Source organism: Schistocerca piceifrons, chromosome 1 (genome assembly GCF_021461385.2).
Source record: "Schistocerca piceifrons isolate TAMUIC-IGC-003096 chromosome 1, iqSchPice1.1, whole genome shotgun sequence".
NCBI classification, from domain to species: Eukaryota; Metazoa; Arthropoda; class Insecta; order Orthoptera; family Acrididae; genus Schistocerca; species Schistocerca piceifrons.
In genome coordinates, this window is record NC_060138.1 from 128,692,359 (window position 1) to 128,836,537 (window position 144,179).

The 144,179-nt window shown below is 42.3% G+C and overlaps 1 non-coding gene across 1 annotated transcript; it reads left to right on the forward strand.

Moving 5' to 3' along the window:
* The first annotated feature begins 132,529 nt into the window (after positions 1-132,529).
* On the forward strand, positions 132,530-132,604 carry Trnal-caa. Its single transcript has one exon. It is a non-coding gene; the product is annotated as a tRNA-Leu (tRNA).
* Positions 132,605-144,179: the final 11,575 nt, after the last annotated feature.

The following is a 144,179-nucleotide window of genomic DNA, read 5'->3' on the forward strand; positions in this document are numbered from 1 at the left end:
CTAGCCATACGATTAAATAAATAAATCGTAGGACCGCATCTTTTCCCTGCGAGTCCTGTTACCTGAAACGTCACTGGTAAACGCTACGACAGTCGTTACCGCGCACCGACTTCATTCCAACCCTGGAATATCATGGATATATGGATAGGACAATTTTCGTGCAAGATGGCCCTCCTGTGCCCATTGCACAGCCAGTAAAGGGGTTGCTGCGGAGGCATATCGGACGTTCTAGAATTATCAGCCGTCATTTCCCTGCAGCTTGGCCGTCAAGACCACCTGGTCTTAATCCGTGTGACTTCTGGCTGTGGGGTTATCTGAAAAATATATGAAGATAGTAACTGTTCTCGAAAGACCAGATACCATTGATGACCATGCAGCTTCTCTAGAATAAATGATAATTAATTGAAACCCACAGCTGCCGACAGGTGTTGTTGATATACCTCGATGGGGAAAGCTGAAAACGTGTGCCCCGACCGGGACTCGAACCCGAGATTTCCTGCTTACATGGCAGACGCCCTATCCATCTGAGCCACCGAGGACGCAGATGAATAGCGCGACTGCAGGGACTTATCCCTTCCACGCTTCCCGTGAGACCCACATTCCCAACTGTCCACAATCTACATACGCGAGTAATGAGTGGATGGGCAAATATCTATTAGGTACATTACGTATGTGGATTGTGGACAGTTGGGAAAGTGGGCATCACGGGAAGAGTGCAAGGGATAAGTCCCTGCAGTGGCGCTATTCATCTGCGTCCTCGGTGGCTCAGACGCCGGCCACGGTGGCAGTGCGGTTCTAGGCGCTTCAGTCCGGAACCGCGGGAGTACTACGGTCGCAGGTTCGAATCCTACCTCGGGCATGGATGTGTGTGATGTCCTTAGGTTAGTTAGGTTTAAGTAATTCCAGGTTAAAAAAAATTTAAAAAAAGATGGACAGAGCGTCTGCCATATAAGCAGGAGATCCCGGGTTCGAGTCCCCGTCGCGGCACACATTTTGATCTTTCCCCATCGAGGTATATCAAAAACACCTGTCGGCAGCTGAGGGTTTCAATTAATTATCATTTATCTGAAAGATGTTGCGTTCAGTGCTCCAATAACGAACGTAGCTGAACTGAACGCACGTACTGCGCAACGCGTTCTGAACGCGACCCGCGAGAAACCTCAGTCTGTTGTGGAACATACTGTTTGTCAATTTCAACGTGTGGCAAAGAAACGGTGGACTGCGTTTTGAACATGTCTTGCGCCAGTTTCACGACAATTAGAGACCGATGTCATTTTGTTCTTTATACGGTTTTTGGCTACATGAGATTTAAAAACCGATTTTTTCCCATCTGATGTGGTACGACCGAGGTGGATGGGCTTACCTAATTAACAGTAGCACAACTGTTGACTACTGAACTTGTGCAATCAAGCAAAATGAACAGTACGGATGGTGTAATGTGCAACTCAAATCATAGCCATCGTTTTGCGATTGATTTGTCATTTGCATTTACATTAAGACACTTACAGTGCCGGCAGGCCCAAGTGGCCGAGTGGTTCTAGGCGCTACAGTCTGGAGCCACGTGACCGTTGCGGTCGTAGGTTCGAATCCTGCCTCGGGCATGGATGTGTGTGATGTCCTTAGGTTTGTTAGGTTTAAGTAGTTCTAAGTTCTAGGGGACTGATGACCTCAGAAGTTAAGTCCCATAGTGCTCAGAGCCATTTGAACCATTTTTTGAACTTACAATGGCATCTATTGGTAAAATGTTCGTTAAGCCTTTTTTTTTTTTGTCCCACGACGGTTCAACCTGAGTTAATAATATGCTCCTCGGATTTAACGCCATTTTGAGCAGTAGTTCTTTTTCTACAGCAAAAGTGGAACTTCGATTATGGACATCCTGCACCCTAAACGATTATAAACAAATGAGAAGATGAAACTTCCTGGCAAATTAAAACTGTGTTCCGGACCGAGACTCGAACTCGGGGCCTTTACCTTTCGCGAGCAGGTACTCTACCAACTGAGCCACCCAAGCACGACTCACGCCCCGTCCTCACAGCTTTACTTCTGCCAGTACCTCGTCTCCTACCTTCCAAACTTTACAGAAACTCTCCCTGCTAACCTTGCAGAACTAGCACTCCTGAAAGAAACGATATTGCGGAGACATGGGTTAGCCACAGCCTCGGGGATGTTTCCAGAATGAGATTTTCGCTCCGCAGCGGAGTGTGAGGTTTTATGAAGCTTACTGGCAGATTAAAACTGTGTGCCGGACCGAGACTCGAACTCGGGACCTTTGCAAGATAGTAGAGCACTTGCCCGGGGAAGGCAAAGCTCTCGAGTTCGAGTCTCGGTCCGGCAGACAGTTTTAATCTGCCAGGAAGTTTCATATCAGCGCACACTCCGCTGCAGAGTAACATTCTGGAAGTGAAAAGATAATCGACAAAACAAATACGAGTATAAAGTTTTGTCAGGTGTGTGTAAATTGGCAGTTAGTCTTTTCTGGCTCACAAGGTACTACTTGGTCTGTGTCTATTCCGTTCTGCAATCAGGGTCACTTCTTGTTGGCAGACACATCCCCGATATTGGATCAATTAGATTGATTCTTTCTGGGCGTTGCAGTTATTACAAACGATAGTGTGCGGCCCGAGTCACATCGGTTTCTTCCCTATCTTTCCATTTTCTCGAGTCAACTGGGGCAGAAGCCTGTCCATTACTGACTGCATGGGCGGTTGAAACGTTTGCCGTGCGACACAGCACGGGGTCTCGCCACGGGGTCGGCGCGCAGCCAGTATTAGGCGGGCCCTCGAGTTAATTTAATTCTGGGGACGGCGGCAGTTATGCCCGCCGCAGATGGAGATGGACAGCGAGCGGAAATTCCGAGCTCCGAGCCGCCCATTAATGGGATGGCGGGTGGCGCCATGGGCTGCGCTCTCTACTAGCAGAAGTCGCGGCGTGGGCAGTGTGGGATTGCGCTCCCACGTGGTCCAACTGCCGCAGTTCAGCACACCCAGACGTTATGCTGCGCTGCGTGGTTACGAGTCCTTTCCGTGTTCGAACGTCCAGATCGTCCGTGTCCTTTACGCTTGGTAGCTCTCGGCAATTCATAATACGCTGTTAACCCGCTTTCCTTGTAGATCCTACATCCAAATGACGAATCTGTTTAATTTTGTTTCTACTTGAAATCTTGGAGTAATACACTACTGGTCATTCAAATTGCTACACCACAAAGATGACGTGCTACGGACGCAAAATTTAAGCGACAGGAAGAAGATGCTGTGATATGCAAATGTTTAGCTTTTCAGAGCATTCACACAAGGTTGGCCCCGGTAGCGACATCTACAACGTGCTAACATGGGGAAAGTTTCCAACCGATTTCTCATACGCAAACAGCAGTTGACCGGCGTTGCCTGGTAAAACGTTGTTGCGATACCTCGTGTAAGGAGGAGAAATGCGTACGATCACATTTCCGACTTTGATAAAGGTCGGATTGTAGCCTATCGCGATTACGGTTTATCGTATCGCGACATTGCTGCTCGCGTTGGTACAGGTCCAATGACTGTCAGCAGAATATGGAATCGGTGGTTTCAGGAGGGTGATACGGAACGCCGTGCTGGATCCCAGCGGCCTGGTATCACTAGCAGTCGAGATGACAGGCATCTTATCCACATCGCTGTAACGGATCGTGCAGCCACGTCTCGATCCTTGAGTCAACAGATAAGGACGTTTGCAAGACAACAAGCATCTGCACGAACAGTTCGACGACGTTTGCAGCAGTATGGACTATCAGCTCGGAGACCATGGCTGCGGTTACCCTTGACGCTGCGTCACAGACAGGAGCGCCTGCGATGGTGTACTCAACGACGAACCTGGGTGCACGAATGGCAAAACGTCATTTTTTTCGGATGAATCCAGGTTCTGTTTACATTATCGTGATAGTCACATCCGTGTTTGGTGACATCGCGGTGAACGCACATTGAAAGCGTGTATTCGTCATCGCCATACTGGCGTATCACCCGGCGTGATGGCATGGGGTGCCATTGGTTACAGGTCTCGGTCACCTCTTGTTCGCATTGACGGCACTTTGAACAGTGGACGTTACTTTTAAGATGTGTTACGACCCGTGGCTTTACCCTTCATTCGATACCTGCGAAACCCTACATTTCAGCAGGATAATGCACGACCGCATGTTGCAGGTCCTGTACGGGCCTTTCTGGATACAGAAAATGTTTGACTGCTGCCCTGGCGAGCTCATTCTCCAGATCTCTCAACAATTGAAAACGTCTAGTCAATGGTGGCCGAGCAACTGGCTCGTCACAATACGCCAGTCACTTCTCTTGATGAACTGTGGTATCGTGTTGAAGCTGCATGGGCAGATGTACCTGTACACGCCATCCAAGCTCTGTTTGACTCAATGCCCAGGCATATCAAGGCCGTTATTACGGCCAGAGGTGGTTGTTCTGGGTACTGATTTCTCAGGATCTATGCATCCAAATTGCATGAAAATGTAATCACATGTCAGTTCTAGTATAATAAATGTGTCCAATGAATACCCATTTATCATCTGCATTTCTTCTTGGTGTAGCAATTTTAATGGCCAGTAGCGCATCTGATCAAAGGTGTATCTGTGCAAAGGTGTATTGACAATGCGCTTTTATACCATTAAAGTTGGCAACAGTTAATCAAACTGGTCAAACCGAATACATACGAGCACACGGGATACATTGTCTGTTCCACGGTACAGCAGAGTCAACACAGTAGGCAAGAACGCTTAGTACAAGACGAAAATCTAACAGCTGCAGGTCAAAAATGTTTCGTCATTATATTTTAAAAGTCTCCTTTTCTTTATTGTCAATAGATATCGTTTCGAGACAGTTCCAAAATCCTTAACACAGAATTGTACAGCTACTGAAACGTAAACAATATTCCACAGATTTGAGGAAGCATGCTTTGAGAAAAGATAAAATACGAGTGGTTGGCTGTACTTCCGGAGTATCTAGATAACTAGTTTGTAATTAAATTTATACAGTCCATGGTCTTATCAGCAACAATCCACGAAAAACTATCATCAAAGTCGACTGAATTATTGAAAGACGATTTGCAGCACAGTCTCGGAAGACTGCACGACAAATTACTGATGATCTGAACAAGGTTTATGAAGAATAAGTTTATGTTTCTACAGTAAACTACCGTCTTAACAAGCCTCCGTTATTGCAAGAAAACTTTCATCAGTTCAGGAAATAGGAACAAGAGACCTGCGTTTGCTAGGAAACTAATTTAATTTGATGTCTTCCGATGCGATTCAGTAGGTTCTCCGTTCTGCAGGTGAAATATGCAGTCCACACTACAACAGTCCAACCATGAAGTACGGAATGGAGAAGCTTCTCCACTAAGGTGTAAGTCCTTTACTGTCCATAGAGAGACATAATGGAAAGAGACGTTTTGAACAAACGTATGCCACAATATGCTAGAAAGCACAAGCCATGAACCTGTGGTTTTCGAAAGGACAAGCATCGTTTCGTGTGTGTCAAGAAAACCACAGGAAGTTAAAAGGTGAAAGTGGGTACTGGAGAGATCTGTTAGACGAGGAGTTGAAATGAAAGTGTCATCTAGACACCCAGAAAAGCATGCAAGTATCAATGTTTAATTGTTCTTTGCTCTCTCCAGCAATTTAACTGTAGCGTACCTCTTCATTATTTAACTCACATTTCCGGAATGTAGCGTAAAGTTTAAGTTGTTGTTGTTTCAGAAACTTTGCACTGTTGTTTTTGCTTACATATAGTTGCGTATGGGCCAAACTTGTGGAACCATATTTTCGTGTTTATCTGTAATTTAACCGACTTATTCTTAATAAACTATTACGTTTATCAGGAGTGAAAAGTGCTTGACTTTCCTTAGAATTGTTATGTCGGGGCTTTGATGTGACTTCCATGTGGATGACTGTAGTGGCGTGGGAATAGGGGAAGTAAATGAGACTCATCAGTGGTTTTCTAGGATATGTAGTAGAGATAGGAAGATACTAGAACTGGAAGGGAAAATTGCCGCTCTTCAGGCTGAGTTAGACAAGGCCAGGGGAGATCTTGACAGATTAAGGAGGGAGAAGAGTAAAGAGAGGTGGGAATTGGCAACAGGTAACAGGAGGAACAGGTCTAGAACTTTGTCTGACAGCTTCGTTGCGAATGTGGAAAATGGATTTGACCTGTTGCTTCAGTTAGAAGCTGGGGATCCTCAAGCAGTTGCAGGTGTAGACAGGGCACAACAAACTCTCAGCAGAAAATTGAAAATTAAGAATGTCGGTTAATCAGTAAAGACAAAGAAAGTATCGTTGTTAGGTATTTCCCATGGATGAGGTGTTGGCCAACTCTCGCAAGATGAACTAGGATCAGAATACCAGGTCACCAAACCTAGTGCTGGTCTGGAGCAGGTGGTAGAAAATTTAGGATCACTTTGCAAATATTCCAGTAAGGAAGACACCATGGTTATAGAGGGTGGGCTAGGTAACTGTTTTGACAGAGATTCTGGGTACAGCATAGAGTGTAGCCTGGTAAAGATTGCATCAGCATCGAAGTATACCAGTGTTGAGTTTGTATCTGTTCTTGGGCGCCATGACCGACATCATTTCAACTCTACTATCAAGAGAGTTAATTTGGAGTTGGAACGACTGCTTGTGTCAGGTGCAGGGTCACACATTGGTGTGGTTCCTGTTGATTCTCTCAATAGGTAGGATTATACTAGGCATGGACTTCACCTCAACAGGAAAGGGAAGGGTAAACTGGCTGGGAAAATAGCAGGAAAGTTAAAGGGGGAAGGCACTGTCCTGAGTGATAAAATACCTGTGGTTATAGGGTTCAGAAAAGACCCTTTTTTAGGCTAGGGAGGCCAGAAAGAAACCAAGCTTTAAGAGTGGTTAGGGTCAAGATAAGCCTTCAGTTTGAGAAAAAACAAAAAAAATATAATTCTAGCTCATTACATCAGCATAAACAGCTAGTGGTTAAGAATTTACAACAATCAGCAGAAATTTCAACTCTACCCAATTTTAACTCAGTCATTGTGAAATGTCGTATCTTTATTGCATCAAAATATTCAAGGATTGATAAATAAAGTTAATGAGTTAATTATCTGCATAGATGAATCAGAGTCCTCAAATCCAGCTGGCATAATCTGCCTCTCTGAACATCATCTGACCACTATATAGAACTTTTAAGTGTTACACGATGTAGGTTAGCATCTCACTTTTTTAGAGCAGAAACGGAGAAAGGAGGAGTTTCCACATTCATCAGGAACTGTCATAAATTTAAGAACATAGACATTCATAAAGTTTGCACAGAACAGCATGTGGAAGCATGTGTAACAGTAGCAGAATTTCACAAGAAATCCTTCATAATAGTAAGTGTATACTGAGCACCTGCAGATTAATCTGTTCATAAACCACCTTGAAGCTGTACTGGCCCATTTAACAACCAAAAACAAAGAAATAGTGGTTGCTGGTGACTTCAGTGTAGATTTCCTTAAAGACTCTCCCAATAAGAACTTATCTGAGTTTGTAACACTATCATTCAACTTAATTCCCACTGTTAAGTTTCCTACTAGGGTAGCCAATTGCTCACAAACAGACATAGATAATATCTTTGTAGAAAAGTCCAATGGACAAAATTATATTACAAAACCAATAGTTAATAGCCTCTCACACCATGACCCGCAGTTCCTTTTGTTTAGTGTTAATACTGAACAGGATATAAAATCTGATAAATCTGAGCTCTAGAGCGTAATCAATAAGCCAAAAATTGGTTATTTTAGGACACTCATCAGAGACATTCACTGGAGTGATGTTTACAGTGCTCATGGTATGAACGAAAAATATAAAACTTATGCTAATAAAGTGCTTACCTTATTTGAACTCTGTTTTCCCCCAAAACTAACCAAGGTTAGAGCAAAGTCTACAAAGAAGCCATGCATTACTCAAGGAATAGGGGTATCTTGTAAAACAAAAAGAAAACTGTCTCTGTCAATCCGAAACAGTTCTGATGTTGATGCTATAGCACATTACAAGAAATACTGCAAAAATATTAAAGACTGTAATGCAGACATCAAAGCAAATACACTCCTGGAAATGGAAAAAAGAACACATTGACACCGGTGTGTCAGACCCACCATACTTGCTCCGGACACTGCGAGAGGGCTGTACAAGCAATGATCACACGCACGGCACAGCGGACACACCAGGAACCGCGGTGTTGGCCGTCGAATGGCGCTAGCTGCGCAGCATTTGTGCACTGCCGCCGTCAGTGTCAGCCAGTTTGCCGTGGCATACGGAGCTCCATCGCAGTCTTTAACACTGGTAGCATGCCGCGACAGCGTGGACGTGAACCATATGTGCAGTTGACGGACTTTGAGCGAGGGCGTATAGTGGGCATGCGGGAGGCCGGGTGGACGTACCGCCGAATTGCTCAACACGTGGGGCGTGAGGTCTCCACAATACATCGATGTTGTCGCCAGTGGTCGGCGGAAGGTGCACGTGCCCGTCGACCTGGGACCTGACCGCAGCAACGCACGGATGCACGCCAAGACCGTAGGATCCTACGCAGTGCCGTAGGGGACCGCACCGCCACTTCCCAGCAAATTAGGGACACTGTTGCTCCTGGGGTATCGGCGAGGACCATTCGCAACCGTCTCCATGAAGCTGGGCTACGGTCCCGCGCACCGCTAGGCCGTCTTCCGCTCACGCCCCAACATCGTGCAGCCCGCCTCCAGTGGTGTCGCGACAGGCGTGCATTGAGGGACGAATGGAGACGTGTCGTCTTCAGCGATGAGTCGCTTCTGCCTTGGTGCCAATGATGGTCGTATGCGTGTTTGGCGCCGTGCAGGTGAGCGCCACAATCAGGACTGCATACGACTGAGGCACACAGGGCCAACACCCGGCATCATGGTGTGGGGAGCGATCTCCTACACTGGCTGTACACCACTGGTGATCGTCGAGGGGACACTGAATAGTGCACGGTACATCCAAACCGTCATCGAACCCATCGTTCTACCATCCCTAGACCGGCAAGGGAACTTGCTCTTCCAACAGGACAATGCACGTCCGCATGTATCCTGTGCCACCCAACGTGCTCTAGAAGGTGTAAGTCAACTACCCTGGCCAGCAAGATCTCCAGATCTGTCCCCCATTGAGCATGTTTGGGACTGGATGAAGCGTCGTCTCACGCGGTCTGCACGTCCAGCACGAACGCTGGTCCAACTGAGGCGCCAGGTGGAAATGGCATGGCAAGCCGTTCCACAGGACTACATCCAGCATCTCTACGATCATCTCCATGGGAGAATAGCAGCCTGCATTGCTGCGAAAGGTGGATATACACTGTACTAGTGCCGACATTGTGCATGCTCTGTTGCCTGTGTCTATGTGCCTGTGGTTCTGTCAGTGTGATCATGTGATGTATCTGACCCCAGGAATGTGTCAATAAAGTTTCCCCTTCCTGGGACAATGAATTCACGGTGTTCTTATTTCAATTTCCAGGAGTGTATATTACAAGGAAATGAGAGTCATATTAGATAACAAAATAAAGACAATATGGGATATAGTGAAGGAGGAGACCAGTAGAACCAGACATGAAGAGTGACAAAAAGCATTAAGAGTAATTGATACCTTGGTGACAGATGTGTATAGTGTTGCAGAACTTTTTAACAAACATTTTATGACTGTTACTGAAAAGATGGGGTTCTCAGGTTCTGTAGATGCTGCTACTGAATATCTCAGACCAGACATTTCATGTAACTTCCATAATATGAATTTGACCTTCACTACCCCAGCAGAAGTAATGTCCATCACAAAACTCTTTAAAATCAAAAACATCTAGTGGATATGATGAAATATCAACAAAGTTAATTAAAGAATGTGATTCTGAGTTAAGTAACATATTAAGCTATCTGTTTAACAGGTCGTTTATCAGTGGAATATTTCCTGAATGGTTGTAATATGCTGAAGTTAAGCCACTGTTTAAGAAGAGAGCTAAAGAAACAGCATCAGATTTCTGTCCAATTTCACTTTTGCCAGCATCTCAAAAATTTTAGAAAAGGTAATTTGCAGAAGGCTTTATAACCATCTCATCACAAATAACATACTGTCAAAGTCACAGTTCAGAAATCTAATGGGTTCTGATATTGAGAAGGCTATCAACACTTACAGTGAAAATGTGCTTAATTCATTAGACAAAAAATTGCAGGCAGCTGGTATATTTTGTGATCTGTCAAAGGCATTTTACTGTGTAAATCACAATATCCTTTTAAGTAAATTAGAATATTATGATGTAACAGGAAATGGCTGCAAAATAGTTCAAATCTGATATCTCTTGCAGGAAACAAAGGGTGTTATTAGGAAAGAGACATGTTTTAAGCTATCAGGCGTCACCCAACTGGGAACTAATTACATGTGAGGTCCCACAAGGTTCCATCTTAGGGCCCTTACTTTTTCTTGTGTATATCAATGACCTTTCATCAGTAACCTTACTAGATGCCATGTTTGTTTTTCTTTGCCAATGATACAAACTTTGCAATAAATAGCAAATCAAGTGTAGTCTTACAAAGATCAGCTAAAAAAATATTTGTAGATATTAATCACTGGTTGCTAGACAATTCTTTGTCACTAAACTTCGAATAAACACACTACATGCAGTTCAGAACTTTTAAGGAGTGTCCCACGAGTATATGCCTAACATGCAACGACAAGCAGACAGAAGAAGTGGACAGAGTTAAATTCTTGGGCTTACAGTTTGATAATAAATTCAACTGGGAGGAGTACACCACAGAACTGCTGAAGCATCTTAACAAATCTCTATTTGCAATCCGAATTGTATCAGACATAGGGGATATGAAAATGAAAAAGCTGTCATACTATGCTTACTTTCATTCCATAATGTCAAATGGGATTATGAATTTTGTCATTAAAATATATCCCTTTTTCAAACCAACAGCTCAATTCATGGAATCAATACTAGAAATAAGAATAATATTCACAAGGATTTAAAGTCACTTACTCTTGTACAAAAAGGTGTGCACTATTCAGGAACACACATTTTCAGTAACTTGCCAGCAGCCATACAAAGGTTAATAGCCAATGAAATTCAGTTTAAGAGAAGCCTAAAGGATTTATTGGTGGCCAACTCCTACTCTATTGATGAATTTCTCAGTAGAGCCAACTGATTTGTGTGTGTGTACACACACGTACACACACACACACACACACACACACACACACACACACACACACACATATATATATATATATATATATATATATATATATATATAAGTACAATCTAACTTCTGCACCATTTCAGTGCAGTAATGTGTTCATTGTAAATAAGTATTGTAGTAGTTCTATTATATGTTTATTACCTTATAAATAAATAAAAACATTTTTTAAATTATAAGTTCAGTGCATTAATGTGATCTTAGTAAATGTGTACTTGTAAAATGATTTTTTTATATAGTTTTCAATTAAAAAAATGACGATCATTCCACTTGGACCTGTGGAAGGTAATTTAGCTTATTTGTTTCAGTTGTAAATTTTTGTCATGTATTATTGTCTTTCTGACATGTTCTACATCCTGGAGGACCTCCTCACTATGGGTCAATTGGAATGAAAGTAAATCAAATCAAATCTAAATGACACTTACTACAGAGCATGTTCCACCATATCTGTCATAGAAATAAATGCTTCAATAGGTGACAAAGGCAACCCAACCTACCTGTTCATAGAATTGCTCAATGAATAAAAAAAAGTTTTTATGAAATAATGTCTATTGCTTCAATCACTTTTTGCCAATATTTAACTAGCACAGCACATTTAAGGCAGCATGCTATCATCATCAGGTCCATTCCATATATACAGGATGTTACAAGAAGGTATGGCCAAACTTTCAGGAAACATTCCTCACACACAAATAAAGAAAAGATGTTATGTGGACAAGTGACCGGAAACGCTTAATTTCCATGTTAGAGCTCATTTTAGTTTTGTTCACCTACGCTCAATGGAGCACGTTATCATGATTTCATATGGGATACTCTACCTGTGTTGCTAGAACATGTGGCTTTACAAGTACGACACAACATGTGGTTCATGCATGATGGAGCTCCTGCACATTTCAGTCGAAGTGTTCGTATGCTTCTCAACAACAGATTCGGTGACCGATGGATTTTTAGAGGCGGACCAATTCCATGGCCTCCACGCTCTCCTGACCTCAACCCTCTTGACTTTCATTTATGGGGGCATTTGAAAGCTCTTGTCTACGCAACCCCGGTACCAAATGTAGAGACTCTTCGTGCTCATATTGTGGATGGCTGTGATACAATACGCCATTCTCCAGGGCTGCATCAGGGATTCCATGCGACGGAGGGTGGATGCATGTATCCTCGCTAACGGAGGACATTTTGAACATTTCCTGTAATAAAGTGTTTGAAGTCACGCTGCTACGTTTTGTTGCTGTGTGTTTCCATTCCATGATTAATGTGATTTGAAGAGAAGTAATAAAATGAGCTCTAACATGGAAAGTAAGCGTTTCCGGACACATGTCCACATAACATTTTTTTTTCTTTGGGTGTGAGGAATGTTTCCTGAAAGTTTGGCCGTACGTTTTTGTAACACCCTATATATATATATATATATATATATATATATATATGTATATATATATATAACATTACTCTGAAGTGGGATTAAGTTCTTTAGTGGGGTTATGTGTCGAAATAAAATCCTTCTTGCTAACTGACTGTGAGGAGAAAAATAGCATGATTATGAATCCGCAGGCACCAAAGCTTTGACCGCAACCAAAAATATACAAAGAAGATTATCTGATTGTGAACTAAAGAAGTGCCCAGGTTACAAAATTACAAACCAACTCAACCAGATATTGGGCAAGACATATAGACTGAAAATCGCCCATTAAAAAGCAGTCAGTAACTAGTAGAAGAAATTAAAACACCAGCAACCTCCATTCAACACAACTAGTGTCAAGTGGTATCACAAGCCTATAAACAAATATACCCATCCTAGAAACACTCAAAATCATCATGTCAAACCTCATAATACATAAACTATTATTTAATACATAAATTGTCATTGCCTGAAATTGTTGAATCATGGACTTTCTTGAAATAGTACTGAACTATAACCATTTTACATTTAATAATAAAGTTTACATTCAACATAAAGGTCTCACAATGGGTTGAGGCAAAGCTGGTAGAATTGACAATACAAATATTGACCACATTGAAAAAAATATGTAATTAAATCAAGCTCTACCAATAAAATTATTCACTAGAAATGGTACATTCATGATATATTGCCCTTGGTAGACAGTAGCACATATGATATTAACAATGTACTTGATAGACTCAATAAATAGGACAGAAATATAAAATTCCATCTGAATATGAAAACAATTGTAGCATCAACTTCTTAGACCTAAACATCAGTAAAAAGTAATTTACATACTGTCAAAGTTCACGGAAAAATAACAATACACACACCATACATCTGCTGATCTGGCTTCCACCATGACACACAAGCATGGTGTATACAGTGCACTAGTTAACAGAGCCAACACTATACCAATGAATAAATGTGCAGAGCTTGATGAACTCAGCACAGTCAAACAAACAGCTGCAGCAAAGATCTGCAGTGGCAAACTTATTGACACCCTCCTATAGAAAAGAAAAAAGTAATAAATCAACTGTCACACAGAAAATGAAAAAGAAACCCTTGCTTTCTTATCACTGACAGGCATCCTCTCCAACAACATAATTAACATTTTCAGACCGCACAATAATGGTAAAATATATGTATTTATCTGCACAGGATTGTATTCCGACATATAACTTCACTGGCACAATCAGAAATGGATCTAATCACTCATCAGATTAATGTATTGTGTATGTAACTGGAATGCACTAGAGAATGATAGCATGCTGCCAAAATGCATCATTCTAATTAAATATTAGTAAGAAGTGACTGAACAATAGAAATTATCTCGTAAATTTACGATAAATTCACAGTTCTCAAAACATTACATATGAGATGGAAAAATTTAAGTAAAAATAAGTTTTTGTAATGTGCTATCTTGGCGGGGGATTGTTGCTACATGGTTTCTCTGGAAAATCGTGGTGCCTGAAATGACCAGTTGGATGACTCAACTCGTACACAAATCCCTAAAGACAAGAGAGGAAATCCAAACCTTAATCAAAGAATTGCCAATGGTGTACGAACAGAATCTGACTAGCAACCTGAGAGAAATAACCAGCAACAAGCATGTCACTGTGCGTGTGGATAGTAATGTCAGCGATCAGAAAACTTTGAATTCATCAACACAAGTCACCTAGCAACACACATGCATTTCTTTGCCTACCCTAATGTTACATGTATTTAGGCGAGCGATTCAGCTGCCTAGAATTGGTAAGAGATGAAGTTAACATAGTTAACTTGTTGTGAGGCTGAATGCTAGGCAGTGCGACTGGTCCAGGCCAGGTGACCGATAAGACCCTGCTCAGATACAAAGGCAGTCAGAGCTTGGCTGAAAACTGGTCAGACCCAGTGCAGGGAACTTAGACAGCAGTTGCTCAGTTGGTCAAAGAACCAACGATGCACCAGAAATGCTGGAGTGTAAGACAGTCTAATGGCTTCTTACAACTCTTATAAATTTTATATTAAATCTCAGTTACATATTAGAGCAAACAAGAATACATCTGCTAACTCAGAGAAACGAGACACATCCAATGAAACAATAATATTTTCAATACCTTAAAAACTATAGAAGTTAATATTTTACAGTGACCGGAACTGAAGAGAATCGAAGCATTTGAGATATGGTGCTGCAGACGAATGTTGATAATTACGTGGACTGATGAGGCAAGGAATGAGGAGGTCCTGCGCAGAATCGGAGAGGGAAGGAACCTGTGGAAAACACGGACAAGGAGAAGGGACAGGTTGACAGGACATCTGTTAAGAAATGAGGGAATGACTTCCATAGTACTAGAGGTAGCTGTGGCAAAAACTGTAGAGGAAGACAGATTGGAATACATCCAGCAAATAATTGAGGATGTAGATTGCAAGTGCTACTCTGAGATGAAGAAGTTAGAACAGGATGAATTCGTGGTGGGCCACATCAAACCGGTCAGAAGACTGATGACCAAAAACAAAACAAAAAAATATTTTCACAGTGAACTTTAGAATTAACAACTTTTAAACACTTCATGCAATCTCAACAAACTATATCTCAGCTGATAGCATTGCACTATGGATACATTCCCTGAAAGCTAGGTATCTGTATTGATTTATTGATTTACTACGCAAAATTTTATCAGAACATCGTATCCACCACAATAACACAGCAACTGAGTGCAGCATGAACGCGTCATATACTTCATAGTTGTGTTGTTATTTAAGGAAAATGTTTCTAATTTTCTCAGTAACTTTATTTAAATTTAATTACAGTCGATATTAAAAAACCATGATAGTATAAGAATTGGACTGTCACATGTGTTAACTGACACCACTATTGAAAAGAGTACGAAAAGACACTTCCTTCAAGCAAGCATAAGTAATTATTTACACAGTAATTAACAATATTTTGTTTGTTTGGCGCTGGTGTAGACTTGTTTCCCTCCATGGTCTACACCAGCGCCATGGATATAGAAATCACCCTTTGTTTTAGATCGTACAAAAATGATAATTTTATTGTGTATTGTAATTTTGACACGTACAGGGTTTAACCTTGACATCTATAGATTTTTATTAAGTATTTTTAGAGATAAAAGTAAATTACAAAAATCTACTTAATACAGTATGTACATATGTCATGTAACAAATGTACCAGACGCCATCTGTCGATAATAGTTTTATAATTAATATAAATGACGTGCATTCTGCCAACCAATTTTATGTGACGCAGCATGTGAAAGATGCTGTGTGTGGACGGGTTACTCCTGTAATCGAAATTGCAGGTACGTTCTGGTACATTAGATGTTGATCGGATAGGATGAAAAAGGTTTGCATTTGTGATATCGTAAATTAGTATCATCATCGTTTAAGATCTGAAGATGGTTCTAGAGGAACCTAAAACGATCATGTGAATAAACATTTTTGAAATCAAGGCGGATTATAAGTAACATTGTATAACCAGTGACTGCAGTATCCCATCAGACATTATGTCTGTTTTTGTAAAACACCTGACTTAGTTGCTCTGCATATCTTTGGAAAATTCCTGGTACTGAGTTGACCACAAAAGGCAACCTCTTGAACTAATACATTGTAAATGGCATACAGATTACCAGGAGTTCTGAATGTCTGTAACTGGAGGCAATTGCAGGTGTGCATCCTTCAAACCAAACTTTGACATACACTGCTCCATCCCCTCTTTCCTAGCTTTGCTGAAAATTCCTCTTGCTGAGGGTTCGGTAAATGTCAATCTCATGTTATAACCATGGCTTTAACATCAGCGGAAATCCAGATGGACCCATTTGCTTCCTTCACGATAACCATAAGAGTTGCCCACTGACTAGCTGAGATTGGAGCAGCTAACGCCAATAATTATTCCTCTAACCTGTCGAAGTTGGTCTTTACTGTATTATGCATTATGAGTAGAGCTGGCTGTAACCGCAAACCTGAAGCACAGCGTGCTATTTAATTGAAATACTCTCCTCAGACTCTTCGGCCATACCACCATTGATTGAAAGAATTGCTTATAATTCTCTAATAACGAATCTAAACTCTGGAACGGTTCCAAGCTGGCACCTCATCCCCTACATTCAATACTTGGAAACCAAATGTGGCCAACGCTTCTAAACCAAATAATTTACAGCTTACGGTGAACTTATGACCAACAAAGTCATTTGATTTCCATATTCTTGTATTTTGACCATATAGTAATTCGCTCTCCCAAAGGAATTTTTTGCTGGCTGCGTGAAATAACCTTCCTCTATGAGGGTCACAAACAGGGCGAGCCCAAATGCTGGTAGGTTTCCTGGTTATTCAGAGAAACTACTGCCACTACAGCCACCTGGAAATGGGTGGTAATACCTTTGATATCCAATTCAGTCAAGAGTTTATTTGGCACCTGGCCTGGTTCTGCCGAGACTGAAGTCAAAGCAAACACCGATGCTTGGCCAGGTTATGCTGCCCACTGTGTATTGGCGAACACCGGATCACCAGCCCACAGTGCTCTCTTCCTACCCTGGCACACTGCTGCCACGTGCCCTCTCTTGCGACAGGCGTAGCATCTGTCGAAATAATGTGGACACTGGCGACACTTGTGGTTATCCAATAGTGTGGACAAGACTGGCGTCAATGGCGCCGAAACCAATGTTGAGGGCAACTTTTCTTATTACCTAAAAATATGATACATAGCCAGACATCCCAGTAGATTTCGTCTCTTTACTACGTCCATTGGCTTCTACTTGGGAGAACAAACGTTTCCTTGTCTGTTATTCACACCCTCAGTCTCACCCAGGGGACTGACTTGTTGACAATGGTGGTGCCAACTATCTAAAAACGGATTTTGAGCTTATGCTAACAGTAGTAGGATAAGGAGACAACGTGGGCAGAGCGTGTACTGATGACGGTCTTAGTTCTCTCCTTACCCTGCCAAGACCTCAAACTGTTTGGCAATTTTTCCTATTGTGCTCGCTTGGAGAAGACGTTTCCAAAGCTCTAGTTTGGACCTAGTTATTTAGTGTTAATCCGACAACCACATCTGTGTTTAAAAAATCTAGGTACGAGACACCATAGTTTATATATTAAGCTTGCTTTTATGGGTGAGGCCTTGCAAATCCTCTACGCAGGATGCATAAGAATGATCACTACACTTCCCATATTGCAACTACAGTCTCAGTGCGACAATATGAGTTTGATGCAGACTGTACAATTTAGTAAATTCTATTCTTCAACGTTCCTGTGCTGTCACAGCTTTCGAACCATTTCATAAAGACTACTACTGCTGCTAAGTTACAGAGTGCTCTGGGCTATGGGATCTGGTATGTTTGATATCTTGCAAAACAGCGTAAAGCTGCTCAGATAGTTTTCCCATCTCTGTATGTGGTGTCACCGCCAGACACCACACTTGCTAGATGGTAGCCTTTAAATCGGCCGCGGTCCGCTAGTATACGTCGGACCCGCGTGTCGCCACTATCAGTGATTGCAGACCGAGCGCCGCCACACGGCAGGTCTAGAGAGACTTCCTAGCACTCGGCCCAGTTGTACAGCCGACTTTGATAGCGATGCTTCACTGGCAAATTACGCTCTCATTTGCCGAGACGATAGTTAGCATAGCCTTCAGCTACGTCATTTGCTACGACCTAGCAAGGCGCCATTGTCATTTGCTATTTATCTTGTGATGCATGTACCGTCAGACCTATGTTCACCAATTACGGATTAAAGTTAAGTATTCCAGCAGCAACGTACGTTATTGGCTATATTAATTACCGTGTCCTGTTCCAGACCTCACGCCAGTCTGCGTGAGATTAAACGCGAGCCTTTCGGCTTCCTCTCCTAGTGGCTTGGCTGTCTTGCCAAGTCACAACACTGTACATTCTCGTGAAACACAACAAATAGCGACGGCGAAGATTGCCACAAAATTGATAGACCCACCGGCTGCAAGCTTCACGTTTCGGATCAGCTCCGCATTCTACCTGATCAGCTCCTGCGAATGCTTAGGCTGTAGATGTTGTTGCAACCATACCTGTTCCTGCTGTTGACATTGGAGTGTTATTTCGCGCTGGCAAATCTCCAGAAACGGTTGAACCACTGTTATGAGGTGTTTCACACACGACAGTCAGCTTCATCGTCACTTCCGCGATGTGCTACTCAGATGAGGGTGTGCCATTAGGCAATTTCTCTGGAAAATGGTAGTGACAAAAAAGACTGAGTGGACGATGACAACCTGTACACACATCCAAAAAGAGGATCCAAAAGGGTATTCAAACATTAAGCCAAGAATCATGAAGTTCCTACAGGGTGTTTCAAAAATGACCGGTATATTTGAAACGGCAATAAAAACTAAACGAGCAGCGATAGAAATACACCGTTTGTTGCAATATGCTTGGGACAACAGTACATTTTCAGGCGGATAAACTTTCGAAATTACAGTAGTTACAATTTTCAACAACAGATGGCGCTGCAAGTGATGTGAAAGATATAGAAGACAACGCAGTCTGTGGGTGCGCCATTCTGTACGTCGTCTTTCTGCTGTAAGCGTGTGCTGTTCACAACGTGCAAGTGTGCTGTAGACAACATGGTTTATTCCTTAGAACAGAGGATTTTTCTGGTGTTGGAATTCCACCGCCTAGAACACAGTGTTGTTGCAACAAGACGAAGTTTTCAACGGAGGTTTAATGTAACCAAAGGACCGAAAAGCGATACAATAAAGGATCTGTTTGAAAAATTTCAACGGACTGGGAACGTGACGGATGAACGTGCTGGAAAGGTAGGGCGACCGCGTACGGCAACCACAGAGGGCAACGCGCAGCTAGTGCAGCAGGTGATCCAACAGCGGCCTCGGGTTTCCATTCGCCGTGTTGCAGCTGCAGTCCAAATGACGCCAACGTCCACGTATCGTCTCATGCGCCAGAGTTTACACCTCTATCCATACAAAATTCAAATGTGGTAACCCCTCAGCGCCGCTACCATTGCTGCACGAGAGACATTCGCTAACGATATAGTGCACAGGATTGATGACGGCGATATGCATGTGGGCGCCATTTGGTTTACTGACGAAGCTTATTTTTACCTGGACGGCTTCGTCAATAAACAGAACTGGCGCATATGGGGAACCGAAAAGCCCCATGTTGCAGTCCCATCGTTCCTGCATCCTCAAAAAGTACTGGTCTGGGCCGCCATTTCTTCCAAAGGAATCATTGGCCCATTTTTCAGATCCGAAACGATTACTGCATCACGCTATCTGGACATTCTTCGTGAATTTGTGGCGGTACAAACTGCCTTAGACGACACTGCGAACACCTCGTGGTTTATGCAAGATGGTGCCCGGCCACATCGCACGGCCGACGTCTTTAATTTCCTGAACGAATATTTCGATGATCGTGTGATTGCTTTGGGCTATCCGAAACATACAGGAGGCGGCGTGGATTGGCCTCCCTATTCGCCAGACGTGAACCCCTGTGACTTCTTTCTGTGGGGACACTTGAAAGACCAGGTGTACCGCCAGAATCCAGAAACAATTGAACAGCTGAAACAGTACATCTCATCTGCATGTGAAGCCATTCCGCCAGACACGTTGTCAAAGGTTTCGGGTAATTGCATTCAGAGACTACGCTATATTATTGCTACGCATGGTGGATATGTGGAAAATATCGTACTATAGAGTTTCCCAGACCGCAGTGCCATCTGTTGTTGAAAATTGTAACTACTGTAATTTCGAAAGTTTGTCTGCCTGAAAATATACTGTTGTCCCAAGCAAATTCCAACAAACGGTGTATTTCTATCGCTGCTCGTTTAGTTTTTATTGCCGTTTCAAATATACCGGTCATTTTTGAAACACCCTGTATGAGCAAAACCTGATTTGCAGACTGAGAGAAATAACCAAGAACAAACGTGTCACTGTGTGTGAACAGTAACATCAGTGACCAGAAAGACTTAGAGACATCAATAAAACTGACATATGAACGCATGCGCACTTCCCTCGTTGTCTACGTTGCCAGAGGGGCTTGCCATCTCACGCAGTGTCCCATGGTGCGGCTGTGAAACCATACGACTATGGTCAGCCAACGCTGATGCATTTATGTCGACATGGAGGTCCGAATCTGGCGACAGTACTAATAGGTGTCTGGATGCTTTTGATCAGATAGTATAGTATGGCTAAAAGAAGGCCATAGAACGAATAGAGAAATGTCAAAGTTGGTATTCTGTGTAAACCCTAATTTTTTGACTCTATTAAATACACGTTTTTTTAACGTACGGTCACTAGAATTTCCTTTTCTTCCCGTTTAGGTAAGATACTGAATTGGATACTATCGAAGAGGTTATAATCTGCCAGTTACCGATACAACGGTTACCAGAAACTGTTTTCACACCACTGTGGTTCTAAGATAGAAACGCTGTCTCTGGTCAGAGTGCTCCCAATTACACACGCAGTTCATTGTCTTTTGTCATTTCCATTCAGCTACCAAGCTTCTATGGGAAACAAAATCCTTAAGAAGTATCCAAGCGAAAAACAATAATCTCATTTCCAGAATGAAAACTTCACTCTGCAATGGTATGCATGCTTTTACGAAGCTTCCTGAAAAATGAAAACCGCTTTCCGAACCTGGACTCGAATACAAAATTGGAAGAACTGAAACTGTGAAGACTGGTCGTGAGTCACGACCGGATAATTCAGCTGGTAAGAGCCTTGCAAGGTTTCAGGGTTGCATACCTCTCCGGCACACTGTTTTAACATGTCAGAAATTTTTAGTTTTTCGCTTGTTAGCAAGAAGTTCAGCAAATGCGATGAGGTTCATTCATCGCAGGAACTTGGGACAACGATAGCACGGACAGGCGAAGTGAAAAGAGCGAGTTGCTTCGTTGACCTTCAGCTTCAGTCTCTTCTCCTCATTTAGCGTTCCATTTGATACGGGATTATGATCTGGCCATTTAGCGTGTCAGTCGAAGTGCGGGAAGGTGTCTGAGTGTTCATCAAACCAGGCTTGTATGGGTATAGCCCAGTGAATACTGTTGTTGTCGTCTTGAAAGACGGGAGCGCTAGGCTCAACGTGGAAAACACCACCAAAACATCACAGAATCCATTCAGCCCTCAACCACACTGTACACACTCCATATACAGTGGGTTAAACTGTTCATTGGACCGTCGGTGAACTTGACGCCGTACATCCTTTGAAAAGAGGAAATATAACGATGCATCGGACCACACTACACGTCTCCGGTCGGTTAATGTCCAGATTCTTTCTTTTTTTGGCTCACTGAAGACGTGGATATTTGTGTGCTAGCACGGGCAATGGTGCTCGGCTACAAATGTCCGTAACATACAACCCCTTCGCAATGTTCGTACTGGATCTGGTTGAGATGAGCTCGAATTCACTGACAGCGGCCGGCCGCGGTGGCCGAGCAGTTCTAGGCGCTAAGGTTCGGAACCGCGCGACTGCTACGGTCGCAGGTTCGAATCCTGCCTCGGGCATGGCTGTGGGTGATGTCCTTAGGTTAGTTAGGTTAAATAGTTCTAAGTTCTAGGGGACTGATGATCTCAGAAGTTAAGTCCCATAGTGCTAAGAGTCATTTGAACCATTACTTAATTACATTTGTTCGTGCTCATCAGTAGCCCAAATGATTAATGAAGAACTACGCTACACCCTCTCCCCCCTCCCGTGTAACGTGGAACGTATCGCCAGACGTCAAGACGTCACGAGACACAGATCTGCGGTTATAAAAGTAGGCGGAGAGTACTGTGTTGTCACTGCACACGTAGCAACGGCAAAATGGTGCGGTCAGGGCGACTCAGTGTCGTTGAACATGACCTAGCCGTTGGATGTCACATAGGAAACAAATCCATCACGGACATTTCAGCGCTTCTAAAGCTCCCCAATTCGACTGTTAGTAATGTGATTTTGACGTGGAAATGCGAGAAAACATCCACATCTAAACCAAAAACAGACGGACCAAATGTACTGTAGGCCAGGAACCGTCGAGCACTGCGTAGTGCAGTTGTAAAAATCGCACGAAATAGACAGAAGGAATCACTCTTGACTTCCGAAGTGCAACGAGGGGCGTTCAGTAAGTACTACAACCCATCCTTTCTCAGACAATTACGGTTGATACAATGCTGTCTTTGTTATATGATATCGTGGAATATTCCCGCTTCAGCCTCTACAGTTCCATTAAGTTCAGATGGGTGGCAGCACTGTACGTAGACTTAAAAATGGCGTCTGTAACGGAGGTGCTTTCCAAGCCGACTGCTGTCACTGAGTTTCTTCTGGCGGGAAACCAGAACACCACACATACTCATAGGCGCTTTCAGAATGTCTACGGCGACCTGGCAGAGGACAAAAACACGGTGAATCGTTGAGAGAGGCGTCGGTCATCATCGGAACAAGGCCGCGGAAACCTCCCGCGTGCCGGCCAGCCCCACACAGCTGCGATGTTGGAACGTGTGGACACTTGCAATCGAGGTGATCGACGGATCACGATCAAACACCTCGCTGCTCAACTGGACGTCTCTGTAGGTAGTGCTGACACATTCTTCCACGAGTTGGGACACTTAAGGGGTTCCTTGCCACCTAACAGAAGACCATGAAGAGTAACTGAGGACCATCTGTGCGAAGTTGATTGCGCGTTACGAGGCTGATCGTGACAATTTTTTTCGGATATTATCACAGGTGATGAAACGTGGTTCATCACTTGGAACCGGAAACAAAATGGTAGTGCATGAATGGCGATACACCACCCCTCCTCTAAAGAAAAAGTTCAGTGTCGCACACTCAGCCGGTCTCCTGTGACTCTGGAGGGGTTATTCTGTTCGATGTCCTCTCTCATCGTGCAATTATCAACTTTGAACTGTACTGTGACATCAGGAAACTGAAGAAACAACTTCCAAAATGCAAACGGGCTTCTCTTTCTCCATGACAACGAAAGGCCTCACAAAAGAATGAGCATCCAAGAGGAACTCACAAAACCTCATTGGGCTGTTCTTCATCAACCACACTACTGCTCGGATCTCCCAGCTGCCTGTCTGTTTGGCCCAATGAAGGAGTGCTCTGCAGGAAGCAGTATGCGGATGATGGGAAGGTTATTGATGCAGAAAGATGTTGGTTCTGACTTCGACCAGTAAGTGATACCACGTGGGGGTACAGACACACCCACAGTGTGCATCACCACTAAAATGCAATCGAATTTCTCTTTCTCCATGACAACGACAGGGTTCATAAAAGATTGAGCGTCCAAGATGAACTCACAAAACTGCATTGGGCTGTTCATCCTCAGCCACAGTACTGCCCAAATCTCCGACCTTCCTTAGAGGAAGGTGGCATACCGATGTTGCATTGGTCGAAGATTATGTTGAAAAACTAGGGTTTTCTAGGGAAAAGAATGGAGACTAATATGGTGTATTGGGATCCTGAATAAAATCAACCTGATTTCAAATTTATTGAACGACCCCACTCTCAAGAGTCCAGCTAGCACCATGACTGTGCGTATGGAGTTAAAAAGAATGAGGTACGAAGTCGAGCCCTTGCTCATGCGCCACGCATTTCTGTTGTCAGTGCTACTCTACGCTTAAGATGGTGTGCAAAGACCAGCGTCATTGGACAGTGGCTGATTGGAAACGAGTGAGCTGGAATGATGAATCACACTATGCCCTGAATCAATCCGATGTAACGGCTTGGGTGTTGTAAATAACTAGAGAATGTTAGCTGCCATCACGTATCGTGCCAACAGTCAAGTAAAGAGAAGGTGGTTTAGAGAATTGGAATGTTATTCATGATTGGGGCTTGATCCCGTTATTGCGCTTGAGTAAACGCTAAATGCGGAAGGATGTGAACACATTTTGGAGCCTTGAGTACTGCATACAGTTGAGAGACGATTATTGTTTGTGGTGGTGGTGGTTAGTGTTTAACGTCCCGTCGACAACGAGGTCATTAGAGACGGAGCGCAAGCTCGGGTTAGGGAAGGATTGGGAAGGAAATCGGCCGTGCCCTTTCAAAGGAACCATCCCGGCATTTGCCTGAAACGATTTAGGGAAATCACGGAAAACCTAAATCAGGATGGCCGGAGACGGGATTGAACCGTCGTCCTTCCGAATGGAGTCCAGTGTGCTAACCACTGCGCCACCTCGCTCGGTGATTATTGTTTGTTCAGCATGACAATGTACCCTGTCATATAACAACTTCTGTAAGCCATTGGTCTGTGGATGATAACATTCCTGATATTAATTGGCGTGTATAGGTTAAAAACAGTCTTGGTTGCAATTTTAGTTTTTTTTTTTTTTTTTTCAACTAGGCGTTTCACCTTATTTAGGCATCTTCAGGTTGATGTTAATTTGGTATTTCTTAGAACGATCCTTTATACAGTGTCGCCAAAGGGCATCGTCGAATACGTCAGGCCAACATCGCCTTCGTTAAACTCAGTAAAAGCTTCCTAGATGGACGTGAGTGACTCCAAGACCTGCATAACGCGTTCCCGTTCACAGGAGCTCCTGTGGCACTGATGTTTGTTGAGCATCTCCGTAAGGCTAGGCGCAAATTGAGACGCGTTTAGCACGTGTGACATGACAAGACACTACAGCGCGACACGCACGTGCCGCACGGGTCGCGCGGGTCAAGCGCATATTGCGACGTGTACACCACACTCCGCACCCGCCGACTGGCGACGCTCTGCGCTGACTGAACCGAAGCGCGCGCAACCTCTTATCTTTCTCAAACGACTTTACAGAAACTATTCTCTGAAAATATTTGATTTTTGCCTTACTTGGAGTGTTATACGTCAGCTTCGTGACGAAGTGCACATCACCTCGCTAATGACCATTCTTATTGTGATGTACACATTTTAGTAAGACACTACGCAAAACTCAAAAAGTTTGCAACGAAAATTAGGGGTTGCTATGATTTTGCGTTTGGTGCGTATTACACCATATGTTGCTGCGTATGAAATTTAGCTAACATGCTGAATTTTTGTTTAGACTTGGGAGGAGATCTCTATCTGCCTCCGATTTCGAGATAATGGATCCCATGTAGGCCGCCGCGAGAATGAAATACTCGCAACATCTCTCGTATCTCCTAAACCGCTGGAGACATCGAAACGAAAGTTTGGCGAATGATAGCACACAAGGAGAAGAGAATGTTTTGCCAATTATTAAACACACGGAACTTTCTTATCTGTGGCGACATATCACTACTTATACTTCTTTTTTTATTTATTTCACTCCAGTGACTGTAATTTTTTAAGAGTTATCGACAGCTAACAAAACAAGAGCTTCCTAGTATGAAAATAAACATTAAATTTCTTCTTTTATGTTACTGCAAACCGATACTATGAGGTTTTTCGTAAGCTATTGAGCTCTGTGATTGCCAATTACTTGTTTAATGAGACCCTCCGTTTCGGAATTCTGTATCAATAGCTGCTGAGAGATGAGTTTGGCAAATTACACTGTGACAAAGGAAGTACAGTTAAACCAGTCACCAAGAGAAATGTGGCCTTTACTCATAAATGGTGATGCTTCTTCGAATGGGAAAAGGTTAACAACTCACACAAAAACAGATTGGCAATTTTGGTGCAATCCCCGTAACCCATCGTATTTTTAACACTGAGCGACTGGAATGGAAACTTACCAAAGGATTTTATTCCGTCTCTTGATCTGAGAAGTATTAAAACAATGACGAGCGTTCCTTCAGGCGGAATGATAGGCACATGCCAGATACTGTTTACTCACCTAGGGCTTGCCAAACTGACAATGCGTGATCGCGACTAAAATAGTTCTTACTGAGAAAAATAAGCAATTGATCTGTCGCACAACACAATGGTCGGTGTATTGTCAGCAGCGAACGATAACACGCGAGACAGGAATGCACAAGCTAGCCATGTGTGCCTTGTGAGATGGAGTTCGAAACACATTGTCATGAAAGTAGATCTGCCTTTGTCAGCAGCACATTTCAACAAATTTAATAACACTCTTTTAGGATATTCCCACTTCCGTAATAATACCGACCATTTTCTTCATTTGTGTAGCCTGTTGTTGTATAATTAGTTTATTAATGCTGATAATGTGCATGCAACAATTGAAATGCTTTTTCTCATCACGGCGAACCAATTAAAACATTGTTATTTGTGACTGCTTTTCGACTGTTTCTAGCTTGCAGTGGAAATATGTTGTTCACATGCATGGAGTACAGTGTTTCGTATTACATTATTGCATCCATATCAGAGTAATCACAGTGAAACTTCTATACTTCAGATCTTGGACGCTTTTTACCAGAAGCACAAAGGGATCACACCTGTGGAGATTATCCCTTTCTAAATTTTTGTAACAGATCGTACAGATATGCTAGGTTACTAGGCAGCGAGAAGATAACCTTGCTTTACTTTCCTGTCTTGATTCTTAATCACATGATTTTATAGTATTCCTTGCTTCCTTATTCACTACCCTCTGTCCCTCCTTGCGATCTGAAAGCATCGCGGAGGCATATGGTGCAATTCCAGCGGCCAATGGCTCATCAGTTACTGAAGTATACATTTTTCTTGACAGAAGAAAAACAAAACAAAACCATGCAGGTATAAATAACAGAAAAGTATAACGTGCTAACGAAGAAAGCTGGAGCGTTTAAATGGCGAAAAAAGAAACACTACCGAAAGGCAATAAAATTCAGTACACAGTAAGGCAAAATTTATCGTATGGGCAATATTACCACTGCTCACATGTGCCGTTCCGATGTGAGCATATGGCCGTGCTACTTTTCCGCTCCCCGCCTCAAATTTCCCACGGTGCTAGCGAGGCAAGCGCGACGCGCGGCGCGAGAAACTGTGCCTCAACCACAACGCCGCGCGACCTGGCGCAGGCGCGTGTCGCGTCCCAGTCGTCTCGCGTCGCAATTTGCGCGGCCCCATTTGAACCTGTGAAGTTACAAAAACACGCGCTGCGCTGCGTCGCGCCACACGCGCTATACGCGTCTCAATTTGCGCCTAGCCTAACGTTCTCGCGCCGATTAAACCATCCAGTTGCGAAACGCGCCGCTCTTCGCTGGATCTTTTTCATCTCTTCTATGAGACCTACCTGTTAAGGATCCCAGATAGATGAACAATACTCAAGAATAGGTCGAACAGGTGCCTTGTAAGCCACTTCCTTCATCGACGAGTCAAAAAACTCAGCATCAACCTGAGCGCCGTTTTCTACAGCACTATGGATGTCATGGAGGATGTCAATAGCTAAGTACTTAAATTACAGTGCGACTAGTGTGTTGGTTACTAAAATAATCTTCCCTAAAGCACATTTTTTTGTGCTCTTTTCACTTCGCAATATTTTACTGAGGGGCACTCATTACTTTCTACTTCCTGCGAATTACTTTCAATAAAGAGGTGGTCTAGGGGCTGTATAAAAAAACTGAGTGAAGGATTCAACGACCAGCTTGAACAGATATCATGTGACCTCCTCCCAGACCAAACGAAACGAACAATACTAAACAAAATCATAAAAAATAAAATAAAAAAGATGTTAGAACGGTAGTTCGTCGAATTTTAGAAAAAAATTAAAAAAGGGGGTAGTGTCTTTCATTAGTAATCAAAACGTCCTCTGTTTCGAGTTCAAAACCTATCACCACTTACATGTTGATTAATAATATGCGTTGTCGACCGAAGACTTCCGGCGTAAGAAGTCAGCCTCATTCTACCAACGCCCTTGTCAAAGAGGACGGAGGAGCGGACAGAGGTTGTAACCTCCCCGCAAAATTTTGAAACACAATATTTAAATGTTAACGAGAATAGAACCTAGTGTAACCTCCCAGCAAATAAGACAATTTATTGACGATGACAATTAAATGAGAAATAGCAATCTGAGCCAAATGTAAGCTGCCCACAAAAATGAAAGTCAATTCAATAAAAATGAAATCTCAGTGACAATGAAAACGCAAATAGACCGAAATGTCGATCTTAGGCCCTGTTCTTAACTCAGTAAAATTGCATCTGCTCTTATTTTTCGCCATAGCTTGGAGGAAATGCATCGCAAAAATTCTTTGAACTTAAGTAAATTTTTTCTTTAAGGAAATGCATGGGAAATTTTCTTTCAATAAAATGTTTGTTTTGTTAAAATACTTGGTTTGAAAACAAAATTATTATTGGGGCGATTCTTGAACAAATTAATTACTGTTAAGATACATTACATTATCAGATGAGCGCAATGCTGCTTCATTACCTTATTTAAAAATACACCTCGTCCTGACCTTGACCAGAGCCCCATGTCGACGCCCGCCGACTCCTCACACACAACTGCGACTGTCTCTCGCGCGCTGCTTCATGCTCTCGCGACTCGCTACGTACAACTGAACTCTCTCGCAACTCGACCGCAGCTGCACCTGCCGACTCCCTACATGCAACTGAACTGTCGCGCGGTCAAGCGCAGACTAGCAACGATAAATAACTCTCTGGTCAGAGATTCTGTCATGCCTCGCCATCGCTGTACTAAATACATACGCGTTTCATAACCCTCCACTGGGGGGGGGGGGGGGGGGGGCAAAAATTTGGCAGCGATGGTGAGTCATTTGGACTTGCCATGAGCAACAAATTTTTTCTTAATTAATTAACTTTTACAATATACAGAATATTCAGATGTAGTACATGAATTAAATGTGGTGCACATGCACCGAGTACAAAACATTTCAGACAATGACAATGAGTACAGAACATATGACATAAGTGCACGGTTACTGACGTTCAGCACAAAACATATTAACACATGACATAAGTGTACATGCACTGAAAAATTCTTCAACGTTTTCACAATGTAATAGCAAAAAATCATCAAATCACAAAATGTATATACAATGCAAATGACAAGAGTGCACATATACTGTACTTCAAAACAAATCAAAAGAAATGTACATAGAATGGGTAGAAATCATGACAAAAGTGCACACGCACTTAAAAACTCTTAGCATTTTCATAACAAATAAACGCAATGGTAAAAAATCATTTTGACAAGTGACATAAGTGCACATGCACTGCAGTTGAGAATATATCAGCAAATCACAAAATGTATTAATAAATGGCAAAAGTGCACACGCACTGTAGTACAGAACATATCCGAAAACCACAAAATATATACGTAATGAGTACAAATGGCATAAAGTGCACACGCACTGAAAAACTCTCTAATATTTTTACGACAAATAAACCTAATGAGTACAAATCATATTGACAAATGACAAAAGTGCACACGCACTGTAGCACTCTCTAGTATTTTTTTACAACAAACAAACAAATCAAGGAGTGTAATAAAGTGCACATGCACTATAGAAGTCTTTAGTAATTTCAGGACAAATGAAAGGAAGTGCACACGCACTGTATATGACTTTTTCATTTTAGGGAAGGAATAGGAAGGATTGCGTCATGGTTGTAGCACTTAGGTTGCACGCAGCTGCACTGAAAGTCCATATCGTTCCACAGAAATACAACACCAAGTGAGACAATTTGCAGTTCTTTTCCAAGAAGTATTTATCAGCGTATCCAAGACACTGAAATGTCGTAGTAATATTCCCTGTTATCATTTTGGCAGTACATCAGGTACACCAAACAGTGGGACCATAATAACGTCTTCATCGCTTACGGTGGTGGACAGCATGTCGTGTCAACACCACGCTCTTACAAGGCACACCAACGTAGAATTAGTGCAAAAACCAAATATAGTGCTCCATGATCATGAGGATGGACAGGACAAATGGATATTGCAGTAATTCAGGGTAGTTAGCTCAGAAGGTGAAGGACATTAAGTCACATAGTAGTCTTCATTGAGAATTACATTAGTAGTTTGCGGCATTCATAGCCCAGTTATTGAACATTTCTGTACCATGTATTTTGTATTACAGAATAATGTTCATAAAATTAACTGAATATAGCAAATATTGGCATCATGGGTAATCGTATTACAATAAACAGTGGCAGTGGCCAGTTACAAAGCATATTTAGTATGACAGAATAATGTTCGTCAGAAGTCATCATTGAAAAGGAGAGTCAATTATTGGCATAGCATTAACATAATTCATTGAGTTATACTAATTATTGGCACTCATTGGCCAGCAAGTATTGAATAGTACAACATTTTTTAATTATTGGCAGTCATTGGCCTGTTACAAAACATCAAAAGTCATCATTGAAAACAGGAGCTAATGAATGGCATAGTATTAACATAATTCATTTAGTTACACTAAATTATTGGCACTCAGTGGCCAGTCACAAAACATCAAAAGTCATCATTGAAAACAGGAGCTAATGAATGGTATAGTATTAACATAATTCATTTAGTTACACTAATTATTGGCACTCAGTGGCCAGCAAGTATTGAATAGTACAAAACATTGTTCATCATTCAGTATTATTCAGAACTCTCTTAAATGCGTGGCATTATTTGTAACTGGTGATACACACTTTTTTTTTGGTAGCAATGCATTGCTTTGGGTAATTATAAAGGAAAGCAAGAAGAGAAAAAAAAATTTGCTTCTAGGTTGTTCCTGTAAATGAAAAATGTTTAACGTTATTCGTCATGAGTCAGCTGTAGCAAGGTTATGAAACAAGGAAGTATATGTGATCACATTTATAAATGATAGACACAACTGGGCAAAAAAAATGCAAGTACTAGTATAGGTTTAATAAGTAACAAGTTTAGTAAGTATCATGACAAGCTTCTCCCGGAAAAAAAATACAAAATTGATTATTGAGCTGAAAGAAGAAACGCATACTATGCTGAAAAGTAGTGAACTTCGAATTAACAGGTAGTGAAATGTGTATAAAAAATGTGTTCCAAAGCTGTCCTTTCCAAAACCTTCAGTCATCATACCATACGATATAAAACATACTGTCAAAACAAACTGCAACAAATACTTAAATAACTACATAGCATAAATACATAAACATCAACATCATCCTCATCTGTAAAGAAAAAACTTCATTATCCATCACTTCATTATCCATATTATCATAACTTCATTATTATCATCACCTGTAAAGAAAAACTTCATTATCCATAGTAGCATATTCTTCATCATTACTCTTCATCAGCATTCATTATCATCTGCAAAAAATCACTTCATTACTCATTACACAACTATTCCTTATCTCTAGCATATTTCATCACTAAAACTAAGATGTGTAGTTCTGTCTGACAGCCTGCATCAATCGCCTTGTATTCTGAAAGAAAAAATTAGTTAAGACTGCTATTCTACGACGTGTATAGTATATTCTTGTTAATGCTTGTTAATTCTGATCCATTTACTCTTCCTCATAAGGTTTTTGTATCTTCTTTCGTCTATTCCATAGTTGAAATTCCCATTTCTGTTTAATTTATTTCCTTTACGCATCATTTCTTTCTGAAATTGATGAGCAAAGATTAATGTCTTGCGTTTAAATCATATACCCATTAAATAATGACTGGTTTATGGTGACATAATTAAGCATACAGCATAACATGACAGAAAACGTAATATGTCAAAAGCATAGACAGTGTTCAAGGGCAAAAATGTACAGAGAATATCACAATGCAGCAGCAAAAAAAGAAAAATGTAAAACAGTCACGATGTTGAGATATCATAGGGCAAAAAATGTCAAAGTCAACTGGTGTGTGTTATACCTTAACTATTTCACAGTGCATACAAACAAAACATGAAAACAATCGTACATACATAAGAAAGACAAAATGTGACGTTCGTTGTGTTCAGCTTGGATGTAGTGTAGTTACTAGAGGCGAGAATTAAAGACTTCAATGGAGAGAGAATTTGACAAAATTAATACGTCACTACATAGAATTACATAATTATTCATAAAATACGTAAGTTTGTCTGGAAAAATATGCACGGTCTGATGTGTAACGACAAGGAGAGCGACCTGCTAACCTTACCTTGCCGGGCACTTGCCAAGAAAAAAATACGATAGTCATCAATAAGTACTCACATAATTATAATTGCATAAGTGGTCATAAAAATTAGTAAATGGCATCATAGCATGTTAAATTATAAAGTGGTTTCATTTAATAAAGGGTTTAATGTTCGACACATGGTGGTTGCCCTTACTTTTCCTGGTTCTCAAAGTTTCGACGTGTACAACATTGGGGTGAGGGATGCTGCGAATCCGATATGGACCTGCGTATAGAAGTTCAAATTTACTGCACTTACCCTTTATTCTGCTGGATAAATAGTGTGTACGTACTAATATCTTCTGTCCAATGTGAAAGTCACGGCGTGTACAAACCTGTTTTTGCTGTCTTCTTCGGCGCTCTGCGGCACGTTTGATGTTGTTTAGCGCAATGTTAATTATTTCATGGTGTCGTAGTCGACGAGAAGTAGGAAAGTTTCTAATTCTTTAATTTTGTTTGGTGGTTCAACATTTTTCAGTATAACAGACGGAGATAGCATAGTGGATTCATTTGGTATGGAATTAATTACATCTTGGAAGGAGAATATGTGTGTATCCCAATCAATATGTCTTTTGTGGCAGTATATTCTACACAGTTTACCAATTTCTTTCATTAATCGTTCACAAGGGTTCGAAGAAGCATGGTACTTGGATATATAGATCGGAGAAATTTTTCTAGCTCGTAACATACGTGTCCATGTGGCAGAACGAAATTGTGATCCATTATCGGAAATTACTCTCATCACATGCCCTACATGACATAGAAAATGTTTTACAAATGCTCTTGAAACAGTTTTAGCAGTAGCTTTGCGTAACGGAGTGAAAGTAACAAATTTTGAAGTGAGTTCAACAGCGACAAAGATGTAGCAAAAACCTCTATTGGTACTGGGAATTGGACCAAAAATGTCTACAGCGACCATGTGTCTTAATTTTACAGGTACAATGGGATATAATGGAGGAATATGTGAAGTCGTGTCTGATTTAGCTTTCTGGCAAATTTTACATGACGCTAAAACTTGTTACCTCCCCACAAAAATTTGTAAGACTTAATAAATAATAAATGGGAGCCAGAGCCAAGTGTAACCTCCCACAAAAATTTTGAAAAACGGAGATATAATAAATGAGAGCCAAGCGTAACCTCCCTAGCAATGAATTCTACTGACAATGACAATTAAATGTTTGAAAAATCGCAATCTGACCCAATTATAAGCTCACACAAAAATAATGATGAAAGATAATTCAATGCTAATGAAACTTCTGTGACAATGAAAACTCAATTAGACCGAAATATCAGTCTTTGGCCCTGTGCAAAAAATCAGAATTAATTTCTTACCTCATTCAAACTGCATGTCAAATTTCTGCTCTTATTGTTGGCCACGGCTTGGAGGAAATGCATCGCAAGTATTTTTTTTTTTTTAAATTTAACTGAAACTTTTCTTTAAAGGAAATGGAAGGAGATCGTTCGTGCAATTAAATGGTTCTTTTATTAGAATGGATTGAAAACAAAATTATTATTGGGGCACTTGTTGAAAATTAATTACAATAAATAAACTTTACATTATCTGATGTGCGCAATGCAGCTTGGTTACCTTAATTAACAATATACCTCATTAAGCATCTTGACCAGAGACCCATGTCGACGCCTGCGACTGCGTCCCGCTCGCGACCGTACTCGACTACTAGTGCTAACAGACTGCCATCCGCAACTGAACTGCACTGGCCTGCTACTACCGACAGACTACTGCTCGTAACACTCGCGCGGTCAAGCGCAGACTAGGAACGACAAATAGCTCTCTGGTCAGAGACTCTGCAATGCCTCGCCATCGCCGCCACACAACATACGTGTTACATAACCCTCCACTGGGGGGGGGGGGGGCAAAAATTTGGCAGCGGTGGTGAGTCATTTGGACTTGCCATCGCAAGAAATTTTTTTTAACTAATTAACTTTACAGTTACAACATATATACAGATATAGTACATGAATTAAATGTGGTGCACATGCACCAAGTACAAAACATTAGACAATGACAAAAAATGTATACAATGAGTACAGAGCGTATCAGCAAATCAGAAAAATGTATATATAATATAAAAGACAAGAGTGCACATATACTGTACTTCAGAACAAATCGAAAAATGTCTTTAGCATTTTCACAAGAAATAAACATAATGGCAAAAAATCATATCGACAAGTGACATAAGTGTACTTGCATTGGAGTTCAGCAAATCGAAAAAAAATGTATAGGCCATGAACATAAATGATGTTAGCAAAAAAATGATCTTCACTATGTGACAAGAATTATGATGGGAAAGGGAAGGATTGCATCATGGTTGTAGCACTTTAGGTTGCATGCAGCTGCTCTGAAAGTCCATATCTTTGCACAGAAGTACAACACCAAGTGACATAATTTGAAGTTCTTTTCCCATCAGAATTTATCAGCGTAGGCAAGACACTGAACTGTCGTAGTAATATGCCATGTTTTCATTTTGGCAGTACATTAGGTACACCAAACAGTGGGACCATAATAACGTCTCCATCGCTCACGGTGGTGGACAGCATGTCGTGTCAACACCACGCTCTTACAAGACACACCAACGTAGAATTAGTGCAAAAACCAAATATAGTGCTCCATCCATCAGGAGGATGTACAGGACAAATGGATATTGCAGTAATTCAGGGTAGTGAGGTCAGCAGGTGAAGGACATTACGTCACATACTAGTCTCCAATAGGAATTACATTAGTAGTTTGCGGCATTCATAGCCTAGTTATTGAACATTTCTGTACCATGTATTTAGTATTACAGAATAATGTTCATAAAATTAAATTATTGGCATCATGGGTAATCGTATTACAATAAACAGCGCCAGTCTTTGGCCAGTTACAAAGCATATTTAGTATGACAGAATAATGTTCATCAGAAGTCTTCATTGAAAAAAAAGAGTCAATTATTGCCCTAGCATTAACATAATACATTGAGTTATACAAATTATTGGCACTCATTGGCCAGGTACCAAAACATGAAAAGTCATCATTGAAAACAGGAGCTAATTAATGGCATAATTAATAACATAATTCATTTAGTGACATTAGTTATTGGCACTCAGTGGCCAGCGAGTATTGAATAGTATAAAACATTGTTCATCATTCAGTATTATTCAGATCATTAATAAGTCATTATTAAAAATCAGTTAATTACAATCATAGCATTAACAATCATGGGCATTATAAGTAGTCTCATTACAATAAACAGTGGCAGTTATTAGCCAGTTACAAAGCATTATTTTATATATATATATATATTTTTTTTCATATCATTAAGAAGTCATTACTGAAGTGATATACTATTCAGAGCTGATCAGTATTATTCAGAATTCTCTTAAACTAGTAACATTATTTGGGACTGGTAATACATTTTTTTTCTTTTTGTTGTTGTTTCTGTGCTAGATAGTTAGCAATGCATTGCTTTGGGTAATTATAAGGGAAAGCAAGAAAAAAAAAGAAAAAAAATTGCTTCTGGGTTGTTCCTGTAAATGAAAAATGTGTAACGTCATTCGTCATGAGTCAGCTGTAGCAAGGTTGTGACACAAGTGGGTAAAAAAAATGCAAGTACTAGTATAGGTTTAATAAGTAACAAGTTTAGTAAGTATCATGAAAGGCTTCTCCTGGAAAAAATACAAAATGGATTATTGAGCTGAAAGAAGAAACGCATACTATGCTGAAAAGTAGTGAACTTCGAATTAACAGGTAGTGAAATGTGTATAAAAAATGTGTTCCATAGCTGTCCTTTCCAAAACCTTCAGTCATTATACTATGCAACATAACACCTGCTGTCAAAACGAACTGCAACAAATACTAAAATAACTACATAGCATAAACATAACTTCAACATTATCCTCATCTGCAAAGAAAACTTCATTATCCATATCATCATAACTCCATTATCATCATCACCTGTAAAGAAAAACTTCATTATTCATAGTAGCATATTCTTCATCATTACTCTTCATCAGCATTCATTATCATCTGCAAAAATCACTTCATTATTCATTACACAACTATTCCTTATCTCTAGCATATTTCATCACTTAAAACTAAGATGTGTAGTTCTGTCTGACAGCCTGCATCAATCGCCTTCTATTGTGAAAGAAAAAATTAGTTAAGACTGCTATTCTACGATGTGTATAGTATATTCTTGTTAATGCTTGTTAATCCTGATCCATTTACTCTTCCTCATAAAGTTATTGCATCTTCTTTCGATCATTCCGTAGGTGAAGTTCCCATTTCTGTGTAATTTATTTCCTTTACACGTTATTTTTTCTGAAAATGATGAACAAAGATTAATGTCTTGCATTTACATCATATACTCACTAAATAATGACTGGTTTATGGTGACATAATTAAGCATACAGCATAACATGACAGAAAACGTAATATGTCAAAAGCATAGACAGTGTTCAAAGGCAAAAATGTACAGAGAATATCACAATGCAGCAGCAAAAAGAAAAATGTAAAACAGTCACGATGTTGAGATATCATAAGGCAAAAAATGTCAAAGTCGACTGGTGTTTGCTATGTCTTCACCATTTCATAATGCATACGAACAAAACATGAAATAATCGTATATATATAAGAAAGAAAAAATGTGATGTTCGTTGTGTTCAGCTTGCATGTAATGTAGTTAATAGAGGCGATAATTAAAGCCTTTAATGGAGAAAAAATGTTATGAAATTAACATGTCATTAGATAACATTGCATAATTAGTCATAAAATACGTAAGTGTCTCAGGAAAAAATGTGCACAGTCTGATATATAACGACAAGAAAAGCGACCTGCTAACCTTACCTTGCCGGGCACTTGCCAAGAAAAATGCGATAATCATCAGTAGTTAACTATGTAATTATAATTGCATAAGTGGTCATAAGATGTGTAAATTCATCTGGAAAATATGCACGGTCTGATATGTAACGACAAGAAAAGCGACCTGCTAACCTTACCTTGCCGGGCACTTGCGAAGAAAAAATACGACAATCATCAGTAATTTGTCATGTGAATATAGTTGCATAAGTGGTCATAAAGATTAGTAAATGGCATCATAGCATGTTACATCATAAAGTGGTTTCATTCAATAAACTGTTTAATGTTTGAGATATGGTGATTGCCTTTCGATTTTCTGGTTCTCAAAGTTTCGACGTGTACAACATTGGGGTGAGGGATGCTGCGAATCCGATATGGACCTGCGTATAGAAGTTCAAGTTTACTGCACTTACCTTTTATTCTGCTGGATAAATAGTGTGTACGTACTAATGTCTTCTGACCAACGTGAAAGTCTCGGCGCGTACAAACCTGTTTTTGTTGTCTTCTGCGGCGCTCTGCGGCACGTTTGATGTTGTTCAGCGCAATGTCAATTATTTCGTGGTGTCTTAGCCGACGACAGGTAGGGAAGTTTACTAATTCTTTAATTTTGTTTGGTGGTTCAACGTTTTTCAGTATATCAGACGGAGATAGCATAGTGGACTCATTTGGAATCGAATTAATTACACCTTCGAATGAGAATATGTGTGTGTCCCAATCAATATGTCTTTTGTGGCAGTATATTCTACACAGTTTACCAATTTCTTTCATTAATCTTTCACAGGGGTTCGAAGAAGCATGGTACTTGGATATATAGATCGGAGAAATTTTTCTAGCTCGTAACATACGTGTCCATGTAGCAGAACGAAATTGTGATCCATTGTCAGAAATTACTTTCTTCACATGCCCTACATGAAATAGAAAATGTTTTACAAATGCTTTCGAAACAGTTTCAGCAGTAGCTTTGCGTAACGGAGTGAAAGTAACAAATTTTGAAGTGAGTTCAACAGCGACAAAGATGTAGCAATAACCTCTATTAGTTCTCGGAATTGGACCAAAAATGTCTACAGCGGCCATGTGTCTTAATTCAACAGGTACAATGGGATATAAAGGAGGAATATGTGAAGTGGTGTCTGACTTAGCTTTCTGGCAAATTTTACATGACGCTAAAACTCGTCGTATACGTTTTTCCATGTTGGTAAAATAACAGTTCTGTCTCAGTATAAGAAAACATTTTCTTGCTCCGTAATGTGTGTAACTTAAATGAGTGTACCAAATTAATTTGTTAATCAGTTCGTCAGGAATGCATAATATCCAATTGTTGCTGTCAGGATGAGAGCGGCGAATCAGAATGTCATTGCGTACAGTGTAATGGTTTCTAATCGTAACATTATTCTTATCTTGCCAGAGGTGTTTAATTTCTTTCCACACGTTGTCTTTATTTTGCCCTTGTGCCATGTCCTGTAATGACGACGAAATAAAATTTTCAAATGCTACTTGTTGGATGTACATAACGCTGAAATTTGCTTTGCAGAAGTTGGTTGCGACGTCTTGCTGATTGTTGCTGAGAGAACGGGATAGTGCGTCTGCTATAACATTTTGTGTGCCGGGAATGTGAACTATTGTAAAATTAAATTCTTGTAAATAAAGTTTCTATCTGCTTAACCTGTCGTTCGTAAATTTAGCTGAAAGTAAGAATTGTATCGCCCTGTGGTCTGTGTAAACGGTCGTGTGTCTTCCATAAAGAAAATGCCTAAATCTCGTGAAAGCCCATACAACGCATAATGTTTCAAGTTTTGTAACAGAATAATTTCGCTCAGCAGGTGACAGAATGCGACTTGCAAATGCGATGTTTTTAATTACTGTAGAACCATCTTCTTCAATTTCCTGAAAAATATGTACGCCTAAAGCGGTGTTACAACTGTCGGTGGCAACGGAAAAACTTCTGGTAAGGTCTGGGTGCGATAAAAGTGGAGCATTCAACAAAGCATGTTTCAGGTTCATGAATTCAGAATGTGCTTGCTTATCCCAAGACCAAATAGCATTTTTACCTGTTAATTGGCATAATCTAGGCGAGACTAAAGCAGAGTGATGAATGAATTTACGAAAAAAGTTAACTAATCCCAAAAAACTACGTAGTTGCTTCTTCGTCGTAGGAACAGTAATGTCACGTAGAGCTTGAAGTTTTTCCGGATCAGGCGCAATGCCTTCTGCTGAAATTACGTGCCCATGAAATTTTATAGAAGTTTTGCCAAAGTGCGATTTACTAAGATTAACTGTAAGTCCTTGAGCATGAAAAGTTTGCAACAGATGTTCAAGAATCATATTGTGTTCAGACCAGTTAGCTTCTGCGATAAGAATGTCGTCTACGTACGTCGTAATTCTGTCCTTAAGTTCTGTCGGAAGTATAGTGTTCAAACCGCGAATGAAAGCTGCAGAAGAAATAGTTAAGCCGAATGGTAATTTGCAAAACTGATAACAGTCGCCAAAACAAAGAAATGCTGTGTATTTTCTGCAATTCGGATGAAGTTGATTTTGCAGAATCCCGATTTCAAATCTAGTGTAGAATAAATAGCAGTACCATGAAATTTCTGTAGAAGTTCCTCTAGTGTCTGTGGTCGATCTGTTTCATTAATAATAATGTCATTAATGTGACGTGAATCAAGTACAAGGTGAAGTGACCCATCTTTTTTCTTAACAATATGCAGCGGGTTTATGTACGGACTAACTGCCGGTTCAATAATTCCTTGGTCGAGCATATCCTGCAACTCTTTTTTAACTTGTTCTCTATGAATATATGGAATGGGATAATGCTTTGCTTTAAATGTGTCGTGCTGTTTGACTTGAAATTCATACATAAAGCCGGACATAGTACCAGGAATTTTGTCGAAAACTGGAGCTTGCTGTAAGAGAATTTTGTGTAGTTGCGTGCGTTCGTCGTCTGTATTTGCACTGCTCTCTTTAACCTTATCAGAAATCATTTGCATTACGTCGTAATCAGCTTCGTCTGGAGTATTATAGTTATGTACGTACGTATCCGTGAACAATGTGGGATTACAGTCTATGTTACGAGATACGGAAATGACCTCTGTGCGGTTAATTGTTTGTTCTTCCGCAGATAGTGAGTGCTGAAATTCTAAAGCAAGTTGTACATTTTCATCCTTCAACATTAAATAGGAATTTTGAAAATCAATGACTGCGTTGTGTTGTACCAGAAAATTCGTACCTAAAATAACGTCTGTCGTCAATAAAGGAACAATCAAAAAATTTGAATGAAAAGTATGACCTGCAATACAAAATGATAAATGTGTCTGTAATTTAACGTCTACTCCTTTACTCGATACTGCTCCTTTCACTTTTGTTCTGCCTAATCGCAATGTCGGATAGGTATTCTCTTTGTTACACTCGTTAAAAGTTTCTTCAATTATTACTGATATAGGTGATCCGGAATCGATTACTGCTGAAAATTCCGATGAACCAATTTTAATTTCAATGACAGGGTGTGAAATAGTTTTTTGAACAACTGGTCTTTCCTGTAAAAGAGTGTCTCGGATGTCGTCGAAAGTAATAACATTTTCGTGAACAACATTTTGCGTGTCAAAAGCAGTGCTTGTATTACTGGAAGATGCGGCTTGTACAGTATCTAGTCAAATTCTATCTGACGTGTTATTATTATCAGGAGGATGTTGTGGCATTTCTACTATTTGAACAGTTCTATTACTTCTTCCAGACGTATTACGTTCTGGATGGTACCTACTGTCGGGTTCATTCATGAGAATATGTTCTTGTGAATGATTTTGCTGTTGGTAAGACCGACTGTTATTATATGTACGCTGATAATTGTCCTCATTATTTTTACGTCTGTCGTAATAGTCATTCCTATACGGTGCATTGCGATAGGAATTGAAATACTGTGTTTTCTGTACGTAGTTGTTCCTTTGCTGCCGTGCGTTACTATTTGTTGTACCAGGGACTATACGTTCACGCGGCCAAACATTAAAGTTAGGTTGACCTTGTGCATTACATTGTTGTTTAAGTATGCTAACCGGCTGGTTTTGTTGCTGTTGTTGTGAAAAACCTCTGTTGTTGCTAAAATGTGGTTCCTGTTGCTGAAAATTTTGACGATATTGATAATCAAAATTTTGTCTGCTATTAAAGTTCTGGTGATTGTCATTCCTAAAGCGTCTGTTACCTTTCCTATTAAAATTACGTGTCTGATCATAATTGCTGTACGTCTGTTGGCCTTGGTTGTTATATGAAAAATTTTTGTTTACGAAAGAATAATCTGATTGTTGCACTTCTAAGAGCTGTAACAGATCTCTGAATGCCGAAATGTTTTTTTTTTTGTCGACCCGTTAGAAGTGAAACTCTTAATGACCTTGGTAGTTTAGAAATGCATAATTGTATCAGTGCAGATTCACTGTATGGTTCACTTAGGTACTGGTTTTGTTGGACCATGTGCTCAAAAAATTGCGTGACACTAAGAAAATTTGAGTTCTCATAATTTGGCAAACTAATTAGTTGATCTTTTAATTCCGCGCTGTGTCGTCTTCGACCAGTACGCTGATAGAAAAGCATTCTGAAACTCTTCTACCGAATAGCACTGTCTCGCGATCGGTCTCATACGAGTTGTCGGTTCGCCTTCCAAAAAACTGCAAATAAATTCAAGTTTATGCGTAACGGGCCAAGTCGGTGGAAAAGCAAAGCTAAATTGTTGAATCCAATCCAGTGGGTGAATCTGTGTTCTATCGTTTTTAAATACTTTAAACTTTCTTACTGACAGGAAATGTTTGTAGATCAAAATTATCGTCTCTTTGTGATGGAACAGGATCAGGATTGTAAGAGAATCTATTGAACTGTGATTGTTCGGAATCTAAGTCCCGTACTCTCTGTAGATTACCCAAATTATACGCGCTGCGCGAGTCTGACAAATGTTCGCAAAGTGGCGTCTGCTGTGATGTATTATTAACTGAAATATTTTTCATCTCTGTTACCTCTTGCTGTAAGCTTGACAATTTTCTACGCAAGGCGTTGTTAGATGAATCGATCTCATTAATTGTCTGCTGTAAATTTTGAAATTCAGGTGTTTGATTAAATGAAACCGGTGAAGTATCGTCTGATTTGCTGTCATTATTACCTTCAATGACGTCAATACGACTGGCCAGTTCATCACATCTTTCAGTCAGTATTTTTACCTGATCATCGGTTTTAGTGTCAGTGGCATTAATCTGTTTTTGCAATTTACGTGTAGTTTCATTCAGTTTTTTTAACGTCAGCTTTGACGACATCGGAATCCTCTGTTAGTTCTAATTGTTCGAGTCTGTCGGTCACTGTTTGAAAATCGGTTGTGTATGTGTCTGTTTTCGATTTAAGATCCGAAATTTCGTCACGTAATTCTGTGTTCGACTGTTTGATGGTATTAATTTCGTCGGACACTGTGACAATATTATTGTCTACATACGTTTTTACCTTCGCAAACATTTTACGTTTGTCTTCTTGTCTCTGAGCAGTGATTGTTTCCATGACTTGACGTTTGACTTTATTTTGATCCTGAATAAATTTGCGGAAACGCGTATCACTGTTTTGTATGTGAATACTAAGACGTTCGTTAATTTGAGTGTTCTGTTGTTCGAATTTCGCGTCAATCTTTTCATCCATTGTGCGCGAAAGTTCTGCTGTCATTGCTTTAAACGCGTCGCGTAATTGTGTAGCTTTTTCAGAACATTGTTTAGCGACTGTACTAATTTCCGCTCTAAGTGTTTCTGTTGCGGCTGTTTGCATTTCCCTTAATTCTTGAGCAACAGATTTAATTTCTTCGCTACTTTTTCTTGAACAAACCTCAATTTCCTCGCGTAACTGTTCCTTAGTCTCATGACATTGTGCGGCAACGTCTCTAATTTGTTCACTAAACTGTCTGGAACTGTTGTCTAATTTATCATTTAGCTGTCTGAAACTGTTGTCTAATTTATCATTTAGCTGTTTGTTCTGTTCACTAAGTTGTTTGTGCTTGTTGTCTTGTCTTTCATTCTGTTGTTTGAAATTCTCATTAATTTGTTGTAGCAATATTGCCATAATTTGATCCAAGCCATTATTACCTACTCTATTCACTGTGCTGTTTAATGGTGGATCTGGAATTGTCTCGCTTTCTGTAACCATTTGGTTATTCTGAGATTTACAAAAAGGTTTGCCAGTCGAATGTACACTGTCGGTCACTATTTCGGAATTAAATGGATCCGTCGTACTTTCAGTTCCCTGTCCATTTTCATTAGAAAAATTTGTCTGTACGTTACTTGAATTTTCCAAACCGGGTGTGTTAAGCTGGGTATCGCTCATTACAATAGGGCGTCCCGCGTCATCAATTGTCGTCAAATTAACAGAGGAGACAATTGAGTTCGTTTGCACATCAGTAAAATAAAAATCATCATTAGTGGTTTGAACGCATTGATTGTCAGTGAACGCAGGATTGTCATCATTACTCTGCGTGTCACAATTACTATCGGTCACGTTGTTTAAGTCGGTAAATTCATTCATAATACCTCGCGATACACTAGTCACAGTCTTTCGCGGCATTTTTACAATAGTCAAAATTATTCACAAAACAAATGAGCACAATGCAAAAGCAACACACAAATACAACAGAGTAACGAATTGCCGATGATCTGAGGAAAGAAATTCACAAATTAGTAAAAGCGTTGCGCCAAATGCCAATTATATTTAAGCAAATAAGAGCAGATATCTGACCGTTTTTCAAAAGATTCTCAACGAAATACGATCCTGGACTGGGTGTCGCCAAGTGTTACCTCCCCACAAAAATTTGTAAGACTTAATAAATAATAAATGGGAGCCAGAGCCAAGTGTAACCTCCCACAAAAATTTTGAAAAACGGAAATATAATAAATGAGAGCCAAGCGTAACCTCCCTAGCAATGAATTCTACTGACAATGACAATTAAATGTTTGAAAAATCGCAATCTGACCCAATTATAAGCTCACACAAAAATAATGATGAAAGATAATTCAATGCTAATGAAACTTCTGTGACAATGAAAACTCAATTAGACCGAAATATCAGTCTTTGGCCCTGTGCAAAAAATCAGAATTAATTTCTTACCTCATTCAAACTGCATGTCAAATTTCTGCTCTTATTGTTGGCCACGGCTTGGAGGAAATGCATCGCAAGTATTTTTTTTTTTTTTAATTTAACTGAAACTTTTCTTTAAAGGAAATGGAAGGAGATCGGTCGTTCAATTAAATGGTTCTTTTGTTAGAATGGATTCAAAACAAAATTACACTCCTGGAAATTGAAATAAGAACACCGTGAATTCATTGTCCGAGGAAGGGGAAACTTTATTGACACATTTCTGGGGTCAGATACATCACATGATCACACTGACAGAACCACAGGCACATAGACACAGGCAACAGAGCATGCACAATGTCGGCACTAGTACAGTGTATATCCACCTTTCGCAGCAATGCAGGCTGCTATTCTCCCATGGAGACGATCGTAGAGATGCTGGATGTAGTCCTGTGGAACGGCTTGCCATGCCATTTCCACCTGGTGCCTCAGTTGGACCAGCGTTCGTGCTGGACGTGCAGACCGTGTGAGACGACGCTTCATCCAGTCCCAAACATGCTCAATGGGGGACAGATCCGGAGATCTTGCTGGCCAGGGTAGTTGACTTACACCTTCTAGAGCACGTTGGGTGGCACGGGATACATGCGGACGTGCATTGTCCTGTTGGAACAGCAAGTTCCCTTGCTGGTCTAGGAATGGTAGAACGATGGGTTCGATGACGGTTTGGATGTACCGTGCAATATTCAGTGTCCCCTCGACGATCACCAGTGGTGTACGGCCAGTGTAGGAGATCGCTCCCCACACCATGATGCCGGGTGTTGGCCCTGTGTGCCTCGGTCGTATGCAGTCCTGATTGTGGCGCTCACCTGCACGGCGCCAAACACGCATACGACCATCATTGGCACCAAGGCAGAAGCGACTCTCATCGCTGAAGACGACACGTCTCCATTCGTCCCTCCATTCACGCCTGTCGCGACACCACTGGAGGCGGGCTGCACGATGTTGGGGCGTGAGCGGAAGACGGCCTAACGGTGTGCGGGACCGTAGCCCAGCTTCATGGAGACGGTTGCGAATGGTCCTCGCCGATACCCCAGGAGCAACAGTGTCCCTAATTTGCTGGGAAGTGGCGGTGCGGTCCCCTACGGCACTGCGTAGGATCCTACGGTCTTGGCGTGCATCCGTGCGTCGCTGCGGTCCAGTCCCAGGTCGACGGGCACGTGCACCTTCCGCCGACCACTGGCGACAACACCGATGTACTGTGGAGACCTCACGCCCCACGTGTTGAGCAATTCGGCGGTACGTCCACCCGGCCTCCCGCATGCCCACTATACGCCCTCGCTCAAAGTCCGTCAACAGCACATACGGTTCACGTCCACGCTGTCGCGGCATGCTACCAGTGTTAAAGACTGCGATGGAGCTCCGTATGCCACGGCAAACTGGCTGACACTGACGGCGGCGGTGCACAAATGCTGCGCAGCTAGCGCCATTCGACGGCCAACACCGCGGTTCCTGGTGTGTCCGCTGTGCCGTGCGTGTGATCATTGCTTGTACAGCCCTCTCGCAGTGTCCGGAGCAAGTATGGTGTGTCTGACACACCGGTGTCAATGTGTTCTTTTTTCCATTTCCAGGAGTGTATTATTGGGGCACTTGTTGAAAATTAATTACAATAAATAAACTTTACATTATCTGATGTGCGCAATGCAGCTTGGTTACCTTAATTAACAATATACCTCATTAAGCATCTTGACCAGAGACCCATGTCGACGCCTGCGACTGCGTCCCGCTCGCGACCGTACTCGACTACTAGTGCTAACAGACTGCCATCCGCAACTGAACTGCACTGGCCTGCTACTACCGACAGACTACTGCTCGTAACACTCGCGCGGTCAAGCGCAGACTAGGAACGACAAATAGCTCTCTGGTCAGAGACTCTGCAATGCCTCGACATCGCCGCCACACAACATACGTGTTTCAAACTCGTCGTATACGTTTCTCCATGTTGGTAAAATAACAGTTCTGTCTCAGTATAAGAAAACATTTTCTGGCTCCGTAATGTGCATAACTTAAATCAGTATACCATATTAATTTGTTAACCAGTTCGTCAGGAATGCATAATAACCGATTGTTGCTGTCAGGGTGAGAGCGGCGAAACAGAGTGTCATTGCGTACAGTGTAATGGTTCCTAATCGTAACATTATTCTTATCTTGCCAAAGGTGTTTAATTTCTTTCCACACATTGTTTTTACTTTGCTCTTGTGCTATGTCCTGTAATGACGACGAAATAAAATTTTCAAATGCAGCTTGTTGAATGTACATGACGCTGAAATTTGCTTTGCAGAAGTTGGTTGCGATGTCTTGCTGATAGTTGCTGAGAGAACGAGATAGTGCGTCTGCTATAACATTTTGTGTGCCGGGAATGTGAACTATTGTAAAATTAAATTCCTGTAAATATAGCTTCCATCTGCTTAATCTGTCGTGTGTGAATTTAGCTGAAAGTAAAAATTGTATCACTCTGTGATCTGTGTGAACGGTGGTATGTCTGCCATAAAGAAAGTGCCGAAATCTCGTAAAAGCCCATACAACACATAATGTTTCGAGTTCTGTAACGGAATAAATTCGTTCAGCAGGTGACAGAATGCGACTTGCAAATGCGATGTTTTTAATTACTGTAGAGCCATCTTCTTCAATTTCCTGGAAAATATGTACGCCTAAAGCGGTGTTAGAACTGTAGGTGGCAATAGAAAAATTTCTGGTAAGATCTGGGTGCGATAAAAGTGGAGCATTCAACAAGGCTTCTTTCAGGTTCATGAATTCAGAATGTGCTTGCTTATCCCATGACCAAATAGTGTTTTTACCTGTTAATTGGCATAATCTAGGTGTGTCTAAAGCAGAGTGATGAATAAATTTACGAAAAAAGTTAATTAAGCCCAAAAAACTGCGTAGTTGTTTCTTCGTCGTAGGAACAGTAATGTCACGTAGAGCTTGAAGTTGTTCCGGATCAGGCGCAATGCCTTCTGCTGAAATTACGTGTCCAAGAAAATTTATAGAAGTTTTCCCAAAGTGCGATTTACTGAGGTTAACTGTGAGTCCTTGTGCATGAAAAGTTTGTAAAAGTCGTTCTAGAATCAGATTGTGTTCAGTCCAGCTAGCTTCTGCAATAAGAATGTCGTCTACGTACGTCGTGATTCTGTCTTTAAGTTCTGTCGGAAGTATTGTGTTCAAACCGCTGCTGAAGTAATAGTTAATCCGAACGGTAATTTACAAAATTGATAACAGTTGCCAAAACAGAGAAATGCTGTGTATTTTCTGCAATTCGGATGAAGTTGAATTTGCCAAAATCCCGATTTCAAATCTAGTGTGGAATAAAGAGCAGTACCGTGAAATTTCTGTAGAAGTTCCTCTAGTGTCTGTGGTTGATCTGTTTCATTAATAATTATGTCATTAATGTGACGCGAATCAAGTACGAGGCGAAGTGAGCCATCTTTTTTTTTTAAGAATATGTAGCGGGTTTATGTACGGACTAACTGCTGGTTCAATAATTCCTTGGTCGAGCATATCTTGCAATTCTTTTTTAACTTGTTCTCTATAAATATACGGAATGGGATAATGCTTGGCTTTAAATGTATCGTGCTGTTTGACTTGAAATTCATACATAAATCCGGACATAGAACCAGGAATGTTGTCAAAAACTGGAGCTTGCTGTAAAAGAATTTTGCGTAGTTGCGTGCGTTCGTCGTCTGTATTTGCACTGCTTTGTTTAACTTTATCAGAAATCATTTGCATTACGTCGTTATAGTTATGTACGTACGTATCTGTGAACAATGTGGAATTACAGTCTATGTTACGTAACGCAGAAATGACCTCTGTACGATTAATTGTTTGTTCTTCCGCAGATAAAGAATGCTGAAACTCTAAAGCCAATTGTACATTTTCGTCCTTCAACATTAGATAGGAATTTTGAAAATCAATAACCGCGTCGTCTTGTACAAGAAAGTTAGTACCTAAAATAACGTCTGTTGTCAATAAAGGAACAATCCAAAAATTTGAGTGAAAAGTATGACCTGCAGTACAAAATGATAAATGCGTCTGTAATTTAACGTCTACTCCTTTACTCGATACTGCTCCTTTCACTTTCGTTTTGCCTGAAGGTGATGTAGGATATGTATTCTCTTTGTTACACTCGTTAAAAGTTTCCTCATTTATAACAGACATAGGTGATCCGGAATCGATTACTGCTGAAAATTTCGATGAACCAATTTTAATTTCGATGACAGGATGTGGAATAGTTTTCTGAACAACTGGTCTTTCCTGCAAAAGAGTGTCTCTGATATCATCAAAAGTAATTTCATTTTCGTGAACAACATTCTGCGTGTCAAAAGTAGTGCTTATGTTACTGGAAGATGCGACCTGTACTGTATCTAGTCAAATTCTATCTGACGTGTTATTATTGTCTGGAGGATGCTGTGGAATTTCTACTATTTGAACTGTTCTATTACTTCTTGCAGACGTGTTACGCCCTGGATGATAGCTACTGTCGGGTTCATTCATGAGAATATGTTCTTGCGGATGATTTTGCTGTTGGTAAGATCGACTGTTATTATACGTACGCTGATAATTGTGCTCATTATTTTTACGTCTGTCTTGATAGTCATTCCTATACGGTGCATTGCGATAGGAATTGAAATACTGTCTTCTCTGTACGTAGTTATTTCCTTGCTGCCGTGCGTTACTATTTGTTGGATCTGGGACTATACGTGCACGCGGCGAAACATTAAAGCCTGGTTGACCTTGTAGACTAAGTGTAACCTCCCGCAAAATTTTGAAACACAATATTTAAATGTTAACGAGAATAGAACCTAGTGTAACCTCCCAGCAAATAAAATAATTTATTGACAATGACAATTAAATGAGAAATAGCAATCTGAGCCAAATGTAAGCTGCCCACAAAAATGAAAGTCAATTCAATAAAAATGAAATCTCAGTGACAATGAAAACGCAAATAGACCGAAATGTCGATCTTAGGCCCTGTTCTTACCTCAGTAAAATTGCATCTGCTCTTATTTTTCGCCATAGCTTGGAGGAAATGCATCGCAAAAATTCTTTGAACTTAAGTAAATTTTTGCTTTAAGGAAATGCATGGGAAATTTTCTTTCAATAAAATGTTTGTTTTGTTAAAATACTTGGTTTGAAAACAAAGTTATTATTGGGGCGATTCTTGAACAAATTAATTACTGTTAAGATAAATTACATTATCAGATGAGCGCAATGCAGCTTCATTACCTTATTTAAAAATACACCTTGTCCTGAACCTTGACCAGAGCCCCATGTCGACGCCCGCCGACTCCTCACACACAACTGCGACTGTCTCTCGCGCGCTACCACATGCTCTCGCGACTCGCTACGTACAACTGAACTCTCTCGCAACTCGACCGCAGCTGCACCTGCCGACTCCCTACATGCAACTGAACTGTCGCGCTGTCAAGCGCAGACTAGCAACGATAAATAACTCTCTGGTCAGAGATTCTGTCATGCCTCGCCATCGCTGTACTAAATACACTCCTGGAAATTGAAATAAGAACACCGTGAATTCATTGTCCCAGGAAGGGGAAACTTTATTGACACATTCCTGGGGTCAGATACGTCACATGATCACACTGACAGAACCACAGGCACATAGACACAGGCAACAGAGCATGCACAATGTCGGCACTAGTACAGTGTATATCCACCTTTCGCAGCAATGCAGGCTGCTATTCTCCCATGGAGACGATCGTAGAGATGCTGGATGTAGTCCTGTGGGACGGCTTGCCATGCCATTTCCACCTGGCGCCTCAGTTGGACCAGCGTTCGTGCTGGACGTGCAGACCGCGTGAGACGACGCTTCATCCAGTCCCAAACATGCTCAATGGGGGACAGATCCGGAGATCTTGCTGGCCAGGGTAGTTGACTTACACCTTCTAGAGCACGTTGGGTGGCACGGGATACATGCGGACGTGCATTGTCCTGTTGGAACAGCAAGTTCCCTTGCCGGTCTAGGAATGGTAGAACGATGGGTTCGATGACGGTTTGGATGTACCGTGCACTATTCAATGTCCCCTCGACGATCACCAGTGGTGTACGGCCAGTGTAGGAGATCGCTCCCCACACCATGATGCCGGGTGTTGGCCCTGTGTGCCTCGGTCGTATGCAGTCCTGATTGTGGCGCTCACCTGCACGGCGCCAAACACGCATACGACCATCATTGGCACCAAGGCAGAAGCGACTCTCATCGCTGAAGACGACACGTCTCCATTCGTCCCTCCATTCACGCCTGTCGCGACACCACTGGAGGCGGGCTGCACGATGTTGGGGCGTGAGCGGAAGACGGCCTAACGGTGTGCGGGACCGTAGCCCAGCTTCATGGAGACGGTTGCGAATGGTCCTCGCCGATACCCCAGGAGCAACAGTGTCCCTAATTTGCTGGGAAGTGGCAGTGCGGTCCCCTACGGCACTGCGTAGGATCCTACGGTCTTGGCGTGCATCCGTGCGTCGCTGCGGTCCGGTCCCAGGTCGACGGGCACGTGCACCTTCCGCCGACCACTGGCGACAACATCGATGTACTGTGGAGACCTCACGCCCCACGTGTTGAGCAATTCGGCGGTACGTCCACCCGGCCTCCCGCATGCCCACTATACGCCCTCGCTCAAAGTCCGTCAACTGCACATACGGTTCACGTCCACGCTGTCGCGGCATGGTACCAGTGTTAAAGACTGCGATGGAGCTCCGTATGCCACGGCAAACTGGCTGACACTGACGGCGGCGGTGCACAAATGCTGCGCAGCTAGCGCCATTCGACGGCCAACACCGCGGTTCCTGGTGTGTCCGCTGTGCCGTGCGTGTGATCATTGCTTGTACAGCCCTCTCGCAGTGTCCGGAGCAAGTATGGTGTGTCTGACACACCGGTGTCAATGTGTTCTTTTTTCCATTTCCAGGAGTGTACATACGCGTTTCAAGGTTCAGGGCACTCTCTTGTGCTAGGGGTGCGAAACTGCCCCTAAAGGCGGAAGAATCAGCAATGATCAACACCACGAGGATGCAGAAGGCAATGGAAACCATTGAATTAAAGACACTTAACGTGTATCCACACGACATGTAGCCTGTAATGTGTATCATGGCGATCTCTCCTTTGGCAGAAGATACTGGAATAGCCCTTATTCGGATCGCCGGGAGGGGCTCCCAAAGGGGAGAAAAAGATTGAATAACCAGCGAATGGATAACCGGGAGTCGGGGCGTGGAATGTCAGAAGCTTGAACGTTGTAGGGACGTTAGAAAATCTGAAAAGGGAAATACAAAGGCTCAATCTAGATATGGTAGCGGTCAATGAAGTGAAATAGAAAGAAGACAAGTATTTCTGGTCAGATGAGTATAGAGTAATATCAACAGCAACAGAAATGGTATAATAGGAATAGGATTCGTTATGAACAGGAATGTAGGGCAGAGAGTGTGTTACTGTGAACAGTTCAGTTATAGGGTTGTTCTTATGAGAATCGGCAGCAAACCAACACCGACAACTACAGTTCAGGTATACATGCCGACGTCACAAGCTGAAGATGAAGTATATGAGAACGTCGAAAGGGTAATACAGAACGTAAAGGGAGGTGAAAATCTAATAGTCATGGGGGACTAGAATGCAGTTGTGAGGGAAGGAGTAGAAGAATCAGTTACAGGGAAACTGAGTTCTGTAATGAATTTCAGCTAGTAATAGCGAATGCTCTGTTCAAGAATCGCAAGAAGAGCAGGTATACTTGGAAAAGGCTAAAAGATACGGGAAGATTTCGCTTAGATTTCGTCACGGTCAGGCAGAGATTCCGAAAACATACTGGATTGTAAGGCGTCCCCAGGAGCAGATATAGACTCAGATCATGTAGTAGTAGTGATGAAGAGTAGGCTGAAGTTTACGAAATTAGTCAGCAAGAATCAATGAGCAAAGTAGTGAGATACGGAAATACTAAGGAATGGCGAGATACGGTTAAAGTTCTCTAATGCAATAAAGAATAGCTCAATAGGCGGTGCAGTAGAAGAAGAATGGACGTCTATAAAAAGGGCAATGATAGAAGTGGGAAAGAAAAACATGGGGACAAAGAAGGTAACCGCGAAGAAACCATGAGTAACAGAAGAAATACTTCAGTTGATCGACGAAAGAAGTACAAAAATAACTAGGGAAATTCATGAACACAGAAATACTAGTCGATGAGGAATGAAAAATATTAACAGCAGGGAAGCTACGACGAAATGGCTGCATGAAAAATGTGAAGAAATCGAAAAAGAAATGGTTATCCGAAGGACTGACTCAGCATACAGGAAAGTCAAAACAACCTTCAGCGAAGTTAAAAGCAAGAATGACAACATTCGGAATGCAATAGGAATCCCACTGTTAAATGCAGAGGACAGAGCGGATTGGTGAAAAGAAGTCACTGAAGGCCACTATCAGGTGGAAGATTTGTCTCTTGTGATGGAAGAACAAATAGCAGTCGATTTAGAAGAGACAGGGGATCCAGTATTAGAATCAGAATTTAAAAGAGCTTTGGAGGACTTAAGATCGAGTAAGGCGGAATGTATAGATAAAACTCCACCAGAATTCCTAAAAGTCATTTGTGGAAGTGGCGACAAAACGATTATTCACGTTGGCGTGTAAAATCGTTGAGTCTGATGACATACCATCTGACTTGCGGAAAAAATCAGTTTGACTTTAAGAAAGGTAAAGACACCAGAGAGGCAGTGCTGACGTTGTGGTTGATAATGGAAGCAACACCAATGAAATAAAAAGACACTTTTACAGGATTTGTCGACCTGGAAAAAGCGTTCGGCAATGTCAAATGGCGCAAGATGTTCTAAATTCTGAGGAAAACACCGATCAGCTATAGGGAGAGACGGGTAATATATAATATGTGCAAGAGCCAAGAGGGAGTAATTGAAGTAGACGACCAGGAACGAAGTGCTCGTATTAAAAGGGTGTAAGACAGAGATGTAGTCTTTTCCCGCCCCTGTTCAATCTGCACACCGAAGAAACAATGATGGAAATAAAAGAAAAAATTCACGAATGGGATTAAAATTCAAAGTGAAAAGATATCAATGATAAGGTTCGCTGATGACATTGTTATCCTGAGTGAAAGTGAAAAAGAATTACATGAGCTGCTGAATGGAATGAACAGTCTGATGAGTGTAGATTATGGATTGAGAATAAATCGAAGGAAGACGTAAGTAATAAGATGTAGCAGAAATGAGAAAAGCGAGAAACTTAACATCAAGATTGATGGTTGCGAGATAGATGAGGTTAAGGAACTCTACTACCTACGCAGCAACCTCTGACGGACGGAGCAAGAAGGACATCAGAAGCAGACTAACACTGGTAAGAAGGGCATTCTTAGCCAAGAGAAGTCTCCTTGTATCAAACATAGTCCTTAATTTGGGGAAGACATTTCTGAGTATGTGCGTTTGGAGCACATTGTAGTGAAACAGGGACTGGGGGAAAACTGGGACAGGAGAGATTTGAAGCATTTGAGATGTGGTGCTACAGACGGCTGTTGAAAACTAGGTGGACTGATAAGGTAAGCAACGAGGAGGTTCTGCGCAGAATCGGAGAGAAAAGGAACATGTGGAAAACACTGATAAGGAGAAGGTTCACGATGATAGGAGATGCGTTAGTGCATCGGTGCATAACTTCCATGGTACTAGAGGGAGCTGTAGAGGTTAAAAACTGTAGAAGACGACAGAGATTGGAATACATCCAGAAAATAATTGAGGATGTAGGTTACAAGTGCTACTCTGAGATGAAGAGGTTGGTACAGGAGAGGAAATCGTGGCGGGCCGCATGAGACCAATCAGAAGACTGATGACTCAAAAAAAATTAAATTAAATAAAAATAAAATAAAAATAAAAATAAAATAACTCAGTTGATAGGAAAACTCTAGACAAAGTGATCAGAGAATTTGGCATCAAATCTAAATTGGCAAACCTTATTCGTGAAACGCTCACAGACACCAAATCAAAAGTAAAGTTTCACGGTGAAATATCGAAGGCATTCAAAATAAAAACAGGCGTAAGGCAAGGTGATGGCCTGTCTCCACCCCTCTTTAACTGCGTACTAGAGAAAATAGTGAGAGAATGGAAAAAAAACTAAAAGAAGAGAAGCTATCACCAATCAGGCTGGGAACTAAAAACAATGGTATTGTAATTCACTGTTTAGTGTTTGCGGGTGATTTTTCCATTCCTTCTGAGAACCTAACAAATGCTCGAATACAAATCAGTCTCTTAGAAGTAATAGCCAACAAAGCAGGTTTAAGAATATCTGTAGAAAAACAAAATTTATGACAAATATAAAAAATGCTCCAGAATCCCTAGAAACAGATATTGGCCAGATAAAGAGGGTAAATAAATTTAAATATTTGAGAGAAGTTACCCAAGAAAATGGCTTAGAAAAATTCGCTATAGAAGAAAGAGTACATAAAATGGAGAGAGCTTATGGAATAACTAGGAATGTCTACAACATAAAGTGTCTGTCTAAAAATTTGAAGATACAGCACTACAACAGAGTAGTAAAATCAGAATGTCTTTATGCAAGTGAATGTTTAGTACTGAGCTACAAATTACACAAACTTGAAGTCCTAGAAAGAAAAATCATTCGAAAAATACTTTTAGCACCAAAAAATACAGAGGTATGGAAATTAAGAAGGAACATAGAAAGCATAAATGAAACACTACGAAAGAGACGACTGCCATTTTTTGTACACTTATACAGAATGAACAGCAACAGGTTAACCAAACATATCTTTAAATATGTGATCGGATTTTTAAATATCTTTGGGACAAGAAGTCAACAATAGCCTGGATTAAAGAAGTTAGGAAAGATTTGGAAAGAAACAACATAAGTGAAAAAGGTGCGACAGAAAGAGAGATTTTCAAGAGGAAAGTGTTAAAAATAGAATGATCTCAAGCCAAGAGGGAGAAGAAGACAGGGTCAAAATGGTCCGAGGAGAGAAGAAGGATACATAGTGAAAAGATGAAAGAATACTGGAGGAAAAAGAAAGAACAACAAAGAAGGAAGCATTGAAATTGGTGCATGGTCCGTAGATGACCCAAATTAAGAAAGAAAGAAGAAGAATAAAAATAAAATAAAAAATAAAAGTCCTCATTTCTTTCTACTTTCTTTGGTTTACTCTCACTAAATATTGTGAAGGGAGCATAGCACAAAAAAAGAGATATAGTGGAGTTCGTTATGACATGTTTTATTTTAATGGGCAACACACTAGTCGCATTATAATTTAAGTACTTATTATTGCCTATTGGCATACAGAACCATCAGAAGTGGTGTTAGTGATGAATTTAATAGCAAATTTGGTGACCGCTTAATAGTCGAAGTGGAGAAATTCTGCTACCTTGGAAGCAAAATAACACATGACGGACAAAGAAGGGATGTTGTAAGAAACAGACTAGCAAAGGAAAAGAGGGCATTGCTCGCTAAAGGAAGTTCGCCGCTATCAAACATAGGCATGAATTTGAGAAAGAAATTTTTGAGAAAGTACATCTGGCGCATAGAATTGTGTGGAAGAAAACTATGAAAGAAGTGAACCGAAATGTCTGAGATGTGCTATTAAAGAAATTACAGAAAAGTAAGTGGACTACTAATTCTATGCGCCAGACGCACTTCCCCAGAAATTTATTTCTCAAATTAAGGTCCTCTACAGAAGCGACGAGGAAAGAAATATGTAGAAAATATTGCCTACAAGTAGAGATAAGATGACATGTATGAAAAACTGAGAGAATTACTACCAATGTAATAGAGGGCGTCATGGAGAGCAAAAATTGTAGGGGCAAACAGAGACTGGAATACATCCAACAAATGATTGACGACTCTGGGTGTAAGTCGTGGGGATCATTCGGAACTTCGCGTTTCATCACTAAATACACCATTGCTCTATCAAACATTAACGAAACTTGTGTTGCGAACATTTGTCATAAATTATATCTATGACCCTTGGTCGTAGATGTTTGGGACAATATCTGTGAAACAAAATTACTGAAAATGAACGTGGTTTGAGTCACTGATTATCGAACGCTTCCGACTGAAAAAATGGCTCTGAGCACTATGGGACTTAACATCTAGGGTCATCAGTCCCCTAGAACTTAGAACTACTTAAACCTAACTAACCTAAGGACAGCACACAACACCCAGCCATCCGACTGAAATTAGGACAAACTGGAGCACAGCATATAGGCAAAGTGCTTCTGTGAGGCGACAGGAGCTTCTACAAGTGAAGTGGCACTTGAAGTGAGTGTCGAGGAAGGACACGTTCCAGAAGAGGAAGCCACGTGTGTCCCACATACGCTGGTGCGCGCTTGTTCGCTCGAGAGTCGACGACAAACGCTGTCATGGCACTTCTCACTTAGACGCCCTCAGAATTACGCTTTCGGCCATTCCAGAAAAACATTCATATCGACATTGGGACATAGTCGATGTTCGTCGCTGCTCTCTGGGCTGTCTTATGTCTATTTCTTCTAGCTTCAAATTTATTAAAATCGACGTAAATAGTTACTGTATACGCTTTTAACTAAATAGTGCATCTATATTTTACTTGCCACAAGAATAAAACAACAGAAAAGGACCATAAGAACAATAACTGAAAAGAATAATGCGGTTCATCGAAGAAAATCTATTAAGAGAGTATGGATTCCTAAGCGCATCCCCTGAGCACATCCACCAAACCAGAATACAGATGAAGAAAAAACATTAATAGGGTCTAATTATAACATTAACATGTCTATTTAGGCTCATAGAACAAGAATTATATTTACCCTAAACAGAGTGAGAATCATCAAGTCTAAAATACCAGAGGAATAAAACTACGGTATAATAAATTGCCCGTGGAAATAAAAGAAAGAACTGAAATCAAGGTGTTTAACAAGGTAGTTGAAACATATCTTTCAAATAGTACATGCTATACAACACAGGGAACGTAAGTAGCAAAAAGCAGGAACCGATAAAAATTAAGAAATAAACATATCTATTTTTTCAAATATTCTTTCAGGGTGTAACGCACGTTACTACAATAATGCATTTCCTAGATCTGTGAAGGAAAATAGTAACCATAATTCATCTTCTCGAGCTCAAAATTATCTTCATTATGAAGGGACGCAGACTCAGTTTTCAGCCAGATGGAGGGACAAGGATAACTTCATGGTCCCGATATTATCCTAAAAAGATGAGTTTATGGTGCGTGCGGTAGGAGTATAATGTGAATTAGCAGCATGACATTAGTTTAGGAAGTAACTGAACAACTATTTTTTTCCGTCTTAAACTTACTGAAACTAGCTACACACTCACTTTTCGTAATTTTTCAGTTTTTACGAACCCATTTTTTCTTACGCTACACATATGATTTTTCCACTTCGCCTCATATTTTAAACATAATAGGAAAAACAATAGTGTAGTTTTCACGTGTTTCACGCTCAGTACAGTGTTTATATTTATTCATTTGCTTTCTGTGTAGGTTGTGAGTATTGTAAGTTTGTGAATGCAGGTTGTGCATGGCCTTTGAGTGGTTGTAAATTAGAGAAGACGATACGTTAGATGTTCAGCTATATATGTACGGGGGAATGGGGAAGAGAGAGTTGGGGGGAGGGGGGGAGAGGAGAGGTGGTGGAAATACAGATTACAGAGAGCGCAACGGTGTGTGTGTGTGGGAGGGGGGGGGGGGGGGAGGAGGGACATAGTAGTGAGTGGGTTATGTAAGCAAACGTGTAGTCGTACGTCTTTTCTTAATAGTATATCAACTGCTCTATCAATTTACAAAAATTGTGGTTTGCTGTCTTGGTCGGACAGTTTGCGAGTGTGCCGACCGGAGAGGCCGAGCGGTTCTAGGCGCTACAGTCTGAAGCCGCGCGACCGCTGCGGTCGCAGGTTCGAATCTGATGACCTCAGAAATTAAGTCACATAGTGCTCAGAGCCATTTGAACCATTTGTTTGCGAGTGTCGGTCCTTTTCTGTTACGGTTTTGTAAATGTGGTACTTTTCTTGTAGGATAAGAAGTTTGTTTATCCCTATGATTTTCATGTCTGTGTCTCTGGTAGCAGTTGTGCGTTGGTGTTGGTGTAAATGTTCGGCAAAAGTTGCACGGTTTGGTCTATATTTCCATGCTTTTTGTGTCTGGTGTCAGATATTCTACTGGATTATCCTACTTATCTCCCATCACACATAATACATTTTAGTTGGTAGATTCTTGATTTCCGGTGTAGATTAGTTTTTAGTTTTTTCTATTGCTTTTGAAAACTATTTTTGAACTTATTTGTTAGTTCTGTGAGCAATTTTTATGCCAAGATGTTTTTTGACTTCCTTCTATTCCAGTTCCTGCGTTTTGTATATTTGTGTTGCTGATTGCTGGGTTCTGTTTTCTGATTTTATTGCTCAGTTTTCTATGTATTTAATTGTCGTGGCTATTTGTAATATAGTACCCATTTCTCACTCTCTCTTTTTCTTTTAAAGGGAACGTGGCCAAACAAATTTGTGATAATATGTTTTGTATAGTGGGTAGTAACTGCCCTTTCTTCTCCACTATGAGGCTGCTGCACTGAAAACAGGGCACTCAGCACCGAAGATGAAGAGCGTTCTGGCAGGCCAACACAAATCACAGTTTCGCAATCTGTGGATGCTATTCATTCCATGATCTTAGAGTCGAAGGCTAACCATTAAAAAGATAACATAGAGCCTGGGCATATCCTGAGAACGTGTGGATCATATTGTTCATGAGGTTTTGGACACGAGAAACCTCTCAGACAAATGCGTTTCCAAATGTCTCAGTGCAGACCAAAAACGTGAACGAGTGGTTGCTTCACAATCTATTTTGGTCCAATTTCACTGGGACCCTGTGGAATTTTTGGATCCTCTCGTCGGCATGGATGAAAAACGGATGTACACTTATGACCCAAAGCCGAAAGAACAGTGCAAATAATGGAGACACAGTGGGTCTCCAAGTCCCAATAAGTTCAAAACAGGAAGATTAGCAGATAATTTGGTCACAATACGCCAGTCACTACTCTTGATGAACTGTGGTATCGTGTTGAAGCTGCATGGGCAGCTGTATCTGTACACACAATCCAAGCTCTGTTTGACTCAATGCCCAGGCGTATCAAGGTCTTTATTACGGCCAGAGGGGGTTGTTCTGGGTACTGATTTCTCAGGATCTAGGCATCCAAATTGCGTGAAAATATAATCACATGTCAGTTCTAGTATAATATATTTGTCCAATGAATACCCGTTTATCATCTCCATTTTTTCTTGGTATACTAATTTTAATGGCCAGTAGTGTATTTCTTGATACCGGGATTTTTTCCCTTTGTTGTACATGTCACTTCACTGTCCCAGTTTATGTCATAGGTAAAGGCTCACACGGGTGCCACCTGCAGCTCTCCAAAGCGGCCAGTCAGCTATTTCTCGGTTACAGGCATTCTAATATTTTTGCCGGGGTTCTTATGCATCTAATGCCGACCGGAGGAGTTGTACAGAGAACGCTGTCCGGCTTTGCGGGCAATGGATTCAGTGTGAGTCGTGCGTTACATATTCTCAGGCATGCGGAGGCCGTGAATCAGAGATTTTATTTGTGAGAGGTGACCCCTAGCTGGCGAGTGGGAAAGGCTACACGTGTGGGGCGGTCTTCCGCTTCTGCATTGCGCGTGCACGCTTTGCATCGGCCATGAATTACGCATGAGGGAAGAGAGCTCTCATAAGTACGCGGCCATACGCTCGACATAGGTATTAAGGTCACGGCTCCTGACATGCTCATACGGTGTCCTTACAAAGCAACGCCGACAAGAAAAACCAGCGACATCCGTCTTTCCCTCTCTCTACAGGTCAGCCGCTTGGTTCCCCTCCATACTTTGTTCACTATAAAAAAATCCTAATGTAAACATTGCGCCATGTACTCTTACGCGTTTGCTGGAATCTCACGATATTTCGTTTCACAAGGAGCGGAAGGCAAGCTGTCTCTCGTAGAGTCAAGTACGACAGTAAGAATAGGTTTTACGCTGTGCTTGGATGCACATGGACTGAGCGATAATATGGGACAATAACTTTACCGGCGCATTTACCTTGGACAATATTAGCTAGCCAGCTAGTCCAACTAATCTGCAGTGATGTGAGCAGTTTCGGCTACGACATAAAAAGAGACGAACACAGAAACAATACAACTTCGAATGTTATTTAATCCTTAAAGAGAATGAAATAATATTCGGCAAAACTCTAATAATACGGTGCGGTTCTCAGTGGACTAGATGGAAAACTTAATATGCTCTAGTCCTTTGCTAACATAGAATTGTAATCAAAAGCAAGAGTATATGAAGATGGCATCTGTTCTTTCGGACATGTCCGAAAGAACAGACACCATCATATATATATATATATATATATATATATATATATATATATATATAGTTAAGGCTCACCGACCATTTGACCATCTTCTGTGCGGATACACAAACAGTGCCCAAACTCTTACGGGAATCGGCAAGCAGCAGCGAGTAATGAGTGTAATGGGCAGGGACACTATGAATATAGTGCGGGACAATAAGTTGGGAATGTGGGTCTTACGGGAGGCGTGTCAGAGATAAGTCCCTGCAGTCGCACTATCCTCTGTGCCCTAGGTGGCTCAGATGGATAGAGCGTCTGCTATGTAAGCGGGAGATACCGGGTTCAAGTCTCGGTCGGGGTACACATTTTCAACTGTCCCCGTTGAGTCATATCAACGCCTGTGTGCAGCTAGGGGTATTCATTTCACGGTAAAAACAAGAGTCATGAAAATTCGTAACTTAAATAGACGGTCTTTCTCTGCGCGAGATTTGTGTGACAGAAAAGCCTACTGCAGGGATTTCACCGTATAGTTACACTATGTGATCGAAAGTATCCGTGTACCTGGCTGAAAATGACTTAGTTCGTGGCGCCCTCCATCGGTAATGCTGGAATCAATTTGGTGTTGGCCCAACCTTAGCCTTGATGACAGCTCCCACTCTCACTGGCATACGTTCAATGAGGTGCTGGGAGGTTTCTTGGGCAACCCATTCTTCACGGAGTGCTGCACTGAGGAGAGGTATCGATGTCGGTCGGTGAGGCCTGGCGCGAAGTCGACGTTCCAAAATATTCCAAAGGTGTTATACAGGATTCAGGTGAGGACTCCGTGCAGGCCAGTCCATTACAGGAATGTTATTGTCGTGTAACCACTCCGCCACAGGCCGTGCATTACGAACAGGTGCTCGATCGTGTTGAAAGATGCAATCGCCATCCCCGAATTGCTCTTCAGCAATGGGAAGTGCTTAAAACATCAATGTAGGCCTGTGTGCTGTAATAGTGCCACGCAAAACAACAAAGGGTGCAAGCCCCCTTCATAAAAGAAACGAGCACACCATAATACCACCGCCTCCGAATTTTACTGTTGGCACTGCACACGCTGGCCGATGACGTTCACCGGGCATTCGCCACACCCACACCCTGCCATCGGACCGCCACGTTGTGTACCGTGATTCGTCACTCCACACAACGTTTTTACGCTGTTCTATTGTCCAATGTTTACGGTACTTACACCAAGCGAGGCAGCCGCTCGACCATGAAATCCAAGTTTTCTCACCTCCCGGCTATCTATCATAGTACTTGCAGTGGATCCTGACGCAGTTTGGAATTCCTGTGTGATAGTCTGGATAGATGTCTGCCTATTACACATTACGACTCTCTTCCACTGTCAGCCGTCTCTGTCAGGCAACAGACGAGGTTGGCCTGTACTCTTTTGTGCTGTACGTGTCCCTTCACGTTTCCATGTCACTATCATACGGAAACAGTGGAGCTAGGGATATTTAGCAGTGTGGAAATCTCGCGTAGAGACGTATGACACCCAATCACCTGACCACGTTCGAAGTCCGTGAGTTCCGCGGAGCGCCCCATTCTGCTCTCTCAAGATGTGTAATGACTACTGAGGTCTCTGTAGGTGGCAGCACAATACATCTAATATGAAAAACGTATGTTTTGAGGGGTGTCCGGATAGTTTTGATCACATAGTGTAACTATGGAAGGCACTGAAGATATTACTTACAGTCTTCTGGTAATCTTTCAGGTGCTTCCATATCCGAATCCGAGAAAATCATTTTAGTAGAAGAACTGTCACCTGCCGAGGCATTCAACAACAGAATCCACAAAGCTATTCAAGCGCCCCATTTTCTTCTCTTCTTTCACGACGCGCCGTTCTGTATCTCGTCAGCGTTCGACAGTGATGTGTGAGAAAGCTTCGTGAATTAGTTTCAGTGCATCTAGCAGCTTAAAGGTCTTGTTACTTACCGCGACAAATCCGTTAACTTGGCTCCAGGTCAGTTCTGCTGAGTTGGAATTACGGTGGTCTGATGGCAAATGTAAAAATGCAGCATTTTTGTAGTAAGCTCAGTACTGTGAAAATTATTATTGTCCGTGCTTATACGACGCTAGTTCATTCTGGATCGTGTGAGACCTGTGCTATAAAACCAATGGACATGGTCCAAATAAAGAGTGTATGATTTCTTATTTTTATGCTAAAAATTTAATTTGTTACGTTTTCTTATTTTAAACAACCTTTATCAACAATCTTTCATAAAATATCGACAATTAAGAATTGGTATTTTCAACGAAAACTGGAATTTTGGGTGCATTACATAATTAGAAAAAGAAGACGTGCAATTTTAATTAAAATAATTATTAGATATGTGTTAATTACCATATGTTTGACGATTTTTACATCTAAAAGCTATGGGTATTCCAATTTGAACGAAAAAAGGCCAGTTCGAAATTTTAACCCTTGATCCATGGATCCTTACTGGATTACCACTCACCAACATTGCCGATTCAGCTACGCATCCATCCTCAAAAACCTCTGAAATTTAACAAATAGAGTTCCTCGAAAAAGCTGATTTTTTTTCTGTAAACTTGTGAAAAACATTAACGACAACCTGTTTCTCGCCACTTTTTAACATGGCCCTAGCCACGTGCGTGTTTCACAACGGAGTAGGAAGCAGCGTCGGATATTCTCACGCAATGCATTAAGAGAGTGACAGTCAGAACACAACAGTGTAGAAGTCTCTGCAGCTGTAGATGATTTTTTAAATAAAAACTACATAACTAAAATATGATTAAGAAAAACGTTGAATGCTGGTAGTACATTTCAATATCTTAAGGCTTCATTTACCATAACATGGTTATAAGAAATCTGATACGTAAGTGGTACCTACATCCAAGAGCGTAACAACACCAGTGAACGTGTGCTTTGACTGCTGACCGGTCATCGTACCTGGTTTGCCGGCCGCTGTGACCGAGCTGTTCTAGGCGCTGCTGCTACGGTCGCAGGTTCGAATCCTTTCTCGGGCACGGGTGTGTGTGTTATCGTTAGGTTAGTTAGATTTAAGTAGTTCTAAGTCTAGGGGACTGATGACCTCAGATGTTAAGTCCCATAGTGCTTAGAGCCATTTGAACCATTTTTGTATCTGGTTTATTCTTTTTATGAGCAAACTATTACAAGTTACATGCGTCTGATCCGGAGTTATCAACACCTGTAACGATAATGGACAAATAAATATACTTCTGCAGAACGCTTTACATTAGCAACCGACTACCCTGGAGCATGGTACTACTTGCACAGTTGCAGGTTGTCTAACCACCAGTTTACGGTGGAAACAAAAAATCGGTTTCCAATAGTTCGCATAATTGTTGATCTAATTTATAAATTTGAAATGCTGTCATAATCTGCTCACTGACAGGTATAATCTTACGTTAAAAATGTAACGCAACAAGACAAGTATTACAGCTAGATACCGTGTGTTTGTTTTGAGGCAGCACAACTGACGAGCGCAAATATTTGGACTTTATTCAGCTTTTAACTGAGGATGAGAGTACTTACCAGCTTTCAATAAACTTTATACACACTTTCAAAGCCTTAAGAAAGCATTTCTCCTGACAGCCACAACAAAATGGTGAAAGGTAAATAGTTTATCGCTTACTACATTTTCGCTGTTCGTGAAGTAAAATTCAGCATCAGACTGCCGTTTTAATTGATTACTTCTTTAGTACCCACTCTATTCGCTACACAGTTTTGTAGACGGTATTCACATATACCACTGAATGTATCTACAAAATTATGTACACTACTGGCCATTAAAATTACTACACCAAGAAGAAATGCAGATGATAAACTGGTATTCATTTAAAAAATATATTATACTAGTACTGACACGTGATTACATTTTCACGCAATTTGGGTGCATATATCCTGAGAAATCAGTATCCAGAACAACCTCCTCTGGCCTGGGCATTGACTCAAACAGAGCTTGGATGGCGTGTACAGGGACAGCTGCCCATGCAGCTTCAACACGATACCACAGTTCATCAAGAGTAGTGACTGGCGTATTTTGACGAGCCAGTTGTTCGACCACCATTGGCCAGGCGCTTTCAATTGGTGTGAGATCTGGAGAATGTGCTGGCCAGGGCAGCAGTCGACCATTTTCTGTATCCAGAAAGGCCCGTACAGGACCTGCAACATGCGGTCGCGAATTATCTTGCTGAAATGTACGGTTTCGCAGGGATCGAATGAAGGGTAGCGCCACGGCTCGTAACACATCTGAAATGTAACGTCCACTGTTCAAAGTGCCGTCAATGCGCATAAGAGGTGACCGAGACGTGTAACCAATGGCACCCCATACCATCACGCCGGGTGATACGCCAGTATGGCGATGACGAATACACGCTTCCAATGTGCGTTCACCGCGATGTCGCCAAACACGGATGCGACCATCGTGATGCTGTAAACAGAACCTGGATTCATCCGAAAAAATGACGTTTTGCCATTCGTGCACCCAGGTTCGTCATTGAGTACACCATAGCAGGCGCTCCTGTCTGTGATGCAGCGTCAAGGGTAACTGCAGCCGTGGTTTCCGAGGTGATAGTCTATGCTGCTGCAAACGTCATCGAACTGTTCGTGTTGATGGTTGTTGTCTTGCAAACGTCCCCATCTGCTGACTCAGGGATCGAGACGTGACTGCACGATCCGTTACACCATGCACATAAGATGCCTGTCGTCTCGAAAAAAATGGCTCTGAGCACTATGGGACTTAACTACTGAGGTCATCAGTCCCCTAGAACTTACAACTACTTAAATCTAACTAACCTAAGGACATCACACACATCCATGCCCGAGGGAGGATTCGAACCTGCGACCGTTGCGGTCGCGCGGTTCCAGACTGTAGCGCCTAGAACCGTTCGGCCACTCCGACCGGCGCCTGTCATCTTGACTTCTAGTGATACGAGGCCGTTGGGATCCAGCACGGCGTTCCGTATTACCCTCCTGAACCCACCGATTCCATATTCTGCTAACTGTCATTGGATCTCGACCAACGCGAGCAGCAATGTCGCGATACGATAAACCGCAATCGCGATAGGCTACAATCCGACCTTAATCCAAGTCGGAAACATGATAGTACGCATTTCTCCTCCTTACACGAGGCATCACAACAACGTTTCACCAGGCAACGCCGGTCAACTGCTGTTTGTGTATGAGAAATCGGTTGTAAACTTTCCTCATGTCAGCACGTTGTAGGTGTCGCCACCGGCTCCAACCTTGTGCGAATGCTCTGAAAAGCTAATCATTTGCATGTCGCAGCATCTTCTTCCTGTCGGTTAAATTTCGCGTCGGTAACACGCCATCTTCGTGGTGTAGCAATTTTAATGGCCAGTAGTGTAATTGTACGGCACATGCTTCAGGTGAGAAGACGTTATAAATATGGATATGCACCAAAAACTCACCCTTGTATAAAGTGGAGCGCAACTTACTCACACCGTATTCGTCGAGCGATTCATAACTACTTAGCGGCTTCGAACAAACCTTAAGTATAACATCGAATCTTTTCTAAACTTTTTCTTATTTACTAGCTTAACGTCAAATATTTGACACCTCAACTCATTTGTAAAGCAATCAGACATTTGATTCTTTAAAAAATCGTGGGTTTACTGTTTTTTTACCACTATTGTGCAACTTCACACTCTACTGGACATATCTTCATCTTAGCAACACCGTAGAAGTGTCCGTATACTCTCGCAAACAATATACTGCTCTCTTTTGAATTTCAAGCAAAAATATTTGCGGTTGGGAACATATTCTGAGTTAGCTAAAACGTTTACTTGCGTGAATCATTAGCATTATATTCTCACAGAAAGGCTACAATACCACAGAATAGTAGGCATGGCATTCTTTCCTCGCATCTGCTTGACAGAGCAGTCCGCATTAGTTCCATGCGGAGAGCTTAGCATTAGGCACTAGAAATTTGGAGTCATCACACATGGTGTACGATAGGGCTCTATTTTGGGTGCATTGTTGTTCCCAATTTACACAAACTATCTTCCACTTACATTCTCGAAAGATGCAAATTTTGTGTGTTTTGCAGATGACGCAAGGACAGGAATAAAAGAAAATAGAAGCAGTCCTCTCACCGACAAGGCGGCTAATAGAGTATTCTAAAAATTCAACAACTGACTCAAGGCGCATGGCTTTAGACTCAGTATATACAATTTAATGCATATACAGAATTCCAGGAGCTATAAACGCAAGAGGTAGATAATTGTCAACTCGAAACCCAGTTCTTGCATCTTTATAATGTAATTGTATAGTTCTATCTCAAGATCTGGCGTTAGAGCAAATAGTCTTCCTAATTTAGGAGGATCTCGACTGTCTTTCACATTTCTATTGAGGTAGTCTTTCAGTGTGCTCCATGAAACATCCATTTGCTTTGAAGCTTGGTATATAGAAACACTATTAACTTTTGCTAATTCAGCAGCTGCTAGAAGTTGCTGAACAGTATACCTGCGGTATTTTGAATGCTCCCTTGGCACGTTGTATGTGACCTGCAATAAAAGTGGGTAGGTAATTTCGTGATAATGTAAATGTAGGTAGGTAATTTCTTGATATGTCAAAACATAAATTTAGAATTACAGACGTGTATAACACACTATTAGCATTAACTTTGCTTTAGTACACTAAGCTTATATTTCGCTTACAATTCATACAATTGCACAAAATAAGAGAGTATGCAAAGACATCATTCTGATGAGTGGAATTTTCTAAGAAATTCTGTGGTGTCACCGCCAGACACCACACTTGCTAGGTGGTAGCTTAAATCGGCCGCGGTCCATTTAGTACATGTCGGACCCGCGTGTCGCCACTGTGTGATCGCAGACCGAGCGCCACCACAAGGCAGGTCTCGAGAGACGGACTAGCACTCGCCCCAGTTGTACGGACGACATTGCTAGCGACTAGACTGACGAAGCCTTCCTCTCATTTGCCGAGAGACAGTTAGAATAGCCTTCAGCTAAGTCCATGGCTACGACCTAGCAAGGCGCCATTAGCCTTACATAGTTTGATAGTTATCGTATGAAATGTCTCATCAAGAACGATGTATACAACAAGGATTAAAAGTTAAGTAATAGCAGCTACGTACTTTTCTTGCTACCATTCATTACGTATCCTGTTTCAGACCTCTATCTAGCCTAGTGAGATTACGCGTGCCTTTCGGCTACTTCAGTGTAGCGTAGCTGTCTTGTTACGCCACAACAATTCACTGTTCCCCTAAGCATTATCACGCGTAACTTATGCCACACGAGTAATTGCAATGGCTTTTTACGTTCTCTGTAACACTGACTACAATACATCGCTTACCTTCGATAGTTTCCACGTAGTATGAGAAATACACAGACGATGCGATAACCACCACGGTGTTTCGCGAAACGGCACGAAGAATGAGAAAAAGTATTGTATTGGCGACTTCAAGCATGGTGGAACAGTAATAGGCATATGGTGCCATCTTGCGGGAAGCATGGAACTGCCACAACACGGGCCAACCTTCTCCTTACATAGGGATGTCCACTGCAAACAAGCAAAAAATTATCACGGAATTACTTATACCATGAAAATATCTCCCTTTACCCTATATAATGAAAGACCCACCAGGGTAGCCGTGAGCGGTAATGCGCTGCTTCCTGGAGTCAGGTAGGCGCGCCGGCCCCAGATCGAATCCGCCTGGCGGATTAACGACGAGGGCCGGTGTGCCGGCCAGCCTGGATGTGGTTTTTAGGCGGTTTTCCACATCCCACTAGATGAATGCCAGGCTGGTCCCCACGTTCCGCCTCAATTACACGACTCACAGACATCTGAAAATGTTTGCACTATTCCATGGCTTATACTAGATGCAGACAGCTGGGATACACTAATGCCATTCCATGGGGTTCAGTGTGGTGGCAGGAAGGGCATCCGGACGCCATCTGCAACTAACGCTGCCAAATAAATAGTAACTCGGCCGACCTCACTTTGCAGCAGGACGAAGGTCGCGAGAAAGAAACCCTATATAACGAAAGATTAAGCTGCAGGTTTCTGATTCAGGAATCGTATTTGAATGTCGGTTTATGAGAAGATCGTGCGACGCTTCGTCGTAGGGGGAGAAACGTGTACCAGCAATCGACAGCGTTCAACAGTAGTTGGATGATGAACGCGTTGAGGCTTCTGTTCATGGTCGCACTGCTCGCGTTGAATGGGAATGCTATGACCGCGGACCTAACCGAATCACGCGCGCCCTGCCGGCGCTCAGCCCGGCCGCTCATGCGCGGTGGTCGGCCTTAGCTTCACGTCGCGGCCGCCGGAGGTTTATGGCGTTATCTGCGGCTGAAGTTCTCTCCTGCAGCTCCCTCTATGGCCACAAGATATAACGGGAGCACAGACCTGACGCCACAGCCACTCGCTCTTGCTCGCTAGCTGTGTTACGAGGGCAGTTCAATAAGTAATGCAACACATTTTCTTTCTCGGCCAATTTTGGTTGAAAAAACCGGAAATTTCTTGTGGAATATTTTCAAACATTCCCGCTTCGTCTCGTATAGTTTCATTGACTTCCGACAGGTGGCAGCGCTGTACGGAGCTGTTAAAATGGCGCCTGTAACGGATGTGCGTTGCAAACAACGGGCAGTGATCGAGTTTCTTTTGGCGGAAAACCAGGGCATCTCAGATATTCATAGGCGCTTGCAGAATGTCTACGGTGATCTGGCGGTGGACAAAAGCACGGTGAGTCGTTGGGCAAAGCGTGTGTCATCATCGCCGCAAGGTCAAGCAAGACTGTCTGATCTCCCGCGTGCGAGCCGGCTGTGCACAGCTGTGACTCCTGCAATGGCGGAGCGTGCGAACACACTCGTTCGAGATGATCGACGGATCGCCATCAAACAACTCAGTGCTCAACTTGACATCTCTGTTGGTAGTGCTGTCACAATTGTTCACCAGTTGGGATATTCAAAGGTTTGTTCCCGCTGGGTCCCTCTTTGTCTAACCGAACGCCATAAAGGGCAAAGGAGATCCATCTGTGCGGAATTGCTTGCTCGTCATCTGGCTGAGGGTGACAATTTCTTGTCAACGATTGTTACAGGCGATGAAACATGGGTTCATTACTTCGAACCTGAAACAAAACGGCAATGAATGGAGTGGCGCCACACCCACTCCCCTACCAAGAAAAAGTTTAAAGCCATACCCTCAGCCGGTAAAGTCATGGTTACAGTCTTCTGGGACGCTGAAGGGGTTATTCTGTTCGATGTCCTTCCCCATGGTCAAACGATCAACTCTGAAGTGTATTGTGCTACTCTTAAGAAATTGAAGAAACGACTTCAGCGTGTTCGTAGGCACAAAAATCTGAACGAACTTCTCCTTCTTCATGACAACGCAAGACCTCACACAAGTCTTCGCACCCGAGAGGAGCTCACAAAACTTCAGTGTACTGTTCTTCCTCATGCACCCTACAGCCCCGATCTCGCACCGTCGGATTTCCATATGTTTGGCCCAATGAAGGACTCACTCCATGGAAGGCACTACGCGGATGATGAAGAAGTTATTGATGCAGTACGACGTTGGCTCCGACATCGACCAGTGGAATGGTACCGTGCAGGCATACAGGCCCTCATTTCAAGGTGGCGTAAGGCCATAGCATTGAATGGAGATTACGTTGAAAAATAGTGTAGTGTAGCTAAAAGATTGGGAATAACCTGGTGTATTTCAATGCTGAATAAAACAACCCCTGTTTCAGAAACAAAATGTGTTGCATTACTTATTGAACTGCCCTCGTATTAAATAAGATAAAACAAGGAAGCACAACTAAACCGTGCCAATTGTAACATCCCACCCATCACTTATCTGGTTTTGGCATGCGTTCACCCCAGCTAATTGACTAATAGATCAACAGAGAGTGCAAAACTGCCGCAATATCGGATAACGCAAAGAAAGTAATAAGGCCCTGTGACTCCTGATTGATCTGCGGTGGCAGTGTAGACATTAATTGATTCAGAATTGATCACTTTTAATTAAAAAGGGGTGCTCATTGATGTTATATTCAGCTATTGAACACCAGATGCAAATGTTGAACATAAAATTAATTAAGAAAATGACTTGGGATTTCAACTACTTGATTGAAAACAGATGCAGTCGATTAGCACAAATTTGTTTTAACTCACGGCCTTCAATCATCACATTACATGACTCTCCTACCAGGCAGTGGTAATAAATTGCGTTTGCGTGGAGTAAAGTGTGATAACTCAAAAGTAATTCCTATCAACTGACCCAGACGTAATGCGAAGTGCGAGAAGAATGCTACAATAGACCGCCCATGAAACCCTTGTGGAAACTTTGCCGACGTGATCCAACAAATTAATCAATGGCCAGAACGGGCGCAATATCACCGAATACAGCGTGGCGGAGCGGCGTCGTTGTGCGGACGTCGGCCGACCTCATGGTGCTGCAAGGCTGCGCTCGTCTATTCACTCCTAGCTATCTTGCTCAGTACATAGCTGAACGAAAACTTCCTGTCTCCAAGTTCAATCCTTCCATTTGCTAAGTCCTAAACTGCAGAGATGCTCACTCTTTCTCAGGATAGCTGAGTAAAGAACGCCACGTCCGCACTCTAGGCAAGCTAGGAACAGAATACCTCTATGGGGACTTCTCCCAGTCCGCACTTCGCCTCGGTTTCCCCTCCAGCAAAATCACTTACACCAATTGGAGTGCAAGTTGCGTTAATTATGCATCGCTTCCCAGCGCCAACCAATGCCTGCTCTGGGAAGTGGACAAATTCCCACAAAATTTCCCTTCCTCTCAACTTCTGCTATTTAGTTCCTCCCAGGCCACCCATCAAGGTTAGCGTCTGCACAAAACACCAATTTTTCCTGAATTCTGACTCCCAGGAGAGTACTTCAAATTCCTTGGTCCTACGTTCCCATTGGAGGCTGGCGCATTTCATTCTGATTTACTTCTGACTCTGTGGACCGTGAATTCAGCATGAAGTTGCTATAGTCACGAACACGCATATTTTGGCCTCTGTTGACCGCTCCACCATAACTTTGCATGGCTTTGTCGCATTTTTCACTGAAAACAGGACGACGGACATTTATCAACAGGCATACAAGTTCTCTGTCTGCTTCCCGGTACACCAGCATGGGGTCAACCACCCACTCACTGTCACTCATCTTACGGCAGCTGGAGGCCGTGCCCCGTTACCACTTTCTCAGAGCTTGAGCCACCGTAAGCTGCCTATTGTTGCTTCCCTTTGCCACTCCCCAGCCGGCCACGTTCAACTCTGAATACTTCCCTGGGATAAACTAGCCTCCAGTAAATCGACGCGTTTCCACAAAGTTTTTCATGTCGTGTGAATTAGTTTAAAACCATCACCCGACATTAATTATTCCAATACGTCCATACTATACCCTCTACAAGATGCATTGTGCCTTGTCAGCCATTTTTGTTCAGCCCTACTGTTCGCTCAACGTGAGTTAGGTGATCTTTAATGACTTCATGTAAGGGGCATAGTTCTTGCCATCTTATACAATGTACAAACGAAAGTCCTGTGTGCACAGACATTTATTTAAAAAGTAACATCATAGCCTCAAGTAACTCTGGTTATGAAAGGTATGGGCTCTTTTCGAAATTTCAGATTTTTCGAGAACGTTCATCTTCTAGCCTTTTTTTACGTCTCGCAAAATATCGAAATCATTTAGGGATTGTGAGCAATTGCGAAAAGTGTCCAAATTTTGCTCGAAGGGAGAATATTTTGTAAGTTGCCTTGTTTTGTTAAAAGATTCTCATTATAAAGGTACGCCCCATTTGGACAATATAGTGTGTGTCACATTCAAGGCACTTAATTTTATATACTCCCAACCTCAAGAAGGGGAAAGACTTAGGTTCCTCATTGCGAGGAAGCAGGAACTGTGTTCCCACATTTCTAGACAACACAATTTGTACCTTAGTATTACTAAACAGGTTGGCCAAGTCATAACAAAAGGAACCCAAAAAGCGAATAGCTAAACCCACATCAGTGTCAACCGTCTGTAATTGTGAACCCATGGGATTAAGCTCCGCTCGATCCTGGTATTCGTTATATAAACGATGGACCAAAGATACACTAAAACCATTTTTGTGTGCTCTATACAAAGGATTGTTGTTGCCGACTGAAAAACTTAACTCGTAATTCCTAGAGTGGCTTGATGTAAGTAGTAGGGAGTTGGGGTTATGAGGACACTTTTGATATCAAATGTATATGCAAATTAATTAAATTGATCATTTATCATCCCCACCCAGGCCCACCCCCGCTCACTCACCCCCAGCCCCAACCTCAAACACACCCACCCCCACCCCTGCATGACATCATGTATTTTTCTTAGCCTACATGTCTGCCCCAGTCCCCTCCTCCCACTGACCCATCCCCTCCTCTTCGCCCTCCTCTCCACCCCCCTCCCCCACCCTACCCCTTTGGTGGGAGTTCTGGAGGGAATTTCGAATTTTGGCGGGAATTTCTTTGTCCCAGGCCTGTGCTGACATTCCACCCCCCCACCCCCCACCCCCCACCCCCCTGCCCGGCACCTAGGATTTGGCGAGAAATTAAAACTGGTGCTGCGCTTTCTGGGTCTCGAATCCTGGTCCTCCTGGGCAGAAAGTCCAAGTGCACCCCCTTCCCCCCCTGACACAATTAAAATACCAGAGGCGCTTGGCATTGACGGGAAATTAAAAATGGCGGTGCCGTTCCTGGGACTTGAACAATGATTGTACTGGATTGGAAGTCCAAGTGCACCCCTCCCCCTCCCAATACATGGAAAATGTCCAGATGCAGAGAGGAAGTTTAGGTTAGTGTACTTTTTTGATCGGGAAAATGAAGTTAAAATCGGTCCTAATTACATAATTAATCATAAAATCGGGTCAATTATACAACTACATGCACAGCCCTACAAAAGGATGGCATAAAAACGCAATACAGATCAAAAACTGACAGTACCATACAACTGGTGTCATCCTGCTGGGAAAAAATTTCGCAATACCATTCGAAACTAACGACAGACACACTCAAACTCTACCCTACACCTACAGGCTGGTGAGAAAAGGGCAGGGATGTAATGTACTACCTTTATTCTTTATGGCAGGAACTATGTTCAATTTACGAGATGCTCCTGTTGGACAGAGAGGAGTTTAAAAAGTAAGCATACAGTATCTATCGTTGTTTGACGTCGGAGTTCGCTACAGACACCTGCTCAAAAACCACCTACAGCCCATGTAACTGATCCCAATACATGATACCGCAACTGATGGAAAAAAATGCGTCACAGTTTTAATTACACTTCGAAATTGTTGTGAAAAAGCCAGCATTCGTAATGAATGGGTCATAAAGGAGCACATGTACTGGGGAAAATCGTTGTCCTAAAAGACTGCAGAGGAGGTGGTCATTGAACGCGTGTTCTCCTCAGTAGGCATCCACAGACTGCGGAAAATTGAGGCCCTCTTCCTGCCTCCCTCGACCCCCAACAACCTACTACCGGACATTAAATCGCCGGCTGCTCAACCGAGCATCTCGTAGATTTTCTGTGCCCTTGCTGCCCGCCCATTGCTTCCAGCCCTCTATGGCTGCTGCCCACACTCGGTTTTCCACCATCAGGCCGCCGCCTTAAAGCGACGCTCCTATGCCAACACAATAGCATGTACAGTCAACTAAACAGTAGGAGATAAAAGGACGGCCGCCTCAAGTGCAACTTGTCTGTCTAAAATATAGTGACAGACCCCCACACGCCAGCCCCTGGACAGAGAGCGGCTGTGTCCGGCAACCCTCACAGCAGACATGGCCCCCTCTCCTTCTCCTGCAGCATCCTGCCGTCTGGCGATGAGGAACTATTGTATTTGATGTCAACGCATCTATAATCAAACATCTATTTAAAAAAGCAAAGCACAATTGCGACGATGATTGTTCTGTTGGCAGAAGAGCCAACGCAGTGTTACTAGTGGAGGCCGAAATGCACGCATTTTAGCTCACGCAGGCTGGCGTCAGGAGGGAAGAACTATACTGACGTGAGGTCTGGAACATGCTAAGGAATTAGAATTCAGAAAGCGGACGTAATTAGTTTGATCCTTAACTTTAATCAATTAATGATGAACGTCGCTCTTGACGGTACATGATGCACAATATTATCTGTTCAGAATACATTCATACTAACTGAATATGGCGCCTTGCTAGGTCGTAGCAAATGACGTAGCTGAAGGCTATGCTAAACTGTCGTCTCTGCAAATAAGAGCATATGTAGAGACAGTGAACCATCGCTAGCAAAGTCGGCTGTACAACTGGGGCGAGTGCTAGGGAGTCTCTCTAGACTAGACCTGCCGTGTGGCGGCGCTCGGTCTGCAATCACTGATAGTGGCGACACGCGGGTCCGACGTATACTAACGGACCGCGGCCGATTTAAAGCCTACCACCTAGCAAGTGTGGTGTCTGGCGGTGACACCACAATGATAAATGTCCTCTTTCCATGAAAATTGGCTCAGTCCTTTTAGTTTTATGAGCAAAATTGGTATCGCTTTTACAGTCAATTGCAGGATACAGTCCGAAACTCTTTTATTTTGCGACATCCAGCGAAGTGTACTGCCGCCGATTACAGATGACCAAGAGAGACATGTCCACCAACTATAAAATCAGGATAAAAAACTTCGATCATTTTGCTGCGAAGATTACTGATCACCGCAGAATGTCCCCATTATTTCGAAATCGTCATCAGAGTAAAGAAAAAGCGATAATTTAAACTCCACAGAGAAGAAAAAATCTATGTTAAGCAATTCCTTCGAGCTTGTTGAACAAATTACAGACCTGGAGCATCTCTTGCGTTCATTGTCTGTAAATAAACTGTCATGCACGTGAAATACCATTAGAGACTACAATATTTCAGAACATTGGCTCACATGTCCGAAAAAAACCCATTCGTTTTACGTTTCACAACAACAAGCTATATTAATCAGTACATAGTTGTTTGTACACTATGAGAGGTCCCCTTTTACCAGTGCGATGCTATATCATACTAGCGTTTGCGAAACAAATCGTGAGAGCCTGTCTCACCCTGTGTAGGTGGGAGATTGTAATTTCGTTAAAAGAAATCGCCACAACGAAAAAAAAGGATGTCAAGCCTCATTCTGTGGCGCTCTAGCCATCTCTTCCACCCGCAAGATGGCACATCATTGATATCAATTTGATGGGCTAATTAATCATAAGAATCACTTTGCATGGCGAGTAATTTTTTTTTCAGCAGTTGCATTACACTCGCCAAGTAGGACAACTGGGAATCCTTGGAGGGAACACGATGTTCTTTTCGAGGGACACTCTTGAGGAATGCCGTCTGAAGCTGACCACAGAGGGATTCTACAGCCCACATTTCGCGTAAGGACCGCGCTATTAAAAACACGATCATATTCGCCTATGTTACCATCACCCTGCATAATAAGCGCTCTTGAATCTACAGGCACACACTAGTCGCTGATAGTGTTACACTTTCAGGCAGAAATTCTGTCCAAAAAGCTGTCTGCAGTTCGGAATCCAGTCTATCCATTCCACAACATATTTGCGTTTACAGTCACTGGTGAATCATATTCGTGCCACTCTCGTATCTCGAAACGAGTCACCTTTTTTCGAACCTATCTGCCAAGCATCCCAAAAGCCAAGAACACCAGCGCTTTTTTGTAGACAGTCCCTCTTCATCTCGTAACTGGTCCTAAGTCACTGCTCTGCCCTCCCTGCAGCTTACTCCATGTGAGTGTCCCAATTTAAGTCTGACCTGTATGGAAGTCAGAGGGCGCTATATCTAAGACCTTCTGCATCCTTTGGGGAAACAGCACGAGCTGAGTTAATGCGACAGCAGCGTGTTTTGAGTACTCGATAGAAATGGGAACATTGTGTCGTAGCTCAGCCAACCGTGTAAAGTGTGTAAGGCCAGCGCCAAACGAAGCTTTCCCTTGCAACACGAGGTAGTAGAAGAGATAGTACAACCAGTTAAGGTGATGTTTCTTGTTGGGCAAATTGCGAAGACTACACATCATACTTGGCACGGAGGAAGGACGAAGATTTTGCTACTGCATTGCAACACATCTCCAAACTACATGGGGGTGCTGCAGTTCCAATGTGACGCCCAATTGTCTACAAGGCACTGTGCAATCTGGTCTTAGCTCAATCATAGTGTAAGCTGTGCGTGCATTGACTGCACTGGATCCTGTTAATGTCCGGCTACGTAGGGAACATTTGCAGCCATTCATGCACTCCGTTCCCAGACAACGTTGGAATTTTTATGGATGACAACGCGCCATATCATCAGGTCACAGTTGTTCGCAGTTAGTCTGAAGAACGTTATGGACAGTTCGAACGAATGTTTTGCCACCCAGATTTGCCGACATGAATCCCATCGGACATGTACGGGACGTAATCAAGAGGTAACGGCAAAACTTTAGCAGCTAAGAAAGACTATACAGGCAGCGTGCCTCAATATTTTTGCAGGACACTTCAGCGATGTGTTGAGGCCATGCCACGTCGAATTGCTGCACTGTTTCTTCTTTTAGTGTTCACCCCTGAGGTTGGTTTGCAGCAGAGCACCATTACTCTCTTCTGTCTGCCTTCCTCTTCATTGTCACGTACGTGTTACATCGAACGTCATTCATGATCTGTTGCATGTGTGGTATCCTTAGTCGCCCCGCCAATTCCTCCCCTCAACAGCTCCTTCTGCTACTGTTCCAATGATGTTGTTGTGTCGTAGGATGAGCCATACAAGTTTGTCTCTTCTTGTCTGGATGTGCCTCCACAGAGATGTGGTTTACTGTACTCTTCTAAACACCTCTTCATTTTTGCTTTGTCTCTCCAGCTCTCTTCATCGTCATTCTATAGCTCCACATCTCCAGTTCCTCTAGCCGTCTTCTCTCTTCTCTTCCCGTTGTCCAAGTTTCACATCCGTATAGCGCCACGCTTCAAACGAAACCTTCATGATACGTTTCCTTATTTTCAGACTGATGTTCTTGCTAGTGAGTAAGTTCCTCCTCAGATTAAAAGCAATTTTGGTCTGCTGCATACTGCTCGAAATTTCTTTCTGGCTTCTACCATCCCTTACGAATTTGCTTCCCAGGTAGGTAAATTCCTCTATCACTTCCAGCTCCTCTCTCTCAAGTCTCATTCTCAGAGGTTCATATTCTGCTTCTGTACTGCATGCCACTACTTTAGTCTTTTTCTTGTTTATTGCACAGAATCCTTTCAATTGTTCTGAGGGCTTCCTCTAGATCTTATTTTGTCTCCGTGACTATTGCAATATCATCTGCATAACGTAACAAGTCGGTCTTTCTGTCTTTTGCACATTAATTTTGAATCCCACCTCAGTAGTTTCTCGAACTTGGTCTATAGCTTCCTGGATGTAAGCGTTGAATGTAAGAGGAGAGAACACACCCTTGTCTTACCCCTTTTATAATATTTGCTTCTTGTTCCCTGTGACAGTTCCTAATCACTGCCACCTCATTCTTATAGAAACTGAGTATCACACGGATGTCTTTGTACTTCATTCCACTTGTCCTCAGCACTATGAACATCTCTTGCCAGATAACGTTATCAAATGACTTTTCCAGGTCTACAAAGGTAATATAGGTTGGTTTATTTTTCCGTAATTGCTTTTCGATAAGGAGTATCAGTGGCGGAATCGCTTTTCTTGTTCCCAACCACACTGATCTTCATTGAGCATATCCTCCACCTTCTCTTCAATTCTCTTCAGAATTATTTTTTTGAGAATTTTTGATGCTCGTGACATTAGGCTTAAAGTTCCATACTATTCACATTTTGTAGCTGCTGCCTTCTTTGGTATAATAACAATGATGCATTTCTGGAAGTCTATTGGTATCTCTCTTGTGTTATAGACGGACCTAATACAAGGTGCGACAATAAAGTAATGAGACTGATTTTCTTTGCAAGATGTGGCAACACTTCAGGCTTGTGCAGGCACAATTTGTTTGACCCTAGTCTATAAGCTGCTTCTAGCCCAAGTGGCACATCGATGCAACTGCTCAGTCGTGAGTCGTGCTGTAAAAGGTTACAATGTGTTTGTTATCTCTCGCCATGGAAATGGAGCCGCATAATATTGCGCAACGGTATGTCATTTCTTTTTGCATTAAATTGGATGAAAACGCGATGACAACTTACAGTAGGCTTCAGAAGGCTTTAGGAGAGGAGGTTATGTCAAGAGCTCAAGTTCTTCGTTGGCATAAAATGTTTAGTGGAGGAGAACGAATGTTGAAGATGAAGACCGCAGTGGACGACCACCAACCTCACGGACGGTTGTCAACTTGGCCAGGGTGCGTAAACCCGTACGATCTGATCGAAGATTACCCGTGAAAATGATTGCAGAAGAACTGAACATCAATCGAGAAACGGTTTGTCTAATAATAACTGAAGATCTTGATATGAGAAAGATTTGTGCAAAAATGGTCCACAAAAATCTCACACCACAACAGCGAGAAACACGGAAAAATGTGGCAGCCGATCTGTTAGAGCAAACGGAAATCAATCCAGAATTGTTGTGCCGTGTTATCACTGGTGATGAAAGTTGGTTTTTTCAGTACGATCGCCGGCCGGAGTGGCCGTGCGGTTCTAGGCGCTGCAGTCTGGAACCGAGCCACCCCTACAGTCGCAGGTTCGAATCCTGCCTCGGGCATGGATGTGTGTGATGTCCTTAGGTTAGTTAGGTTTAATTAGTTCTAAGTTCTAGGCGACTGATAACCTTAGAAGTTGAGTCGCATAGTGCTCAGAGCCATTTGAAGCATTTGAACCATCAGTACGATTCAGAGACAAAACGCCAAAGTTCACAATGGTGCTCGAAGTGATCACCCAGACTAAAAAAAGCTCGCATGTTTAAGTCAAAAGTGAAATGCATGCTTGTGTCCTTCTTTGATTCCAAGGGAATTGTTCATAAAGATTGGGTGCCTCGTGGCCAAACAATTAACCAATATTACTACAAAGAATTTTTAGTAAGACTTCGTAAAACAGTTCTTCGTGTCCGTGCCAACATTGCTGATAACTGGATACTGCATCACGATAATGTGCCATCCCATACTTGGAGAATATTACAGAAGATGAGTTCCAGAAATGTTACCATCAATGGCAGAAGCGCTGGAAAAAGTGTGTGCAATCAGAAGGGAACTACTCTGAAGGAGACAATACTAAACTTGACTAAAACGGTAAGCAACTTTTTTTTTCATATCAGTCACATTTCTTTATTGTCGCACCTCGTAGGTTTAAGCAGCACCGTTTTCATGGTGTCACCAAAATTATTTATTAGTTCTGCAGGTATATCATCAGTACCTGTTGTTTTATTGTCCTGTAGTTCTTTTAGAGCTTTGTCAAATTCTTCTTACAGCACTAAGCTCGATAAAGGGAGGCCCGACACGATATTAGAAGGTGTTCCATGGCTTTTGTCACCTCGGTGTAGTCACCCTCGCAACGAACACATTTCTCCCAGCGACAGACCAATTAATTCATATCGTCACTATACAGTGTTTCACTTTGTTGATAGAGCCGCATCCTCACCTCTGCTTGCACCGCTTCATCACAATCAAAGTGGTGTCCTCGATGATGTTCTTTAAGTTTTGGAAACAGCTGAAAATCCGGACTGTATGGAGGATGATCGATGACAGTGAACCCAAAACGTCGGTGTATTGCAGATGTCGCAGCAATCTTGTATGGTCTGGCATTGTCGTGCTGAGGGAGAGGTTTCATCATGTGTGGATGAAATCTTTGAATTAGAAATTCGCTTACAGCAAACTGTTTCCCACGCATCAACATATTTACATTATTCACTGCCATGTTACACACAACAATTCGGTGCCCTCTAGCGGCATGGGGCTGCAAACAGGTGGACATGAAGAATGAAGATGTAGAATGTTAATAAGGTATTTTTTATTTAAAAAATTTTAAGAGTTTCCACAAAAAAATTCGGAGCCATTAGTTTTCAGTACACCCTCACGACACGATAATGTTATACGATCATTTCGTAAGGTGGCAGGATAAATTGTCAGATTCACACCTTACATGAGACCTTCACAAATCGCAATGAGAAGGTGAAGATGACGCCTAACATAAATCGGCAGTTATGAGAACATTTGCCTTTCAATATGTAACGCAAAAAGGGAGGGCAGTCAATCGACGGTAATTAACACACCATTCCTATACAATGCACGTCTTTTAGCGGAAGGTAGAACAGGGAACACGAGTCGAGTCGCTTTTAGTTTTGAAAATCCAGCTCCACAACGGCGTAGCGAAACCGCGCTGCGGGAGTTACGCCAGCGTCCACTTAAAGGGGTGGCAGGAAAGAGGACAGCGACCCCGGGCCAGGTGATTCAAGCTGGAGGGCCGCCTGTAGTGAGGGCATCGGTACAAGGGCAGTGAAGAAGCTTTAGAAAACTGCGTTTCGAAATTCCAATGGGAGACAAACAAAAGCAAGTGATGCATTTTTGTCCAGCGAGTGCAACACACAAAAAGGTCAATGTACTTTAGGCGTCTAGAATGGGCAAAAAACGTCCGATTGGTGGAAACTCACTAGGAAGGAGAAAACTACTGAAGTGTCGACGCAGTTTGATAGAAGGGACGTTGCGATTGGTAGAGGGTGTTTCTTCAAAATGAGAGGAACGCTCCTATTGGTCGAAAAAAGCCACGATGTGAAAAAGAAACCCAAGTGGAGGGAGGCAGTTCTGCCATGAGAGGACAAGAGAGAACTTTTGGTGGGGCTCTTCTCTGAACTGGCGTCAAGTCCAGAACGGAGTGCTTAACGCTCCGTATGATGCAGAGAAGAGATTGGTGTGGACAATGCATTCACAGTGGCTGCACTCCAGCTAAAATTAGCTGTAGCAACGTTTAGCTCCAACTGTGGAGAAACGAACCAGCCAAATTAGTTAACTGTTCTTGCGAGAACTGAGAGGGCACTATAATGTGCACGCTGCTCCAACCATGCGCGTGTATATCGCCACAGAATAAGACTAGGGCTGAGTACATGTTTTCTCGCATAACAAGAAACATAGGGAAAGTTTCTGCTGGAATGTTCAGCAAAGGCCAGATTAGTTTTGTAGGAATTTCAGTGGGAGAGAGCAGCCTTGCAGACAGCAGCACGTGGCAGCTTAAGGTAAATACCGTGTGCATAGGTGTAAACTTTGTTGTGTCCAGTGGAAACTCGAGCGGCCTTGGGTAACCTTGCGCTCAAACTTGTCACTTGACTAACCATCCACCGTAGACTTGATTGTCATCCTAAATAGTACTGAACACTGAACCGGAATCGGACGATTTTCGTAGTACTGACCATCATCATAACGTATGTGTAGGAGAAATTTTGTAAAGAAATTTCCAATTAAACTTTCATATTATTGTGCTTAGGATTAATGTAAAGAAACTTCCAATTAAACTTTCATACTATGGTGCTTAAGATTAATGTTCTTTCAGAGAGTTAATATTTAACACTGTTGTGTATAAACTTATTTCACTTTTTGATGTTGGCAAGATGCGTTATCCATTGCGCTGTTTTTATGTTTGCGAGTTGAAAACTGTGTGAAAAGCTGTAATGTAGTGAGAAATATTGTGACATTAAACTTGTTGTTTCACCTTACACAGTTTGTTCTCAATTCAAGAATAAGAAAAAAAATAAAACCACCCTGTAACCTCACAATTTCATTTCTCGCCAATAAATTTTTCACAGAAAGTAGCACAAATCGAAGTGCCATAAGGTAACCTCTGCAAAGAGTCCATCCGTTTGACATTGATGCAGGAGCACGTTTTGTACGGACGTATTATAAACTTTTTGGAGGTCTAAAAGCTCCTTAGGAATCAACCTGAATTCCGAAAATAAAACTAAACTTTTCCTGTTCGTCCACTAGATCACGAAAACAGTGGATACCGGTGTCCAGGTTGTTGTCGTGTTCCTGGTGTAGTGAGCGGGTGTACACCATATCAGATCAGCTTCGTGATTGAACTGAAGAGTTCGCAACAAATTGTACATGACACGTTATTCTTACCCTCCAGACGCAAGAGTAATTCCGAGTGTACCCCAAGGGAGAGTTACAGGGCCATTACGGTTCACGATATAAATACAAATGACCTAAGGGATAACGTCGGAAGTGTTTGCGGACGAAGCTGTTATGTTGTCGGAAGTTGCAACACAAACTGTTGTGCATAAAGCAGTCGCAACAGAAGAAATTGCAGCTAAGAGGAATGTTAAATTAAACGGAAGGTCAGCGTTGGCCGTAATATTGATGTTTTATTGATAGCAGAATCGATTTTCGATCACATAGTGATCATCTTCAGTCCTGTGGTGTACAAATTAAACTCAGACACTGGTGAGCACTCCATGGAGTCGCCAATCAATAAGAGGGATGTTCTTTTTGAAAGATAAGATGGTACACCAAGTGACACAAACAAACGCCATATGAATACACACGCCCGTTGCCGATTGAACGTCAGAATGGGCGTCAGCGGAGGAGGAATGACGCATGCGCAGAGCGCTGAAGAATAGAGAGTAGCAACAGACCGGCGTGCCCGAGGTTATTCGAGTACACATCACGATGGCAGACGGACGTGTTCTGACAACGTGGTCGCCAATGCATGAGCGTGCTCTTATCCGGTATGAAAGGGCACGTGGGTATAGTTTGGCTGTCATCCATGAATGCCTACAGATCGTGTATGGTGAAGAGGTCGTGTCTCGTCAAATGGTTGGTCGCTGGTGTTGCATGGTTAGAGGAGAAAGGCAGAGTGTGGAGGATGAAGGTCGAAATGGGCGGCCCACTGCATCTACGAATGGAAACAACATTGCTAGAGGCAGTGTGACAATTCATTCTATCGCAGGGCACTGAGTTTCGCCAGAGAGTTTTCTTCAAACAGATTGCACGTCACGACAGTGTGTCTCAATGGCGGTGGCGCCGATGTCGGAAAATAATGCAAGGTGTATACTTCATGATGTTGTGCTGTATTTTTTTCCGCAATAAAGTTTCCATGTGAAAAACAATGACGACATCTACTTTAGGAACGTCCGTTGTAAATGCAGAATGTCAGCCACAGGATCGACGCTTAGTTCAGGGAATGACAGTTCATTCACAACCATAAACGAACATAACGTATTGCCCATATGTGAGTGGGAATCTCCAGTAATCGATCATTACACGATTTCTGAACAGTCAATCAATGCCTCTGTAAGTCCATCTTTAAACGAAACTGACGAGGGGCTTTGGCTGTTCAATATAAAATCTCAAATCACAACCATCTACGAAATGCGACAATAAAGTAATGAGACTGATTTTCTTTTAAAAAAAAGTGTGTGAAATCTTATGGTACTTAACTGGTCATCAGTCCCTAATCTTACACGCTACTTAAACTAAATTATCCTAAGGACAAACACACACACCCATGCCCGAGGGAGGACTCGAACCTCTGCCGGGACTGGCCACACAGTCCATGACTGCAGCGCCTTAGACCTCATTTTCTTTGCAAGATGTGTCAACCCTGCAGACTTGCGTAGGCACAATACCTTTGACCTTGGTCTATAAGCTGCTTATAGTCCAAGCGGCACATCGATGCAACTGCTCAGTCGTGAGTTCGTGTCTCTCGTCACGGAAATGGAACCGCATAATATTGCGCAATGGTATGTCATTTCTTTTTGCGTTAAATTGGGTGAAAACGCGGTGACGACTTATGATAAGCTTCAGAAGGCTCTTGTAGAGGAGGTTATGTCAAGAGCTCAAGTTTTTCGTTGGCATAAAATGTTTAGTGAAGGCAGAACGAATACTGAAGATGAAGACTGCAGTGGACGACCATCAACCACACAGACAGATGTAAACTTGGCCACGGTGCGTGAACCCGAATGATCTGATCGAAGATTATCCGTGAAAATGATTACAGAACAACTGAGAAACGGTTCGTCTAATAATAATAACTGAAGATCTTGGTATGAGAAATATTTGTGCAAAAATGGTCCCCAAAAATCTCACAACATAACAGCGAGAAACACGGAAAAATGTGGCAGCCGGTCTGTTAGAGCAAACGGAAATCAATCCAGAATTGTTGAGCCGTGTTATCATTGGTGATGAGAGCTGATTTTTTTCCGTATGATTCAGACACAAAACGCCAAATGGTGCTCAAAGGGATTACCCAGACCAAAAAAAGCTCGCGTGTCAAAGTCAAAAATGAAATGTATGCTTGTGTGTTCCAAGGGAATTGTTCATAAAGTGTGGGTGTGTCCTGGACAAACGGTTAACCAATATTACTACAAAGAAATTTTAGAAAGACTTCGTAAAAGAGTTCTTCGTGTCCGTGCCAACATTGCTGATAATTGGATTCTGCATCACTATAATGCGCCATCCCATACTGCTCTGTCAGTACAGCAATTTTTAACCTCAAAACAAATTTCAGTACTACCACAGCCACCTTATTCCCCACATATCGCTCCGTGCGACATTTTTCTATTCCCAATAGTCAAAACGGCGGTCAAGGGACACCATTTTCAAACAACACAAGATGTCCAAAAAGCTGTGACGAGGGTCTTGGAGGATATTACAGAAGATGAGTTCCAGAAATGTTACCATCAATGGCAAAAGCGCTGGAAAAAGTGTGTGCAATCAGAAGGGAACTACTTTGAAGGAGACAACACTAAAATTGACTAAAACGGTAAGCAATATTTTTTTTCACATCAGTCTCATTACTGTATTGTCGCACTTCGTATATTTCCAATTTTATTTTATTTTTGCTACCAGTTATGGCGTTTCACTACGCCATCTTCAGGCCCCCTGACCGACATGTAGGAAGACTCCAACCTCAGGTGCAATCCAGATAGGTGCTATCATTGTGTAACTGCTATCCATAAACTTCTTTCTTAGCAACGGATCCCTTCGTTCATCAATTACAGACTGCTAGACAAAGATTCGAACCAAATCTATTTCGATTGCACACGAGGTTGGATTCTTCCCATTCGTCGATCAGGGGGCCTGTAGACGGCGTAGTGAAATGCCGAAACTGGACGAAATATAAAATAAAATTGGAAATATACACAGTTGAAGGTGTTTTTAACTGACATTTCGCATTTTATTATTGGAAGCAGTGATATGTGGAAGTATGTGTGCGAAACGATGTAAAGTGGAACAACAACATAAAATTAGAGGAACGAGAGGTAGCAAATAGGATTTATTTAAAAAAACTCTCAGGACGTGTAGTCCACATATGAAGGAGGCAGTTACCAATCGAACGATACTAGGGTGTTATTCGTCAGTCTGGCTACAATACCAAACAGAACTTAAGAAGGATACAGAGAAGTTGCAAGGACGAACAGCACATTTCGTCACAGATTTATTTAGCAAGCGCGGAAGTGTCACGCAGATGCTCATCCAATTCCAGTGGCAGACGCTACAGGAGAGGTGATATGCATCACCGGGGGATTTTCTGTCAAAATCCCGGGGGCGCACTTTCCTCTTACGTGTATCCTGCGAAACGACTATGATTGGCGTTAACACGGAGGCTTACCACAATCGCTTTTCCCGCGCAGCGACTTCCGCGCAGCGACTGGGACAGGAAAGAGGGAAATGGGACTGGTGCACAAAGTACCCTCCACCATACATAGTACTGGTTGAGGCCACTGAATGCATTACTCAACGACTTGTCTTGTGGGACTGAAAATAACAGGTGTCAAACTACTTGGCAATGCAGCTATTAACGTGTTGCATTAGCAGAGGAAAGTACAGTTAAATATAAGGGGTAATCAAGTGAAAACGAAACAGGTGGAAAACAGTTATTTCATACATCATAGAAATAGAGAACTCAACAATTTTTGCTCGTTATCGTTATCGATACTGGCAACACATTGGTCCCACGAATTCCAAGACCATATTAGAATATCTACAGCAGTTCCTCAGGCTAGACCGCATACAAAAAGTAGCGAGCGGGGGACTTCATATATTTAGAGAGAGATGATTTACATTTTTTATTTACTTACTAAAACATGACTAATGCAGTAATGTTCGTTTATTATGCTTCTGACGGACAATGAATGCAATGTATGTTCAAATAGCAAAATATATTTTCATGTGATATAATTATACAGGGTGGTCCATTGATAGTGACCGGGCCAAATATCTCACGAAATAAGCATCAAACGAAAAAACTACAAAGAACGAAACTCGTCTAGCTTGAAGTGGGGAAACCAGATGGCGCTATGGTTGGCCCGCTAGATGGCGCTGCCATAGGTCAAACGGGTATCAACTGCGTTTTTTTTAAATAGGAACCCCATTTTTATTACATGTTCGTGTAGTACGTAAAGAAATATGAATGTTTTAGTTGGACCACTTTTGTCGCTTTGTGATAGATGGCGCTGTAATAGTCACGTATAAGTACGTGGTATCACGTAACATTCCGCCAGTGCGGATCGTATTTGCTTCGTGATACATCACCCGCGTTAAAAGGGACCGTTTACCAATTGCGGAAAAGGTCGATACCGTGTTGATTATGGCTATTGTGACCAAAATGCCCAATGGGCGCGTGCTATGTATGCTGCTCGGTATCCTGGACGACATCATCCAAGTGTCCGGACCGTTCGCCGGATAGTTACGTTATTTAAGGAAACAGGAAGTGTTCGCCCACATGTGAAAAGTCAACCACGACCTGCAACAAATGATGATGCCCAGGTAGGTGTTTAGGCGGCTGTCGCGGCTAATCCGGACATCAGTAGCAGACAAATTGCGCGAGAATCGGGAATCTCAAAAACGTCGGTGTTGAGAATGCTACATCAACATCGATTGCACCCGTACCATATTTCTATGCAACAGGAATTGCATGGCGATGACTCTGAAAGTCTGGTACAGTTCTGCCACTGGGCACAAGAGAAATTATGCGACGATGACAGATTTTTTGCACGCGTTCTATTTAGCGACGAAGCGCCTTTCACCAACAGCGGTAACGTTAACCGGCATAATATGCACTACTGGGCAACGGAAAATCCACGATGGCTGCGACAGTGGAACATCGGCGACCTTGGCGGGTTAATGTATGGTGCAGCATTATGGGAGGAAGGATAATTGGCCCCTTATTTTATCGATGGCAATCTAAATGGTGCAATGTATGGTGATTTCCTACGTAATGTTCTCCCGATGTTACTACAAGATGTTTCACTGCATGACAGAATGGCGATGTACTTCCAACATGATGGATGTCCGGCACATAACTCGTGTACGATTGAAGCGGTATTGAATAGCATATTTCCTGACAGGTGGATTGGTCGTCGAAGCACCATACCATGGCCCGCACGTTCACCGGATCTGACGTCCCCTTATTTCTTTCTGTGAGGAAAGTTGAAGGATATTTGCTATCGTGATCCACCGACAACGCCTGACAACATGCGTCAGCGCATTGTCAATGCATGTGCGAACATTACGGAAGGCGAACTACTCGCTGTTGAGAGGAACGTCGTTACACGTATTGCCAAATGCATTGAGGTTGACGGACATCATTTTGAGTATTTATTGCATTAATGTGGTATTTACAGGTAATCACGCTGTAACAGCATGCCTTCTCAGAAATGATAAGTTCAGAAAGGTGCATGTATCACATTGGAACAACCGAAATAAGATGTTCAAACGTGCCTATGTTCTGTATTTTATTTTAAGAAACCTACCTGTTACCAACTGTTCGTCTAAAATTGTGGGCCATATGTTTGTGACTATTACAGCGCCATCTATCACAAAGCGAAAAAGTGGTCCAAGTAAAACATTCATATTTCTTTACGTACTACATGAATATGTAATAAAAAATGGGGGTTCCTATTTAAAAAATAACGCAATTAATATCCGTTTGACCTATGGCAGCGCCATCTAACGGACCGACCATACCGCCATCTGGTTTGCTCCTTCAAGCTAGACAAGTTTCGTTATTTGTAGTTTTTTCGTTTGACGCTTATTTCGTGAGATGTTTGGCCCGGTCACGATCAATGGACCACCCTGTACTTTAACAAGGTTCAGATTTTTTGCTGTACTTGTACTGTGAAACCTAGCTTCTTGCCGAATTTCAAGATTCTAGATCAAAGGGAAGCACCCACTAGGTTTTGATGAGTGAGTTTACATCAAAATATGTGATATAAATGACCGAATCTCTTGATTGATTTAGACTATTACGCCGCCAAGGGACCATAGACTTTAGAACGTGACGTAAATCTGAACTTGATACCCCAAACTGTTCAGAGAAAAAGGGTTTTAACAATCGGAAAGACAGACATACGGTTAAAAAAATTAAGAAGAAAAATATATTTTTCATGTTACGTGATAGAAATTAACAATTTTCATTTTTTTCCCTTTATTTGTACTGTGAAACCTTGGTCCTACCAAATTTCGTGATTTTAGGTTCAATGGAAGCAGCCTATAGATTTTAAAGAGTATGTTTCGAGTATCAAAATATCTTACATAAGTGGCCGTAGCTTTTGATTGAAGTGTCTTAGAAGCTTAAAATTGTTCCGGCCCCCAAGGGACCATAGACCTTACCATATGACATAACTTTGCTACGTCTACCGGTACTTGAGAAAAAGGATCCTTAACAGAAGGACAGATAGACAGACGGACGGACAGCAAACCGATGCTGTAACGGTTCCATCTTCGCATATTGAGGCACGGAACCGTAAAAAGCAAGTAGGCTGTTTATCATTTCGAAAGTAATCGCCATAACTGTTAATACAGCTACCGAACTGAGACAAGATGGTCAATCCCTTCATGGGAAAATGTTTGCTGTTGCCTACGATACAATGTTTTTACCCAAGCGTGAAACCCCTCGTCCGAAGAAAATCTACGGCCACGAATATCTTTCCTCGGAGTTCCAAAAATACGAGAATCGCATGGGGAGAGATCGGGACAGAGGATATGTAAGGGCTTCCTGTCGAGAAGTATGCAGCGTTGTCCTGTCCAAACAACCTTGGTAAAATATGGGTGGGCATAGTCCTGCAACAGACTGATGCCATCCGTCAACAATCCTGGCCTTTTGGACAACGTACTTTTTTTTAGATAGGTTACTGCAGTACAAGAGGGGAAAAAAAATTGACCACTATTTCGTATATCCCGGCTTCAGTTGTGATGAAGTTCAACAGAAAATTACTAAATCCTTCAGCTAACTTGTTTGTGGCTGCGATAGGGTATGTAAACTTTACACAATAGTGGATGATCAAAGATTGGGTGGCTATCGTATTACATGTAGATACGAAACTCAAAAACATTCGCAAAAGCCGGCCGGTGTGGCCGTGCGGTTCTAGGCGCTTCAGTCTGGAACCGCGTGACCGCTACGGCCGCAGGTTCGAATCCTGCCTCGGGCATGGATGTGTGTGATGTCCTTAGGTTAGTTAGGTTTAAGTAGTTCTGAGTTCTAGGGGATTGATGACCACAGGTGTCAAGTCCCATAGTGCTCAAAGCCATTTGAAGCCATTCACAAAAATACGAAATTCAGATCACATATGCGTCAGCAAAATGAATGAATTTACCATGCTTGAAATAACCATCGGAAATATAATCAAGTTAATGACGAAAATTATAATAGCGAAACAGGGGCAAGTCGAATAAAAACACCTTTAGTCACAATTTTTTCGTTTGCTATTACACTATGCATTTCGGACACGGTGGGTCCATCTTCATATGCAGATCGTCTAATTTGTAATTTGCATTTGCTCTTGAGTGAGGTGAAATGCATGTACGTGTTAGTTGTTACGTTTTGCATTTCGTGAACCAAGTGTAGAAAATTTTTTAGAAACAGTGTAAAAAAACAGTGAACAATTTATCGAACAAACAAAGAAGAAAATTTTTGATCTTTTGAGGTCAGAATACGTTGATTTATTCATTCTGTCATCGCACATCACCTCATTCAAGGCACACATTTTTTTACGCATTTTAAAAACACTTCACAAATGCAGTTTAACCTGGTATGATCAGACATGATCTTTGGTGACACAAGGGTCCGAAATGCTTCTTGCAATTTAATAAAACACTAAAAAATTGTGACTGAAGGTGTGATTCACACTTCCGGTGTATTCAGTATAATCAGATTCAAAGCTGCAAACTACGGATAACACTGAATTATAAAAGCAATGCATTCCCTGTATGCTGCAGGAGCATCGTGTAATCTCACCAACTAAAGCAGCACGTGGCTCCATTTAAATCTGAGTCCGCTCAGCAAAATTCCACCACCGGTGGTAAAGCAAAAGGCACCCTTTCAAACTTTCAACAGCCCAGCCGTGACTGGCCACTCCAAACAGCATTACTGTCGTGCCAAGTGTCATCTCAGAGATAGTCATTGTAATATATCCTGTGTCTGGCAGTAGATAACGAATATAAGTGGTGAAGACAATTAAATCTGCTCTATGAGATGCACTCAATTAGTAACGGTTTGCCGTTCAAAAGATACACCATAAAAGCGATAGCAAATTTAAATCTCATCATTTAATCACTAAATTATCTGTTTGGGGCTGATCTAACTTCTGAAAAATATAATATTTCTGCAGATCGCTAATTGTATCAGGCCATGGGTTTTCCAGAAGGTACTATGTTCGATAAGCGTGTTTTTAACACGAAAAGTGTTAACTTAGCCGGCCGCTGTGACCGAGCGGTTCTATGCGCTTCAGTCCGGAACCGCGCTGCAGCTACAGTCGCAGGTTCAATCCTGCCTCGGGCATGGGTGTGTGTGATGTCCTTAGGTTAGTTAGGTTTAAGTAGTTCTAAGTCTAGAGGACTGATGACCTCAGATGTTAAGTCCCATAGTGCTCAGAGCCAATTGAATCATTTTTTTGTTAACTTAGCCGCGCGGTTAGGGGCGCCATATCACTGATTATGCAGCCTCCCGTCGGAGGTTCGAGTCCTCCTTCGGGCATGTGTGTGTGTGTGTGTGTGTGTGTGTGTGTGTGTGTGTGTGTTTTGTTCTTTGCGTAAGTTAAAGTAGTGTGTAAGTCTAGGGACCGATGACCTCAGCAGTTTGGTCCCTAAGGAATACAAACAAACTTGAACATTTTGTTAACTTAATTTCCACACCATATAGTGGTATCAACACTATTTCGGAATTTACAATAGAAGATGCAGGTGAAGTGCAATGCTCAAACACCAAGATGCCATATGCGATCGGTCTTTTGAATTTCGAACATGTGCGTTACCCTTCCTGAGACATCTGCTGCTAGAGCAGAAAATAGTCAACATAAACAGAATCATAAGTGGTTTTTTTTTTTTTTTTTTTTTTTTTTTTTTTTTTTTGACTAGGGTCTCCCGTCGGGTAGACCGTTCGCCGGGTGCAAGTCTTTCGATTTGACGCCACTTCGGTGACTTGCGCGTCTATGGGGATGAAACGATGATGATGAACACAACACAACACCCAGTCCCTGAGCGGAGAAAATCTCCGACACAGCCGGGAATCGAACCCGGGCTCTTAGGATTGACATTCTGTCGCGCTGACCACTTTTTTTTTTTTTTAATCTCATTTTGTTCTATATTGTTCGTTGAATTGCTGCTGGGCGGACGTCCGATGACACCCGTTCAGGTTCTCCGTTGATCCATTCACTCAGTTTTTTTTTTTTTTATTATTACAGAGGGAAGCTAACCCTCTGGCCGAACACACTGAGCTACCATGCCGGCGTCCACTCAGCTACCGGGGGCGGACATCATCCGTGGTAAGTCCACAGGCTGTTATAATAATTGCAATCTCGTTTCGAACTATCTCAAATAATCATTAACTGAAAATGCAATTACAAGACAGCCACACATACACTGACATCATCATCTCCTGTAGAACAACAAGAATAAAACGTGATGGAGCTCTCTCAAAAAAAAAAAAAAAAAAAAAAAAATCTCTCTTTTATTGACAAATGATTGTGGCTTGCTAGATGTCGACACATTTACCAAGGATTTCTTAATTACAAACATTCTTACGTTTGTACGAATACATTTACTCATGATAACAACGGTATGATTTAAGAATTAACTTCGTTTCATATACACTCCTGGAAATTGAAATAAGAACACCGTGAATTCATTGTCCCAGGAAGGGGAAACTTTATTGACACATTCCTGGGGTCAGATACATCACATGATCACACTGACAGAACCACAGGCACATAGACACAGGCAACAGAGCATGCACAATGTCGGCACTAGTACAGTGTATATCCACCTTTCGCAGCAATGCAGGCTGCTATTCTCCCATGGAGACGATCGTAGAGATGCTGGATGTAGTCCTGTGGAACGGCTTGCCATGCCATTTCCACCTGGCGCCTCAGTTGGACCAGCGTTCGTGCTGGACGTGCAGACCGCGTGAGACGACGCTTCATCCAGTCCCAAACATGCTCAATGGGGGACAGATCCGGAGATCTTGCTGGCCAGGGTAGTTGACTTACACCTTCTAGAGCACGTTGGGTGGCACGGGATACATGCGGACGTGCATTGTCCTGTTGGAACAGCAAGTTCCCTTGCCGGTCTAGGAATGGTAGAACGATGGGTTCGATGACGGTTTGGATGTACCGTGCACTATTCAGTGTCCCCTCGACGATCACCAGTGGTGTACGGCCAGTGTAGGAGATCGCTCCCCACACCATGATGCCGGGTGTTGGCCCTGTGTGCCTCGGTCGTATGCAGTCCTGATTGTGGCGCTCACCTGCACGGCGCCAAACACGCATACGACCATCATTGGCACCAAGGCAGAAGCGACTCTCATCGCTGAAGACGACACGTCTCCATTCGTCCCTCCATTCACGCCTGTCGCGACACCACTGGAGGCGGGCTGCACGATGTTGGGGCGTGAGCGGAAGACGGCCTAACGGTGTGCGGGACCGTAGCCCAGCTTCATGGAGACGGTTGCGAATGGTCCTCGCCGATACCCCAGGAACAACAGTGTCCCTAATTTGCTGGGAAGTGGCGGTGCGGTCCCCTACGGCACTGCGTAGGATCCTACGGTCTTGGCGTGCATCCGTGCGTCGCTGCGGTCCGGTCCCAGGTCGACGGGCACGTGCACCTTCCGCCGACCACTGGCGACAACATCGATGTACTGTGGAGACCTCACGCCCCACGTGTTGAGCAATTCGGCGGTACGTCCACCCGGCCTCCCGCATGCCCACTATACGCCCTCGCTCAAAGTCCGTCAACTGCACATACGGTTCACGTCCAAGCTGTCGCGGCATGCTACCAGTGTTAAAGACTGCGATGGAGCTCCGTATGCCACGGCAAACTGGCTGACACTGACGGCGGCGGTGCACAAATGCTGCGCAGCTAGCGCCATTCGACGGCCAACACCGCGGTTCCTGGTGTGTCCGCTGTGCCGTGCGTGTGATCATTGCTTGTACAGCCCTCTCGCAGTGTCCGGAGCAAGTATGGTGGGTCTGACACACCGGTGTCAATGTGTTCTTTTTTCCATTTCCAGGAGTGTTGATTGGCGACTCCATAGAGTGCTGTGTGCACAAAGACCATATGATAAATAAAATTAGAAGGAAGGTCAGCATTGGCCGTAATTTTGTGATTTATTAACAGCAAAATCGATTTTGGATCACATAATGATCATCTTCAGTGCTGGTAGTTAAACATTTCACATAGCGATCAGTGAATAAGAAACAAAAGACAACAAATACACCTGTGTACAAGCCAACTGTTGGTAGGAACATACCTTTAGCGTACAAATTAAAGCTCGTAGGCACTGGTATCTAGTTATTAGCAGTAACAGAAGCTATGAAACTATCACAATAACTGAAGCCGCTGTTTACATTCACCTATACAGCAGACCTCGGTGTGACAGGGGCTTGCAAACGCTCTCTATGTGACGTGTATCACGTGAAGGCTTAACATTACTTTATTTGGCAAGAGATTACCACAAAATACCTGATGTGCACTTGCAAATCATTAACTGAATATTTGAAATTTAAAATTGTACATTAAAAACGCATAGTAAAAAGGAAGGGGGAAGTGCACATCTTGAAAACATACACTGGCGTGTTATTTTCAAAACAACATGCTTTATCACGCAAAGCGCTTTATTAATTCACGTATCAGGGTATCTTTGAAACTCATCGCATACAGCACACAGTTCCAACTCGCATCTCCACCAGCGGGCAGCTCTCAGTCTCAACATCCAAAATACACTTATAAATCGTAGGCTCCCATCGGAAGACACGATTTATCCTGCGACGAGGCATGCTGCCGACTGCGCGTCAGCTACCTTATATATATTAGTACACATTGATCTTGCCAAAAGCCGAGAAGCGATTCCTCTGTTTTAGCTCTGGTGGGCAGTCGTGAGCAAACAGCTGACGCGTGGGCAGTAAGGCTGCCCCACCATGGCGTATGTGACACGTGTGCAGCACACGAAGGCACGCGGGCGCGGCTGAGCAAATGGTTCGCACATGCGCAGAATTCATGTAACAGGGGCGTGTGGTGGGCAGCCCCCACCAGCTGTGCCTGCGTGCGAGGGACCGAATGGGCACTCGGCAGTGCCTGCTCTCTATATGGCATCACAGGAACAGCCGTACGTATAGGAGCTACTGATAAGCAACGAAACGAGTCTAAATAGCAGTCAAGTTTCAGCATCATAAAGTGGCTTGAGAAGTATAGACAAAGGTGAAGAACATTCATCAATTCTTTCTACATACGAGTGTAAGCCCCTCCCTGTGCAGTGGATAACATGCGTTTAATGTAAAGAATGTAATTTCAACGTCGTCCACAAACTTATCTAAAATATCTTCTCTTAAAACTTCCGGGCTGATAGGCCGAGGTCGATGTATAAAACTCTTCCCTGACGTTTCGCCTCCGACTGCGCCAGACATCCTCCGAGGTAAAGCGGCGATCTGCAAACAGATCTCGAGGAAGCGCTGATTATATAGGCAGCACAGAGGGCGCCACTGTCCATCACGTGGCATCGGCTATCAGACTGTCTCCGGTAATGGCAACATTCTCGATTGAAAGAAATCGATCGCCACGCTTGCGGCGCAACGCTGACATCCAAATTTTATCCACTTTAACACCTTTGTCTTTCCTGTTACAATTATTGCGGTGTTTATCAATCTCGGTAGCCTCTCTATAAATGCGTGTTTAATAATGCTAGGTTTTAGATATGACGCTCGTCTCGCTGAATTTTATTTCATGATCACCTTCCGCGGAAACATGTACCGCTACTGCCCATTTATCCGTGTGACCCAAACGGCAATTCCTCTTATGTTCAACAAGACGGAACTTCTCTTTGTGGTAACGATATAAACCTGTCCACAACCAGAAGGAATTTTATACACCCCCGGTGTAGCCAAAGGGTATCGTGCATCTTTTGCCGCTCTTAAATATTCTTTTATTTTCCTGGTGGGTCTGAAAATAGTTTCCAGCCCATACTTTCTTAAAACTTTCCCAATGCGATCTGTGACGTTACTAATGACGGAAGAAAAACCTTGCCCTTGGGCGACTGTTGTTCGTCGTTGCTCCTGATTCTCCGCCTAGAGCGGTGCTCGATCTATATCCTTGCTAGAACAGCCATTCTTCACGAAAGTTGACTGTAGGCGTTCAATCTCATCTTTTAAATAAACAGGTTCACAAATTTCGTACGCCCTGTCTACCAAGGTTTTCATTACACCTTTTTTTTGTCTAGGGTGGTGGTTTGAATCTTTATGCAGATAACGATCAGTGTGTGTGGCCTTTCTGTACACCTTATGGCCCAACGTTCCGTCCCGTCGTTTAATCACAGACACATCCAGGAAATTCAATTACCCATTACTCTCCGTCTCCATAGTAAATTGGATTTTCGGATTAATGTTGTTTAAATGTGTCAGGAGGGCATCCAACTGCTCTGCTCCGTGTGTCCATGCTACGAACGTGTCATCGACATAGCGATATCATCTGGCTGGTCTCTTACTGGCAGTCTGCAACGCCCCTTGCTCAAAAGTCTCCATAAACAAGCCCTTAGCGCTATAGGCGGACCAACATACGAGTTAGCTAGACACCTTGTCTCATTGTGCAATCTATGTTGGTAGGACAGGCAGTCATATCAAAAATTCAGCTCATTTCATTGACAAGTTGAAGGAAATGAGCATGGACCCGGATGATATCCTCGACAGTTTTGATATTTTGTAGTTACTTACCATGGTTCCAGTAAACGAAGCTATCTTATGCATAGCGGATATTTTTCCTACCGATATTGTGGCATTATTCCGACTCTGCCTCACCACAAACTACTTTCAATACAGTAGTGACTTTTATGAACAGATTGACGGGGTGGCTATGGACAGTCCTCTTTGTCCTGCTTTGGCTAACTTGTTTGTGGAGACTTTCGAACAACGGGCGTTGCAGACTGCCAGTAATAGAGCAGCCAGGTGGTATCGCTATGACGATGACACGTTCGTAGTATGGACACACGGAGCAGAGCAGTTGGATGCCTTCCTGACACATTTAAATAGCATTAATCCGAAAATCCTGGGAGGCACCCACATGCCTTGCTCATACTGTGGCATCAAGCAGTGAGGCCCGCAAGATGAGTGGTCTGCCAAGCGAGTGGACTCGATCTTATTTATCGAGTAACATGAACTCTAATACTCACAATTAAGGTACAAGTTATTCTCCTGTTTGAATATTACGTAACGGAAACGCACATCTGACTATTAGTAATTTACACAACTCTGACTGTTCACTACGCACTGGCAATACCACATTTTCTTTTTTCTTTTATTTAACGGCTTTTATCAACACGTGGCCACCGCACTGAATATGAATGGCGCATACATTATAAATCCTAGGTATCATGACAACATACTATTCGAAGGAAAAGGCCACCAATCTTTTTCTTTTCACTATCTTATTTATTCCGATAAATTCTGTAACCTAAACACACAAATTCTATAACCTACAACAATAACACATGAGAAATTCTGCCCAGTGGGCATGGCTTTAGATTGGTGATTCTCTATCTTATGGTCTCGTAATTATTTAACGCTACAGTGCACTTTCTGGATAGGGTGGTGGATCTTTTGCTATATCTCACACTTCGACTCTCACACCCATCATCACGAAAATTTCCTCCAGACCGAGTGGTACGAAAAGGAACGTGCATAACCCACTGCCTATGAAACTATCTTGTTACTCTCCCATGCCAACCACACATACTTAAATTTCATTAAATACATCACACTGGCAACATACAATACAAAGAATAGTCACAACGTTACAATCACATCACTTTCAGCTTTCCCATTTCAATTCGTATTCACCCCAGTTTCACACGACACTGCCCCACTTCGTAACTTTTCTTTCCTACTATGAACCATGGACCTTGCCGTTGGTGGGGAGGCTTGCGTGCCTCAGCGATATATAGCTGGCCGTACCGTAGGTGCAACCACAACGGAGGGGTATCTATTGAGGGGCCAGACAAACATGTGGTTCCTGAAGAGGGGCAGCAGCCTTTTCAGTAGTTGCAGGGGCAACAGTCTGGATGATTGACTGATCTGGCCTTGTAACATTAACCAAAACGGCCTTGTTGTGCTGGTACTGCGAACGGCTGAAAGCAAGGGGAAACTACAGCCGTATTTTTTCCCGAGGACATGCAGCTTTACTGTATGATTAAATGATGATGGCGTCCTCTTGGGTAAAATATTCCGGAGGTAAAATAGTCCCCCATTCGGATCTCCGGGTGGGGACTACTCAGGAGGACGTCGTTATCAGGAGAAACAAAACTGGCGTTCTACGGATCGGAGCGTGGAATGTCAGATCCCTTAATCGGGCAGGTAGGTTAGAAAATTTAAAAAGGGAAATGGATAGGTTAAAGTTAGATATAGTGGGAATTAGTGAAGTTCGGTGGCAGGAGGAACAAGACTTTCGGTCTGGTGATTACAGGGTTATAAATACAAAATCAAATAGGGGTAATGCAGGAGTAGGTTTAATAATGAATAAAAAAAAGGAGTGCGGGTTAGCTACTACAAACACCATAGTGAACGCATTATTGTGGCCAAGATAGATACAAAGCCCATGCCTACTACAGTAGTACAAGTTTATATGCCAACTAGCTCTGCAGATGATGAAGAAATAGATGAAATGTATGACGAGATAAAAGAAATTATTCAGGTAGTGAAGGGAGACGAAAATTTAATAGTCATGGGTGACTGGAATTCGTCAGTAGGAAAAGGGAGAGAAGGAAACATAGTAGGAGAATATGGATTGGGGGGAAGAAATGAAAGAGGAAGCCGCCTTGTAGAATTTTGCACAGAGCACAACTTAATCATAGCTAACACTTGGTTTAAGAATCATGAAAGAAGGTTGTATACATGGAAGAATCCTGGAGATACTAAAAGGTATCAGATAGATTATATAATGGTAAGACAGAGATTTAGGAACCAGGTTTTAAATTGTAAGACATTTCCAGGGGCAGATGTGGACTCTGACCACAATCTATTGGTTATGACCTGTAGATTAAAACTGAAGAAACTGCAAAAAGGTGGAAATTTAAGGAGATGGGACCTGGATAAACTGAAAGAACCAGAGGTTGTACAGAGTTTCAGGGAGAGCATAAGGGAAGAATTGACAGGAATGGGGGAAAGAAATACAGTAGAAGAAGAATGGGTAGCTTTGAGGGATGAAGTAACGAAGGCAGCAGAGGATCAAGTAGGTAAAAAGACGAGGGCTAGTAGAAATCCTTGGGTAACAGAAGAAATATTGAATTTAATTGATGAAAGGATAAAATATAAAAATGCAGTAAATGAAGCAGGCAAAAAGGAATACAAACGCCTCAAAAATGAGATCGACAGGAAGTGCAAAATGGCTAAGCAGGGATGGCTGGAGGACAAATGTAAGGATGTAGAGGCTTGTCTCACTAGGGGTAAGATAGATACTGCCTACAGGAAAATTAAAGAGACCTTTGGAGAGAAGAGAACCACCTGTATGAATATCAAGAGCTCAGATGGCAACCCAGTTCTAAGCAAAGAAGGGAAGGCAGAAAGGTGGAAGGAGTATATAGAGGGTTTATACAAGGGCAATGTACTTGAGGACAATATTATGGAAATGGAAGAGGATGTAGATGAAGACGAAATGGGAGATAAGATGCTGCGTGAAGAGTTTGACAGAGCACTGAAAGACCTGAGTCGAAACAAGGCTCCGGGAGTAGACAACATTCCATTAGAACTACTGATGGCCTTGGGAGAGCCAGTCATGACAAAACTCTACCATCTGGCGAGCAAGATGTATGAGACAGGCGAAATACCCTCAGACTTCAAGAAGAATATAATAATTCCAATTCCAAAGAAAGCAGGTGTTGACAGATGTGAAAATTACCGAACTATCAGTTTAATAAGTCACAGCTGCAAAATACTAACGCGAATTCTTTACAGACGAATGGAAAAACTGGTAGAAGCCGACCTCGGGGAAGATCAGTTTGGATTCCGTAGAAATGTTGGAACACGTGAGGCAATACTAACCTTACGACTTATCTTAGAAGAAAGATTAAGAAAAGGCAAACCTACGTTTCTAGCATTTGTAGACTTAGAGAAAGCTTTTGACAATGTTGACTGGAATACTCTCTTTCAAATTCTGAAGGTGGCAGGGGTAAAATACAGGGAGCGAAAGGCTATTTACAATTTGTACAGAAACCAGATGGCAGTTATAAGAGTCGACGGACATGAAAGGGAAGCAGTGGTTGGGAAAGGAGTGAGACAGGGTTGTAGCCTCTCCCCGATGTTATTCAATCTGTATATTGAGCAAGCAGTAAAGGAAACAAAAGAAAAATTCGGAGTAGGTATTAAAATTCATGGAGAAGAAGTAAAAACTTTGAGGTTCGCCGATGACATTGTAATTCTGTCAGAGACAGCAAAGGACTTGGAAGAGCTGTTGAACGGAATGGACAGTGTCTTGAAAGGTGGATATAAGATGAACATCAACAAAAGCAAAACGAGGATAATGGAATGTAGCCAAATTAAATCGGGTGATGCTGAGGGAATTAGATTACGAAATGAGACGCTTAAAGTAGTAAAGGAGTTTTGCTATTTAGGGAGTAAAATAACTGATGATGGTCGAAGTAGAGAGGATATAAAATGTAGACTGGCAATGGCAAAGAAATCGTTTCTGAAGAAGAGAAATTTGTTAACATCGAGTATAGATTTAAGTGTCAGGAGGTAGTTTCTGAAAGTATTTGTATGGAGTGTAGCCATGTATGGAAGTGAAACATGGACGGTAAATAGTTTAGCAAGAAGAGAATAGAAGCTTTCGAAATGTGGTGCTACAGAAGAATGCTGAAGATTAGATGGGTAGATCACGTAAGTAATGAGGAGGTATTGAATAGGATTGGGGAGAAGAGAAATTTGTGGCACAACTTGAGTAGAAGAAGGGATCGGTTGGTAGGACATGTTTTGAGGCATCAAAGAATCACAAATTTGTCATTGGAGGGCAGCGTGAAGGGTAAAAATCGTAGAGGGAGACCAAGAGATCAATACACTAAGCAGATTCAGAAGGATGTAGGTTGCAGTAAGTACTGGGAGATGAAGAAGCTTGCACAGGATAGAGTAGCATGGAGAGCTGCATCAAACCAGTCTCAGGACTGAAGACCACAACAACAACAGCATGAACTCTGGAGGATATATGCACGTCTTCCTGTGCAATGCAAGCCAAATGGCGTTGCTGGATGGACGGCTGACTCACCTTGCTTCACTCTCAGAGTATTATAGTTGGAATCAAGCGTCACACGGAAACATAACACGCAAAGTAATATTAAGGACATATTCGTCACACACACGAGTCCTCAACTGATACCATGGACGAGTACTTCTCTTTGTCTTTTGTCTCATACACAGATTGACACTCACGCAGTACTCACCACGTGGAAGTACTCGTCTCTAATTTCAAGTCCTGCACGCGCCATTTCTTAAATATTTCCAACTTATAGTACACACGCTAGTAATTCAGCTTAACTTAAGTACTCGGAAGTATTTCAACTTATTGCTACACGTGGTTTCGTTGTGACCGCTGGTCACTTCCAAAGATTACTACGATCCCCTTAATATTACCTGCCTGACATTTAATTCTCCCCACAAAAGTTCCTGAAATAGAGAAATTATTATTCCAAACTACTCTTAAGTATTTCACATGCATACCATGTCTCCACTATTTTGTCTTTACGGAGCACACCTAAGACAGGTTTTACCCACACTAGATCCAGCGGCAGAGTGCTGAAAACATGGCTGTTCTTCAGGTCCTCTCGCACCTCTGCCGAAGTGGGGGAGCACCTTGCTACCGTATTGGTCAGCCACATTTCAGGTGCTCAGAGCTCCGGTAAATTTCATCTCTTTGGTTCCACCAAAGGTGACCAAAGTATCGTCTCAAAGATGACCATATTTTCACATTCACTATCTGTGGTTAGCAGACGACCATACATTCATTCATTTCACAGATCTCACCAAACTGGATGTAGGGTTTTATTTTGTGGGAGTGCACATGTGATCAATTAAATAAATAAATTGTCATTCTTTCCCACACTGGTATCCGGCTTCGCTGTATTAATTGAAACTGAGTTATTATTAGAAAAAATATGTTGTACTGACAAGAATAACGAAGAATGTTGTACCTATTTTCAATGTCGGGCAGTACTGTACCCTTTCAGTCCAATTTACTATGAAAACGAAGAGTGATCAGCAATTGAATTTCCTTGATGTGTCTGTGATTAAACGACGGGACGGAACGTTGAGCCATAAGGTGTGTAGAAACGCCACACATGCTGATCGTTATCTGCATAAAGATTCAAACCACCGCCCTAGACGAAAAAGAGGTGTAATGAAAACCTTGGTAGGCAGGGCGTACAAAATTTGTGGACTTGTTTATTTAAAAGATGAAATTGAACATCTACGGTCAACTTCCGTGAAGAATGACTATTCTAGCAAGTATATAGATCGAGCACTTCGCTCTAGTTAGAGAATCAGGAGCAACGACGAACAACAGTCACCCGAGGGCAAGGTTTTTCTTCCGTTCATCAGTAAGGTCACAGATTTCCGGGCGGGAAGGAGCTCCTGGTCCCCGGCACGAATGCACCCGGCGAATTTGTGTCGAGGTTCGGTGAACCGGCCAGTCTGTGGATGGTTTTTAGGCGGTTTTCCATCTGCCTCGGCGAATGCGGACTGGTTCCCCTTATTCCGTCTCAGTTGCACTATGTCGGCGATTGCTGCGCAAACAAGTTCTCCACGTACGTGCACACCACCATTACTCTACCACGCAAACATAGGGGTTACATTCGTCTGGTGAGAGACGTGCCCTGGGGTGGGGGGGAAGGGGTCCACAGGGGGCCAAACCGCACGATAACCCTGGGTTCTGTGTGGGCAGCAGAGGGGTGAAGTGGACTGCAGTAGTCGTCGTGGGGTTGTGGACCACTGCGGCTGCGGCGGGGACGGAGCCTCTCCGTCGTTTCTAGGTCCCCGGTTAACATACAATACAATACAATACAAGGTCACAGATCGCAATGGGAAATTTTAAGCAAGTATGGGGTGGAAACTATTTTCAGACCTACCAGAAAAATAAAAGAATTTTTAAGATCGGCAAAAGATGCACGACACCCTTTGGCAACACCGGGAATATCTAAAATTCCTTGTAGTTGTGGACAGGTTTATATCGTTACCACAAAGAGAAGTTCCGTCTTGTTGAACATAAGAGGAATTGGCGCCTGAGTCACACGGATAAATCGGCCGTAGCGGTACATGTTTACCAGGAAGGTGATCATGAAATAAAATTCAGCAAGACGAGCGTCATACCTAAAACCTCGCATTATTATGCACTCAGTATATAGAGAGGCTACCGAGATTGATAAACACCGTAATAATTTTAAGAGGAAAGACGAAGGTGCTAAAGTGGATAGAATTTGGATGTCATCGTTGCACAGGAAGCGTGACGATCGATTACTTTCAATCGAGAATGTTGGCATCACCAGAGGCAGTCTGATAGCCGACGCCACGTGATGGACAGTGGCGCCCTCTGCACTGCCTATATAATCAGCGCTTCCTCGAGTTCTCTTCGCAGTTCGCTGCTTTACCTCCGAGGATGTCTCCCGCAGTCGGAGGCGAAACGTCAGGGGAGAGTTTTATACATCGACCACGGCCTATCAGCCCGGAAGTTTTAAGTGAAGACAATACTGGCCATGTAAGCCTACATTGTATGATTATTCTAAAATATGTTTTTATTTACGTTACGCTAGGTGTACGTGTGAGAGTGTTGTACCCATGAGAGTTTTTCACTATCGGAGAACTTCTGTAAGTAATACGTAAGGTGTAAGAGGTGGTGACAGTCAGCGCGGTAGCCTCCATCTCTCAGCAGCTGCTCGCCGTACCTCTCACACAAGAAAAACTATACCGGCATTTCCAGGAGAGCTTACAGTATTCGGTCAGTGCTGAGCGGTTACGTTGCGCGCTACTTCACAGTCTTTACGCTACCACAACATGTTATACAGGATGGTCCACTGATAGTGACCGGGCCAAATACCTCACGAAATAAGCATCAAACGAAAAAACTACAAAGAACGAAACTCGTCTAGCTTGAAGGAGGAAACCAGATGGCGCTATGGTTGGCCTGTTAGATGGCCCTGCCATAGGTCAAACGGATATCAACTGCTTTTTTTTTTTTAAAAAGGAACCCCCATTTTTATTACATATTCGTGTAGTAGGTAAAGAAATATGAATGTTTTAGTTGGACTACTTTTTTCGCATTGTGATAGATGGCGCTGTAATAGTCACAAACTAATAAGTACGTGGTCCCGCTTAACATTCCCCCAGTGCGGACGGTATTTGCTTCGTGATACATTACCCATGTTAAAATGGATCGTTTACCAATTGCGGTAAAGGTCGATATCGTGTTGATGTATGGCTATTGTGAACAAAATGCCCAACGGGCGTGTGGTATGTATGCTACTCGGTATCCTGGACGACGCATCCAAGTGTCCGGACCGTTCGCCGGATAGTTACGTCATTTAAGGAAACAGGAAGTGTTCAGCCACATGTGAAACGTCAACCACGACCTGCAACAAATGATGATGCCCAACTAGGTGTTTTAGCTGCTGTCGCGACTAATCCGCACATTAGTAGCAGACAAACTGCGTGAGAATCGGGAATATCAAAAACGTCGGTGTTGAGAGTGCTACATCAACATCGATTGCACCCATACCATATTTCTATGCACCAGGAATTGCATGGCGACGAACAGTTCTGCCACTGGGCACAAGAGAAATTGCGGGACGATGACAGATTCTTTGCACGCGTTCTATTTAGCGACGAAGCGTCATTCACCAACAGCGATATCGTAAACCGGCATAATATGCACTATTGGGCAACGGAAAATCCACGATGGCTGCGACAAGTAGAACATCAGCGACCTTGGCGGGTTAATGTATGGTGCGGCATTATGGGAGGAAGAATAATTGGCCCCCATTTTATCGATGGCAATCTAAATGGTGCAATGTGTGCTGATTTTCTACGTAATGTTCTACCGATGTTACTACAAGATGTTTCACTGCATGACAGAATGGCGAGGTACTTCCAACATGATGGATGTCCGGCACATAGCTCGCGTGCGGTTGTAGCGGTACTGAATAGCACATTTCATGACAGGTGGATTGGTCGTCGAAGCACCATACCATGGCCCGCACGTTCACCGGATCTGACGTCCCCGGATGTCTTTCTGTGGGGAAAGTTGAAGGATATTTGCTATCGTGATCCACCGACAACGCCTGACAACATGCGTCGGGGCATTGTCAGTGAATGTGCGAACATTACGGAAGGCGAACTACTCGCTGTTGAAGGGAAAGTCGTTACACGTATTGCCAAATGCATTGAGGTTGACGAACATCATTTTGAGCGTTTATTGCATTAATATGGTATTTACAGGTAATCACGCTGTAACAGCATGCGTTCTCAGTAATGATAAGTTCAGAAAGGTACATGTATCACATTTGAACAATCGAAATAAAATGTTCAAACGTACCTACGTTCTGTATTTTAATTTAAAAAACCTACCTGTTACCAACTGTTCGTCTAAAATTGTGAGCCATGTTTGTGACTATTACAGCCCCATCTATCACAAAGCGAAAAAAGTGGTCCAGTAAAACATTCATATTTATTTACGTACTACACGAATATGTAATTAAAAATGGGGGTTCCTATTTTAAAAGAAACGCAGTTGATGTTCGTTTGACATATGACAGCGCCATCTAGCGGGCTAACCATAGCGCCATCTGGTTTCCCCCTTCAAGCTAGACAAGTTTCGTTCTTTGTAGTTTTTTCGTTTGACGCTTATTTCGTGAGATATTTGGTCCGGTCACGATCAATGGACCACCCTGTATAATACTTTGCGGTACTCATACACAAATTAAATGAAAATACTCGTGGAACTTCGTGTTTTGAGCCATAATGTGTGGTCGCGCATCTTACTGAGCGAAGAAATCGCCCGTTTTACCTCGTAAGCTAACAGCACGAGTAGTTAGCCTATCTCGAAAGTTCCAGACTTAAACAATGTTACGCAGCAAGGAGCTTATAAAGTATCATAGACCTATTATATATAATTAATGAACAAAAAAATGACTGACGAGATTCGATTCCACGTTAAAACAAATGAGAGATTAACGCGTTATTCACTGGAACAAATTGCTCTTTAAACATGTACCGTCATTGTCGGGACAACTGAGATCACTATTGTGTTGGATAGGCACAATTAAGTGAATGCCAGTGATGTGGCGAGGAAAGAAAAAAAAAGCTGCCAAGGAATGGACTCAGGACGAAGTTGTGCATTTAATTACTCTGCAATAAGGCAAACATTACGGCACGCACAGTCGCTGGACTATAGTAACCGAGATGATAAGCAAAGTTTTTTGGCTGAAATGGCTACAAGTTTTAACATCTCCACGGAAGAAATTTGCCAGAATACCCGTAATTTAACTCTTTCAGTACCAGTAGTTTCTGCTTGAAACCACTATTTTATTAATTTTGCTTTGAAGTACCTGTGCCTTTAGCACGCAAATAACTATGCTATTACAGGATAGAGACACCTAGTGGCACACTGAGGTACTTCCGCGAATGTGGGACAGTGCAGCAGTCACTTAAATAGCCAAAGCAGCGGTGGGCGAGGAGATTGTGGTATGTGATTGCAGGAGATAGTCACATGCAGCTTCTGTTATGGTGACGATATTGAGGAGATCACTGGTAGTGAAAGTAAGTATCCAGAAGTATCGTAACGTTAACTGAGGTTTCTACTACTGCTTTTATGAGTAGTTTCGAAATGAAAATGCTGATGCAGTATGTCGACTTCGCACAAAATTTATTAAAGTTTAAACTCATTTTTCGTTGTTACGTATTTAGGACTACAGTTTGTTTTAGGCAATATGAGTTCATAGAAGTTTCGAAATGTAGAATTTTCTAGAGGAAAAGACAAATTTGTTTTCATATGTCACACACGAAATGATGAGTGGCTGAAAAGTGTACGTCACAGTGTTTCCAAAGTGAACAAACCTCCTTAAAATAACGATAGTTAGTTATAAAACCATTTATAATGGATCAAATCAGAACGATAATTTACTTTTTGTCAGTTTTTCCTTGTATTCGTTGCTTATTATGACAACAAAGATTAGTTTTATGAAAAATTTTCAAATTGTATTCCAAAGTCAAAGCATCTCCTTAAAAAATAGATTGTTTACTTTTTACCAATTTGTTCTTGATTCGTTCTTACTACTGTAACAAAAATAACTTTTAGAAAAGTTTCAAAATTATACATGGATTTAATATATTTGGGGTTCAGAGAGTTAATGTATAAGACGATGTAGTTTTATAACACAGATTAATTAACATAGAGAAACAAGTACAGTTAAGCTCACTGGAGAAAAAATTAGTCACCTCTAGAGAAATCATTATAAGCATCATCTAATATCGTATAATTCCGCCCTTGGACTTCATAATCGCCTGGTTTCGACTAGGCAGTGAGACCGAAAGTTTGTGCAGGCACATCGCATCCATCTTCAGCCACTGTCTGGGGTTTTGATCGCGCACTTGCAGTACATCGCAGGGACGCTGATTTCACTGTTTTACCCGCCGTTTCAACATGTCCCACATATTTTCTGTGGGGGGTTCGAGTCAGGTGATTTTAAACGCCAATACAGATGTGCAGTAATAGAGTGGGGGATGCTCAGAAAACCAGTCACAGACTGTTCCAGCCCGATGAACTATGCTGTTGTAGTCACGCGTCTGTATGAGCAATGGCCTCTTGCGAGGTGGCCGGCTCCAAACGTTCATTGTATGCAGTTCCCGTGGCAATCTTCTCTCGCTGGGGAAGGATCTTCGTTCAGTGCCTGTAGCTATTCCTGTCCGGTTTGGAAGCGATTTTAATCCACAAGGCGTGAAACGCGTCTCCAATCCCTCTCATCCACAATTCTGACGTCGTGTTTGGTGGCAACTTGCATTACACCACTGCTCGTATACACTTTTAACAGAGCGCTACGAAAGACCAACGGATTCAGCAACTTTACACACCGTGTGAGCAAGGGCGCGGTCTTTTTGCCACTCTGCCGCGTCCTTACATTTGTCATGTTTACATACAATGTCCGCTTGAAACATGAATGTCCCACTCATCGCTACTGCCTTATGCTAATGTACAGGCACCACACGCGCGCTTGAGCACGTGACTCGATTGCTGCGCCATCTGTACGCCATTAACGATTCATCCGTGTGTGCTCACTGGGGTAACTAATTTTGTGTTCAGTGAGCTTATGTTTGAAAGTAATAGTTTTCCATCTCGAAAAATTGCCATTTAACTTCAAGTACTTCAGCTGCATCTATAACACAGGCAAACGAAAATTTTTTTTAAAAAACTTCTTTTACTTTGATACCTGATCCTTATAGATTTTTATGAGCTGAATCCAGATATAGCCTTAGTTTTTTTGTATCACCCATAGTTTTCGAGAAATATGCTTTTTATTATATAGTATAAAAATCCTATGCTGTATGGTAAATGGGGAAATTAATAAAACGCTTTGTTACAACATAAGCATGGTTTGTATTTACAGTAAGCTACTTAAAACAATGATATGTGTTAGTAGAGGTTTCACTTGTCAGCTGGAATTGGTTTGTATTTTCGTGCTCTTTTTCCTTTGAAGCTTCTTGTGTAGCTTTTTCTACAATGAGTCTCTTGCTGAACTTTAATGTCCTGGTGAAAACGCTCTCCTTGCTCATCACTAACATCTCCCATATTGTCCAGGAAGTAATCAAGGTGACTGTTCAAAAAGTGAACTTTCAGGCTCATTAAACATACTAAAGTTTTAAACTTCTTTAACATTACAGGTGTTAGACAAGGTTGTTGCCTTTCCCCACTGTTGTTTAACGTATACCTTGAAGAGATTATTGCGAAAAGCTTAGATGGGAAAAGAGGAATATGTATTGGTGGAAAGAGAATAGAATTTATAAGATTTGCTAATGATAATGTATTAGTGGAAGAAAGTGAGCGGACAGTGAATAACATGCTCAAAGATCTGAATGAAGCTTTTGTGGAATATGGGATGCAAATAAACACAGGAAAAATAAAGAGTATGGTCATAAGTACAAGACGCAGACTGTCCAATATTAAAATAGGACAATCTACCATTAGCCAAGCAAGTGAATTTAGATATCTATGAAGCACAATAACTGAAGACTTGAGATGTCACCAGGAGGTGAAAACTCGAATTGCCATAGCGAAGGAGGCATTCAACAGAAAGGGGAGACTCTTATGTGGCAAATTAGATAAAGGTCTAAGGAAAAGGCTTGGCAAATGTTTTGTCTGGAGTGTGGCACTACATGGGGCAGAAACATGGACGCTGAGACGAGAGGATGAAAAAAGGTTAGAAGCATTTGAGAGGTGGATGTGGAGGAGAATGGAGAGAATAAGATGGATGGAAAGAATGAGTAATGAAAGAGTATTGGAAGGGTTGGTGAGAGAAGATGTCTGTTGAAGGTTGTAAGAGAAAGGAAAAAGAACTGGTTGGGACATTCACTGAGAAGGGAGTGCTTGCTAGTGGATGCTTTGGAAGGATTGGTTTGTGGGAGAAGACTGGGAGGAAGAAGGAGATACAAGGTGATAGACGACATAAAGGGAAGAGGAAATTATGCAGACCGGAAGAGGATGGCAGAAGACCGGACAGCCTGGAGAACTACCATGTGAAAACCTGCCTTTTGGCAGAACACTGACGATGATGATGATGAACATTGTAGCTATGAAAGAAACATATTTTGGGTATTTTTCAAGTCCTAAGAACTTTGTAACGACTTGCCTGAATGATACCCATACTTCTTTCTCATTTAAGGTCATTGTGGATGCAAAGTTAACATCAAACATCAATTTTCTAATGTCAGGTCCTTCTTTTAGTTTAGCTTCTGAAAGGTGTGGAAACCTTTTGGCAAATATACTTCTGGTGGTTCAGGAATCGGCAAATCTACACCATGTCCTACTGGTCGGATAGTGGACGGAAGGTTAGGGTAGCTTGTTACCTTCTTGTTTTCCAAATTATAACCAGTAATATCAAGACTGCAAAAGTAACAATCATTGAAATGATTTCTTGGCTCCCTCCACATCATAGGAACAGCAAATCTAAAGGCGTTTTTCTTCTTTTGGACCATTTTCTCAGATCTTCAACACACACATAACGTACCTTTTGTGGCGTGCAAGATTTATCTTGATCACCAACTTTAGATCCAAAGTATCATAGATAAACTTTTTCACAAAGTCTGTAATGTTTCTTTGGTGTTTTTTTAATCAAAAATTTACCACAAATTTAACAAAAACTGTCAGCAGAGTTTTTACAATCACGATTAGACAATGCACTGAACACATGTACAGGAAACAGGAAAGTGAGGTTAGGTTGATAGTAAACAAAACACCATCTGTTAACACAAAAATAGAATCGACCTTTTTTTACCATCAAATGTTTTTCAGCAGTGCTACCAACGCTATCTACATTCATTACACCTCCTTTTTAAATTATTTTAACTGTATAAAAGCTGTTAAATTCTAAAAAATCGCTTAATTTGATAAATTTAACTGTAAAATGTGAAGAAATGGTGGGTAATACAGTATTTTAGGTATCATATTTGGATTTCCCACCCTAAAAAACATAAGAATACGGTTTTTCCATCGTTTGCCTGTGTCATTTTTTATGATTTGGTATTTACTGATTATCATATTATAACGGGTTTGAAAAACAGACTTTCAGAAATTTACGAGAAGCTCCATAAGTAGATATAAGTAAAAACGTTCAAATAAATGTATGTCCAGAAAAGCTTCATTTATCACATTTCCGCCCAATTTGGCTTCTGAACGAGTATTTGTACTAAGGTGAAATTTGATGTGTTATTTCATTGTAATTGTTACTTTAGCAAACATTGGAGGATAAACGTACCTGCTCCTAAAAATCTTACTGTCACAAGCAGTCTGTTTTTAACACTAACGGATTTACGCGTAATAGTGTTTTGCTTGCAAATTTTGGGACCAATTATAAAAAGTATTTCTTTCATATCCATCGCTGTCATTCGCGATAATTTCGATATTGTTGTGGATCTTTCATCACAAGCTCTGCAATGAGATTCTTGCATGCTTCAGAATCATCCCGTCGCTTAATTCACTCTCTTATCGAATGTGAACACGGTCATTTATGTTTTTTCTTTGTCACTAAAAGTATTAAAAGCGCAGATGCAGCCCGACGCTCTTCCGTCGCAACCTCTTCCTTCACACACATAACCACGACTCAAAAATCTCAGGGCGAGTGATCTCTCAGCTCTCACAGACTCTCTCACATTGCTATGTGTAAAAGCTTTCGTCATCTGCTCTCCCAAGATTCACACCACAAACAACTTTGTAGTGTCCCTTTTGCCATGTTTATGAGTAATGTGTATGAAGTGTGTATGAAACTATTGAAGAAGACCAAACAAACCAGACTGAAAGTCAATTGATAAAAAAAAAAAAATATTTACAAAAGATATAAGGTCGATGCTACGGTGGGGAAAGACAATAACGATGATGAACAATATAGCAGTAAAGAATAGGGTGAAATAAAACTTTTATATCTTTGTATAACGATAGAATATGGAAAAAATAAGTTATTACTCACTCTTCTGCTGTTTCTGATTCTCATGTTACTATCGTTAGATAGATATTGTGTGTAGCATTGAACGCTAGCAGATGTTCTTTTTGTGCGACTAAGCGATAAAAAAGGTGTGTATCAGGTTATTGATGGAAATATACACTATTGGCCATTAAAATTGCTACACTAAGAAGATGGCGTGCTACAGAAGCGAAATTTAACCGACAGGAAGAAGAAGCTGTGATATGCAAATGATTAGGTTTTCAGAGCATTCACACAAGTTTGGCGCCGGTGGCGACACCTACAACGTGCTGACATGAGGAAAGTTTACAACCGATTTCTCATACACAAACAGCAGTTGACCGGCATTCCCTGGTGAAACGTTGATGTGATGCCTCGTGTAAGGAGGAGAAATGCGTACCATCACGTTTCCGACTTTGATAAAAGTCGGATTGTAGCCTATCGCGATTGCGGCTTATCGTATCGCGACGTTGCTGCCTCGCGTTGGTCGAGATTCAAGGACTGTTAGCAGAATAAGGCATCGGTGGGTTCAGGAGGGTAATAGGGAACGCCGTGCTGGATCCCAACGGCCTCGTATCACTAGCAGTCGAGATGACAGGCATCTTATCCGCATGGCTGTAACGGATCGTGCAGCCGCGTCTCGATCCCTGAGTCGTTTGCAAGACAACAACCATCTGCACGAACAGTTCGACGACATTTGCAGCAGCATGGACTGTCTGCTCGGAGACCATGGCTGCGGTTATCCTTGACACTGCACCACTGCCTGCGATTGTGTACTCAACGACGAACCTGGTTGCACGAATGGCAAAACGTCATGAATCCAAGTTCTGTTTACAGAATCATGATGGTCCCATACGTGTTTGGGGACATCGCGATGAACGCACATGGGAAGCGTGTATTCGTGTATCGCCATACTGGCGTATCACCCGGCGAGATGGTATGGGGTGCCATTGGTTACACGTTTCGGTCACCTCTTGTTCGCATTGACAGCACTTTGAACAGTGGACGTTACATTTCAGATCTGTTACGACCTGTGGCTGTACCCTTCATTCGATCCCTCGAAACCCTACATTTCAGCAGGATAATGCACGTCCGCATGTTGCAGGTCCTGTACGGGCTTTTCTGGATACAGAAAATGTTCGACTGCTGCCCTGGCCAGCAGATTCTCCAGATCTCTCACCAATTGAAAACGTCTGGTCAATGGTGGCCGAGTAACTGGCTCGTCACAATACGCCAGTCACTACTCTTGATGAACTGTGGTATCGTGTTGAAGCTTGCATGGGCAGCTGTACCTGTACACGCCATCCAAGCTCTGTTCGACTGAATGGCCAGGCGTATCAAGGCCGTTATTACGGCCAGAGGTGGTTGTTCTGGGTACTGATTTCTCAGGATCTATGCACCCCAATTGCGTGAATATGTAATCACATGTCAGTTCTAGTATAATATATTTGTCCAATGAATACCCGTTTATCAGCTGCATTTCTTCTTGGTGTAGCAATTTTAATGGCCAGTAATGTATGTGAAAAAGTGAGTTAATTGTATTATTTACAGAAAATGCCAGCCACTAATCGATGTTTTAACTGAAAAGAGGGAATAATTAGTATTTTTCAGCTATCGAGAAGACGAAAGCAGTGATCACTGACTGGGAACAATTGGCCGCCATTACGCAGCGGACTTAATATTAACTTTTCTTACAGCTTTCCACAAGAGCAGAAGTGATAAAATCATTTTAAAACATTATGTAATTTAAATCTGAATCGTTCCATCAGTTAATTTTCAAAGAGTTCAAATGCTTTCAGAGGCACCATTTGTCGTAGATCTGTGAACTTTGGCCTTGACTGTATTTAGATGAAAACCTGTTATGATAATCTTGTAGGGAGCCTGGTGCTCATTTAAATTGAAAACAAACATTTATTTTGGTCTCCTACAAGATACTATGCTTCTAATTAATGCTAACCTCTTATCTTACGTAGTATCAAAAAGCATAAAACCAATATAGAATATTAAAAGAGAACCGTTAGACCTTGTATGCGAGATAGTAAGTTCAATCTTTAGTAGGGCTCATTCCAAAGTGTAGTGTGATAACAATTATCACAGGAACAACGTTAGTTGCTAATGACTCTCCAAGTCTGGCAGGAGGGTGTGAGAAAATGAGTGCCTGGAGGTGCAGAGATCAACCGTCTATTGGCCTTATGTATTACGCTACACAAAATTGGACATCGTCGACATTCAAGAAATGTTCAAAACAAACTATTAACTTGTGCAATGAACACCGAATGAAACATGACGCGTCGCAGGGATCACAAAGGGTCGCACCATCAAGATCGAAGGCGAATTCCTCGGGACGTAACAAATCGTGCTGGACGTTCGGCTAAGCATTCACTCTTAAACAGAGCGTGTAGAATCATATTCATGTAACTGGGTGATGAGAACTGATGGAAAGTGATGGCATGCTATCGAATGCGAAATAATCTCTAGAGGAGTTTATCGTAAAACTGGCTATCCTTTAAGGCTTAGTTGCAGATAATGCGAAAATATGTTTTATAAGCGCGGAAAAAACAAACATCCAGAGGCTGAATTCGTCCAGTGGTTACAGCTAGTATGAACTGCAATGTCACACATTTTTTTCTAAAGGAGGATCATTTTTATACGCAAACTTGGAATCGCACACACACACACACACACACACACACACACACTCATTGGTCACACCGGACTCGAGAGTCCATTACCGCAACGTATTTTCGCCATCTGTCCCTGTCTTGGGCTATTTCCTTCCATTCACCTTCAATACGTAGGCTCCTCAAATCAGCCTTCACATTTTCCTCCCATCTACGCCTCGGTCTCCCCACAGGACGTTTTCCCTCTAGGTGCCCTACCAGTACTCTGCGCGCTGCCCTGCCCTCGTCCAATCGAGCTACGTGACCCGCCCATCGCAGCCTACGTGATTTAATAATACTGATTATGTCAGGGCTTGAATAGAGTTTGTGAACCTCTTCGTTATGCATTTTTCATCACTCTCCGCTAATGTCATCCCTTTTTGCTCCGAAAATTTTCCTCAAAATTTTGTTTTCAAATACTCGAAACGGCGTTTCATTTTGCACAGTGAGAGAGACCAAGTCTCACACCCATACAACATAACTGGTAGAATAATAGTTTCGTATATTGTAATCTTTAAATTCCTAGGCAATATCCATGATGAAAGTAATCTATTCAGTGAGAAGTAGCACGCATTTCCCGCCCGTAATCTCTATTTCAGTTCGGATTCAATCTCATTTCTCGAAGTGATGTCCACGCCTAGGTTATTAAATGGGTTCACTTTTTCAAACTGCATGTCTCCAACTCTTAACATTTCCTGTTCTACTGCTGTTGGCATTCTAGTGGTAATCAGGTATTTAGTTTTGTCTCAACTTATCCTTAGACCTACATCTTCACTAGCCTTGATTAACGCATTCGCATTTGCTGTTACAGATTCTTTCCTATCGCTAATGATGTTTAGATCATCTGCATACCCTAATATCTTAATATTTCCATTTAACTGCACACCCTCTGAATTATCTGCTGCAATTCGTACAATATATTCTAGGACTAAATTAAAAAGTAGCGGAGACAGGGCATCTCCCTGCTTAAGTCCGTTCTTTATTACAAATTCTTCTGACTCCAATTTCCCCATGCGTACTCTACCTTTTATGTTTTTCAAACTCGCTTCTAGAAGTCTAACATACTTCTTTGGTATTCCAAGTTCCAAAAGAATTCTGTACAATTTTGATTGCAATACTGAATCATATGCTTTTGTAAAATCTATGAAAAGATTATGAACTGGTTTATTGTATTCCCATTTCTTTTCCAAAATTTGACGCAGAGTGAATATTTGGTCTACAGTTGATCTGTTCCTACGACAGCCAGCTTGGTAATCCCCCACAATTTCATCTGCATATTGTGTAAGCTTGCTTAGCAGAATATTCCAGAAAATTTTGGAACATACTGGTAATAGCGATATCCCTCTATAATTACTACGATCCGTTTTGTCGCCCTTGGGCTCAGAATCGACTCCTGCCACACTTCAGTTGTCATCTCTGAGTTCCATACTTTAGTTATCACTTTGTGAACTACTTCCACCAATTTCTGTCCCCCATTTTTAACTAATTCTGCAGTTATGCAAGAATCAAGGAACAGCGATTTATTTTGACCAGATATTGGTCAAAAGCAGTGCTAATAACATAGATGAAGCTCTCTTACCCCCATTTCCCACTCTTTCCTGGTGTGAAGTAAAGATCACGCACACGAGAAAGAAAGGTAGGGAGCAGAGCACCTCCAACTTCTCGTTGCACAATAAATGACTTTCCAGCCAGTTTACCACCCAGATTAACATCGGCATAATTGTATACGAATGTATTAAGGCATTGCTGTTAGTTGGCCTTGATACAACTCTCTTGATACCTCTAATTTCCTGGATTTCTTGCATAGGCATTTCCTCTTCAAAACCCGATTGGTCGGTGTTGAACACAAATTTCTTACTGAACGATGAGATAAGTTTGTATATCTCATCTACAAATCCCGGGCTCATTTCGCAGTCTGGTGTGCATCGTTAAGTTGACGCTTTGTTTGAAATTTCGTTATCTTACGTCTTCCAATTCCGTAGGAGTATCTGAAGTTATGCAACCATCCACTGCTTCCCTCGGAGCCAATGTAATCTATGTCGCACGCATTTTTTTGTGCATGACGTAGTAGGTCACCATCAGACATCTCGCAAATTGTATCGAGCATCCTTAAAACGCGCAAACACCAGGTTTTGTAAAAAGTGCGCCTGTCCTCTCTTGAGTATCCATAGTTTTTCTTATTCACTACACGATCATATTGCTGGAGACTCATTCGAAATCTGTTTATACTTGTTTTTTTGCTATGCTGCGGATGGTCCTTCATATACAGGGTGTTACAAAAAGGTACGGCCAAACTTTCAGGAAACATTCCTCACACACAAATAAAGAAAAGATGTTATGTGGACATGTGTCCGGAAACGCTTAATTTCCATGTTAGAGCTCATTTTAGTTTCGTCGTATGTACTGTACTTCCTCGATTCACCGCCATGATTTCATACGGGATACTCTACCTGTGCTGCTAGAACATGGGCCTTTACAAGTACGACACAACATGTGGTTCATGCACGATGGAGCTCATGCACATTTCAGTCGAAGTGTTCGTACGGTTCTCAACAACAGATTCGGTGACCGATGGATTGGTAGAGGCCAATTCCATGGCCTCCGCGCTCTCCTGACCTCAACCCTCTTGACTTTCATTTATGGGGGCATTTGAAAGCTCTTGTCTACGCAACCCCGGTACCAAATGTAGTGGCTCTTCGTGCTCGTATTGTGGACGGCTGTGATACAATACGCTATTCTCCAGGGCTGCCTGCATCAGCGCATCAGGGATTCCATGCGACGGAGGGTGGGTGCATGTATCCTCGCTAACGGAGGACATTTTGAACATTTCCCATAACAAAGTGTTTGAAGTCACGCTGGTACGTTCTGTTGCTGTGTGTTTCCATTCCATGATTAATGTGGTTTGAAGAGAAGTAATAAAATGAGCTCTAACATGGAAAGTAAGCGTTTCCGGACACATGTCCACATAACATATTTTCTTTCTTTGTGTGTGAGGAATGTTTCCTGAAAGTTTGGCCGTACCTTTTTGTTAACACCCTGCATAATTATACTTAGTACCCGCTACTTGGACAACGTTTGTCGTTTCACTGGAGTCGGGATTTGCGGCTCCCTATCCGACAAGGATGATGAACTACATGGCTCGATATGTGTTTCAGTGCCACTTTCACTTGCTAAGCACGCATCGTCGTCATTGTACTCCTCATTAACATTGTCTTCACAGTCGAGTGTATACGGTACCACACATTCCACAGGCTCATCTTGGAGAAACGGGTATATCATCTGCCACTTCTTTCTCACTCTACGAAATTTCTTAGTTTCCTTTCTGACGAAACGTCAGCTCTGGCAACTGTTGTAGATCTAATGCAATGTTCGCGTTGTTTATAGTTGCCATTGCTCTGCTCTGTATCAACACTGTAAGACTGTTGTGTGTTGTTCGTCGACTAAGCAGTTGAACTATGCTCCGTAGCCTCGTGCTGTGCTCACCATTGTATATCTCCAGTCCCGCCATTAGCAGCCAATATTGTGGTTGCATGGTAGATAATATGTGGGGCGTCGAATGCCGTGAACATCATTGGCCTTTCGTAATCTCGTACTCAAGAGGTTCCTTGTCCTACACTTACAAAAAGTACTTAGTAACTATCAGATAGTAATTATCAGTGAAAATACGCCCCTAGTGTAAACAGTCCTGGGAGTACTATCTCACAGCATCAAAATGCCTGCTTGCAAAAAATCTCACATGTATGCTAACCCTCAGAATATAGACGAAAACAATTTGGTACGGTATCTACAGCGTGAGTCACTAACTATTGCAACCTAGAATAACTCCGAAAGTATGATAGGAACTGAAACGTTTGTGGGTTAAAAAATGCATGGGACAATGGGGGCTCTAATATTACGTTGGTTTTTTGTTGCTAGGTGTGGTCGCTTCAGAGATATGGAGGTCAACTTTGTTTTTTAAATGGAATGCTATAGTTTGGTACTTATTTTCTGGTAACGGGTATCGAGACGAATCCAATGATGTGTAACAGTAAGGTCTTTGAAGGTCAGCGAAGGTCACAAAGGTGGCATGAACGTCCATTTACAGAAGGTGTTCGAAGTGATGACCATTGGTATCAATGCAGTGCTGCATCCTTCTTATCATGGATTGAGTGGTATTCCTTACCACATCGGCACTTATCGAAGCACATGCTCTGACAATTCTCTCTCGCATATCTTCAGGTGTAGTTGATACAACTTTATAAACAATGTCTTTTACGAATCCCCACAAGAAAATATCCAGAGGCGTCAAGTCTGGCGAACGAGCCGGTCACGACACATCTCCTCCGCGTCCAATCCAACAATTTGGGAATTGTCTCTGCAACTCGTTTCTAGCCATCAGCGAATAATGTGCCGGACACCCATCGTGTTGATACCACATTATGTTCCTTGTTTCTAAAAGTATTTCTTCTAATACCAGACCTAATGTTTCTTTCAGGAATGTGGTGTACTTCCTACGATTAAGATTTCCTTTGATGAAATAAGGGCCTATAATTCTGTCCTCCAGAATGCCACACCATACATTCACCGACCACGGTTTTTGGTTTGTAGCTTGCCGCAGCCAACATGGATTTTCAGCTGCCCAATAATGCATGTTATGCAAATTAACATTTCCATGGTTCGTGAATGTAGCCTCGTCAGTAAATAAAATCAAATTAATAAATGCGTCATTCCTCTGAATCTGAAGTTAAGACCATCGGCAGAATTCAATGCGACGCATACAATCCGTACCAGTAAATTATTGGAGGTGCTTGGCAAGGATAATGTTTATGGTGTTGCAGAACCCGAACAGCACTACTCTGGCTCATGGTAGATTCCCTTGCGATTTGACGCGAACTAACACAAGGATCTCGAACCACAGTGGCAAGAGTACCAATTTCCGTTTCCTCGTTAGTAACTTTCCTTTGCCGGATATGTTTCTGATGCGTTAAAGATCCAATTGTTCTCAATTTATCATATACATACTTAAATGTATGACGTGTAGGGTGAGTACGCTGAGGATACCTTTCAGTGTGTAAGTCTCTAGCTCTCAGTGACTTTCGTTGGCATTCTTCGTAAATGAGAAGGATATTGACTTGTTTTTCGAAGGGATACGTCATTCACATTTGCTTGATTCGACTATACTAGTCTTACCATTCCTATTAGTGTTGTATTGCGAAACCGTCGAATGGTGTTTACATGTCAAAAAAAAAAAGATTCAAATGGCTCTAAGCACTATGGGACTTAACATCTGAGGTCATCAGTCCCCTAGAACTTAGAACTACTTAAACCTAACTAACCTAAGGCCATCACACACATCCATGCCCGAGGCAGGATTCGAACCTGCGACCGTAGCAGCAGCGCGGTTCCGGACTGAAACGCCTAGAACCACTCGCCCACAGAGGCCGGCGTTTACATGTCAATGGCTCGTTAGATGGATACGTATACGGCGAATATTTACTATTTGCACGATATATGAGGGAGGATTGTCAGAGCATGTGCTTCGATAAGAGCCGAAGTGATAAGGACTACCACTCAATCCATTATAAGAAGATTGCAGTACTGCATTGATACTAATGGTCATCACTTCGAACACCTTCTGTAAATGGACGTTCATGCCACCTTTCTGACCTTCGTTAAGCTTCAAAGACCTTACACTTCATTGGATTCGTCTCGATAGCCGTTATCAGGAAGTAGGTACCAAAGTATAGCATCCCATTAAAAAAAAAAAAAAAAAAGACCAATGTTGACCTTCACATCTCTGAAACAACCAACGTAATATTATGGCCCCCGTTCTCCCATGCAACTTTTGTCTGACAAATTTTTCTGCTCCTATCATACTTTCGGAGTTATTCTAGGTGGCAATAGTTGGTGACTCATCCTGTCTATTATACATATTATACAACAGATTCACCAAAACGTCCTGCCTCTGCCGTTGTTTACTTCTCCTCAGCGCTACAAAATTGCTATCAAATACAATCTCTGACCTCTGCATTTTGTGTGATCGTTAACGCTATGTGGCAACGAAATACACTAATGAGACAAAACATTGTGACTACCTTCTCAATAGCATGTTTGTCTGTCTTTGGAAGGAAATACACCACTGATTCTGCGTATCAGAGATCCGACAGTTTGTCGCTTGGATTGTGGACGAATAGATGTCTAAGCACAGGTCACGTAATTCGCTTAAATAACGGGCCACTGATTTGCGTACGCGCTTTTGGCGCCCAACAGCGGCCCAAAGGATTCCACAGGATTTATATCAGGTGAATTTGGTGCCGAGACTTCAATGTGAGTTCACTATAATGCTCCTCAAACCACTGTGGCGTGGTTCTGGCTCTGAGAGAAGGAAAGTTATTCGGCTGAAAGACGACATCAAGATATTAAGCATGAATAGATGCAGGTAGTTGGTAGCTGTCATCGTGTCTTCGATTACTACCACAGGTCTCACGCAAGCGCACAAGAGTGTCTCCCATAGCATAATACTGTTCCCACAGCCTGCGTCCGTGACGCGCTGCACGTTTTTAGCCGCCGTTCACTTCTATGGCGGCGTTTGTGAAGACGACCAACGACCTAGTGTAGCAAAAAAGATGATTCCCCGAAGAGCTGACACGTTTCCATTGATCTACGCTCGACTCTCGATGGTCTCGTGCCCACAGCAACATAATTGACGGTGTCGTTGGGTCAACATGTCAACGTATAGGGATCGTCTGGTGTGGGGCTTCATGTTCAACAACATACGATGAACGGTATGCTTCGAAACACTTGCGCGTGTACGAGCATTGTACTATTTCGGCAGTGATGCCACAGGTCACCTTCTATCCTGCTTTATAGGGCAGATAAGACTCCGAACACCACGTTCCCGGAAGAGTCGTGGACATCCAACCATTTAGCGCCTAGGAGTAGTTTCACTGTCCTTCTACCTCTTTCCGTAGACGCTCATGACAGTAGCACGTGAACATTTGACCAGATTCGCCGTTTTCGAGATACTCGTCCACAGGCTCTGCGTAATAAAAAATCTACCCTTTGTCTAAGTCGCTTATCTCAATGAATTTCCACATTTACCGCCCATATCTGTGCTAGAGTTATTCCCCTTCCGTGTCTGCTCTGTTTAGATACTTAACGGTGGGCAGTTGTCATAATGTTATTTCTGATCAGTGTATTTAGTAGATGCTGTCATCTCTAGAAATAAGACTCTGAAAGTGTGACTAAATACTCATTTGTGTGTATCTATTGTAAGATGAAGTCGTCTCTACGGTACAAAGCTAGCTATTAATATCGATCTCAGATGTTAATATCAACTCCACATTATGTATTTTAAATTGTTAGTAACGTTCAACATCACATCTTTTGTAGGAGGCTTAAGTAACTGTACGTTTAAATTATAACCCTGCCCAACAATGAAAACGTTTTGTGTTTAAAAAGAGCTTATCCTTAAATATTTCCAACTGTTGAATTAAAAAAATACTTATAAAATTAACTGATTAGTTCTCGCTCTGGAGATAGAATGGTATGTCAGTTTCTTTCCAGTCTACTTTTTTAGTTTCGAGTAATTTTGTTTTGAGTGTTATCAAACCTGTTAAATGACAAAGCGCTACAGTCTACAGCTGTTTGTGAGCCATGGACATTGTTATTGTTACTGTGACTGCGTGTTTCATGTTATTTGTGTTGTATTTAGTGGGGAATTTATGGTTTTCGAGTGCTTTTGCAGTGTAAAATTTGTCAAATCAAAATGCCACAAAAATGCGTAAAGCCAGTAATAATAATATGTGGTGAAATAACATTTTCGTCACAGAAACGGAATCTCACAACTCGTGTAAAGACTGCCTATCAGCATTATTTTGCTAAGGTACTAGAGGACCAGGATAAATCACGGTCTCCACATATATTTGCACCTCTTATTCAGTTACACTAAGAGAAGAGCTGAAAAAAAAGATCTATGACTTCTGCCGTTGACAAGGTTTGTCGAGAGCCTACAAACCATATAGGTAACTACTATTTGTTTTTACTTCACCCATAAAGGCAGGGTTGTCAATTCTTAAAAGAGGAATAGTTCAAACCCTAATCTTCTACTTATTCGACGTTCAGACTGTTTACCCGTTCCAGCTGCAATCCTATAATTATGAACTTGACGTAGAAAATGAAGATTGGGTGGAACAAGCAGAACTAAATAAGCCTTCCACATCCCACGAGTCTGACTTTGACGAAAAAGATGATAAACCTAGACATGGAGTTGCCACTAATGAACATGGAGAAACATTTCATTAGGCTATGTGTGTAACGGAGGAAAGATATTACGCTTGTTGGAATGAAGTAATGTTTGCGGCTTACGGCCGATCTGTATGTAGGAAGTTCCGGAACTCGTTCACAAGAGGCAAGCCAAAAGATAACTATCTCATAAAGCCACAAAATGTGTCTCTTCAGACCCAAAGGACTGACAGTATTCTTCTAACATTTCAGTGTGTAACTGGCATTATCAAATGCATCTCTTTCTCTTAATTCATTAAAATAGATTACTTCCACATGTTACAAGTCACAGAAACTACAGCTCTTAAAAATTTTTCTTTGTTATATTCGTTTTTCTCAAACTAAAATTCGTGGGATTTAACTCATTAGTAAACGAAATATTCAAAACAAATTCTTTTTGCTGGGTTAGTGTAATCAGATAAATACTACATAACCTGTCACTAAACTTCGATCTTCAGTTACGACACATTTTACAGGCTTTGCTTCAGCAATGAGTGACAGCTTTGGTTTTCAGTTGAGTGGCATTCCTATCAGAAAAGTAATGATATCGAAATTTCTGGAAATAGAACTCATGGCGTTTGGTTCGTGGAAAATTAATTGTGTTATGGAACTTTTAGACAGCGTTCATAAATCTAAATACAGATACAAACTTTTATTCGTACCAGTTACAGATAATAAAGTAACTGGAAAAGGTAAACATTCCGTTAACAACACAGAGGTAAATCGGTCCTAGACCCACTTTCAAACCACAGTTTAACTTGTCAGACAGCAACGCTACTGCAGTTGATGAACGCACAATCATAGAGTAGCAACTGCTTTCTGTGAACAATGTACGAATGACGTAACGCAACGTGAGCGAGGCTGAAATTTCACTTCTTTTGCATGAAGAACAGACGAGATTTGGATACCGTTTCTTACGGTACACTCACTTTCTGAGAAGCCTGCGAATGTTTCGCGGGTGCCTTTCAATGCCGCTCTGTAACAGGGAAGGGGCGTACCGTATCTGATAGGTCGCTTTGTGTCTAAATAACTTTCATGCTCGACTGATTAAAAAAAATCCGTTTGAAGAGAAAAACCACAATGTAAATTAAGATACAGGGCAAAAAGTTTTTCTGGTGGAGGACCAAAAACTGCGGCTTTCACTAAGAACGAAAGTTGCGAACTTTCATTTTCAGTTGTCTGTTGCCGAAATTAGACACACCTTTTCAGAATCGCGGAAGCTTTCGTACCGTCATCCTGCCGATACCTTGACTTTTTTTGTCTGCAGTTCAGTGAACCGAGAAATGTTCCAGGAACCTGGTCAAGGCTGCCCAGTACTGCTGAAATGAAAAACACTTTTCTTAACAGCATCGAACTTCATTTTATTCTAGACAGGTCCAGGGTTTACCTCAAATAGTCACGTGATAATTTGGCCTCTAATTTTGCTGTACTTCAAAGTGGGGCCTGGCATAGCGATGTTTCCTACACGCTACTTGTGGACTTACTAAACTTCTTGCTCCACCGTAAGACATATTCCCGTATTTTTTTCTCTAACTGACGACATATTTTTGAAATTATTTAAACGTCTTAACAATATACTGAAACATTAAGCTTTATTTATTCAATTACATTTTTCGAATTAATTACATAATAATATCCACAACAAGAAAGTTAAAAATTAATTTTAACATTTGGCATATGTTTAACAGTGGATACTGGAAGTTTACCCCTTTCTGACAACCAAACGTGCCGGATCACTGAAAAAACTTTCTGAATTGGAGCAGATGTCCTGCAATCTCAAACATCTTAGAAATATTGCAACATGAAATAGCAGACTTTTTCCATCTTACAAATTGCCTCTTTGGCAACATACTCCAGATCACTGTTATTTCCATCATTGGACTTCAAAAACCCTTTTATATTTGGTGAAGCAGTAACATTAATAGCATACTTATGTCTAGTTGTTTTCATATCTTTAGTATCACCACGTCCTTCATGTGCAGCAGAAAACTCCCCAATACACAGTGTACAATAAACATGTTCATTGTTATTGTTGTTACAAAATTTCAAAAATTTGTGTTTCTGATGCAGGTTAACATTAAACACAGTCTTTCTTTCGCCCATCGCTAAACTAAGCGATCAAAAAACGGGTAGGGATGAAATGATCAAAAACTTGTAGACGAATTAGTTGGTGCACGAAGACAACATAAACAGATTGCTCCTTTTTTGTTGCCAAATGACTGAGTGAAAAGTTTTGGCGCAACCGGTAGGCATGTTTTTCCGTCGACGTCAGCGCTTGTTGCAAGGTTGACTGAGAGAGGTTAGGCCTTAAGAGAATTATTAAAAATGCGACGTCTAACATTAAAAAATGTTCCTCACCAGACAGAAAATTCTCTAACCTCGGACATTTTTGCAACATTGGACTTACTCCGGACAGCACTAAAAGTCAGGACTATCCGGGCTAATTCTCATTGTTTGATAGCCCTTGCCGTGTGTCAAATAATAAGAAGAATGCAATCAATTTTGGAAAACAGTTATTACATCATCATTACTCACAGAGTACGCTACAGGTGTTCTGCAATAATTTTCGTTTGTTTGCAGGTTGGTCTTCGGTTTGTTAGGAGATCATCATACGACTCAGATTATCACAAATGTTTACAGAATTCGGTTGGAACAGACAGATAATGCAAGAGTTATGACATACGTCTATGGAAAAATAACGTTACTCACAATTTTATGAACAGAACATTTTTTTAGAGAAACCAAAACTTTGTCAGATTTTTCTTATATGTAGCAATTAAGTAACTAGTAGAACCGTATATGTGTATGTTAAACTGTACATAGATTATTTGCCATTTGTTCACTGACCCGTCTAGATCGCTTAATATATTATTTTATATATTTCGAAGTTTCGGGTACTGACGTCACTACATGAAAATTTTGGATCCCTAAGAAATATAAGAACTGTACTGACGCCCGAACAACAGGGAACCGATATGTATCGAGACTAGAAAATAGTGCATTGATAATGGCTAGGCACTAGCCGAAATCTGGATTTGCCAAATAAAACCTACAAAAAAAGGACGACTGATTGCTGCGCTCTCTAATTTATAAATAATATCACAATCGCCGAGTGCACCAACTTTCCTAATGGAAGATAACCTGATAAATATAAAGCCATCTAGGCGGCTTTAAACCCAAAAATCCAGGATGATGGCAGACCCATGGAGACTAAAGTACGCTAGAATGGGACGTGATGTACATGCGCAGACAAACAAATGATTATAGTTTCAGAAAAATTGGATGAATTGTTGAAGAGCAAGAGTTTCACAAATTGAGCACTTCAGTAACATGTTGGTCCATTTCTGGCCCTTATACGAGTATCTATTCTCCATGGGATTGATTGATAGAGTTGTTGGATGTCCCTCTGATACCATGTCAAATTCTGCGCCAGCGGGCATTCTCTTGCTGAACTATAAGCCCACGATTGCTTACCACGAAGGACAGCGAAACGGGGCGTAGAATATCGTCGACATACCTCTGTGATGTACGGGTCCCTATGACGACAACCAAACTTGTTGTGTCTAGACAAGACAGCCTAGACACAATGAGAGGAAGCCGAAAGGCACGCGCTACGCTCACGCAGATGGGCGTGAGGTCTGAAACAGAAAAGTACGTAGCTTCTGGAATACTTAACTTTAATCCATCCTTTTTGGTACATCTGGAGATTGTGGCGATACAAGTGAGACTCTTTAGATACATGCAATGTTACTAAATGGCGCCTTGCTAGGTCGTAGCCATTGACTTAGCTGAAGGCTATTCTAACTATCTGCTCTGCAAATGAGCGAGGCTTCGTCAGTGTGCATCGCTAACTACGTCGTCCGTACAAGTGGGGCGAGTGCTAGTCCGTATCTCGAGACCTGCCTTGTGGTGGCGCTCGGTCTGCGATCACTGACAGTGGCGACACGCGGGTCCGACGTATACTAACGGACCGCGGCCGATTTAAAGGCTACCACCTAGCAAGTGTGGTGTCTGGCGGTGACACCACAAAACTGATCTTCATATGAAATGAAATGGCACCTCGTACCATTTCTCGTAGATGGGTGTAAGGGCACATTGTAAAATCGGTAAGATGGTTACTGATAACTTCGTTCACTCCTTGCCTTCTTATTTGACTTATAAATTTGTTGTATATCCTTAGACTACAACTAGAGCTCGTACATATTAAACAGTCCTATCTTTGCATACAATTACATTTCTGTTTCCTTAGCAGTCTTCTTGTAGAACATGGAGGTTGTGCTTCGATATTAGGTAGACACACATTTCCATTTTGTTAAAAAAAATTCCCAGTAAAATCTTGCATTATATCCAAGAATACAAGTCAATAGTCGTCTAGACGAATCTGTTGCAACAGTCCAGTCAGTTAGTCCATTATAATATACATTACGTTGGCCAATTCTCTTTGTGCAGTATACCCACAGGATTTTTAAATTTCCTCAAAATGGTTTCCACTGCTTCCTTGCCATTTTTTTCTGATATACCTCCTGCTGCCACATTATTCATTTACTACTATTATTATTAGTCCAAATTACTTTTCAAATTACTATTGTTGATTCTTATATAATTTTTCGTATTTTTTTGTTCCTGGACAGTTGTAAGAGAGGATCTATAGGCCCTATTCTAGTGAGGCTAAATAGGCAATAAACAAATAATGCTAACGAATAAGAAACATGGTAGCTTTATCTTAACGCCATATCTCTAGAATGTTTCGTGTTTGGACTGCTCTATCGAATGATCATGTGAGACTATGCTGTAAAAATCATTTCTTATAATAGGAAACAAACCAACGGTTTCCGTCAACAGTGGGCGTCACATGAAAGAAGTAATGAGCAATATTTGTTTTGGATGACTCCAGCTACACAATCCAAACACGAAATTGCAAATATCTGCCAAAACTCCGGAGAAAATGCGCCTGACGCCTCTTAGTAACCCTCGTTTTCTACCTACATTTTTTTTCCCCCTTTACATTTAGCGCAGACCTGGCAGTGCTCGTGTGACGTATGGTACGTTTTTAAAAATAATACCGCTACATACACGTCTGGAGGAGCCCAGAATCGTTTCTAAATAGGTAGATCAAGCAAGATGCAGAATATCTTACTTGGATTTTATTAAATTACCGTCAATTTTACACTGGTCTATGTCCACTGTAATGTCACAGGAGCAGATTTATACCGCTGTTCGAGATGGTAGCAATCTTTGATAGTTACATCATAGTTCCACCACGTTGTGTCATAAATTATACCAAATGGGTAATAAATATCTGTGATAAGTGTAATAAATTATAGAAATAATAAAAAGAGTAGTCGGTAATAAATATCTGTGATAAGTGTAATAATAAAAAGAGTAGTCATAACTACCAGTAGGAAGGATAATAAATTATAGTGACACGGAAAAGAGTCTTGGAAAACATGTGGCAAATATAAGTGTGGTGTGTGTACTGTAAGAGCTTCAGTACACACACAATCAGATTATTTGACTTGTCGCTCTAACGAAGTAGGCGAGTGTCAGCAATATGTCTCGTGGTCTTATCGTGACGTGTTTATCTTCTGCCGTTAGGTCAGACAATAGAAATGCCACTTGCACGTTTAGAGTAGCAGATTGACGGTGACCAACTTTAAACAGAACTTGATTAATTTTCACACACATTTATTAAAATAATAACAAGCATAAAAATTACTTAACTTGGTTCTGGATGCTGTTTACAATTGACAATCTGAAGTTTCTTTGGTACTGGTACGTTAATCTTATTCTCACATATATCTCTGATACTTGGCAAAAGTGTCTATACATTTATCTTCATGGCTATGTACAGGAATATGGTAATCTTATTAGGCGCAGACTGAAACTTGACTATAGACTAGTGCAGACAAATGTAGAACTCGTACAGACTGGTACAGACTAATGCAGACTGGTACAGACTGATGCAGACAAATGCAGACTGGCTAATCGGAGGTCTGTACACTCGTTATAATACATCGCGCGTTCAGGTATCACTGCGCGAGTGTGATCCGCGAGGAGAAAAGGTTCTACGTTAGCAGCAATCTCATTGTCTGCATTACATATTAGTAGGCGGATCGGCGGAAGCAGAATTTGGTCCGTCTCTATGGCAGCGCCATCTCGTAGTGCGGAGACGGACGAGCGCTGCGCCTGCGCTGTCGTGCTTAGCGGGGCGTGCTCTAGTGGGAAAGTTGTGTACGCACTGACTACGCGGAACTATGTACACAACAATAAGTTATGCTAATTAAGATAAAGTACAGCAATAAGTGTCTCAGAAAGACAGCAAACATGCAGGCTGCACGATTATACCTCAGTCAATAGGAGAACAGCTCGCAATTTACTTGTGTGGCAGTTGGCCTAGTAGGCTAGGGAGGGGAAGGATGAGGAGGGAGGTCTGACAATAACGAGGACTGCGTTTGGACTCCTTTTGTTCAAAAATGGTTCAAATGGCTCTGAGCACTATGGGACTTAACTTCTGTGGTCATCAGTCCCCTAGAACTTAGAACTACTTAAACCTAACTAACCTAAGGACATCACACACATCCATTCCCGAGGCAGGATTCGAACCTGCGACCATAGCAGTCGCGCGGTTCCGGACTGAGCGCCTTAACCGCGAGACCATCGCGGCCGGCGACTCCTTTTGTTACACTACCCCTCTACCCAAGACTGGTAAAGAAAGCTCTCATGCTTTGCAGTATGCAGTTAAGAGTTCGCTGATGCAGCTTCGTATTGCTTTGGTATATCACTGTGATTTCACTTAGATATGTGCTAGCTATGTTGTTGAGACTCTGCAGCTTATTGGAAACTAGCTACTCACAGGATGTAGCACAGGCAGTGTCGATAGTCAAAGTGACCTCGCTTACTTTGATAGCTGTCATCGCAATTTCTGTGTTAGGAAGGTATTGTGATAGATTGATTGCGATACTAGTAAAACATTGTTCAGTAAATTGTGAAGGTTTGCCTGCAATGATGTTTGGCTGTGTTATTTTCTTGTGATGAGCTTACTATTTGATATTATTCTAGTAGTTTAGATGACACCTGTGTGTAAGGAAGCGGGTATTGAGGTCTCGTAAGGATATTGTCCGAAGCCAGGGTACAATGTGTGCCTTGTTGCGTTCATGCATCCAGCGTTTATTCAGTGTAATTGAAAGTTTAATATTGGTGGTATTTTTTGTGTCTTAGATTACTGCATTTGTGTTCAATTTTTGATTTATAATCTAGTTGAGAATTTATAGACTTTTTGAGCCAGAAACCGATTTTGGCTGATAAGATCTTGTAACACACTTCTGAAGTGTGAATTAGTTCGAGTACTGCCGGCCGCTGTGGACTAGCGGTTCTAGACGCTTCAGTCTGGAACCGCGCGGCCGCTACGGTTACAGGTTCGAATCCTGCCTCGGACATGGATGTGTGCGATGTCCTTAGGTTAGTTAGGTTTAAGTAGTTCTAAGTTCTAGGGGACTGATGACCTCAGATGTTAAGTCCTATAGTGCTCAGAGCCATTTGAACCATTTCTGAGTTCGACTGCTGTGCTATAACTCTCAAGGAAGGTTTTTGGTACCGTTGTTATGGATGTTATCATTAAATATGAAGAAATACAGTTTTTTTTAGAATTATTGTTCTCATTTTAATGAATCTATTTTGGAAGTGTTCAGTAATAACATTATCAAAAAATAAAGTCAATGCTTATATATAAGTACATCTTCACAGCCCCTAGCCATTTTCGCCCCGCATTCTATTCTGCTGTTTAAAATTTCCATTGTACCAATTGGTATTCCGTCAAGATGAATAACAGACACATTTTGTCAATTCAGGATTGTCAGTAACATAGTAAAACCGTGTGGGACAAGTTTGCATTCAATTTTATTCGCTCATCCGGAAAAGTCGTCATTAAGACATGATACTATGGCATGGGCATCCACGGGCATGGCGCTAAAGTTTCATTGGAGTCCAATGGAAAGCTTGATCAATGTTCGCATTCAGTAAGTAATACAACACATTACTCTTCTGAGTTGATTTTATTTAGGATACCAATATATCATATTATTCTCCACTCTTTTGACTACAAAACTCTATTCTTCAACATAATCTCCGTTCAAGGCGATGGCTTTACGCCACCTTACTAGAAGGGCCTGTATAAATAAATAAATGTCGTGTGACTAGGACCTCCCGTCGGGTAGACCGTTCGCCGGATGCAAGTCTTTCGATTTGGCGCCACTTCGGCGACTTGCGCGTCGATGGGAATGAAATGATGATTAGCACAACACAACACCCAAGCCGGCCGCTGTGGCCTAGCGGTTCTAGGCGCTTCAGTCCGGAGCCGCGCTGCTGCTACGGTCGCAGGTTCGAATCCTGCCTCGGGCATGGATGTGTGTGATATCCTTAGATTGGTTAGGTTTAATAATGCTAAGTCTAGGGGACTGATGACCTCAGATGTTAAGTCCCATAGTGGTTAGATCCATTTGAACAACACCCAGTCCCTGACCGGAGAAAATCTCTGACCCAGCTGGGAATCGAACCTGTGCCCTTAGGATTGACATTCTGACGTGCTGACCACTCAGCTACCGGAGGCGGACAGGACCTGTGTACCTGCATGGTACCACTTTATTGGTCGGCGTCAGAGCTATCGTCTGCTGCATCAGTAACTCCCTATAATAAATGTACTGCTTCCTGTGGAGTGCAGCCTTCATTGGGCTGAACAGATGGAAGTCAGAAGGTGAGCGATCCAGGCTGTAGTTTGGATGAAGAAGAGCAGTCCAAAGAAGTTTTCTGAGCTCCTCTTGAGTGCACAGAATTGTGTGGTACCTTGCGTTGTCATGAAGGAGAAGTTCGTTTGCATTTTTTTGGCAACGAAGACCCTGAAGTCGTTTCTTGTGACCTGACGTAGCACAATACACTTCAGAGTTGATCGTTGCATCATGAGGAAGGACATCAAACATAATAACCCCTTCAGTTTCCAGAATGAGATTTTCACTCTGCAGCGGAGTGTGCGCTGATATGAAATTTCCTGGCAGATTAAAACTGTGTGCCCGACCGAGACTCGAACTCGTGACCTTTGCCTTTCGCGGGCAAGTGCTCTACCAACTGAGCTACCCGAGCACGACTCACGCCCGGTACTCACAGCTTTACTTCTGCCAGTACCTTGTCTCCTACCTTCCAAACTTTACAGAAGCCATGTCTCCGCAATATCCTTTCTTTCAGGAGTGCTAGTTCTGCAAGGTTCGCAGGAGAGCTTCGGTAAAGTTTGGAAGGTAGGAGACGAGGTACTGGCAGAAGTAAAGCTGTGAGTACCGGACGTGAGTCGTGCTTCGGTAGCTCAATTGGTAGAGCACTTGCCCGCGAAAGGCAAAGGTCCCGAGTTCGAGTCTCGGTCGGGCACACAGTTTTAATCTGCCAGGAAGTTTCATATCAGCGCACACTCCGCTGCAGAGTAAAAATCTCATTCTGGAAACATCCCCCAGGCTGTGGCTAAGCCATGTCTCCGCAATATCCTTTCTTTCAGGAGTGGTAGTTCTGCAAGGTTCGCAGGAGAGCTTCTGTAAAGTTTGGAAGGTAGGAGACGAGGTACTGGCAGAAGTAAAGCTGTGAGTACCGGGCGTGAGTCGTGCTTCGGTAGCTCAGTTGGTAGAGCACTTGCCCGCAAAAGGCAAAGGTCCCGAGTTCGAGTCTCGGTCGGGCACACAGTTTTAATCTGCCAGGAAGTTTCAACCCCTTCAGTGTTCCAGAAAACCGTCGCCATGTCTTTACTGGCTGAGGGTGTGGCTTTGAATTTTTTTTTTTTTTTTTTTTTTTTTTTTTTTTTTTTTTTTTTTTTTTTTTTTTTTTTTTTTTTTGAGGAGAGGTGGCGTGGCTCCACTGCATGTATTGCTGTTTTGTTTTCGGTTTGAAGTCATGAACCCATGTTCCATCGCCTGTACGATGCCAAGTAGAAAACTGTCACGATCAGCATCGGAAGGGGCAAGCAATTCCGCACATATGCTCATTCGTTCCTCTTTATGGTCTTCTGTCAGGCAGTGAGCAATCCAGCGAGCACAGACCTATGAGTACCCCAGCTGGTGGACGAGTGTGTCAGCGCTACTGATACTGACGTCCAGTTGTGCAGAAAGGTGTTTGTTTCTGATCCGCCGATCACCTCAAGTGAGAGTGTCCGCACGCTACATCATTGCCGAAGTCACAACTGTGTGCGGCCGGTCGGCAAGCGAGAGGTCGGACAGGTTTGCCCGACTTAGTTGCGACGCCTCGCACAACGACTCACCTTGCTTTTGGTTGATTGGTTTGGGGTATAAAGGGACTAAATTACAGCGACATCAGTCTCCATGCTTTTGTTCACTACCAGGTCACCACAGACAATCTGTAAGCGCTTATGGGTATCTGCTGCACTCTGATTTTCCGCCAAAAGAAACTCAGTTACAGCTCTTTGTTTGGAGTGCGCCTCTGTTACAGACGCCATATTGAAGACTACGTATAGCGCCGACACCTATCAGAAGTTCATGAACTACAGGGGCTGAAGCGACGATTAGAGATGAGACGCAAGTTCAGATATCACAGGTACAGGGAAGCAAATTTGCCTTGTCCTTTATAAAGGAAGTATACCGACAATCGCCTTAAGGTGCTCCGGAAAGGCTCAAAATCATGAAAAGTTCAATTTTTACTTTTTTGCGTTTTCTGAATCTGCAGACTATTACCTTTTAATAGATATATAATTTATTCAATTCCGAAGACTACAACTATTTTTAAATTTTTTTTTAAATGTGTTCTTCATGGGCGTGACCCACTGTGGCGTTCTTAAACTGCTGTCAAATGGTGTTATTATTAACGTCCGTGTTCATCAGGTACATTTTAGTGATGTGAGATAAAGTATGTGTTGTGGCTAACCTGTGATGGTTCAATATATATCGCTGGTGTGATTGTCGATTGTTTCATGTTTATTTACTCTGTCGTTATCTCGAAAATATTCGTAATTAATTCTGTTTCTTGAGTCTCTGTTTTGTTGAAGTATAATAATGAGTAAAAGTAAAGTTATTAGAAATCCTCTGAAGGCTTTTAAGAAAAGGAGAAATGTTGGAAAGCCAAAGGTATGTGTTATTACTGTAAACAATAAAGACGATAACCAAGTGAGTGAACCTAACCTCTCAAGTACACCTGCCCATAGCAGTCAAAGTGGGAAAGAAAATACTTCACAGAAGAAGCTTGGTTCAATGAGTGAAAACTATGAATGTTTTATGGGCGAATCGGATGTGAATGAAATATTCGATATGTCGGTTCTCAAAGGCATTTTTTCAAACTGTGTAAGATGTATTCATTGTAGTGAAGTTGGTCTGGAACTCTCCATAATAAAGCACGTAGGACTTGCTAGTGAAATACAACTGAAATGTGATAAGTGTTCATACATGACCACCTTTTGGAACATTGTTGCAGTAACTGCAACTGAAGAAAATGGTAGCAAAATCTACGAACACAACAACGAGCGATGCCTGGTTTAGACAAGGAACGCCTTCGGGCTGTAAAGAGTCTAGAAATACAAGCAAGAGTAAACAGGAGGAGGAACAAGAGGAAGCTGGAGGAGGAGTTTGCAGAGGATGAAGATAATCCATCCTATGGACCTGGAATGCACTAAAAAGTTAATCCAATCTTTGTCGCTCGATTCCCAAAACTTTTATTTTCTCATACTAATTACATGTTTTCTAAGGATCTTCCAAACATATTTGTTTCAAACTTTCAGTAAATGTTACACAGTACCTTATGCATAATTTAACACAGCCTTTTTCCAAAAAACTGTATATTTTTGAATATATAAATAAAAAATTGCAAAAAAATGTTGTGAATTTTCATTACAATTGAAATCATCTTTAATAACTGAACTAAAATTTTGTAAAATCCCTGTGTTAAGTTGTAGCCCATATTCCAATAAATAATCTGTAAAAAGTTCAACTTCCTACCTCAAATACTTTGTGAGGAAAGATGTAATTTATATGCGTTATTTTAACATTGCAAGCATAGGGCGTTCCGGAGCCCCTTAATCGATTTAGGGTATCAAAGAGAAACAAATCTTCATGTAGGTGGTTATCATTTCAATCCCGCTACTCCCCTATGTGAGTCCAGTGTCTTAAACACTGCTACAACTCAGTAAATTGAGGTCATTGGCATAGGAAAGGTATTTGCTAAGAAGACATTCCTGGTGAGGTGTCATTAACATAGCAGGGGAACAATAACAGAGGAATGTGGAACTATTTACGCGAACTTGCTTCCACAGTGAGTGCTCATTTCTGTAGGCAATAAGCCCCTCTATGTTTCTCAAGCAACTTTCAGACCACTTCAGACCAATATTTAACAATATTAATCTGTCACATTTTGGGAAGCAGAATGTTGTAATCCACAGAATCAAGTGCTTTCCTGAAGTCCAGGAATGCCAGCATCTTGGCCTCAGGATTTTCTGAATTGCAGTGTATAGGTCACTATTTACCTTAATTAGTGAAGTGTTATGATGCTTACAGAAGTTAGACGGATATTGTTCCAGCGTAACTACAAGTGCCGGAACGAAGACGATGAATGGAACGCCAGAGAAGGTGGTTAAGGAAATGTCGGCCAATGGTGCGCGGAACTTGACTGGGCCACGCCAGGAGCGCCTCCTGCAAGAAGTGATTACAAGCGCCGCTCCTGCGAGTCTCGGCAGCTCAGATCAGCTCAGTGTATTGACATTAGTGGAACGTATTTGCGGAGCGTGCTACAAGGACAACTATTGCGATCCTTATCAGTTACTTGTCTAATGTTATTTGTTTGACTTGTTGTATAGCATTCCGAGAACGCAGCATCCTGTATGCACCCTATAAGCGACCAGTGGGCAAGATCCCACAGATGTCTGCCGCCAAACTATGCAATGTGATTGTGAGTAGTACACACATGGAGTGGACAAAAGTTTAGATACAGAAAAAACACAAAACATTGCAACGCTTAATATACATCTATGCCTACATGATTACTGTGCAGTTCACAATTAAGAGTGTGGCAGAGGTTTCATCGAAACATCTTGAAGCTATTTCTCTGTCGTTACACTCACACAGTTAAATCTTTCTGTGCGATCTCTGATTTCTCTTATTTTATTACTCTGTAGGTTGTTGCCAACAAAATATTTCCGCACTCTGAGGAATTACTCTGTAGGTTGTTGCCAACAAAATATTTTCGCACTCTGAGGAGAAAGTTGGTATTCTGAACAGACGAAATTAAAATCGTCTGGCCACAACTGTGTGTTCTTCGATTGCTCTAGGAGATGGATATTTGTACCTATAACACATTAAATATTAGTATAGTCTGTTACATGAATTAATAAAATGATTTACTTAACCCAAGACAGTTCTTTTCCACAGGAGAGTGTAGAATATTTACAACTGTCATTGACTATAAAAGCATCACTTGATGCATACAGTCACAAATTGTTCTCATTAAGTAACATGTTCAACATTGGAAATTGGAATTTTTTGGTAAGGACTATGAGACCAAACTGCTGAGGTCATCGGCCCCTAGCTTACGCACTACTTAATCTAACTTAAGCTAACCTAAGTCAAGGACAACACACACTCATGCCCAAGGGAGGACTCGAACCTATGACGGGGGGAGCCACGTGAACCGTGACAAGACGCCCCAGACTGCAAGGCTACCCCATGTGGCTATTCAAGATTAACTAAGGTACATGTACCACTGAGACCTCGACAAACAATGTTCAGCTAGATGGTGCTGACTGCTGAAGCACACATCACAGACTGGGGCTGAGCTCTTCCATGTCCAGCACTATATTGACCTCCAGTGCGAGGGCGCTGCTATGCTGAGAGTGGAGGCGTGGTCGTCAAGAGCACCTTCCATACGTTGTCGTGGATTGCAGCGAGACCCCACTAATGTTGGTGGTATGACTCCCGTTGCCAACATTGGTGTGGCACCGCTATCTCTGGACAATGCCACAGTTGATGATTAGAATTCGTGAGAAGATACCGCCACAACATAAAACGCCATTGCTTTAACGATTTCCACAATTCTGTGACTCTCTCTTCCTTATTTCACGATATCACAAAACGAGCTGTCTGTCTCTGAACTTTATCAATGTCCTCCATCAATCCTATCCAACGCAGATTCTACACCACACAGCAATACTCCCGAAGAGGATGGACAAGCGTAATGTAAGCAATATGTTTACTAGACCTGTTGGATTACTGGTCTGCCATAAATAGCAGTCTTTGGTTTGCTTCCCCACAAGATTATCTACGTGACTGTTCCAATTTAAGTTATTCGTAATTATAATCCCTAAGTATTTAGTTGAATACGATATAGGAGAACCGTTGGCATTCGAAACAGTTTCATCTCAGAACGGATAAATACAAGTCCTCTATTGTTTTCTCTCTCCCTGAAAATTTGTGGCAGGTTCAGTTAATAGGCCTAGTGATGGAGGTTGAAAGGGATCACGTACCTTCTCTCCAAAGCAGACCACAAAGGCTCAATAATACCGAGCTCTGGTGACCGTGTTGGCCAGGAGAGATGCCACAATAGGTTAGCGAGCTCACGAAACCAATCCTGCACGATTTGAGCTGTATGAACAAGGGGCCCTATCGTCTTGAAACAAGCGTCACCTCTGGTGAACAAACATTGTACCATAGATTGGAACTGATCAGCCAAAATAGTCATAAATCCTTGGCAGTAATGCATCCCTGCAAATTAACCAAGGAGCCCATGGAATATCACAAGATGGCTGCCCAGGTCGTCACCGAATCGCTGCCATGTTTCACTCCTGGGACGTACATCCGGCCTGAAATTGGAAACGGTGTGAAATAAGGCTCATCCGACCAGATGAAAATCTTGAGTTGGACCACGGACCACGTTTTATGGGTTCCACAGAACGTTTTCCTGTTACGGGCACTTAAATCACTGATGAGTGGTTTCGGAATTCCATCTCGTCCTACTTTTCCCTGCTTCTGGAGCTCCCTTCATTTTGTTTTGGTGCTGTTGGGATTCTCAAGTGAGACATTCAGTTCCGCAGTCTTTTGCAACTGTTGTCCTCTTATTTATCGTCACAGTCCTCTTCACTGAGCCGGCCGCGGTGGTCTAGCGGTTCTAGGCGCTCAGTCCGGAGCCGCGCGACTGCTACTGTCGCAGGTTCGAATCCTGCCTCGGGCATAGATGTGTGTGATGTCCTTAGGTTAGTTAGGTTTAAGTAGTTCTAAGTTCTAGGGGACTTATAACCTCAGCAGTTGAGTCCCATAGTGCTCAGAGCCATTTGAACGATTTGAACCTCTTCACTGACAGTCATGATCACAGGACCCACACTTTTGTCCGCATAGTGAATTGGCGGATGATCGACATAAAAGTTTCCTGGGTACGGTACCACGTCATAATGTATAAAACTACCGCTGCTGGAGAAAAACCAACCACGGTTGCAGCGGTCTTCTTCTGAGTTAGACGTTCTAGCTTTTTTTCTCGAATCCTGCCTCAGGCATGGATGTGTGTGATGTCCTTAGGTTAGTTAGGTTTAACTAGTTCTAAGTTCTAGGGGACTAATGACCTCAGCAGTTGAGTCCCATAGTGCTCAGAGCCATTTTTGAGATGGGGGGAGGAATGAACGTAAGGGGGGTAGGGGAAGCCCGGGGGAGGAGGGGGGAGGAAGGTAGGAGGGAGGGAAGGGAGAGAGAGGGGAGGGAGGGTGCCTTGAGGAAAAAACACAGGAAGTGGGAGGGGATTATTAAGTTGATAGGAGGGGTAGATGGAGGGGAGGAGGACATCATCAGGAAGGGGAAGCTGGCAGACGCCGCATTGGGAGAGGGTAAGGAGGGTGGAGAGATGGGACGATCTAGTTATGCAGTGTCCTTTATATTTTACTGTTAGTGTTCATTGCGCATGCCATTACGTCATAATTTTAAAAAGGTAGCTAGTTTCATTGGTCACTTAAGGGAGAAGGAGAGGGAACTTTATTTTAATAGGTTATTGCGATGGAGGGAGAACGCAACCTCTGTTGTCAAATGTCTCTTGTGTTATGCGCCATGATTGGTGGTCACTGTCGAATGAGAAGTCGGCTGCTGTTTACCAACTGCTGAACGTCGGCCGCGCGGCGGCAGTTACTCGCCGGCAGTCCTCGTGCCTCGTGTTGACAGTGAGGTCTGTTGGGCTTTGATTGCTGGCAGCCAAGATGGGAAAGCCTGAGTCCATCCTTCCTGTTCATTTTATTACGGTGTTTGAGTATTTCGATGGCGTCTCTGAGTTTGCGTTTTTCTCCAGCAGCAGTAGTTTTGTACATTATGACGCGGTACCATACCCAGAAAACTTTTGTGTCGACTGACTGACCGCGGAAGCCTGTGCAATTATGTTGGCGGATGATGTTTTTGCGCTTTCCATGTATGAGGTATAAATTTTCGATACGGTGGCTCTTGAAATATCAAACACTTCGGCTACCTTGGTTGGGGAATCACACACCACCAAACTAGCTCCAGCAATCTGCCCACTTTCGAATTTAACAACTTCCGACATAATGCCTTCACAATTACACATAACATTGTTTTGACGATTACACATATGTCGTTCGTGTTAAAATGCAACGGTGCAACCTGCAGGCTTAGCTAGCATCTACATTTACGTTCAAGCATGCGTTTCTCATAGTGTTTCCATATTTTTGTCCAATCTCTGAAGAAATGCTTTGCATATTGCAGGTTAAATGCTGATTAGTAGGTAATACGACTGTGGCTGCGATAGGTCAGCGTAATAAAAAAAAAATGGTTCAAATGGCTCTGAGCACTATGGGACTTAACATCTATGGTCATCAGTCCCCTAGAACTTAGAACTACTTAAACTTAACTAACCCAAGGACATCACACAACTCACAGCGTAATCACAGGCGACTCTTTGTTTCTCGTACACGAGAGAGAAGTTAAATATGTGCGTCAGAACATGTATTACGCATTCTGCAACATTTTTAAAAGTATGTCCTGTGCTTAAGCGAACTGTTGTTTATCTCCTTCTGTCGGATGTAAAGTGCTGTAAGTGAAAAGTGTCTTGGATTTGTGAGCTGGGAGACTATAGGTATACGTTCATTCACATGTTTCACTATCGTGGAAAATGCTTTTCACCAGGGGTCCATCAGATAGTCAAACCCCTTTCCGTGGGAGACAGCATGTACACTACTGACCATTAAAATTGCTACACTAGGAAGAAACGCAGATGATAGACGTATTCATTGGACAAATATATTATACTAGAACTGACATGTGACTACATTTTCACGCAATTTGGGTGCATAGATCCTGAGAAATCAGTACCCAGAATAACCACCTCTGGCCGTAATAACGGCCTTGATACGCCTGGCCATTGAGTCAAACACAGCTTGGATGGCGTGTACAGGTACACTTGCCCATGCAGTTTCAACACGATACCACAGTTCATCAAGAGTAGTGACTGGCGTATTGTGACGAGCAAATTTCTCGGCCACCATTAACCAGACGTTTTCAATTGGGGATAGATATGGAGAATGTGCTGGCCAGGGCAGCAGTCGAACATTTTCTGTATCCAGAAAGGCCCGTACAGGACCTACAACATGCGGTCGTGCATTATCCTGCTGAAATGTAGGGTTTCGCAGGGATCGAATGAAGGGTAGAGCCACGGGTCGTAACACATCTGAAATGTAACGTCCACTGTTCAAAGTGCGAACCAGAGGTGACCGAGACGTGTGGCAGCCCATACCATCACGCTGGGTGATACGTCAGTATGGGGATGACGAATACACACTTCCAATGTGCGTTCACCGTGATGTCGCCAAACACGGATCCGACCATGATGATGCTGTAAACAGAACCTGGATTCATCCGAAAAAATGACGTTTTGCCATTCGTGCACCCAGGTTCGTCGTTGAGTACACCATCGCAGACGCTCCTGTCTGTTATGCAGCGTCAAGGGTAACCGCAGCCGTGGTCTCCGAGCTGATAGTCCATGCTGCTGCAAACGTCGTCGAACTGTTCGTGCACATGGTTATTCTCGTGCAAACGTCCCCATCTGTTGACTCTGGGATCGAGACGTGGCTGCACTATCCGTTACATCCATGCGGATAAGATGCCTGTCATCTCGACTGCTAGTGATACGAGGCCGTTGGGATACTGCAGGGCGTTCCGTATTACCCTCCTGAACCCACCGATTCCATATTCTGCTAACAGTCATTGGATCTCGACCAACGCGAGCAGCAATGTCGCGATACGATAAACCGCAATCGCGATAGGCTACAATCGGACCTTTAACAAAGTCGGAAACGTGATGGTACGCATTTCTCCTCCTTACACGAGGCATCACAACAACGTTTCCCCAGGCAACGCCGGTCAAGTGCTGTTTGTGTATGAGAAATCGGTTGGCAACTTTCCTCATGTCAGCACGTTGTAGGTGTCGCCACCGGCGCCAGCCTTGAGTGAATGCTCTGAAAAGCTTTATCATTTGCATATCACAGCATCTTCTTCCTGTCGGTTAAATTTCGCGTCTGTAGCACGTCATCTTCGTGGTGTAGCACTTTTAATGGCCAGTAGAGTATTAGAGAGCCACGTCATGGAGCCTTCTCACGTGGTGCAACAGCTCTGTGAATGTTGTGTGGTTTGCGTGCGGTCAGCATTCCCGGGACACTGGCTGTACAACAAATACGGGAGCGTAGTGATAGCGGCTCCCGACGGATACTGATATCACTGACCTCTGCACCTGAACTGTGACGCAAATGCCTTGCCGTCGGTGACAAAGACTTCCTGCGTACGATGTGGTCTCCGTCAATATTGTGATTTTCTCTTATTCAGAATTTGAACCTTTCAGCAGGTGGTATGAACAGAAACTAAACTAACGGATTTGGGAGGTGTCATAGTATGCACAGTACCGAACATAGATGTACATTCGCAGCTACAAAGAATCTCCTTTAGCTTCTGGTCCACAGCTTTTATAAAATCTTTCTGGTGGTTTTACACTAAAAGGTCAACTATAAGGGATTGATTTACTGACTTTGTTGAGTATCACTTGCAAAATACTTTCCACCTGCCTCCTGTATTTAGCGACTCGTCACTGAAGTAGTAAATACACTCCTGGAAATGGAAAAAAGAACACATTGACACCGGTGTGTCAGACCCACCATACTTGCTCCGGACACTGCGAGAGGGCTGTACAAGCAATGATCACACGCACGGCACAGCGGACACACCAGGAACCGCGGTGTTGGCCGTCGAATGGCGCTAGCTGCGCAGCATTTGTGCACCGCCGCCGTCAGTGTCAGCCAGTTTGCCGTGGCATACGGAGCTCCATCGCAGTCTTTAACACTGGTAGCATGCCGCGACAGCGTGGACGTGAACCGTATGTGCAGTTGACGGACTTTGAGCGAGGGCGTATAGTGGGCATGCGGGAGGCCGGGTGGACGTACCGCCGAATTGCTCAACACGTGGGGCGTGAGGTCTCCACAGTACATCGATGTTGTCGCCAGTGGTCGGCGGAAGGTGCACGTGCCCGTCGACCTGGGACCGGACCGCAGCGACGCACGGATGCACGCCAAGACCGTAGGATCCTACGCAGTGCCGTAGAGGACCGCACCGCCACTTCCCAGCAAATTAGGGACACTGTTGCTCCTGGGGTATCGGCGAGGACCATTCGCAACCGTCTCCATGAAGCTGGGCTACGGTCCCGCACACCGTTAGGCCGTCTTCCGCTCACGCCCCAACATCGTGCAGCCCGCCTCCAGTGGTGTCGCGACAGGCGTGAATGGAGGGACGAATGGAGACGTGTCGTCTTCAGCGATGAGAGTCGCTTCTGCCTTGGTGCCAATGATGGTCGTATGCGTGTTTGGCGCCGTGCAGGTGAGCGCCACAATCAGGACTGCATACGACCGAGGCACACAGGGCCAACACCCGGCATCATGGTGTGGGGAGCGATCTCCTACACTGGCCGTACACCACTGGTGATCGTCGAGGGGACACTGAATAGTGCACGGTACATCCAAACCGTCATCGAACCCATCGTTCTACCATTCCTAGACCGGCAAGGGAACTTGCTGTTCCAACAGGACAATGCACGTCCGCATGTATCCCGTGCCACCCAACGTGCTCTAGAAGGTGTAAGTCAACTACCCTGGCCAGCAAGATCTCCGGATCTGTCCCCCATTGAGCATGTTTGAGACTGGATGAAGCGTCGTCTCACGCGGTCTGCACGTCCAGCACGAACGCTGGTCCAACTGAGGCGCCAGGTGGAAATGGCATTGCAAGCCGTTCCACAGGACTACATCCAGCATCTCTACGATCGTCTCCATGGGAGAATAGCAGCCTGCATTGCTGCGAAAGGTGGATATACACTGTACTAGTGCCGACATTGTGCATGCTCTGTTGCCTGTGTCTATGTGCCTGTGGTTCTGTCAGTGTGATCATGTGATGTATCTGACCCCAGGAATGTGTCAATAAAGTTTCCCCTTCCTGGGACAATGAATTCACGGTGTTCTTATTTCAATTTCCAGGAGTGTATGTACCAACATCGTAATTTTCGGAGAAAATATCTGTTCATTTGTAGACAGGTAACAAAGAATACGTGGAACTAATACATATAGTCGCAATATTTTTAGAAAATGTGTTGAACCGTGATTTATTTTCAAAGAATATTCTTAAGAATTTATTTTATTTACTAGCGATTCATCAAGAACATTAACACATTTAATTACACTGTGTAAGCATGGAAGTAGTTGCCAGGTAGTAACTGAAGAAATCATAACCAAATTCCTTTTAACAAACGGGAATTTTATTCACTTTAATAGTGCCTATAAGCATTTTTTTAAAGAAACAGATTTAAAATTATAATCAGAAAACACCCTCTAAATATCAAAGTTACAATTTATTCAGAGGCTGAAAGAAACAAGTTTTGACTGTATGAGCTTTCGGGCAGAGAACCTTGCCACTCCCTTTTGACACGGCCGTAGTCACGACCGCTCACAGCAACCTCTGAAAGACTACACTGGTGCAAATCTGCAACACACCAGATAACCTTAAACTAAGAGTTTTAACCATTTACACAAGCACACAAACTATGAACCCCCCCTCCCCCCGTAGGAGGGATGAAAATGGTACAAAGCACTAACAATTAAAATATTAACCTTCCCACCAAAAGTGCAACTTGATTTTAACTTCTATGATAAGTGTTATGGTGAAAGGGTGGCAACTTAAATTAATGCCCATGAACTGCAATCTTATATAAAATTCTACAGTTGGCCAAACAATAGTCAAGATGCTCTAC